We start from the raw sequence: 121,896 nt of genomic DNA, 5'->3' as shown, positions 1-121,896 counted from the left end.
TAGGTTTTGAAGGGAAGATGAGGGTTACAGAAAAATACACACACACACAGAGGGCAGCTTAACAGCAAGTGCAGGCTTTATGTCCAGCATAAGACCTATAGAGGTGGGAGACCAGCTTAATGTCAGTGCCCATCCCTGCTTACAGGCTGGGGCCATCTGTAGGCCTGGGCAGGAGGGATTTGGGGAGACATGGCCTGCTGTCTGGGAAAATACTGATAACATGTTCCCAAGATGAGGCAGTTCTGGCCTGTTGTGGTGGAATGTGGTGTTCCTTGTACTTTCTCCCAGCAGAATATGATAAGAGGCAGGCTGTTTCTCATGGCCTGAATCCCTGCGGAATATTTCACTTTGAGCAAGGTCTGTGAAATGGCGGGGGACTTACAAAATGTTGCAGCTTGGACTTTCTTGTCTTCTACTTTAATATAAAAGGAAAAGGGGAGTTGTTGATTATCTGGCTGTTTCCTGTTGAATTAGGGGCACTGTAACTAGGGTTTGGGTTTTGAAGTAGTGGGTGTTCGACTTTAGAGTTGAACTGGACTTGGTGGAGGAGAAGGGATGGTATCAATGTGTTTCCGGATGGCTGCCTGGACAAGGGAGTTCAGCTTTTGGGAGACTGACTGGGCTATGAAGGTGAGTATATATAGGCCAATTGTTAGTTAAGAGGAGGACGATTAAGGGCCCTAAGAAAGGGGTAACCTGCTATCCCGGTTTTGAGTGCAGCAGAGATGTTTAGTCTGAAACAAGAAAGGTTCCCTTGTACTCCTTGCAGGGTGTGCGATGGGATTGTGACTGCTTCTTCAGTGCCCTGCTGCTCAAACCTCTAGGGGAGAATACAGATGGGCAGGCTGTGGGGCTCCGATCCCACGACAGTGTCTAGGGGTGAGTGTTTACAGCTGAGGCCCCAGTGGGCATGTGTTACAGTGTGCTCTTTTAGTTTAGCCATTTATGGGTGACTTGTGTTAACCAGTTCAATTAGACCCTCTACCTTGTTCCAAGGACAGACGGCTTTCTGTATCCTGGATTCTTGCCTTGGGGTACCACAAGAATTGGATCACACATGGGCTTGGAGAATGAATGCAAGATTTTATTGAGTGGAAGCTCTCAGCAGATGTGGGAGCCAGAAGGGAGATGGTTTTCCTCTGGAGTAAGGCCGCTTGGCACCCTGGGCTCTCCTCTAACTGCTCCCGCCAAACTCCATGTCCTTAGGCCGGTCGGTGGCCTGCCAGCATGCTATTGCCTGTTGGTGCATTCCTGTTGGTGCATTCCTCTGGACGTCCAGCCACCCGTGTGTTCCTCCACTGCTATGCGCCTCTCAACTTGCAGCTGCCTGTGTGTTCTTCCGCTGATCTGCTCCTCTCGACGTCCAGCCGCTTGTGTGTCTGCCTGCTAGCGTCTCGGGTTTTTATAGGCACAGGATGGGGGCCTGGCAGGCCAGGGTGGTCTTGGGAAATGCAACATTTGGGCAGCAATTGCCCGTCCTCACCTAGGTTTATGGGGATGGAGCCCTACCAGGGGCCATGCACTCCTCTATGCAGCACTTCTCTTCCCCACTTCCGTATCATTTAAAGGGACCACAGTCTTCTGTTCCCAGCACTTACTTATCAGTCCTGCTAACAGAGGAATGATGTGTATAGTTAGTGTGGGGTGTGTGGAGGAGGAGGAAATAGAGATTAGGAAAAGAACATGAATAGTTTGGTTGTTAGGCAAAATGTTAATGTCTGGTGATTGAAACACCAGTGTGTATGTTCCTTACCAACTTGCCGGCAGGCAAAGATAAGAGTTTGTGCTACACAGAAAGAAAACAATAGGGGTGGACAGACAAAAGTTGTAGGTTATGGTGGCAAACCATGAGAAGGTGGGGGTTGAATCCTGGATAAAGTTTTTGTTCCAACTTTTTTTTTTTAAAGTTGAATAGTTGTTGAAGGGGGCCAGCCCCTCCACACCTGTGGGTATTTCTTGTCAGGTGGGAAGAGAGAAAAGAAATAAGACACAGACACAAAGTATAGAGAGAGAACAGTGGGCTCAGGGGACCGGCGCTCAGCATACAGAGGACCCGCACGGGCACTGGTCTCTGAGTTCCCTCAGTATTTATTGATCACTATCTCTACTATCTCGATAAAGGGGATGTGGCAGGACTATAGGGTAATGATGGCGAGAGAGTCAGCAGAGAAACGTGTAAGCAAAGGTCTCTGTGTCATAAATAAATTTAAGGAAAGGTGCTGTGCCTTGATGTGCACGTAGGCCAGATTTACCTTTGACTTCACATAAGCATCTCAGTGCAGTAAAGAGCAGTACTGCCACCAGCATGTCTCACTTTCAGCCATAAGGCAGTTTTCTCCTATCTCAGTAAATAGAATGTGTGATCGGGTTTTACACTGAGACATTCCATTCCCAGGGATGAGCAGGAGACAGATGCCTTCCTCTTATCTCAATTGCAAAGAGGCCTTCCTCTTTCACTAATCCTCCTCAGCACAGACCATTTATGGGTTTCGGGCTGGGGGATGGTCAAGTCTTTCCCTTCCCATGAGGCCATAGCTCAGGCTGTCTTAGTGAGGAGAAACCTTGACAATACCCAGGCTTTCTTGGGCAGAGGTCCCTGCGGCCTTCTGCAGTGCATCGTGTCCCTGGGTACTCGAGACTGGAAAATGGCGATGACTTTTCCCAAGCATACTGCCTTCAAACACATTTTTAACAAAGCACATCCTGCACAACCTTAAATCCTTTAAACTTTGAGTCAACACAGCACGTTTCTGTGAGCACAGGGTTGGGGCTAAAGTTACAGATGAACAGCATCTCAAGGCAGAGGAATTTGTCTTAGTACAAAACAAAATGGAGTTTCTTATGTCTTCTTCTTTCTACATAGACACAGTAACAGTCTGAACTCTCTTTCTTTCCCCCACAGTTGTTAGTAAGGGTTGCCCCTGTGAAGGCTTGATAGGGAATGTTGGTCAGGGAGGAGACGAAGGCTGTTTGGTTTTGGGGAGAGAGAGAGAGAGAGAGAGAGAGAGAGAGAGAGAAAGAGAGATGGGTTTTTGTAATTAATAGCCATTGTGGTTCTGATAGGGCCGAAGGATATAGGTTGCAGTCCAGAGAATGGATTGGCTGACTAGGTGAGAGGTAGGTTTAGTTTGGACGGGGTTTATGTGGTTAGATTAACAGGAAGGGCTGTGAACTGCTGGATTTGTGTGGACAAACAAATCTAACAGTTGGAAGAAACTGGGGAGTGTGACTGATATAAGAGGTAATGTGTGAGGTTGACAAAGGGGGCCCTACTGCCAGAGGCTGGGGGTGGGGACTTAGAGTATCTCACAAAGAAGACAAAAGGAGATTTGAGTGGTAGTGAAATTTTGGAAGATACCCTGCAGCCATAGCTCCTGGATTAGTGTAGGAAATTGGAGTGGACTATCCAGGGACATGGGGAAGGAATACCAGGAAAGATCTGAAACAATGTACAAGATAAAAGATTTGAAATTGGAGGTGGAGAGTGTTATGGACCAGGACCTTCTGGATTGGCAACTTCTGGAATTTTTGTTAAGTGCAACTAGGTTAGTCCTGTAAGAAAGGAATAATTTTTTTTTTTTGGTGGGGGAGGGAATTTCTGGATGTAAATTTGGTGCTCTTTTTAGTTTGGAATGGTGTATCTGGTGTGGAAAGGATGTTAGCTTTCCTGATGTGGGAGTAGTTAGGATAACCTGGCAAGTACTCTTCCACTTAGGTTGGAGAGGGGAGGAGGAGAAGTCTGTGATCCAGATCCAGTCCACTGGTTGTAGGGACAGGGAGGAGTGTTTTGATGATGGATTTTTAGGCTGGGGCAGTTAAGTGTTGGGGTACTGTCTTATTAGATGTTGAGTGAGGTGTCATGCAGGCCAAGTATCCAGTATAGAAGTGGGAGGAGATACAGGGAGATTCTGGAGGATAAAGGGGCATTGTACATGAGTTTAAATGGGCTTAGGCTGAGGGGCTTTTAGGGCATGACTCATAAACCATGAGGGCCAATGAGTGAAGTGAAGTTCACACCATCTTAACCTCTAGGGACTGTTTGGTTACTTGTTGTTTTAAAAGGGCATTGGTCTGTTTAATTTTACCTGAAGATTGGTGGCGATAAGGAATATGGAATGCCCAGTTAATGTTTAGAGTCTTTGCTAGCTGTTGGTTAACCTGTGAAACAAATGCTGGCCTGTTGTCTGACTGAATGGAAGAGGGGAGTCCAAACGGGAGAATAATGCGGGTAATACAGAGAATAGAAGTGACGGTGCGTGTGTTTTCTTGGTGGTGGTAGGAAAAGTTTCTATCCATCCAGAGAATGTATCTATTATTGTCAGAAGGTATTGGACTCGTTTTATGGGGGGTCATGTGGGTGAAGTTGATTTGCCAGTCATTCTTGCCCTGGCAGGTGTCCTCAGGCCTGGTGTGTGGGGAAAGGAGGTGGTTTGATAGCTCCCTGAGGGGAAATTTGAGTGCAAAGGGGACATGCCTTAGTAATACCTTTGAGATTGGCAGTCATGGCAGGAAAATGCATATAAGAGTTGGCGTAGGGGGCGGTAACCAGTATGGAAATGGTTGTGTACGTGTGAAAGTACAGAAGGTTCCTGGGACTTGGGCAAGACAATTTTATTACTGAGGTAAAACCATCCTCCTTTCTGAACAGCATCAGCCCGGACGAGTGAGGTTTGTTGTTCCTGGGTATATCAGGGTGTATGTTGGGAAAAATGGGCAGTAATGATGGGGTTTTAAGGGCTGCCTGCCAGGTTGCCGAATTTGCTAAGACGTTTTCCTTGGTTATGGCATTTGTAGACTTTCAGTGTTCCTTGCAATAGATAATGGTGGCCTTTAGTGATGGTTTAGCCACCTCCAACAGTTTGTGTATGAGTTTGCCATTTCCTATGGGGATTCCTTTTTGTAGTTAGAAACCCTTTTTCTGTTAGATTAAGGCGTGAGAGTGTAGGATATGGTGTGCATATTTGGAATTGGTGTAAATTGGTTAACACTTTCCTTTTTCCCTTTGCTAGGATGGGCAACTAGCTCCTTTTGTTGAGAGGTAGTTCTACCTGTTGAGAGGTAGTATGGGGTGGGAGAGCATTGGATTCTAGGAGTTTGTTTTTGGCAATGATGACATAGCCAGCTGCTGGACATGGCTCCCTAAAAGAGCTTCTGTTAATGAACCATGTAGGTGTTCGCTGCAAAAGGGCTTGCAAAATGTGTTGGAAGCAGGAGGAGAGGATGTCTAAGAGGTCCAGGCAGGCATGAGAGAGCTCAGGTGTTTACAGAGAGGAGGGTGGCTTTAATTTCTGGAAAGTGACTAGAGGGTTACCTATGAATAAGACATAAACCTGCTGTAAGCAAGATGGCAGGAGGGATAGAAGGAATTGATGGCTTATGAGGTCCTGTAGGTTATGGGAAGATGCAATAGTAATTTGTTGGTTAGAGCGTGAGTTTCTATGCCTCTGAGGCCAGCAATGTGATCACACCCAAGGTTTTTAGGCAGAGTTGCAAGCCTTGGATGACAGAGTCCAGTTGTTTTGAGAGGTATGCAATGGTTTGTGGGGTGTTGCTGTATGTTTGGCAGAGTAGTCCAAGAGCAAGGCCTTGGTTAGAATGTACCTACAGAGTAAAGGGCTTGGTGGGTTGGGCAGTCCCAGTGCTAGGGTCATTAAAAGGGCATTTTGTTTTGTTTTTAAAGAGGTAGTTGATGGGGTGAGCTGGGTTCAGGGGTTCTAGGATTGGCCTTGTGAGATACTTCTGGCTGTGAATTCATGTAGAGCAGCTTGGCCAGCAAGCTGAAGTTGGGAATTCACAGTTGGAAGTATCCCACAAGGCCCAAGAAGGAGAGGAAGCCCTTCTTTGTGTGGGGAAGGGGTTTGTCCCTAATTAGCTCCTTTTGTTGGGTTGGGATGGCCAAAGAATTAAGGGTTAGAGCAATCCCAAGGTAAGTGACTTGGGTTTAGGCTACCTGAGACTTTGTGGGTGAGACCTGATATCTTCAACTATGGAGGAAGTTTAAAAGCTGAGTGGTGTGTTGGATGGACAGGTCAAAGGGGGGCTACAGAGAAGGAGGTTATTGATGTATTGAAGGAGGGTGTTAGGAGCAAGGGGAAGTTCAGCTAGGTCCTTGGTGAAGGCCTGTTCGAATAGGAAGAGGCTATTCCGGAACCCCTGTGGAAGTCCATATTAGTTGGGTGGACGTGTGAGTATCAGGATCTGACCCAGTGAAAGTAAAAAACTTTGGGAAGCCAGATCCAAGGGAACAGTAAAAAAAGGCATTCTTTGGATCCAATACAGAGAAGTGTGTGGTAGATAGGGGAATATGGGAGAGTAGAGTATGTGGGCTGGGGACCACTGGATGGATTGAAACCACTGCCTGGTTATTAACTCAGAGATCCTGGACCACGTGATAAGACCCATCTGGTTTTCTTGACAGCCAGGATAGGGGTGTTTTGGGGAGAGTTGACAGGCTTGAGAACTTGAGCTTGTAAAAGTTTACAGAGTAGGTTTGAGGTCCCTGAGGCCGGCTGGGTTAAGGGGATATTGAGACTGATGAAAGGAGGAAAAGGGAGGTTCACCCACTAATTGGAGACAGGTGTTGGATGTGTTGTCCAGCAAAGGGGTTGATCCTTGCCAGAGTCACCCAGAAAGAGGAAGGAAGGAAAAAGAGGATGGAGAGTTTGATCAGGATCTGGAGGTCAGCCCAGGGCTGGAGAAGAAGAGAGAATGAGAGAAGGGGGCTGGGAACAGGGAGTCCACTCAGGATCTGGAAGCAGGCCTGGGTCTAGTTTTTGCTGCTTACTGCTTTCCAGATTGCAGGAGAAGACTTACCAATTTAGAAAATCCCTGTTCCAGGTTTTGGCACCCAAAATGTTAGGCTTTGAAGGGTAAGTGAGGGTTAAAGAAAGACACAGAAAGAGAGAGAGAGAGAGAGCAGCTTAACAGCAAATCCAGGCTTTATGTCCAGAATGTGACCTATAGAGATGGGAGACCAACTTAATGCCAGTTCCCACCACTACTTACAGGCTGGGGCAATTGATAGGCCTGGGTGGGAGGGGTATTGCGGGGCATGGCCTGCTGCCTGGGAAAATGTTGATAACGTGTTCCCAGGATGAGACAGTTCTGGCCCTTTTCCGGCAGAATGTGGTGTTCCTTGCATTTTCTCCCAGCAGAATATAAGAGACAGGCTGTTTCTCACAGCCTGAACCTCTGTGGAATGTTTCACTTTGACCAAGGTCTGCAAAATAGTAGGCATCTTACAAAATGGTGCAGTTTGGACTAACAATCTGATGTAAGAATAGCTACTCCTGCTTGCTTTTGGTGTCCATTTTCATGGAATATCTTTTTCCACCCCCATACCTTAAGTTTATGTGAGTCCTTATGTATTAGATGAGTTTCTTGAAGACAGCAGATACTTGGTTGGTGAATTCTTATCTATTCTGCCAGTCTGTATCTTTTAAGTAGAGCATATAGGTCATTTAAACATTCAATGTGAGTACTGAGATGTGAGGTATTATTCAGTTTATTGTGCTAGTTGTTGCCTGAATACCTTGTTTTTGTTTTGTTTTTTTATTTCATGGTGTTACCGTTTTATAGGTCCTGTGGGATTTATGCTTTAAGAAGGTTGCATTTTGGTGTATTTCAAGCTTTTGTTTGAAGATTTAGAACTCCTTTTTTGTAGTGCTGGCTTGGTAGTGGCGAATTCTCTCAGCATTTGTTTGTCTGAAAAGGACTTTATCTTTCTTTCATTTCTGAAGCTTAGTTTTGCTGGATACAAGATTCTTGGTTGATAATTGTTTAGTTTAAGGAGACTAAAGATACAACCCCAATCGCTTCTAGCTTATAGGGTTTCTGCTGAGAAATCTGCTGTTAATCTGATAGGTTTTCTTTTGTAGGTTACCTGACACCTTCACAACTCTTAAGATTCTTTCCTTTGTCTTGACTTTAGATAACCTGATAACTATGTGTCTAGGTGATGATCTTTTTGTGATGAATTTCCTGGGTGTTCTTTGAGCTTTTTGTATTTGGATGTCTAGATCTCTAGCAAGGTCAGAGAATTTTTCCTCAATTATTTCCTAAAATACATTTTCCAAACTTTTAGATTTCTTCTTTGGGAACACCAATTATTCATTCTTATATTTGGTCATTTAACATAATTTCAAACTTATTGGAGGCTTTGTTCATTTTTTAAAATTCTTTTTTCTTTTCTGCTTGTCAGATTGGATTAATTAGAAAGCCTTGTTTTCAAGCTCTGAAGTTATTTCTTCTACTTGTTTTCTTCTATTGTTGAAACTTTCCAGTGTATTTTGCATTTCTGTGTGTCTTTTATTTCCTGAAGTTGCAATTGTTTTTTTATTCATGCTCTCTATTTCTCTAGAGACTTCTTTGTCCATATCCTGTATTCTTTTTTAAATTTCTTTCTTTTTTTTTTTTTTTTTTTTTTGTTTGAGACAGAGTTTTGCTCTTGTTGCCCAGGCTGGAGTGCAATGGCATGATCTTGACTCACTGCAACCTCTGCCTCCTGGGTTCAAGTGATTTTCCTGCCTCAGCCTCTGGAGTAGCTGGGATTACAGGCATGTACCACCACACCTGGCTAATTTTGTATTTTTAGTAGAGATGAGGTTTCTCCATGTTGGTCAGGCTGGTCTTGAACTCCCGACCTCAGATGATCTGCCTGCTTTGGCCTCCCGAAGTGCTGGGATTACAGGTGTGAGCCACCGCATCTGGCCTTTTAAAAATTTCTTTAAGTTGGTTTTCACCTTTCTCTGGTGCCTCCTTGAGTAGCTTAATAATTGACCTTCTGAATTATTTCTCTGGCAATCCAGAGATTTCTTCTTGGTTTGGATTCATTGCTGGTGAGCTAGTGTGATCTTATGGGGTTGTTAAAGAACCTTGCTCTGTCTTATTACCAGAATTGTTTTTTTTTTTTTTTGGTTCCTTCTCATTTGAGTAGACTGTGTCAGAGGAAAGATCTGGGGTTCAAGGGCTGCTATTCAGATTCTTTTGTTCCATGGAGTGATCCCTTGATGTGGTGCTTTCCCCCTCCTTTTAGGGATGGGGCTTCCTGACAGCTGGACTGCAGTGATCATTATTGTTCTTCTGGGTCTAGCCACCCAGCAGAGCTACTGGGCTCTGGACTGGTACTAGGGAATGCCTTCAAAGAGTCCTGTGATGTGATCTGTCTTCAGGTCTCTCAGCCATGGATACCAGCACCTGCTTCAGTGGAGGTAGCAGGGAAGTAAAGAGGACTCTGTGAGGTTCCTTGGTTGTCGTTTTATTTGGTGTGCTGGTTTTCTTGAATGCTGGTTGTGCTAGCAGTGAAATTGTCACATGGACAGACTCAGGACCTCTAGTTGGCCAGGATGTTACAGGCAGTGGAATTAGTTGTTGTTTTCTCCTTTCTTGGAGCAGGTTTGTACTGTTATGAGTTGCTGTAATGGCTTGCATTGGCTGGCCTCCAGCTAGCGGCTGATGCTTTCAAGAGACTATCAGCTGTGGTAGTATGGGGGAATACAAGTTTGCCCTAAGGTTGCCTAAGTAAGTATTCAGGTTTTTCAGGCAATGGGCGGGATCATAGAGCTCCCAAGAGATTATGTTTTTTGTCTTTGGCTACCAGGGCTGGTAGAGATGGACCATCAGGTGTGAGTGGGGTTAGGCATGTCTGAGCTCAGATTCTCCTTGGATGGGGCTTGCTGCAGTGGCTGTGGGGGATAGGGATGTGGTTCTCAGGCCAATGACATTATGTTCTCAGGGCTGCTTTTGCCGTGTCATACAGGTCACCAGGGAAGTAGGGGAAAGCTGGCAATGACAGGCTTCACCCAGTTCCCATGCAGCCAGCAAGACTAGTCTCATTCCCACTGTGCTCCACCATCAGCACTGAGTTTATATCCAGGCAGCTGGAGAGCAGGAAAGGAAAGTGGAAGATAAACCAAGTGTATAATTTCTAAGAAATTGACCTTTTTTTTTTTAATGTGGGGACATGAACAGTGGACTTTATAGTCTTTGGTGCCTTCTTACTGAGAAATTTCCTTTAGCACCTATTTTTATTAGTTTTTAGACCAAAGAAAGTCAAACACCATTTTATATTTAATAATGCTTCTTGTATGATTTTTATACCAGAAAAGCTAAATTTCACCTTTATATTAGTGTGTTATTAATGTTAAACTTACATTTCATAAAACCTTGTAGACATATTTATCCAATTTTTAATGTCTGACCATAAGGTACGATTTCTATAGAGTCTTTTTAACCTTTTTAAATAAGTTTTGTTAAAGAGCAGATTAGTGCTTTAAGAAAAACCTGCTGTGCTTTGATTTTAATGTTCAGTTCACAGAAAACCTGGATGATACTCCTTTAACTTTAGCCAATATGCTTACACATAGAATTTCCTTTACAATTAATGTTTTAAAACTTGCTTAAATGTTTAAAACAATTTTTAACCTTTTAATGTAAAAATTCACATTCTTATGCCTCCTTATAATCCTTTTACCAGAGGTATATTTTACTTTCCTTATACACCTTGCACATACACTGTTTCTTCAATACTTTTACATTCAGGTGGGCTAATTGCTTTTAAATTATACAACATTTCTTGCATAAATTCTTTTTTTATAACTTTTTTTCTCTTTCACAACTTTCACAGACAATTCTTTGACATACCTCAATTTTCTGACTTATTACAAACATTTCTTTCTTTAAACAACCAGTTAATTTATTTCAGAACAAGAATTTACCATATAACATTCTTTTTACATAAATTTCCCCACTCCCTTTTTTCTCTCTCTCTTTTTTTTTTGAAGATGATAACCATTTTTTTCAAAAGCAAATTTCCTTTATATCTGTGGACTAGACTGTCTAGGGCCACAAGATTAGAAGTTACTATATGTTACACTATTAACTTTTAGCAAAGTTTATTTTTGTTAAAAACCTTGTAAATTTGGGATTTCAATTATCCTTTGCTATTAATAAGACCTGTTTAGTCCAAATTAACTTAGAATTGGTATAGATGGCTTTTTTTCTCCCTTCAATTACCCAGGAGGAAGCATCCACAATCCTGTCCTGAAGGGAGTTCCTCCCATACAAAGTTGGACCTTTGTATGGTAATTAAGATTTAGATCCCCCGTTAGGAAACCTGCTGGGTTAAGAGAATTTTCAGTGGTTAATGTTAAATCATCTTTTTTTTTTTCCCTTAGGATACTTCCGAACTGGTAAGGTGTGCTCACAATGAGGTTTCCTCTGAAAGTTATTTTTCTACTTTCTTCTGTTAGTAAAGCAATTGCCACTAAAGATTGAAGGGTTAAGGATTTTTGATAGGAAGGCCTCAGTGCTTTCGGGATATGCCCTTGTTCACACTGACAACAAAGTGGTATTGGAGTGTTATAGGGTTACGGAGAATACCTTTAATTATCAATTATAGGTTTTAAATTTACCTTGGCTTTTAAAGGAATAGGGTACACTGTGTTTTCCTTAACTCCTAGTATATCTCTCTCTTTCTTTCTCTCTTTGACTTTCTGTCTTTCTTTCTCTCTTTGACTTTCTGTCTCTCTCTCTTTGACTTTCCTTTTGCCTCTGTCTCTTCCTCTCTCTCTCTGCCTCTCTCTCTCTCTCCTTGACTCCCTCTTTGTCTCTCTACCTCTTTCTCTCTGTCTCTTCCTCTCTCTCTTTGCCTCTTTTTCTCTCTGTCTCTTTCCTCTCTCTCTCTCTCTGCTGGTCTTTCCCTGCCTCTGCCAGCCACTTATACTGCTGTTCTCTCAACCACTGTAGGGCCGGGGCGGGGGGGCGGGGGCGGGTTCTAAAACCAGCTGTAACCAAGTGTCTATGTACGGGAACTGGTCTGGGTGCCCTGGCTTACAGGTTACCTTCTGCCATACCTTTGAAACAAGAGACCTGTCCAGGCTTCCTTCTGATGGCCAACTCACCTCTAATGCTGGCCAGTCTATTTCACACAAAGTTCTAAGTTTTCCTGGTGTCATAGTAACACCGTAATCTCCCTTGAATTCTTTCTTGAAATTTTTCAACATAGTTCCTAGTGGGGTGGGCTTCCTTTGTATCTAACCCATGCTTCCTCGAGATAAAACACCATGCTCACATCACACGCACACCACAGATCAAAGAATGGGTAAAAAGGGCACACATACACTTTTACAGTTTATGCAAAACCAGAATCAAAACCAAAATCAGAGTATCAAGAAATCCAAGCTAGGTTGAAACCAAAACCAATGTATCAAGCAATCCAAGTCAGGTCAAAAACAAAACCAAAGTGCTGGTACAGGCATGCTGTGGGTGATCAGGCCACGCTTCTACTCAAATGGAGTGGGCAAGTTCCAAAGACCAGTCTTACCAAGTTTCAGATGTCCAGACCCCAAGTGCCAGTTCCTTCCTGGTGTTCAGCCACCACATTGATCCTCCATGGAGGCCTGCCACATGCTGCTCTGGTGAGGCATCCCACCAGGGCAATTGCCTAGCCGGGAGTGCTCTTTGGATCTGCATCACTCAGACTGGTTGGAGTCCCCTGCAGGGATGCTCCACAGGGCAAGCCTAAGTTGCTTAAGGGGCTGCCTAGACCGTCCACCAATTACCTGGCTTTCCAGTCAGGGAACCAAGAAATATAGCAGAAAAAGCCACAGACAAAATTCCTCAGACACTGAGTTAAAGAAGGAAGGAGCTTTATTCGGCAAGGAACTTTGGCAGACTTAAGTCTCAAAAGCCGAGCTCCCCAAGTGAACAATTTCTGTCCCTTTTAAGGGCTTACAACTCTAAGGGGGTCCACATGAGAGGGTAGTGATGATTGAGCAAGCTGGGAGTATGTGACTGGAGGCTGCATTCACCAGTAATCAGAATGGAACAGAAGAGGACAGGGATTTTTCACAGTGCTTTTCCATACAATGTCTAGAATCTATAGATAACATAACCAGTTATATCAGGGGTCGATCTTTAACTACCAGGCCCAGGGTGGAGTGCCAGGCTGTCTGCCTGTGGATTTCACTTCTGCCTTTTAGTTTTTACTTCTTTCTTTGGAGGCAGATATTGAACATAAGACAATATGAGGGGTGGTCTCCTCCCTTACTTCGAGCAGAATTAGGGGCAGTGTGGGAACCTAGAGTGGGAGAGATTAAGTGGAAGGAAGATTTTGCGGTAAGGGGTGGTGGTATTGTGGGGTTGTTAGAAGGAATAGTTGTCATATAGAATGATTGGTGATGGCCTGGATATGGTTTTGTATAGTTGAGAAACTAAACAGAAGACACAAGGTCCAAATAAGAGAAGGAGAAAAACAGGTATTATAGGACTAAGAATTGGGGGGACCAGGGACATCCAATTAGAGAGTGTCTAAGCGGGCTCAGTGTAATTATTTGCTTGGTTGGCGAGTTTTTGGGTTCTAACCTTGAGCTTTTTTATGTTGTCATATACCAGGCCAGATTGATTTGGGTAAAAACAACACTCTTTATTTAAAAATATATGGAGGTTTTTTTTTTTTTTTTTTTTTTTTTTTTTTTTTTAAGTAAATGAAGGCCTTGGTGATTTTGGAGGAAAGAGAAATGCAAAGCCAGCAATTGTTTGTTAAAGAAGGATTAGAAACAACTAGGAGAGAGTGAGTGAGATTGATAGTATGGTGGAGATAGCTGGGGAGAGGTAGAGGGTGGCATAAGAATGGGAATGAGAATGCGAGTAAATATAAAAGTAAAGAATATGACTTCATCAAGGTGAAAGAATTGGAGTGTACCTTTCCACTGAAGATCTTCTATCCACTTTAAGGAGACTTAAGGATGGTGGTTTGAGGTAAAATCAGGATATACCAGTTAAGATGGTTGGGAGGAAAAGTGTAAACCAGCAGTGTAAACAAAGGCAGGGCATTTATGAGTAGTTGAGAATGGTGAAGGAGTATGACTAGACAGAAGATGGTAGGGATGACAAATTTTTGGGGTGCAGTCCAAGTTGGGCTGGTGTCTGGAATGAGACTGGGGCCTAATAAAAAGGAGTGTTTATACAGGAGCTCAAATGGGCTGTACCCTGTAGCATCCTGAGAACAGGCCTGAATTCTGAGAAGCGCAAGTGGTAAAAGTAGTGTCCAGATTTTTTTAAGTTGGTGGCTGAGCTTGGTGAGGTGTGTTTCTAAAAGACCATTAGTCTGTTTTACCTTTCCTGAAGACTGAAGGTGATAAGGGGTATGAAGGTTCCACTGAATACCAAGAGCCTGAGAAACTGCTTGGATGATTTGACTGATAAAGGCCGGTCTGTTATCAGACTGTATAGAGGTGGGAAGGCCAAACAGAGGAATTATGTCTGACAGAAGGGAAGAAATGACCGTGGTGGCCTTCTCAGACTTTGTGGGAAAGACCTCTACCCATCCAGTAAAAGTGTCTACCTAGACCAAGAGATATTTTAGTTTCCTGACTTGGGGCATGTGAGTAAAGTCAATTTGCTAGTCCTGGGCAGGGGCAAATCCCCGAGCTTGATGTGTAGGGAAGGGAGGGGGCCTGAACAATCCCTGAGGAGGAGTAGAATAGCAGATGGAACACTGAGAAGTGATTTCCTTGGGGATAGATTTCCATGATGGAAAGGAAATGAGAAGTTCTAAGAGATGGGCTAGTGGCTTATAACCTACATGGAAGAGGTTATGAAATGACGACACAATAGAATGGGCCTGTGAGGCTGGAAGGAGATATTTTCCTTGGTCTAAGAACCATTTGCCTTGTGTGGGAAGTGATTGATAGGTGGAAGTTTCAGTGGGGGAGTAGGTGGGAGTGACTGATGAGAATGAGAAAACCTGGAAGTGAGGGACAGAAATTGGAATGCTAGCTGCTTCTTTAGCTACCTTATCAGCATAAGTGTTGCCCTGAGTGATGGGATCTGATGCCTTTTGATGGCCCTTGCAGTGAATGACTCCATCTTCCTTTGGAAATAAAGTGGCCTTGAGAAGAGTTTTTATTAAAGAGGCATTAAAGATAGAAGACCCTTGCATAGTGAGGAAACTTCTTTCAGCCCATATAACAGCATGGTGGTATAGGATATGGAAGGCATATTTAGAGTCAGTATAAATATTGACATGTAGTCCTTTTGCAAGAGTGAGGGCCTGAGTTAAGGCAATGAGTTCGGCTTGCTGAGAGGTAGTGGAGGGGGGCAGAATGGTAGCCTCAATGATAGATGTGAAAGATACTATAGCATAACCTGCCTTTGCTGGTGAGTGGTGATTAGGCCTGGTGGAACTGCCATTAGTAAACCAAGTGTGATCCGAGTGAGGAACAGGAAAGAAGGAAATATGTGGAAATGGAGTGAATGTCAGGTGGATCAGAGAGATACAGTCATGGGGGTCAGGTGTGGTATTAGGAATAATGTGGGGCTAGCCTAAAACAGTAAGGTCAAGTTGTTTGGGCAGAAAGGCTACACGGTGTGGTCCTGGCTCTTGTGTAAGAATTTTGACCTCACAGCCCTGTAGGTTGACTGTGTGTAATGAAAAGGGTAGGGATGAGTTAAGGAGAGCTAGCGCGGGAGCAGATTTTAGGGCTGTTTTTAAGGAATGGAAAGAGGAGCAGTGAAGGGATTTGGGATCTATGGGGTCAGCTAGGTTTGCTTTTGTGAGTTTATATAATGGTTTAGTCAGGATGGCAAAACCGGGTATCCAAAGGCGAAAATACCTAACTATGTGTAGGAAGGAAAGGAGTTGTTACTTTGTAGAAGGGGTTGGGGTTTGGGAGATTAGCCAGACATGATCAGCAGGGACAGCGTGTGTGTTTTTATTAAGAATTATGCAGAGATAGGTAATGGATGAGGAAGAAATTTGGGCTTTGGAGAGGGATACGTGATATTCTTTTGACAACAGATGTTGGAGGAGCAGGAGGGTATCCTGTTGGGAAGATTTGTAGGACAGGCTATAAAGTAGAAGCTTGTCAAAATATTCAATAAGGTGAGAAGCAGATGGATGGAAAGAAAGTAAATCATGAGAAAGGGCTTGACTGAAGTAATGGGGGCTGTTCCTGAAGCCTTGTGGCAGTACAGCCTAGGTAAGTTGCTGAGACTGATGGGTGTCAGGGTCAGTCCAAGTAAAAGCAAAGAGAGGCTGGGATGAGGGGTGCAGGGGAATAATGGAAAAAGCATCTTTAAGATCAAGAATGGAATAGTGAGTTGTGGAGGGTGGCATTGAGGACAAAAGAGTGTACCGGTTGGGCACCATGGGGTGTATAGGCAAAACAATTTGGTTGATAAGGTGCAGATCCTGAACTAACGTGTAAGACTTGTCCAGTTTTTGGACAGGTAAAATGGGGAATTGTAAGGAGAGTTTATAGGCTTTAGAAGGCCATGCTGTAACAGGCGAGTGATAACAGGTTTTAATCATTTTAAAGCCTGCTGTGGGATGGGATATTGGCTTTGAGTGGGGTAAGGGTGATTAGGTTTTAATGGGATAGTAATGGGTGTGTGATCAGTTGCCAGGGAGGAAGTAGAGGTGTCCCATACCTGTGGGTTAAGGTAGGGGGATATGAGAGGAAGATGCAAAGGAGGCTTTGGGTTGGGAAGAAGGGCAGCAAGGAGCTGTGGCTGTAGTCCAGAATTAGTCAGGGAAGTAGATAATTTGGTTAAAATGTCTCAGCCTAATAAGGGAACTGGGCAGGTGGGGATAACTAAAAAAGAGTGCATAAAAGGAAGTTGTCTAAGTTGGCACCAGAGTGGGGGAGTTTTAAGGGGTTTTGAAGCTTGGCTGTCATAACCCATGAGAGTTATGGAGGCAAGGGAAACAGGCCCTTGAAAAGAGATAATGTGGAGTGGGTAGCCCCCCTATCAATTAAACAGGGGATGGACTTACCCTCCACTGTGAGAGTTACCCAAAGCTCGGTGTCTGTGATGGTTCAGGGGGCTTCCGAGGTGATCGGGCATTGTCAGTCTTCAGCCACTAAGCTGAGCAGATCTGGGAAGGAGTCAATCAGAGAGCCTTGGGCCGGAGTGTTAGGGGCTCCAGGAGTGGCTGCCAGGCAAGCTGGGCAGTGTGATTTCTAGTGGGTCCCTGCACAGATCGGACATGGCTTGGGAGGACTCCTGGACTGTGGGCATTCCTTGGCCCAGTGGCCAGATTTCTGGCACTTGAAGCAAGATCCTGATGGAGGAGGTCCTGTAGGAATGCTTGACCACTGTGGCTTAGGCATGTGCAGCTTAGGCATTTTGAAGTTCTTGCGTGGTGGAGGTGTGGCTGGGTTTTGTCTCACAGCAGAGGCAAGTAATTGTAACTCAGAAACGCGTAGCTGTCTGGCTGCCTTCTCTCTATTATTGCACACCTTGAAGGCAAGGTTGATTAATTCCTGTTGTAGGGTTTGAGGGCCAGATTCTAATTTTTGAAGCTTTATTTAATGTCTGGAGCAGATTAGGTAATAAAATATGTATTGAGAATAAGACGGCCTTCTGGCACCTCTGGGTCCAAGGCTGTAAAATGTCTAAGGGTTGTTGCCAAACAAGCCATGGACTGGGCTGGGTTTTTATAGTTGATAAAAAAGAGCCTAAATGCTAACTGATTTAGGAGAGGTTAGATAAAGAAAAAGGAGCATTAACCTTGACTACGCCTTTAGCTCCAGCCACCTCTTTAAGAGGAAATTGTTGGGCAAGTGGAGGAGGGCTAGTCATGGAATGAAACTGAAAGCTAGACTGGGTGTGAGGAGGGGAGTTGATAGAAGGATTATAGGGTGGAGGAGCAGAGGCTGAGGAAGAATTGGAGCCTGATTCAGCCTGACGGGGAGCGACCTGAGGAGGAGCAGTCTGGGGAGGAGGGGAGAGGTCAGATGGGTTGGTAGAAAAGGAAGATTGAAACGACTCAGCAAAGCTTGGGGTTGGGACTGAGGGGACAGGTGGGAGGGAAAGAAGGAGGATTTGGGATGAGTTGCATTGGGAACAGAGACTAAGGGGGGACCGATGTGTAAAAGAATGCCTAGACATCAGGCATTTCAGACCATTTGCTCATTTTATGACAAGAATTATCTAGATCTTGTAGGATGGAGAAATTGAAAGTGCCATTTTCTGGCTATTTAGAACCATTGTCAAGTTTGTATTGGGGTCAAGCAGTATTGCAGAAGAAAATAAGGCATATAAGGCATCTAGGTGTTCTTTTGTTTTTGTTTTGTTTTGTTTTTGTTTTTGTTTTTGTTTTTGTTTTTTGAGATGGAGTCTCGCTCTGTTGCCCAGGCTGGAGTGTGTAGTGACGCAATCTCGGCTCACTGCAAACTCCGCTTCCTGGGTTCACATCATTCTCCTGCCTCAGCCTTCTGAATAGCTGGGACTACAGGCACCCACCACCATGCCCGGCTAATTTTTTGTATTTTTAGTAGAGTCGGGGTTTCACTGTGTTAGCTAGGATGGTCTCGATCTCCTGACCTCATGATCCACCCACCTCAGCCTCCCAAAGTGCTGGGATTACAGGCATGAGCCACCATGTCTGGCCGGCATTTAGGTTTTAGGTCAGGTGTGAGCTGAAGAGGTTTTAAGTTCTTGAGAACACAGGCTAAGGGAAAAGAAGAAGGAATGGAGGGTGGAAGGTTGCCCATAGTGAAGGAGGCAAGCCCAGAGAAAAGAGAGGGTAGAGACACAGAGAGAAGGGTTGGGGGCTTACTTGCCCCCCTCGGGGAGGTGGTGCTTGCCACCAAGGTGAAAGAAAGGTCAAGGCAGGCATCCCCGCAGTGATCAGACACCTCTGAAACATGGGTGAATAATCAGGCAGTCATCTCCGCAGTGATTAAACACCAAGGGAAGACTGTCTTCCCGAGTCTGTGACTGGCGCTGGAGTTTTGGGTTCATGGATAAAACATGTCTCCTCTGTCTCTACCAGAAAAGGAATGGAACTGAAATTAAGAGAAGGGAGAGGTTGAAGGGTGGTGCCAAAATTGAAAGGAGAAGGAGGTTGAGGGATAGTGAGAGAGGTTGGAGAAGAGTAAAAAAAGGCCACTTACCCGATTTAAAATTGGTGAGATGTTCCTTGGACTGGTTGGTCTGAGGACCAGAGGTCATAGGTGGATCTTTCTCAGGGAGCAAAGAGCAGGAGGATAGGGGATTGATCTCCCAAGGGAGATCCCCCTATCCGAGTCACAGCAGCAAATGTCACGCACCTCCGTGCGCAGGCTGCACCCAGGTGAAATAAACAGCTTTATTGCTCACGCAAAACCTGTCTGGTGGTCTCTTCACACTGATGCGCATGACACAGAGAATCCCTGATATCCCAATATTTGGTTGAGATCCGAAGTTTATTTTGCTGTACAACTTCCCCCCTCCCCGCCCCCTTTTTTGAGTTTTACTTGCTTCCAACAAGGAAAGCAAGATTTCCTGTTTCCATGATGTTGGAAGGCAGGTAACTCCTTTATGGAATTTGAGCTCACTCCCAGCAGGGAGGATGAGTTTGAGTTTTTTCCTGCTTCTAGGATGGTAGAGGACAGTCTTCAGCCTGAGACCCATCCCTAGGTAAGTAGCTGAATTTGGATTTTGTCTTGTCTAAAGTCTAACAACCAGCTTGTCTCAATTTCTTTTTACCATTAGAGTGCTCAGCGATCATGTTGTTGGTTTTTTGTTGTTGTTGTTTCTTCTGGTCTTTTGCCAATCAGATTTGACCAACTCTACCTGACTTGGTTAAATCCAAGTGAGAATTCCAAATGATGGGTAACAAAACCTCTCTAATTTGGTTAAAATTCCTTGCAACTGCAAAAGAGGAAAACAAAAACAAACAAAAAAAGAAATGAAACCACGTGCTTGGTTTCTGTGTTTACTTCCTGTCTTAAAAAAAAAATGTTCTTTTACTTTTTTTCCACCCTATGTCTCCTTCCCTCTCTTGCCATCTGCAACACCAAAAATCTAGAAAAGTCTTCTAATGACTTGACCCCCTTTAAAGAATTCGGAACAAAGGCACCAATCACCCCTTTTGGGATGTTCTTCTTTCTTTGTGGAATTTTGAGAGTCACGGGCAGATTCTTCTTAGGTCTAAAGCTCTGTTTTCCTGTATTGAATGACCTGACCTCTTTGGCTTTGGGGATACCAGTGATTACCTTGTACTGTGAGAGGATTTGACCTTGGCATCTGTAATGGCAAACAGGAGCTACAAAGTAGGGGTGGCTGGGCACAGTTTACAGAAAGTGGTCTTGGCTGTTGTTTCTTATTTTCTCCTAGGAAGTTGTTGTTTAAGGACCCTAATTCTAGTTTGGAGATGCATTCTAAAGGGTCTTCTCTATTTATTTTTTCTCCCAAAATTCATCTTGATTGAGCTTGTCTGTGTGCATTTGTGTGAGGAACTGTTGTTTTCATAGGTAAATGAGAGACTGAGTTTTCTCAGCTCTGAAGAGAAAGGTCATTTTGCTCCTCCCAGCCAAAAGGTGCCCTTGTGTGACCAGGGGCCTTGTGGGAGCATCTGGGGGTTTGACCCCTGTGATTTACAGCAGCCCTGCGGGGAAATCCTCAACAACAATTAATTTGAAAGAATAAGGCTCATCCAGGAAACTCATATAAGGGCTGATGGCCCAGCGTTTTGAGACCTCTCTGAGGTCATATACCTCTGGAGAGAGAAACTGAGACATGTAAGAGGATGGAAACAACTCAGTGGTGACACACTGTGGAGTCCTGCCCACAAGCAAGCACACATTGATCCACCACCCAAAAACCCTAGGCCACAACCCAGTTCCTCCTTTTAGGAATTAAAAAAGCGGGAAATAAATGATGTAAGAATGAGGAGCAAAGAAAGAGAATGACTCCTCTGTGAGTACTCTGTAAGTTTTATGGCATCTCTACTTGGGAGAGTTTATGTAAAATGGAAGTAGTATGGTCTTTGTGCACATTTACATTAAGGAAAAAGAGCTGTAAGGTCAACCTGCAAAGTATAGAGTTCCTAAGTTCTCTTTTTTCCTCTATTTTATTTTCTGCCTGCTTTAAATCTGCTGTTATTTTTCTATTAAGATAAAAATCACTGTTTGGATCCAACAGATTTTTTGTTTGCAAGCTGGTGAATTTGTATTTATCTCATGGCTAAAATTCTGAAGTAAAAGCTATAGGATCTTTGTGTGTGTGTGTGTGTGTGTGTGTGTGTGTGTGTGTGTGTATGTGTATGTGTGTATATATTTAAAAGGCCTTATAATTTCTATAATTCGATGTTTAATTGGCAATTCAATCCATTTTAATTTCCCTCTAGTTCACTGGACTTTTTCTCTCTGTACCTAATGATGTAAATTTTACTATTTGATTTTCACCTGATTTGTTTCCTTTAATATGTGAATTTAAGACGACTTAGCTGACAACTGCCTAGGGTTGCCAATAATTGATACAGGTTATTGAAACAGGTTTTCAAGAATTTTAAAGTCTGAGAGGAGAAAAAAGAGTTTTTTATGACTCTATAAGATGTACTTCTATTGGCATGCCTAATACATCTATCTATTTATGTGTTGTGTACACAATGTTTCACTACTGAAAATATATAAAAGAGCTCTAATTAATTGGCTTCAGAAAATAAAAGCTCTTGAATCAAATACTTTGTCAGGAAAAAAGAAAAGAGTAGTCAAATGCTTTTTCAGGTTTACGTAACTTAAGTAAAATTTTAATAAATAAGATAGCTTTAAAATTATTGGTAAAGTGTAATAATATTAGAAATATCTTAAGAATTTCCAGCATGCATTTTTATTTGTGCTTATTAATCAAGAAATTCATACATATCCCTGCAAATACTATAAGGCATCAAAATTTGGAATAGGGATTACAAAACTCTAAACCAAGCCCCAAACAGAATGACCTTTGCTTGTGTAATTTCTAATAAATAAGACATTGATATTTGTTTAATGAAACTAGCTACATCTTGAATTTAGTAAGATTACCATAACTTCTAATCTTATGGCTTTAGGCAGTCAAGTCCACAGGCAGTAAGGTTTGTTTTGGGAAAGGACTGTTATCATCTTTGTTTCAAAGCTAAAGTATAAACTAAGTTCCTCCAAAAGTTAGTTTGGCCTATGCCCAGGTATGGACAAGAAGAGTTTGGAGGTTAAAAACAAGATGGAGTCAGTTAGGTCAGATCTTATTCGCTGTCTCTGTTGTAATTTTGCAATGGTGGTTCCATAACTTTAAATGATGAGTATGACAGTTTTCATAAATAATCTAGATGAATGATTAAAATAAAATAATTAGGTAAATGTAATGGCATAAATACTTGTAGACAAATGTCACAATTTAGAATCTAAAGTTATATTAAATTAAGTAATAGATATTTCATTATTTGGGTATTTTCTAATAAAAATACATTTGTAGGAAAACATTCTTTCTAAAAAAATTGTGTTCTTTTTAAAAAGTTGAACAATTTTTGTCTAATTCAAAGCTTATTTAAAGGTTATATATAAAACAAGGTAAAAGGAATAAGGAAATAAGAGAGGTGGAAAGAAGTTATAAAAATAAAGAGGTTTTTTTTTGGTAAAAAAAAAAAAAAAAGCTTAGAAAGATAAATAATTTTATATGAGAAAGAATCTTGTATGGTAAATTTAGTCCTAGAATAAAATGACTAGTTATTTAAGAAACAGGGATGTTCAGGACAAACCAGAAAGCTCAGGCATATCATGAATGGTCTGTGTAAGTCACAATAAGAGGATTTATTTAAAAAAAGTTTTTATACAATCAAGTTATCTATAATTAAAGGTACATCATAACGGTCTTTCTAGAGATCGGGCTTGATGTAAAAAAACTTACACACTAAATTGGTTAGAACAATGAAATTTTCTTAAGGAATTGATTTACTCTTAATAAATTATAAGAGCTTTTAATTTTTTTTAACCCTGATATGATTTGGCTCTGTGTCCCCACCCAAATCTCACCTTGAATTGTAATGATCCCCACATGTCATGGAAAGGAGCCAGTGGGAGGTAATTGAATCATGAAGGTGGATTTTTCCCATGCTATTCTCATGATAGTGAATAAGTCTCACAAAATCCGATGGTTTTACAAAGGGAAGTTGCCCTGCACATGCTATGCGCTCTTGCCTGGTCACATGTAAGATGTTCCTTTGCTCTTCCTTGGTCTTCTGCCATGATTGTGAGGCCCCCCAGCCATATGGAAGAGTGAGTCCATTAAACCTCTTTCCTTTATAAATTACCCAGTCTCAGGTATGTCTTTATTGCCAGCATGAGAACAGACAAATACAAACCCAAAGTTCAACTGTTATTACATCTCACCATTTTCAGTTTTCTCTCCTCCTTTAAAGGGCATGAAGTAGTAACACTCTCCTTTAACTTATTTTCAGCTCATATAAGTTTTTTCCTCAAGTTTTATTTGTTGTGGCCTAATGCTAACAATGTTTTCTTAAAGATCTAAAGGAAATGTTGTCTTCTGACATAATATTCTGTGCAGTGCAGAAGGTCTTTTCTTTTGCCTTTTGGTAACTGGCCTAACAGATTTTATGGTTTATTGAAACAATTCTTATGTCATTGTTATTAAGTTTTGGTTTGCTTAGGAAAAAAACAGAAATAAAAATTTTTTAAAATTAAGATTATTACATTCATGTATCTATCTGTATGTGCTTTTAAAGTATTTGTGACATTGCGTTACAGGGCTTTGACTCCTGGGTCTAAAAAGGACACCAAATCCTGCTAGATCTTAAACAGTGTCAGCAATTAAAGCCTCATCTTCAGGCCTGGTAGAAGACGCCAATCAAAATAAACTGCATTCTTAGACACAGGGCTAGAAATTAAAGCTATTCAACGCCTTAAGGCCCAGGGGCTATCATGGAAGAGGTGGGCATGTGAGATAGTAAGGGCCAATTTTGAGAGATAAAATAAGTTCAGTTTCTCTATAAGTTAATCATTAATGTCAAATACACACTGATGCAAGACCAGCATATGGGGCCCTGTATCAGATTAATAAGGTTTTCTTGAAGCATTAACTGACTTTTTAATAAAGGTTATAAAAGGCTTATGGAAGTTATATCTTATGGTCAAGATTCACACTTTATAGATTGTTCATAAAATTTTGAAAAACAAATTTATTTGTTTTATTTGGGCTTCATGCTGTTTTATTTGGGCTTATAGTTTGGAAAGTTAAGTCTCCTTTCTCAAAGAATGAAGGTTTTTGCCTTTTTTTGGGAAATAACTTGAGTTATCACTTTGGTCAAATGAATGACTTATTTTACAATGACCTCTGATATCAAGTGTTTTAAATCTTTGATATTTTACAAACTTTCCAAAATCAAATTATAAATTATGTATTTTTCTGACCTAATTAATCCTTTAAGATGTTAGTTTCCCTGAAGTCCAAAGATGACATAATTTGGCTTATTTGGTATAAAAATTATACAGGAAACATTGTCAAATATGAAATAGTGTTTGGTTTTCTTTGGGTTATATTTATGTAAATATGTTATTGGTATGTGTTCCAAAATCATAGAAAACGTCTATAATTCTGATTGACTTAGTGTATATTATCAGTAGTAATTATGCTAATTAGTTATGTTGTGTTAATTAATTATGTTAATTATAACATGACATAATTATGTTAAATTATCGTGTGCCACAGAGGTAACAAATTTCCTTGTCAATTGTGTCTTTGACTATGGCTGCCCTAAACTTTTTGTCATCCACAGACAATTGTCTTGTTTTGGTCCTCTTTAGAAGGTGGTATTATAATCAGTTATGAAACTCTAACAGGTGCTGTTAAATACAAGTTTCTGATAACTCTGGAGATTGTGACATTAGAATAGAAGAAAAACTTTCATGACTCATGGAGAACTGAAATATTCATGAATATGAAGCAGAACAGGAATTAACTACATGGACTGAACTAATAGAAGACTGAAGTAATCTTTTTGACTTTGTGCTTAAAATGTTGCTGATCCTTTGTTTTTTCAGAGTCAAGGAAAATTTTCTTTTGAGCTATTAACAGCTTTTAACAGTTTAGTATATGCCTATGGAACAACATTTAGAATATATTTGTTTATCTCCACATGATTCCTCCAGAATTTGGAAACTATTTGTGAGTATTCATAACTTATGGCCCTACAATTCATTGCATAAGTGCAATAAGAATCTATTTTCATTTATAACAGGACACAATTGGAGAAACTGATTATTTTACCAAGGCTTTGACTGAAATGGCATGCTTTCCTTTAAGGAATCAAACTTGAGTTATGGAGTCAATACCTTGTCTGTACAGTCCCTGTATAGGGTTCCTGACCTGTGCTAAGTAAAGAATGTCACTTTCTGACAGGTCCAGGAGTCCCAAGTTTATCTTGGAACCTCAAGAGGAGAGGAATTCACCCAACTCAGGTATTTGTTGGTACAAATCTACGTCTTGGCTTGGCTTTAACAAAGTTTTATCTGAGATTCCTTCTATGGAACAAAGTTCCATCAAAGCCAATTTAAAAGCCTATGTAAAAAATCATTATTCTTGCTGTACTGTGTACAAATAATCAGTCCAAGTATAATAAAGCAAATCAGTCCTACCACGATTTGTCTTTAGTAAAAATGAGAAACTGGAGATTTAAAAAGTATGTTTCAAAAAATATAGTACACCTATTGTTAGCTTGGATCGAATTATAATTTTTCTTGGCTACAAGTCTTTCAAATAATGTTTCCATTTTTTTTCTTTCTTTATTTCCCCATTTTTCCTAATTTGGAGTCACTGAAAACTAAGCTGTGCTTTTGTAAAGCTCTGTGAACTGAAGCTAGACAACTCAAATTTCAGAAGAAAATAACAGCAACCTATTTACATACATAAGCAACTTTCATACCTGCCTACTGATGTATGGACTTCAGAGTAATGTGGCCTACGTCTATTTTCCAGGATTGTTATTTCATTTGTTGTTGTTTTTCTCCTTTCCTCTCCCTATGTTCTCTTCAGAGGACATGAGATTTCACAACCTGCTAAAAATGAACTTTCATAATAACTCTGGGCCTACTCATCTAGGAATCCATGAGTAATCAGAACAAACCTGAGACTAGAGACTCATTTTCTTCTGAAATTCTTTCTCCAAAATATTTTAAAAAAGAAAAGGGGGTAAACGTGAGAGGAAAATAGATCTTGTGACCTCCAAATCACTAAGCTAAAGGGAAAAGTCAAGCTGGGAAATGCTCAGGGCAAACTTGCCTCCCATTCTGTTCAGTCACCCCTGCTTACTAAGATAAATGCATATCTGATTGCCTCCTTTGGAGAGGCTAATCCGAAACTCAAAAGAATGCAGCCATCTGTCTCTTAACTACCTATGACCTGGAAGTCCCCTCCCAGCTTCCAGTTGTCCCGCTTTTTCTTTGAGTTGTCCCACCCTTCTGGACCAAACTAGTGTTCATCTTACATATGTTGATCGATGTCTCATGTCTCCCTAAAATGTATACAACCAAACTGTGCTCTGACCACCTTGGCCTCATGTCATCAGGACCTCCTGAGGCTGTGTCATGGGTGTGTATCCTCAATCTTGGCAAAATAAACTTTCTAAATTAACTGAGACCTGTCTCCGATATTCAGGGTTCACAATTCCAAACCTTCCCTTTTTCAATTTATAACTCTTTTATCTGACAGTAATTTTTTTATTTATAATATTTTTACTTATTTGTTCAATTGTAGTACAAATAAAGAAGTTTCAAAACTGATAACCCATACCTCTGTGAGAAAAAAAATTTACTAACTAGCAGGTAGTGTTTGTGTACATTTCTTTTTATCTTTAGCCTTATGGTATACCATCAAAGTACTGTTTTCTGAAGTTATTTAGGTCAGTCTTTTAGTTTTTTTCCTGCCTCCCTGAAGTGTGATTATGAAATTTATTTTTCATATAGTTATATTTATTTGTGGTTGTATTCTATTTTGGGTTTTATTCACCTCCTAGTTGATTTTAATTATGTATTACTTTGGAGGGGGGCAGTATGTTAAACTTTCCCTTGTGAAAGATGAAAGTCATACTAAAAGGAATACTCAGAAGAGTGTTGCTTCTCACTTGTCTCTACTATTCTCTTTCCACTTTCTTCTTCTTTCCACCTAATTCCCTTCTCCTCCTGCAGATATAGTTATCTTTTGTTAATGGCACCTCTGTGCGGTACCTCTGTTACCATTAATGCCGCAATGTTGACACATTATCAAACAAAGTTCACAGTTTACACTAGGGTTGACTCTTTGTGTTGTATATTCCATGGATTTTGTAAAATGTATATGGATGTGTTTCCACCTTTATCATACCATACTGTACAAACTAATCTACAGTATTAGTTATCTATTGCTGTGTAATAAGTTTTCAGAAACTTACAATTTAATACAAAACAAGCAGCTTAAAACCACATAGATTTGTTATCTCACGAGGCTGCAAACAAGATGTTGTTTAGGCCATGTTCTTATGTAAAGATCATAACCCTCTGCTTGGTCCTCCCCCATGCTCCTCCATGGCCTCAACTCCTAGAGGTCCTCTCCATAGGCAGTTACAACAAGACAGCTACCATCTTCAAGGCCACCAGGAGAATTTCTCAATTCAATCCGCTAAGGCAGAGTCTTCTATAATGTAATATAATCAAGTGACTGACTACCCTACATCCTTTGCTATATTTCATTAGTTAGAAGCAATTCAGAGGTTCTTCCTGTAGTCAAGGAGTAAGGATTATTCAAAGGTGAACTCAGTGGAGGTCCCTCTAGGGTGTGTCTATCATAGTAGCTGCATTCATTTTTGATTAGTTCTTCCTGAAATTATTTTGCATAAGTGTGTAGATACACATATATTTTCTTTTAGCCTCTTCTTTCTTATATGATGAATAGGAGACGATTGATCATTTTGTACTTTGCTATTTTCACCTAGCAGTAGATGTGGGAAATCATTTCATACAAGCAGATAGAAATCTTTTTTCTTTTTTTTCAAAATATGTTTACTGTTTTCCTCCCAACTTGGAGAGGTCTTTTCTGGTGGCTGTCTCGGTGGGTTCTAAGCCCCTCTTTCATTTTTACAGTCCTTCATTGTTGGGATGTACTATAATTTTTCCAACCATTCTCCCAGGATAGACATTTAGGGTTTCTCCACTGTTTTGCAATTACAAATATTGCTTTAGTCAGTGACCTGTACATATGTGTTTTCATAATATTGCAGTTGTATCTTCTGGACAGATTCCTAGACATGGGATTACTGGCTTAAAGGTAAGTGCATATGTAGTTTTGTTAAGTGATACCAAATTCCCCTACAGAATGGTTGAACTAGCTCACATTCTCACTAGTGATGTATGAGACTGCCTTTTCTACTATGCCTTCCCCAACAAAATGTTTTATTAGACTTTCCATTTTGCAAGTGTCCTTCTTTTAATGAAAAAATAATTTTTCCAAGTCATTGCTGAAATCCTAATAAAAAATTACTGTTCCTCCAACAAATATTTGTTGAGGACCTACTCAATAATCTAGGTAATATGTGGGAATGCAACTGTGAGCAAAACAAAAACAGTCTCTTCCCTGATGGCATTTCAATCTGGCAACACAGAGAGATGTATGCCAGATGATGAAACCCCACACAGTCACAGAATGTTGCATGCTGGATTGTTCCATGATCCATTCAGTGAATCTGGGAACTGTGTCTCCCAGAATCCTCTTTCCTGTATTGTTCTAGATTGTAGTGGGCCAACAGGTAAATCTGCCCAAGATTTTTAGGGGTGGAAATAAATCAGTGACCTTTATTCTCTGCAAGTCCTTGTAACCAGAATTCTGGATGGACTGGTGCTTGGGTTTCTGGGGTGGTTTCAATTGTTCCCATTCTCTTCTGCTTTGCGCCCAGCTTTTCTTACTGCCCACTGGTCTTGATGACCAACTACAGCTCTGGTCCACTACCTGATGTTAGGCTGCAGAACCATAGAGCTGGTAGCTGCACTGGGATAACCCCGTCTAGTAGACCTCTCCAGAAGCTTCCATTTGCCATCTTACTCTGGCAGTTGGAGACAATTTCTCAGACTTCCCTGCAGATCCAACTTGTCCACCTACCCAGTGCTTTGGGACTAGCAGTGACCCTTCTTTGGTTGTCTCACTCTCTCTTTTAGACGTTTGCTACCCTAGCTCCTCTTAAATTTGCAGGAGGTCGATTTCCCATAATAAATCTCTCATTCTTTAATGCTCATAATGTTTCTGCTTCCCTCACTGAACCCTGACCGATACATGCGGTAAGTGCGGTGGAGAACCAAGTGCTATAACAGCATGTTGAACAGAAGGTCTTCAACTAATCTGGGGATCAGATAAAGTTCTCTGGGAAGATGACATTTTATCTGAGGTCTGCAGGGAGTTTAGGAGTTATCTGGGTATTTGCTGCATCTGGGCTCACTCAACATTTATTCCAGCTGCCTGATATCTCTTCCTGAATTCCAGAGGCTAAAAGGCTATACACTGCATTTCCTTTTCCCTCTTTCCCCTTCTTTTAAAAGATTTTATTTTTAGAGCCTCTAGGTTCAAAGCAAAATTGAGCTGAAAGTACAAAGGGTTCCCACATACCCTTTCCGCCCCAAATACACATCCTCTTGCATCATCAGCATCCTGCCCCAGTGCGGTGGCTCCCAATGCCTTCCCTCTAAAGATCTACTCAGAGTGTGGCAGTCTTCCCAATGTCCCACTCCCTCAGGGGCAGGTGCTCCTCCTGACTGCATCTAGTCAGCCATCTTGCCCCTCTATCCTAGGTTCAGTCTTTGGAACTCAATGAAAGTTCCTTTTTATTTCTAGTTTGCTGAGAGTTTTAAATCATGAATAAATGCTGGACTTTGTAAAATGCCTTTTCTGTATCTATTGCTACGATTGTGTTGTTTTTCTTCTTTAGGCTGTTGATATGACAGAATACAATAATTGATTTTAAAATGTTGGATCAGCCTTGTATATGTGGAATAAATCCGACTTGGTTGTGGTATGTAATTCTTTTTACGTATTATTGGATTCAGTTTGCTAATGTTTTGTTGAGGATTTTTGCATTTATGTTTTAAAGATATAGTGGTGTGTAATCCTCCTTTCTTATAATGTCTTTGTCTAGTTTTGGTGTTAGAATAATACTGGCCTCATAGAATGAGTTAGGGAGTATTCCTTCTGCTTCTACCTTCTGGAAGAGATTGTAGAAAATTAATATGATTTTTTCCTTAAATGTTGGTGGAATTTACCAGTGAAACCATCTGGGCCTAATGGTTTCTATTTTAGAAGGTTATTAATTATTGATCCACTTTATTTAATAGATGCTGGCCTATTCAAATGATCTATTTCTTCTTATGTGAGTTTTGGCTAATTGTATCTTTCAAAGAATTGGTCCATTTCATCTAGGCTATCAAATTTCTGAGCATGCAGTTGTTTATAATATTCCTTTTATTCCTTTAATGTCCATGGAATCAGTGGTGATGGCCCCTCATTTATTTATAGTATTAGTTTTTTGTGTATTCTGTCCTTTTTCTTAGTTGCCTGGCTAGAGATTTATTAATTTTGTTGATCTTTTCAAAGAATCAGCTTTTGGTGTCATTGCTTTTCTCTATTGATGTCCTATTTTCAATTTCATTTATTTCTACTCTAATTTTTGTTATTTCTTTTCTTCTGCTTACTTTGGACTTAATTTGCTCTCCTTTTTTTGTTTCCTAAAGTACAAGCTTAGATTATTGATTTTAGGTCCTTTTTTGTTTTTTCTAATGTGTGTGTTCAATGTTATACATTTTCCTTTAAACACTGTTTTAAAGGGGTGGGGCGGCGGGGAGGGGAGACAGAGTCTCGCTCTGTCACCCAGGCTGGAGTGCAGTGGCACAATCTTGGCTCACTGCAACCTCCATCTCCTGGGTTCAAGCGATTCTCCTGCCTTAGCCTCCCGAGTAGCTGGGAACACACGTATGTGCCACCACACACAGCTAATTTTTGTATTTTGAGTAGAGATGGTGTTTCACTATGTTGGCCAGGCAGGTCTCAAACTCCTGACCTCAGGTGATTCACCTGCCTTGACTTCTCAAAGTGTGGGGATTACAGACATGAGCCACCGCACCCAACTGCATCTTACAAATGTTGATGTTATATTTTCATTTTCATTTAGTTCAAAATATTTTTAAATTCCTCTTGAGAGTTCTTTTTTGACCCATGTGTTATTTAGAAGTATGTTGTTTAATCTCCAATTATTCTGAGATTTTCTAGCTATCTTATGTTATTGATTTCTTGTTTAATTTCGTTGTGGTCTAAAGGCATACATTGTATGATTTCTTTTCTTTTACACTTGTTAAGGTATATTTTATGGACTGGAATATGGTCTATCTTGGTGAGTGTTCCACATGAGCTTGCGAAGAATGTGTATTCTACTGATGTTTGGGAGAAGTATTCTATAAATGTCATTTAGATCCAGCTGTTAGATGGTGCTGTTCAATTCAACTATGTCCTTACTGACTTTCTGCCTGCTGGCTCTGTTCATTACTGAGAGGGCTGTTAAGTCTCCAACTATAATAGTGGCTTTGTCTATTTCTCCTGCAGTCCATTTTTGCTTCACGTGTTTTGACACTCTATTGTGAGTGGCATACACATTAAGGACTGTTACATCTTCTTGAAGAATTGACCCCTTTATCATTATGTAAATGCCCCTCTTTATTCTGGATAATTTTCCTTACTCTGAAATCTGCTTTGCAGAAATTAACATAGCTATTCCAGCTTTCTTTTGATTAGTATTAGCATGGTATATCTTTCTCCTTCCTTTTACTTTTAATCTATATATGCCTTTATATTTAAAGTAAACTTCTTGTAGACAACATGCAGCTAGGTTTCTGAATGAGAGTCAGGATTTGTAAATAAGACACAATCATATGAGCCTTGAATTCAGAACTGATTTAACGGCCGAGTGAGTCAAGGCTGGAGGAAGTGGTTTTGCCAGTACGGTGTGTAGGAGGGGTGTTAGATTTGGAGCTGCAGCTCCAGCAGCAACTTCTCGGTTTGACAAGTTGGTTTCTTGATTGTATCAGGGCCAACAGCTTCCTCTGCCACCCAGTCATGAGGTTGAAGATATTAGTAGCCTAGTGAGGATTGCCTTTACTAGGGTGTGCAAAATTGGTTCAACTAAACTAAATGTTAAAGATGATCACATGGGCCAGATGCAGTGGCTCACGCCTGTAATCCCAACACTTTGAGAGGCCCAGGTGGGAGGATCACTTGAAGTCGGGAGTTCAAGCCCAGCCTGGCCAACATGGTGAAACCCCGTCTCTACTAAAAATACAAAAATTAGCTAGGCATGGTGGTATGTACCTGTAATCCCAGCTACTCGGGAGGCTGAGGTGAGAGAATCACCCAGATTGGGTGACAGAGCGAGACTCTGTCCAAACAACCACAGCAACAACAAAGGTGATCACATGGCTGAGTGTGGTGGCTCATGCCTGTAATCCTAGCACTTTGAGAGGCCAAGGCAGGAGGATCGCTTGAGCTCAGGAGTTCAACTCAAGCCTGGTCAATATAGCAAGACCTTTTCTCTACTAAAAAATATTAGCCAGGTGTGGTAGCACATGCCTGTAGTGACAGCTACATGGGAAGCTCAGGTGGGAGGATAGCTTGAGCCTAGGAAATCATGGCTGCAGTGAGCCTTGATTGCCTCACTCCAGCCTGGGTGACAGAGTGAGGCCCTGTAAAAAAAAAAAAAAGAGAGAAAGACCATATGACCATATGGCCATTTTGGGGTCTTCATGCTACTGGAAAATAGGCTCAAAGGAGGACCACTTAGTTGGAAGTGAAGTACAAATATGGGAAGAGGGTTATGCATATCAGTCAGATAAATGAAGGGATTACTAACTGTGGAGGTTATCTATGAACTGGCTTGCTCAACACCTATTTCATCTCCTTCTAGTGTACCTTTCTACTCTGTAGAGGCTGGAAAGCCAAAAATGATGACTAAGACTTCCTTGCAGGTAAGCTTTCATCCATTTTAAGATTCTGCCTATCAGATATATTTGCTTGGTAATTGAAATCGGAATTGAGTGAGTGGGAAAAGAGGCAGGATGTAAAGCATGGATTTGCGGGTATAGGTTGTCATAGTGGAGGTGTGGCTCTGGGGATAGAAGTGGTAACAACAGCTTCATGATTTGATGAGCAGCTCCTTGTTGTGGTAGAAGCAGCCATTCCCTTAACAGATCAGTTCCGGGACGTGACTCTGGGAGTCTTTTCTGGAAACTCAGTCTAGGGCCTGCTTTTCCGGCACCCTCAAGGATTCTGGAGAATACTGTAACCACTAGGGCTGCACACAAGGAGGAAATGCGATGTTGGAAGAAGTGAGAAAAACCCAGGCCAATGGAGCACAAAGGGTGAAACATAGGTTGGAGGTCAGCAGGGGCCAGATTGCTATAGGCCACCAGCCTTCTTGGCTTAACCTATGGCACTATGAAGCCATGCTTTTGAAGGTGGAATACTGTTAATCAGCCCTTATCTTTATCTTCAATCAGTTCACTATTTACTTACTTACTTACCTTCTTTCTTTCTTTCTTTTCTTTTTTTGAGATGGAGTCTTGCTCTGTCACCCAGGCTGGAGTGCAGTGGTGCAATCTTGGCTCACTGCAACCTCTGCCTCCTGGATTCAAGCGATTTTCCTGCCTCAGCCTCCTAAGTAGCTGGGATTATAGGCAAGCGCCACCATGCTCAGCTATTTTTTTGTATTTTTAGTAGAGATGGGGTTTCATCATGTTGGCCAGGCTGGTCTCAAACTCTTGATCTCAGGTGATCTGCCTACCTCGGCCTCTCAAAGTGCTGGGATTACAGGTGTGAGCCACCATGCCCAGCCAGTTCAGTGTTTTCAACAGAAAGACATTACATTGCGGTGGTCAGTTTAGGCTAGATGTGAAGAGCACATCCTTTTAGCAGGTGGTTTTAAGACCCAAAGGAAACGAGTGGCTAGTGTTATGACTTTTAGGAGGAGGCCAACAACCCATTTAGGGGCTACATAGAGCAAGTCTTTCTTTTCTTTTCTTTTCTTTTTGAGATGGAGTTTCAGTCTGGTTGCCCAGGCTGGAGTGCAATGGCGCACCTCTGCCTCCTGGGCTCAAGCGATTCTCCTGCCTCAGCTCCCCGAGTAGCTGGGATTACAGGCATGCGCCAGCATGTCCAGCAAATTTTGTATTTTTAGTAGAGACGAGATTTCTCCATGTTGGTCAGCCTGGTCTCGAACTCCTGACCTCAGGTGATCCACCCACCTCGGCCTCCCAAAGTGCTTGGATTACAGGCGTGAGCCACCGCACCCAGCCTAGAGCAAGTCTTTTGTTGCAGCAGGAAACTGGACTGGATGGCCCTTCATGGACCAGGCAGCCTGGTGATTCCGGACCTCCTCCCCAGATTGGCCTCATCTCTCCATTGTGCTCACCTCTCTGTGGGATTTGACCCAGGGATACAAATGAATCCAACTCTTCATCTTTTCCAGAGAGCATACTTCATGCTGTTTTCTACTTTAAGAATTGTTGCTCCAGAATAGCCATCTCACATCCACCCCACCCTGGCCTGACTGCCCCACTCATATTATAAATCTCTCAGCACATACCAGGCGTGGTGGCTCACACCTGTAATCCCAGCACTTTGGGAGGCTGAGGCAGGAGGATCACTTGAGCTCAGGAGTTCAAAATCAGCTTGGGCAACACAGGGAGACCCCGTCTGTAGAAAAAATTTTAAAAATAAGCTGGACATGATGGCACACATCTGTAGTCCCAGCTACTCAGGAGGCTGAGGTGGGAGGATTGCTTGAGCCTAGGAGGTTGAGGCTGCAGTGAGCTGTGATTGCACCACTGCACTCCAGCCTGGGCAACAGAGTAAGACCCTGTCTCAAAAAAAAAAAAAAAATCTCTAAGCACGATTATGAAAGCAAATTTCTCCTTTGTGGTTGAATTAAACAGGGCCTACAAGAATCCCTCTTTCCATATATCTTACTCCAAAGGCCTTCCCCTGTGGGTAACCCACCTCCTATCCTTCCTTCAGCAATAATCCAGCCTTCTGCCTTTTTATAAAGTATTGTACATCTTTGCATATTCTTATTTGTGTATCTGATCTGTCCCCCAAACAAGGGGCTTCTCAAAGCCTGGGGGTCTCTAACGATAGAGGCTAACACAGTTCGGATGTTTGTCCCCACCTAGATCTCATATAGAAATGTAATTCCTAATATTGGAGGTGGAGTCTGGTGGGAGGTGTTTGGATCAAGGAGGCAGATCTCTCATGAATGGCTTGGGCCATCCCTTTGGTGATAGGTGAGCTCTCACTCTGAGATCTCTTGCTTGTTCCTGTTTTCTCCATGTGACGTGCCTGCTCCCTCTCCACTTTCCGCCATGACTGTAAGCTTCCTGAAGCCTCCCTAGGAGCCGAGCATATGCTGGCACCATGCTTTCTGTAAAGCCTGCAGAACCATGTGGCCGTTAAACCTCTTTTCTTTATAAACTACCCAGTCTCAGGTATTTCCTTATAGCAGTGCAGGAGCGGCCTAATACAGAGGCTGTCTCTTCCTTCAGACTGAGAATCCCTGGAGAATATGAAATGGTCTTTCCCATCAGACAGGAAACTCCCTGCACCTCATACTCCTCTGTCTCTCTCCGTCATACGCCAGGAAGATGCAAGAACCTTCTCCTTCAGTTTACAACAAATGGGGAGTTCCCAGACACAGAACATGAGCAGTGACAGCCTCTGAGAGGAAAACTCTGGTGGCTTTAGGGGGATCAAAGCAAGTCCCTACTCCTCTCCTCTCCTGTGCTGAAAACTCAGAGCAGACTCGGCATGGTAGCTCATGCGTATAATCCTAGTACTTTGGGAGGCCAAAGTGGGAGGATCAATTGAGCTCAGGAGCTTGAGACCAGCCTGGGCAACACAGTGAAACTTCATCTGTATTAAAACAAACAAAACAAAACAAAACAAAAAAACAAAATTCAGAGGGGACAGGGGAGGTGGCACACTGCTGTCCTTCCTGTTCCCCTGCCATGTAGCACAGGGCCTGTGGAATGAAACGGGCTCTGTCAGTGTGTGCTGGGTGATGGGCTGGATGAATAAATGGTACATCTGTGTGCCTAGGGGGCCCATTCCAGACACCAGGTAGTAAGGCAGCCAGATGAGTTCCAGGCCTGGCCTTTGAGACACTCTGAGCTGATGGACAAGTTGCTTGTCTGGGCCCCAGTCAACTCACCACTGGACAGATCTCTGAGAGATCTGTGGCCTAAAGTTTCCAGAGCCCAAGCCTTACTACTGAGAAGATCCATGGACGTGGGGAAGCACCTACTCATGCTCCCTCAGAGAGTCTGTGTTTGGTTTACATTGAAGCCAGGCATAGTGCCATGTGCCTGTAGTTCTAGCTACTCTGGAGGCTGAGGTGGGAGGATGGGAACCCGGGAGTTCAAGGCTGCAGTGAGCTGTGATCACACCACTGTACTCCAGCCTGGGCAACAGAGTGAGACCACCTCCCTAAAAAAATAAAAATGAAGATGAAAACGAAAAAAACTAAAAGAATTTGATTTTCTCACAACAAATAGGTGCCCTGGTTAGTGCTGGCTGCCCATTCCATCATTTTTTCAGTCGACTTTCTGAGACTATCAAACTGCAGTAAAGTCTCCTTTGGCTCCGGGATGCAGCCAGGATCTTCTCTAGTCAAATGTCTCTGAGGCCAGCTGGGGTCAGTGGAAACTGTGGCGAGAGGGATGGGGAAGAGTGGGTTCTATCTTGGCTCACATCCTGGAGTTATTTCTGTCCTGCCCAGGAGAGGCCGCCCACCCTGGAACTGGACTCTTCCTTGGCTTTAAGATGTGAAGTCAGGCAGCTGGAAGGACAGACACCTCATCTGACCACTGTTCTATGGACCAAAGGCAGGATGAGCATGGTGGGTGCAAAGGCTGCAGTTGGAAGCTTGAAACCCTTGCCTGGAAAATGAAGAGCCAGGCTCTGATTTGGAATGAATATGCTTAAAATAAAAATAATTATGCAGAGTTGGAGGAGCTTTTAACACAGATGGAGTTCAATCATCCCAGTGTATTGATGGAGAAACAGGCTCAGCAAGTTCATGGCAGAAATGGGGCTCTAATCCTCTGTAAGGCTTCGCCCAGAGCCATAGCTATCAGGGAACATGAAATCTGTCCAGTGCAACCACCTTCTCTCATCATGTCTGCCACCTGCTTAAGACTCTCCTTCAAGTAAGCAGCATGTTCTTACTGACCACAAAGTAGCCACTGTCAGGGTGACTCTGGCAGTGACCTTAATAGCCTCTAGAATGCAAAATGCACTTGACTTATGCAAATACAAACACTTGGTGGCCCTTTGACTGCCAGGGAGCATTATGGACCCTTGGTTGAGTTTCACTTGGACATATGAACTTCTGATCTCAACTGACTCATTTAGTTGGAGCAGGGAATCCCAATGCCTTTAGAAATAGAAAATGAATATGACTCAGGATGAAACATCAGTGGAAACAGACCTTTCAAAATTGATTTTAAAAAAATATAACTACTGGTTAGCATAGTCATAAAATTAGACAGTTCTTCCTCCTTATTTAGAAAACAGAATACAGACCGGGTGTGGTGGCTCACGCCTATAATCCCAGCACTTTGGGAGGCTGAGGCGGGCAGATGATTTGAGGTCAGGAGTTTGAGACTAGCCTGACCAACATGGTGAAACCCCGTCTCTACTAAAAATACAAAAGATTAGCTGGGCATGGTGGTGCATAGCTGTAGTCCCAGCTACATGGGAGGCTGAGGTAGGTGGATTGCTTGAACCTGGGAGGCGGAGGCTGCAGCGAACTGAGATCGTGCCACTGTACTTTAGCCTGGGCGACAGAGCAAAACTCCATGTCAAAAAAGGAAAAAAAAAAAAAGGAAAAAAAGAGAAAACTGAATACAAGGTCAGGTGTAGTAACTCACACCTGTAATCCCAGCACTTTGGGAGGCCAAGGTGGGAGGATTGCTTGAAGCCAGGAGTTCAAGGCCAGCCTGGCCAACATAGTAAGACACTGTCTCTACAATAAAAGAAAAAGAAAGAAAACAGAGTACAAAGGGTGGAGTCTGGGTCTCCAGTCTTATTCGTCTGTTTGCAGGTCCTGCTATTCCAAGTGTGGTCGTACCTGCCCCATGGGAATCACCAGGGAGCTTGTTAAAAATGTAAAAATCTCAGGCTTTCCGCCAGACCTGGTAGATCACAATCTACATCTTAGCAAAATCCCCCAGTTGACTTGTAGACACAGGAAAATTTGAGATGTACTGCCCGAGAGCACCAAAACATGTCAAACAAAAAATGGACCTGAAACAAAGGAAGAAAATAAAGTATTTACCATGCTTCATTGTAATGAGAATGCATGCAATAACTTCAGGACATTTACGGCAATAGGATTTCTTTTTAAATTAATAGATGGTTCTTTTTAGAACAGCTTTAGATTTACAGAAGAATTGTATAGAGTTCCCATATACCGCCCCCTTATCCCAACACATGCATAGATTTTCCTCCTATTAGCATCATGAATTAGTCTGGCACACTTGTTAAAATTAATGACTCAATATTGATATATTATTATTAAAGCCCATAGTGTACATTAAGGTTCACCTTTGTGATGTACAGTTCTATGGGTTTTGACAAATACATAATGTCATCTATCCACCATCACCATATCCTACAGAACAGTTTCACTGCCCTGAAAATTCTCTGTGCTCTGCCTGTTCATCCCTCTGTCCTCCCAACCCCCTGGTAACCACTGATCTTTCTATTGTCTCCGTAGTTTTGCTTATTCCAGAATGTCATATAGCTGGAGTTATACAGTATATATCCTTTTCAGATTGAATTCATTTAAGCCTTTATATTCCTCCATATCTTTTTGTGATTTGATATCTTATTTCTTTTTGATAGCTTATTTCTTACACTATTGCTAAATAGCATCCCATTGTATGGCCGTATCACAGTTTGTTTATACATTCACCTATTGAGAAACCTTTTGGTTGCCTGCAGTTTGGGGAAATGATGAATAAGGCTGCTGTAAACATTTGTGTGCAGGTGTTTGAGTGAACATAAGTTTTCAGCTCTATTGGGTAAATAACTTAGGAGTACAATTGCTGGATCGAATGGTAACACTATATTTAGCTTTGTAAGAAACTGTCAAATTGGAGCAGGGTGTGGTGGCATGCACCTGTAGTCCCAGCTACTCAGGAGGCTGAGGCAGGAGGGATTTCTTGGGTTTAGGAGTTTGAGACTGGAGTATGCTATAATCACACTTGTGAATAGCCACTGCACACAGGCAAAAAATAAACTGTCAAACTGTCTTCCAAAGTGGCTGTGCCATTTTCAATTTCCACTGGCATTGAATGAGAGTCCCTGTTCCACATCCTTGGCAGCATTTTGTGGTGTTAACATTTTAGATCTTAGCCATCCTCATAGGTAGGTCATGGTTATTCTGATTTGCAATTTCTAATGACACATGATGTTGAGTGCTTTTTCATATGCTTACCTGTCCTCTGTGTGTCTTCTTTGGCGAAGTGTCTGTTCAGATCTTTTGCTCATTTTTAAATTGAGTTATTCGTTTTCTTATTTTTGAGTTTTAGGAGTTCACTGTATATTTTGGACACAAGTCCTTTATCATATATGTGTTTTAAAGCATTTCTCTTAGTCTGTGACTTTTGTATTGTTCACAAAGCAGAAGTTTCATATTTTAATAAAGTCCAACTTAACATTTACTTTCCCAGCTCCACATTTAGTGGTATCATGTTGGTAACTTGGAATAGGCCATATTGGGGGCATTTACACTGAAGAAATTGGCAGACTCTACAAACCAGGGATTTCCCTCTTCCTTACAAGAGGTGATTGTTAAACCATTTTATAGCACACGACTGCCTCCTATGAACTTTCTACTGAATCATTCCTGTTGGTCTGACTATTACTTTAGTTATAAGTTCTTTTATGTACCAGAGAAGCTTTTTGTTTTGTGTACATGTGTAAGATATTGGTATTTTATTTTGTTTTATTTTTATTTAATTGCTCTTGGCAAGGCATGGTAGCTCATGCCTATAATTCCAGCACTTTGGGAGGCAGAGGCAGGAGGACTGCTTGAGGCCAGGAGTTCCAGAGCATCCAGAGCAACATAGCAAGACCTCATCTCTAAAAAAAAGAAAAAAAAATTAGTCAGCTGTGGTGGCACATGTCTGTAGTCCCAGCTACTTGAGAGGCTTGGGTGCAAGGATCTTTTGAGCCCAGTAGTTCGAGACAGTAGTGAGCCATTATCACACCACTGCATTCCAGCCTGAGTGACGGAGTGAGACCTTGTCTTTTTTTTTTTTTTTTTTTTTTTTTTGAGACAGGGTCACACTCTTTCACCCAGGCTGGAGTGCAGTAGCATGATCATGGCTCGCTGCAGCCTCTACCTGTGAGGCTCAAGCGATCCTCCCACCTTAGCCTCCCAAGTAGCTGGGACTACACGTGCACACCACCATGCCCAAGTAATTTTTGAATTTTGAGTAGAGATGGAATCTCCCTATGTTGCCCAGGCTAATCTCAAAATCCTGGTCTCAAGTGATCCCACCTCAGTCTCCCAAAGTACTGAAGTATTGAGATTACAGATGTGAGCCATCCCATCCAGCAAGACCTTATCTCTTGGAAAAAAAGAATAATCAAAACATGTCTAAAGAAGAGAGAAGAGGGATTTTCCTTAGTATATATGAAGACTTAAAAAAAATTATAGTAATTAGGCCAGGTGTGGTGGCTCACGCCTGTAATTCCAGCACTTTGGGAGGCTGAGGTGGGCAGATTGCCTAAGCTCAGGAGTTCGAGACCAGTCTGGGCAACATGGTGAAACCCCATCTTTACAAAAATACAAAAAAGTAGCTGGGCATTGTGGTGTACACTTGTAGTCCCAGCTACTTGAGAGGCTGATGCAGGAGAATTCCTTGGACCTGGGAAGTGGAGGTTGCAGTGAGCCGAGATTGCACCATTGCACTCCAGCCTGGGTGATACAGCGAGACTCTGTTTCAAAAACAAAATGAAAAAAACCAGGTGTGGTGGCTCACGCCTGTAATCCCAGCACTTTGGGAGGCCGAGATGGGTGGATCGCTGAGGTAAGGAGTTCGTGACCAGCCTGGCCAACATGGTGAAACCTCATCTTTACTAAAAATGCAAAAATTAGCAGGGCATGGTGGCAGGCGCCTGTAATCCCAGCTACTCCGGAGGCTGAGGAGGAGAATCGCTTGAAACCGGGAGGTGGAGGTTGCAGTGAACCAAGATCGTGCCATTATACTCCAGCCTGGGTGACAAGAGTGAGACTCCATCTCAAAAAAAAATAAAATAAAATAAAATAAAATAAAATAAAGTCAGAGGGGAAAAATTGGTCTGTTCAACAAAAGGTGTTGGAATCATTGACTTTCCTTATGGGTCAATAAAACGAAATTTCAGCCTCATACTACACATGAAAATAAACTCCAAATGGATTAAAGGATTAAAGCCCTAAGTGTAAAACCCCCAAATTTAGAACCAATAGAAGAAAGATATTCAGAAAAATATTGTTAACCTCACAATCAGAGAGTCATGCAGGACTTTGCAAACAAGGTACTAAACATCACAGATTGATAACTCGTATGACATGAAAGTTAAAAGTGGTTGTTTTTTTTTTTTTTTGAGATGGAGTCTCACTCTGTTGCCCAAGCTGGAGTGCAATGGCACAATCTCTGCTCACCGTAACCTCTGCTTCCTGGGTTCAAGTAATTCCCCTGCCTCAGCCTCCTAAGTAGCTGGGATTACAGGCATGTGCCACCACACCCGGCTAATTTTGTATTTTTAGTAGAGACGGGGTTTCTCCATGTTGGTCAGGCTGGTCTGGAACTTCCAATCTCAGCTGATCCGCCTACCTCAGCCTTCCAAAGCGCTGGGATTATAGGAGTGAGCCACCAAGCCCAGCCAAAAGTTTTTATGTTATAAAAATGCCATAAATAAAAGACAACTGGCATGCTTACAGCATATATTTGCAACATATGTAGCAAACACTTGTCTTGTCCTCCAGTGTCCTGCCTCCTGGAAGCTGCTGATACAGAAGCCTGAGGGAACACACTCCCCCTACCTCCTTCTCCAACAGAGCAGAGCCAGGAAGGACCCGGATGGAAGTTAGGACAAAGAGGCCCAGAATTGGCACAGATACCAACAGACCATTCGTTGAAGAAGAAATCCAAGTGGCCATAAGGTGTATGTAAAAATGCTCAGTTGCACCAACAGCCAGGGGAAGCAAGTAAAAACAATGATACACAATTTTATACTCATCAGGTAGAGAAGAACCGATAGATGTGATATTATCGAGTGCTGGCTATGGTGCCTCTAGGAGTGTAAACTGGCACATCCATTGAAGAGAGTATTTGGGGAATGACTAGTAAAGTTGAAAATGTGCACGCCCCTCATCTGGCCTATATAGTATTCTTACAAAAAACGTTTAACCTGATAATCATGAGGAAGCAATAGGCAAATCCAAATTGGTGAGTATTCTGCAAGACAAATGGTCTGGATTCAAGAGCATCAATGTCATTTTAAAAAACAGACCAGATTAAGTCTGGGCATGGTGGCTCACCCCTATAATCCCAGCACTTTGGAAGACTGAGGCAGATGGATCACTTGAACTCAGGAGTTTGGGACCAGACTGGGCAACATGGTGAAACCCCGTTTCTACAAAAAATACAAAAAACTAGCCAGGCATGGTGGCATGTGCCTGTGGTCCCAGCTACTGGGAGGATCGTTTAAGCCCAGGAAGCCGAGGCTTCAGTGAGCTGAGATTGCACCACTGCACTCCTGCCTGGGTGACAGAGTGAGACCTCAGCTCAAATAAATAAACAAACAAACAAACAAACAAACAAAGAAACCAAATTAAAGATTAAAGGACTCCAAAGAGCCACAATAATTAGATGCAATGCTTGATTTTTGTTTGGATTCTGGATCGGAAAAAAGTCAATGAATTGGATATAAAAACCATTATTGGGACAATAGGGGAAATTTGCATATTAGATAGTTTTACTGTATACTAGAAACAGTATTGTGTTCATGTTCTTGTCCCCGCCAATACTGATGAGCTCCCAAGGACTCAGATAGTTAAGATACTTAGCAGGCTGTCAGAGCCTTAAGAAGGTTCTGAGCCCAGGACTGAGGTAGGGGTTACTTCTGGCTGAGGGGATTAGCAAAGGCTTGTGAAGTGGCTAAAGCCGTGACCTGGATATTTCAGGACTCAAATCCACCCTCATTGGAATTCTCTGGGTGACCGCCCAGCCCCTTTGGCAGGACAGCCAGTCACAGGCCCTGACTGTGCAGGACTTCCTGCCTCTGCAAAGGCAGTGGGGGGCTGAGCGGGGTTCTACCCGGCTGGGTCCGGGCAGAAATTTTTCCTCCCCTTCTCCGAGTTTGTCCTCCTCATCGGTCACTCCCACTCACAGCTTTAAGATTCTGGAGCCCAAGAACTGATTCTCCCTGGATCCATGGTCTGTGGATCCCAATGTTCTGACTGGAGACGGGGAGCCAGCGAGACCTGGGGCTCCAGGGTCTGCCCAAGGAGGTTGCTCATGGGGGCAGACCTCTAGAGCAGGATTTGAGGCCAGGCCAAAGAGGTTAGTTACTGATGGGGGCTGCACAAATTGGGGGTTGTGGAGGGACGCCAGCTGGGAGGGGGAGATTGGAGAAGGGGGTGTGTGGAGAGCCCAAGAGGAGGCCCAGGGGGAGGTGGGCAGGCACAGCCTCTGTTGAAGGAGTCTCTCTAGGGCTGCTGGGTCCTTCACCTGTCATTGTCAGGCCTGGAGAGCTGGCTCTTAAGGAAGCCAGGCCACACCTCAAGGGAAGATGGAGGTTACCGGAAGGTCATACCTAAAATTATGGGCAAAACCAGGGAGAGTTATGAATAGGCTGAGTTAGGGCTTGTGTTTACGCTAATCTGAGGCCTTGCTTGGATTTCTTTTTAACCTAAACCACAGGCAAATATTCCCCTTTAGGGAGAGAACTCGCCAACATCTATTTAACATCCGTTAACTGTTGAGAGCATCCACTGTGTGCCAGACGCTTCGGTACACACAGAAAGAAACCCAGAGATGGGTGAGATGCCCTTATAGGGAGATCTTTCTCCTCCCTTCCTCAGTCTCTCTCTCTCTCGCTCCCCTCTCTGAAGGCGGTTTAGCTTTGAGCTAAGTATACGTGGCCTTGGGAGTCAAACGGATTAGGACAACTCCGAGCTTTGTCACTGACCAGCTCAGTACACGTTCGAGCCATTTCTGTTTTTCAAGCCCGGTGTCCTAATCCGCAAAGCGCATATGATAGTAATATCTACCTCATAGGGCCACCTTAGGGATAAAATGAGAGAAGCCCCATAAAGAACTTAGTGTGGTATCTGGGCTCAATAAGGCATCAGCTATTTTTATTAGCCATTCAACAAACATTTTTTTCCTAGGACACAATCTGTGCCATAGAGAGTGCCAGATGCTGCCAGGGAGAGATAAATGAGACACCGTCAAGGATTCACAGTCTAGTTTGTTCACTCGTTGATTGATTTCATCAATAAATGTGTATCATGCCCTACGCTGAGCATTGGAGATGTCAAAGTATTAATAAAAGACACTGCCCCTGTCCACAGGTGGCTCACAGCCTGCTGGGAGACACATTGCAACACAATATGATTGGTGGTGTGAAGAGAGAGAGCACATGGTACTGGGAGAGCTCAGAGCAGGGGTTGATCCAGTTCAGGGCAGGGCGATGGATTCACAAGACATTTTGGCAAAGCAGACCCAGCTTCCATGTTTCCCAGCTCACAGGTGCGCTCCTACACTAGGGCCTTTGTACTTGCTCTTCCCTCTGCCTGGAGCTTTCTTCCCCTAGGATGTCTCCATAACGTGCTCCTTCACCTCCTTCATGGCTTTACTCAAGTGTCACCTACCCAGCAAGACCTTTCTCGGTCACCCTGTTTAAAGTGGCCACTCCAGGCCAGTGCGGTGGCTCATGCCTGTAATCCCAGCACTTTGGGAGGCCAAGGTGGGTGGATCACTTGAGGCCAGGAGTTCGAGACCAACCTGGCCAACGTGGTGAAACCCTGTCTCTACTAAAAATGCAAAACTTAGCCGGGCATGATGGTGCACGGCTGTAGTCCCACCTACTCGGGAGGCTGAGGCAGGAGAATTGCTTGAACCTGGGAGGCAGAGGTTGTAGTGAGCTGAGATTGCACCACTGCACTCCAGCCTGGGTGACAGAGCAAGACTGTCTAAATAAATAAAGTGACCACTCCCACCATCAACAGTCCCCGTCCCCATCCCCAAACACACACACTCAGCACTCTACCCTGCTCCCTGCTTTATTTTTCTCCATTGCATCGATCACCACCTAACAAACTGTACATTTTACTTATTCGCTTGTCTATTTCTGTCTTCTCCCTCCAGAATGCAAGCTCTGCCATGAGGGCAGGGTTCTCAGCTGTGTTGCTCTTCGCTGTATCCCCAGGGTCTAGAACAGCATCTGGCACATAATAGGTGCTTGTTAAATAGTTATTGAATGATAAGTATGTTAAGTTTACAAAGATGAGTAGGCGTTGAGTAAGAGAAGAAAGGGAGGGAATAACAGATGAAAAGGGAAGAGGGGGAGGGAGAGAGAGAGGCAGAGAAAGAGAGAGAGAGAGAGAGAGATTGAAATTAGTGGGTTTAAGGAACTAAAAGCCTTCACATCTGGCTTCTTCCCAGGAATGTCTTAGGAGTGGTATAAGGCAAGGCTGGAGTAGGTGCGGGACCATGTTCTGTGAGGGGAGACAGGTGCCTCTGACTTGGGCGGATGTGCTATGTGCTGTTACAGAGGTTAGGAAGATTGACCCAGGAAAAAAGGAGGAAGCCATGAACTCTGCTGGGGAGGTATCTGGGAAGGTGTCTCAAAAGAGGAGGCACCTCCTCTTAGGCCCAGGGAAAGAGTTCCAATGTTATTCTAGACGTGACGGACATTCTGAAGGCCTGTTCCCACATCCCCTGTCTTAAGAGACAGAAACTAGGTTAGAAACTCTTCGGTGCTTGCACTGGTGGATTTCACTTTGCATTTGGTCCTCGTAGTGCCTAACGGGACCTCTGCCCACAAAATTGCTCAAGAAACATTTGCTGGGTTGGATTGGGATTGAGACAGGTGGAGTGGCCTTGAATTGCAGATGATTCAGGCTCGTGAGCCTGGAACCTTGGGCACCATCTGTGATCTTGCCAGGCAGAGTGACGGCTTTTCCTAGGGTTTCTCCCTCCTCAGAAAAAGAAGGGACATTACCATGTGGAAAAATAAGTAGGCTTTAACTAGTTAGAAAAAGAGAGTGGAGAGCATTTTAGGTGGAGGGAAAACAACAGAAACGAAGACAGAAAGGAAGGTTAGTTCATGGTAGATGTCTTAAGAGTGAACAGTTTAATGGATTACATTTTTCAAAGATAAAACATGTATTTGCTATGAAGTTGGTGTGTGGATTGCCTTCTTAGCCAAGGTTATGGTGAAAGTTGAAATTGAGCCTGTTATTAACCAATAGCTGTAACATATGTATAAGCTGCATGTGCATCCTAGGCTGACACCCAGATAGAATTAGTTGTGTGTATCTTTACAGGAAGCTGCCAATTTACAACCTGGCTGAAACCCACATGGGGCTGCTTCTACTTCCAGATTTAATTGGTTCATCAATCCCATCATTCTTTTATTCCACAAATAATTATCAGCCACCAGATATGCATTAGGGGTCGGGTGTGGTGGCTCACGCCTGTAATCCCAGCATTTTGGGAGGCTGAGGAGGGCGGATCACTTGAGGTCGGGAGTTCGAGACTAGCCTGGCCAACATGGTGAACCCCTGTCTCTATGAAAAATACAAATATTAGCCCAGTGTGGTAATCCCAGCTACTCAGGAGGCTGAGGCAGCAGAATCATTTGAACCCGGGAGGCGGAGGTTGCAATGAGCCGAGATCACACCACTGCACTCCCTGGGCGACAGAGGGAGACTCCATCTAAAAAAAATATATATATATATATTTATACATATATTTATATATAAATATTTATATAAAATAAAAATTTATATATATAAATATAAATATATATACACATACACACACACACACATATATATATAATATATATATTAGGCCCTCTGCTACCTGCTGATAATATCATATAGCACAAGATGAACATGTTTCCTGCCCTCAGATACCTATATTCTAGGGGAAGGCATAAGGTACATGAGCCATAAACAAGTAAGTTAAAGAGAGTTAAAGATGATGGTCGGTGCCATGAAGGGGAAAAACAGGGTGACCTCGGGTAGGTAGTCAGGGGAGGCCTCCTGGAGAAGGTGGCATTTAAGGCGAGACCTGGAGGATAAAGAATCCAGGACTAAGAATTCTAGGCAGGGGGAGCAGGAAATGCAAAAGCTGTTGCTGGAAAAGCTCAGAGAGTTCAAGAATAAGTCAATTCCAGAGCACAAAATGTCAGACCCCGCGGGCATCCTGGAGCCCATCTGCTTCTCTCATACTGGTCATTGCTCTCGCAACATATCTGCACATGACTCCGACCTGCATAAAATGTTGTGGGGAGGGGGCCCTACAGGGCAGGGAGCACGAAATAGTTGACAGCTCTCTCCATGTTATGGAGCAACTGAAGGGCTCATGAGTTTTCTTTGTTTTTGAACCTTGACAAAATGTAATTTTAAAAACATTTTTTACAGGATGGAACCGAGGCTTCGTAACTGACAAAGCTGACTTCATGAGCTTTGACAGATCTCGTTTGCATTTTGGGTGTTTCCAACACTTAAAGATTAAGTTCCTTTTCCTGAGAAGTCGAGTGGGGGCATAGCCCACACACTCAGTGCCCACCTCCCATGTGACATTTCTTTTCCTAAAAAGTGGCAAATAAAAAGTGCCTTCCGGGGAGAGGAAACTCACCACTCCCAAGACAGCTCATTCAATTCCCAGGACACATGAGCTGTTAGAAAAACGTTCTTGCATCGAGCCAAAATCTGACTGCTTAGTGCGTCCGTGCCTGGTGGGTGTTTGTTCCGCAATCTGGAGCCGCATGGGACAGTTCTGATTCCTCCTACTCCCCACAGCCCTTCAGAGATTTGGAGACAGACTGGGTACCCCCAGCCACCTTCCAAACCCAAGTCAGCCCCAATTCCCTCTCTTCTGTCTCCTGTGATCCAGACACCTCCTAAGCCTGCTCACATGCAGGCCCAGGACCAGGCACATCCCTCCGGGTGTGGGCTGCTAGGAGCCCTTGTTCTGGGCACCACACTCCTGCTATCACCGCCAAAGACGACCACTGCTTCTGTGATGTGACTAGTACTGAGTTTGGGGGTCATGCATGTGATTGCTGAACTGTGTTACCCACCCTCTCCTTGTGTATTTCAGCTTTGGGGGTCTTTAGACAGGGCCTGTTCACTCTCTTCTTACTGAACTCAGTTTATCTTGCTCTTGATCAAGATCAGGACAAGATCAAGATCCAACCTCCTTAGCCTGACACCCAAGGGCCTTTGTGACCTACCCAGCTCCATCTCTTTGGCCAGTCCTTCCCACCATTCCTGAATTCCTACTAAACACTTGAAGAAAGTTTCCGCGCAGTCACTTGCGGGCATGTCCCACCATCCTGTTAAAAATAATCAACATTTGGCCGGGCGCAGTGGCTCACACCTGTAATCCCAGCACTATGGGAGGCTGAGACGGGTGGATCACGAGGTCAGGAGATTTAGACCATCCTGGCTAACACGGTGAAACCCCGTCTCTACTAAAAAAACACACACACACACACACAATTAGCCGGGCGTGGTGGCAGGCACCTGTAGTCCCAGCTACTTGGGAGGCTGAGACAGGAGAATGGCATGAACCCAGGAGGTGGAGCTTGCAGTGAGCCAACATGGCACCACTGTACTCCAGCCTGGGCGTCTCAAAAAACAAAACAAAACAAAATGGGAAAAAAAAAAAACCCAGCATTTATTGAGACCTTGCTGTGTGCCTAAATACCTGCTGTGTATCGACTCAGAACATAGAGATGAGACAGGCAAAATTATTTACCCTATTATTCATGATGGTGAACTAAGGCACAGGGCAGTTAAGACACTTGCCAAAGGTCACACAGCTAATAAGTGGTGGTTCCAGGGCACCGGCACCATGCATTCAGCCGCAGTCCATGGTGTGCAGCTTGTATTGGTTTATGAAGGCTGACCGAGATTCCTCCAGCAGAGAGCAAAAATTGTGAGGCAGACTGGACCTAAGACCATAAGGGGTGGTTAAGGACTAGGGCAGAGTGAAACACATACCCTGTATATGGGGGCAGCTACTTCTCGCAATGGCCAGTTGTTGCCATGTAGGGGTCCAGACCAAGGATTGCTAGATCTTTTAAAGAGAAGCTGGAAATGGAAATGTGGAAATGTGGGTTTCTTTCTCTCTCTCTCTCTTTTTTTTTTTTTTTGACACTTACTCTCTCCCCTAAGCTGGTGTGCAGTGGTGCAACCTTGGCTCACTGCAACCTCCGCCTCCCGGGTTCAAGCGATTCTCCTGCCTTAGCCTCCCAAGTAGCTGGGATTACAGGTACTTGCCACCACACCCGGCTAATTTTAGTACTTTTTAGTAGAGACGGGGTTTCACCACATTGGCCAGGCTGGTTTCGAACTCCTGACCTCAATTCAGGCCTGCCTCGGCCTCCCAAAGTGCTGGGATTACAGGCGTGAGTCACTGTGCCTGGCCTAGGAATGTGGATTTCTGTCTAAGATCTCTTAGCATTTATACATTGGCAGCTAATTCCATTTTGTCTTTTTAAAGCACCGTGTAGACCAAGCAAAGCATTTCCTAGGGCTGTATGGAGCCCTGGCCTGAAAGTTTAAAACCAAAAATCCAGTTCTACTCATCAGCAATTATTGGAACACTGAACCCACTTAAACAACTGTACCTCAGCTCTCACTTTTCCACCTTGTTTATGAGGAAACCACGTGACACTCTGGTTAGAGGTCTTGTGAAAATCCCAATCATTATATCCTTATTGGGTCTCAACCCTTTTTTTGTAAAGAACATGGATTTGACAGACAGATGGGTCAGGTGTATGATTCTGGGTCCTCCTTTTACGAGCTGTGTGACCTTGGACGAGCTATGTAACATCTACTCCTCTGTTTCCCTGCTCACACACTGGGATCATAATGCCCCATGAGATTTTGTGAGAATTAAGGAATACCATGAATGCTGAACTTGCCTTGCACTTGTGGCATAGCAAATGTTCATTAAAGACTGAGTTCTTCCCTCATTCCTTTCTGAGCCATCAGCCTTGTAATCCCCTCCAACAGGAAATGCCAGAGTGGACAGCATATCAGATGAGTTCTATAACATTCCAGAGACAAGTAAGCTCCCTGTGGAAGGAGGGATCATGGAAGACTTCCTGGAGGAGGAAGACTTGATGTAGACTTTCTGCCAGTGAGCCCTGGGTAATCCTGTTCCATGTGCCAACAAACCATTTGACAAGGCCAGGGATATCTCAGCAGCTAGGGTTCTCAGGGTGAGGGAGTGTCCAGGTTTCCATGGCTACCCTTGGCAGGGCTTTAGCCCTGGGGCGAGCCTGCACGTGATAGACCCAGCAAATGACAGAGGACAAGTGTGTTTATGTGATGTTTAATTTGTTCTACAAATACTTCCTGGGGATCTATAATGGGTCAGACATTGTTCTAGGTGCTGGGATCAGAAATGGATCAGAGAAGAATTTTGCCCTCAACAGGCTTCCATTCAATTGGAAGTGGAAGTGGCTGGGGCATCTTTAATCACTGAAGTGTGAATGGTTGGATCCATTACCAAGAAAGGGGAACTGGGAAGGACTGAGTTTTGAGGGGACAGTGAGTTTAGTTCTGAGGTTCCCAAGGGTTATTGGGATAGAATATCAGACTCTATCTATCTATCTATCTATCTATCTATCTATCTATCTATCTATCTATCTACCTACCTACCTACCTGTCTATCTATCTGTCCATTTCTGTGTAATCATATTTGACGTGTGGACTGGGCAATGGGGTGAGAAGGGAGCTGGAGCCAGAGGAGTCATGCATTCACTCAGCAAACTCTTACTGAGCACCTACTATGTGCCAAGTGCTGGGTTACAGAGGTGAAGCAGACACAGAGCCTACCCTCATAGAGTTCTCAGTTTACTGGAAAGACATAATCACAATAATATTTATGGTAGTTACGACTTATTGAGCACCTACAGGGTGCCAGGCACTGTCCCGGCCCCTCTGCCTGACTTATCTCATTGAATTATCAGCGTTACTAAGCGAGGCTGGTTCTATGATTATCCTATTTTACTCAGATAAAACTGAGACCCAAAGAGGTGAAAAAGCTGGTTCAGGTGGATACAGGTGGTCACAGCTGAGATGCAGATTTGAATACACGTCTCTCCTACGTTGGATCTTGGATCTGACATTGTGCTTTCTCCTGGTTCCTGTATTCAGTCATTCCTTCATTAAGCATTGTTTGCTGAGTCAAAGCTGGGGCCAGACTGCTCTGTCCGGGACACCCCCGGATGCCTGCATAGAAATAAGAGCTAAATCCCTGAACTCAGATGAGCTCAGCCAGAGAGCGGCTGAGACAGAGAAGGGCAACCTTGTGAAGCCCTGAGGGAGAGAGAGAGTTTTGAGAAGGAGGAGGTGGACTTCGAGATGAGTGCCCTGAGGGACCGAGCGGGTGACCCCCAAGCTTGGGCTATGCCAGGCTTTGGGGGTCCCTGAGAGCAAGCTCAAGAATGCAGCAGATGCCAGGCAGCGAAGGGTTCAGAGTGGGGGATGATGAAGGGCAGGCTTCTCTGTTTAGAAATGTGGCTTTTCGAGAAAAAAAGAAGTAGAATTGTCACCAGAGGCAAGGGATTAGTTTTCTCCTTTTCGTGGCTTGGTTTTGTTTGGTTGAGAATGGCGGGGCAGGTGTGTGTTCATAGGTGGGGGAGGAAACTGGTTGAGAAGGAGAAATGAAAATACAGGACGGGGAGAGGATGCTTCCCCATGGCTCCGATCACCGCCAGACACCATCTATGTTCACTTCTGTCTTCACTATCTGTTTCCCACCAGCCACAAGGGCAGCTCTGTAAAGGCACAAGTTCTGTCTCATTCACTGTGGGATCCCAGTGCCTGGCACACAGTAGACACTTCATAAATACTTTTGGTATTGAGTTGAATTCACAGGGTTCTTCTGGGAGCCCAGTTGTTAGTCCTAGGAAGAGAAGGATTCATGGGGGCCTTAAGGAGGAACTTCTCTCTGATGCTACCATGACAAGAGAGAGGGAGAAAAAAAGAATAGAACAGCAAGGAGAGGCAGGAGCCAAAAATCCAAGTCTTTGGCGGGGTACAGTGGCTCATGCCTGTCATCCCAGCACGTTGGGAGGCATGGGTGAGAGGATCACTTGACCCCAGGAATTCGAGACTAGCCTGGGCAACATGGTGGGACCCCAACTCTATAAAAAATGCACAAAGAGACTGGGCGCGGTGGCTCACGCCCATAATCCCATCACTTTGGGAGGTTGAGGCGGGCAGATCACGAGGTCAGGAGATCGAGACCATCCTGGCTAACATGGTGAAACCCCATCTCTACTAAAAATACAAAAAATTAGCCGGGCGCGGTGGTGGGCCCCTGTAGTCCCAGCTACTCGGGAGGCTGAGGTGGGAGAATGGCATGAACCCGGGAGGCGGAGCTTGCAGTGAGCCGAGATCGCGCCACTGCACTCCAGCCTGGGCGACAGAGTGAGACTTCATCTCAAAAAAAAAAAAAAAAAGAAATTAGCCAGGCATGGTGGTGCCCACTGTAGTCTCAGCTACTCGAGAGGCAGAGGCAGGAGGGAGGATGGCTTGAGCCCAGGAGGTGGAGGCTGCAGTGAGCTATGATTGTGCCTTTGCACTCCAGCCTGGGGGACAGAGACAGACCCTGTCTCAAAAAAAAAAAAAAAAAAATCCAAGTCTTCTCAAAAAAGTGTGTGTGGGGTGGTGGGGTGAGGGGCGGAATTAACAGAAGCAGAAAATGGAGAATACTAGTAGGTACCTATGTCTTGTGAAAACACTCTAGAAGGTGAGCTGTCATTGATTTATTAGCATTACTCTGCATTTGCTATGGCTCTAAGCTATACATGTATAAATTCATTTAATCCTAACAACAGCTCTCCGAGGCAGGTGAGCTTCAGTCAGTCCTGAGGCACTGTGGCCAGTGGTGAGGAAGCCAGGATTTGAACCCAGGACTTGGAGCTGATACAGAACCTGTGATGTTACCCACTGGGCCACACACTTCCCCAACTGACATGAGTTTATATACCTTATTTTTATGTTTATGTATTCATTTATTCATTAATAGAGACAGGGGTTTGCTGTGTTGCTCAGGCTAGAGTGCAGTGGTGTGATCATAGTTCATGGCAACCTTGACCTCCTGGGCTCGGGCCATCCTCCCACCCGAGCCTCCCAGGGTGAGCCGTTGTGCCTGACCCACCTGTGCCTTGTTTTATATGGTACATTCCTCACCAGGAGCCTCTGCGGCTGGAGGGGCTCATAATTCTCACATTTTACATGAAGAATAGAGAAGTGTAGTGACTCGCCCAGGCTCACACAGATACTAAGTGGCTGAGCTGGGACTCCAGCTTGCATCTCTCTAACTGCAAGCCTGGCACTTTCCCCTTCCCTGAGGGAAGACCTGTAGGAAGTTGGCACGGAATCAGGTGCCAAAAAAGGGCTACCACCTGGACGTGGCAGGCAACGTTCTGTGGTGTTTCTACAGGCATCTCCTGAGTCACCCCAGCTCAGGAACGGGGCAGAAAAAGTTGGGGGTTGGCAAGTTAGGAACAACAGGAAGAGAACGGGGACAAAGCTTCAAGTCCGCGAGTGGGGCTGCCTGTCTTCCCTGGCCGTTCCTGGGTTGAGGCTGAGCGAGACAGGATGAAATCTGAGCAGGAGCCCAGGGCTGGGGGACTTGGCAAAGCCCCAGTGTGGTGGGTGGGAGGGAGGCCGTGCCCTGGAGGGGGATTCCAGGGTTCCTGTTCTTGGCGGGGAAGAGCCCTGGATCGTGGGTGGCCCAAGCCCGACTGATCACCATCTCTCCTGATAGCCACCTGGGCACTGTGACCTGTTTCAGAAAACAGCTGCTTCTGTGGCGGTAATCCCAGCACTTCGGGAGGCTGAGGTGGGTGGATCACTTGAGGTCAGGAGTTCGAGACCAGCCTGACCAACATGGTAAAACCCCGTATCTACTAAAAATACAGAAATTAGCCAGGTGTAGTGGCGTGCACCTGTAATCCTAGATACTTAGGAGGTTGAGGCAGGACAATTGTTTGAACCAGGGAGGCAGAGGCTGCAGTGAGCTGAGATAGGACCACTGCCCTCCAGTCTGGGCGAAAGAGCGAGATTTCGTCTCAAAAAAAAAAAAAAAAAAAAAAAAAACAACCAAAAGAAACAAATTCTGAGTACACAGTGGAAAACATTCCCCAGGGGTCGTGCCAGGGTGAGGGGAAGTAGAGCTTCGTATGCGAGTTACCAGGAATCTTGGAGCTGGCCCACGCAGGAGTGTGGGAGGCAACAGAGAGGTCCTTAAAACCAGGCGGGCCCAGCCCTGGCCTCTTCCGCGGGCCTGAGGACAGAGAAAAGGTCGCACTGGTGAGGAATCTCATCTTTGGGGCTGCTTTGCCTGAGGGAGGTGCAGAGAGCAGGGCCAAGAGAGGGGCTATGAGAGGAAACACCTGTCCCCCTTGGTCAGGGGAGCAGGGCCTGGAGAGGGGTGAACCCCCATCACCTCCCTCACAGACAGCAGGAGGTGTCCATGATGTGAGGCTCCGCACTGTGCATTCTTTCCAGCCAGGAGACGTGAACTGGCAGGTCCTGGAGCTGCTGCATGTGGACTTGGGGGACCCATCCCTTGGCGACCTCGCCACGTCCCAGCCTCCACATCTTCCTTTGGGCTGTCCATCTCTATTCTCTCCCCTCTCATTACTGCAACCGCTGCCCTCCTCCGAAATTCTCTCGCGGCTATGCACTTCCTCTCTGTGGTGGTTTGATTAAAATAGCTCAGCCCACATCCTCCTCCTGGGGCCCACTTTGGGCTCTACTGAGTGGAGTGGCTGTCCACTCTTCAGGGCAGCCGCTCCACGCCTCTGCCACCACCACCATGAAACTGCTTTTTCACTCTTTCCAGGGTGTTCTCAAATGCACCTGGGAGGCTGGTTTTCTCCAGGTATGGGGAGGCCAACAGATCAAGAAATGATTGCCATTTAAAAGATAGCTTGTTATTTACAGCTCCCAGAAGAGGGCGTGATTCCCACCCAGGGACACGCAGGAGGTGCCAGGTCGGCAGGTCAGGAGGAGCCTTGGGAAGCATCGCCCAGGGCCTTTGCTGTGATCTTTGGGAAAGGCTGGTAGGGCAGGAGACACAGTTTAGGACTGGCCAGTTTGAATCAGGTCAGCGGGACTCCAGGCTTCCCTAGTTGTCCAGTGTCTGGCCCTGGGGTGATTTAGGGCAGGAGAAACCTTGGCTTAGAGTGTGAGGGTAAGGGAAAGGTGGCCTGGGTGTGCCAAGGGACTGGCTGTGTCAGCAGTGGGATGTATCCATACAGGCCTCAGCATCCTCAGTTCTTGCCTCCTCAGAAGAAAGAATTCTCACGCCTGTAATCCCAGCACTTTGGGAGGCCGAGGTGGGTGGATCACGAGGTCAGGAGATCGAGACCATCCTGGCAAACATGGTGAAACCCTGTCTCTATTAAAAATACAAAAAATTAGCTGGGCATGGTGGCGGGCACCTGTAATCCCAGCTACTTGGGAGGCTGAGGCAGGAGAATCGCTTGAACCCGGAAGGTGGAGGTTGCAGTGAGCCGAGATGGTGCCACTGCACTCCAACCTGGTGACGGAGTGAGACAAAAGAAAGAATTTGACTGAGGGGCCTAAGGCAGAAGGAGAGACTGAGGCAAGTTTCACAGCAGAAGTGAAAGCTTATTAAAAAGCTTTAGAGTAGCGATGAAGGGAAGTAAAGTATACTTGGAAGAGGGGCCAACCAGGTGACTTGAGAGATTCGGGGGTTCTGTTTGACCTTTGACTTGGGGTTTTATACATTGGCATACTTCCGGGGTCTTGTTTTCCTTATCCGCCCACCTGCTAGCACTTGGGAGGGAGCATGCGCAGTGTGTTTACTGGAGTTGTACGCGTGTTCCCTTGAGGCATTCTTCTCTCACCAGCCGAACATCCCTAGCAGGTCCTATACCAGTTCAACTCTGCCATTTTGCCTCTTCATGCGCATGTGTGAGCCTACTCACCCAATACCTGAGATCTGACTGGAAGCGACTGACCACCAGCTTCAGGTGTTCCTGTGTATTGGGAGACTGCCTTTCCCTGGTGCTGGCTGTGACCAGTTATTATTTTAGAGAGACGGTTAACAACTGCCTGCCCATCGCCTGACGGTTGCCTGACATTCCTGTCCTGCTCCTGTCTGACCAGCTACCTACTGTCACAGTCGGTCTGCAGGTGAAAGGCATGCTCACAGAGGAGCCATGTGAGGTGTCTAGGAATTAACTAGCCCTGGAAGGAGCAGGCTGTCTCTGGCCTCCAAGATGTCAAAGCGTCCTAAAATACAGAAAATCGAAAGCATGTTTAGTGCCCAGGGATGCTCAGAGGCAGTGGAGTGTAGAGTCAGTCAAGGAAATAGATTGACAGTCCTGGTCACTTAATCTGCCTGAGCCTCAATTTCCTTATCTGTAAAATCAACAACTGCTATTCATTCAACAAGTGGCTGTTTAAAAGGACAGACTCCAGGCCTGCCAAGGTCATTGATGGGTTTAGAGAGATAGCACGTAGTGTTTGGCACACCAGAGATGCCCAGGGAGTGGCAGTTGGTGTCACTGTGCTGCAGGCTCCAGGGAGCGGCAGAGGAAGATTGGTGTGGAATGGTGGTGTCTAGGGCCATTTCTTTGGCTGTTTGGAGCCCTTGGAGCAGAGGCTATGGGTGGACAGAACCCTCAGGAATGTTCTTGGGATTCAGACTTGCTGCCGGACAAGGGTTGTCATGGAGGCCAGCTGTGGACAGAACCCTCAGGAATGTTCTTGGAACTCAGAGTTGCTACTGGACAAGGGCAGGAGCCCCGGGGAGTCTGAGGCATATTTGGAGGCCAGGTCTTGGGAGGTGCCAGGGGTTCAGGGAGAGCTCTGGCACAAGCGACCATTCAACTCAGGGACTTGAGACAACAGAGCACTGAAGGGGAGAGCCCCAGGCCTGCCCAGCTGTGGACAAACAAGGACTTTGGATCCTGGGAGGAAGGGAATCAGGCAGCTGCTGGTAAGGAACCTCTGAGAAGCCAAATTAGAATCAGGTGCTGGCCTGAGACACATGGAATTTCCTGGACTCTAGGCTGGCAATGGCTGTTTTTACCAAAGACAGATTCTAAGGAGTGAAGCCAAGGGCTCTGGCCTGAGAGGTAGAGCACGAGAAGGAACAAGCACAGACCCCTCAAAGGATTCATGCCTCTGGGAAGCGAGGTTGTGTGGTGCAGTGAGGGACACAGAAGGACGGGGCTGAAATCCGGCCTCCACTGCTTAATGGCTGTGTGACCTCTGGCAAGGTCCCGGAGCTTTCTGAGCCTCAATTTTCCCAGTGGCAAAATGAAGACAGTGATACCTACCCTGCAGCACTCTCATGAACCCCCAGTGTTGACTTATTCTTTAGGTAGACATAGTGCCTGGGTCCCAGGAGAATGTCTTAATTTTATAAATTCTTTCAAAATCAAGAGGAAAGAAATGAACATAATAATAATGAATATATAATAATAAATCCAGCTTGGATTATGTTTTTCTTTATACCAACATAGTTGTCAAAAATAATCATGTGAATATAGAGATAAATATAAAGATATAGCAGAAAGATACCTGCAAAGGCAAAAGCGCTTGGGGCCCATAAGAGACATAACCAGGCCCTGAAAGCCACTGGCACATTGTGGGTGCCCAGGCTTCACGGCTGAGCACCTACTCTGGGCCAGGCACTATTCTCAGTGTTAGAATAGAGGGGTGCATCCGCCCAGCCTCTGCCTGCAAAGAACCATCAGGGTAAACATCCTTGAAAACAGGCAACTACAGCACCGTGAGCTAAAACGAGTATGAGACATAGAATCATCGGCTTTCCTTCTGCCCTCCTGCTGTGGGCGTCAAGTGCTGTCTGTCCAGGAATTTTTTTCTTCCGTCTTGCATCTTTCATCAAAGGCTGTGTCTAGGTTATATCAAGTCCTGCTTCTCCATGTATGCCACCAAATCTCCATTTAAGAATCCTGCCCATTCTCTGGTCCCTTTTAGCCATTTTGCCAACAGGGTGAGTATGTCTGGGGTGTTTGTGGTTAAGAGTGCACTGGTAGCAGGGACAGTGTACCTGCAAATGCTTCCATTATCCCCTCTGCCTCCAGGGCCCTCCATGGACCTATAGTTTTTTTGCCTCGTCTTTTCTGGCTGGACTCACCTTGTTTATTGCCCACCATGATGGAGAGTGGAATAGGCGGGGCCTGGTGGGGAGCCGGGGTGGGATCTGAATGGGCCACGGGGGCGTTGCCTGATAGACCTGTCGTGGGATGTGTTTTCTTTTCCAGAACCCTAGAGATGAAGGGCTTCCTCCCACTGGCTTGGTTCCTGGCTTGTAGTAAGTGCTGGCCCCATGACCTCCGAATGAACTTCTACCCCATGGGAGTAACAGGGTGGTGAAAAGGACACCAGCCATTGAGGTTGTAGAGACTTGGGTTTGAATCTTGGCTCTGCACTGACTTCATAGACGTCAGCAGGAACCTTCATGCCTCCGAGCCTCTGCTTCCTCATCTGGCACGGGCTAATGCAGTCCATGCTTAAGGCATAAGGCTGTGGCAGGGTCCTAGGAGATATTGTACCTCAGCTGCTTAAAGGTTGTGGACATGGAGGTTATGTGGCTGGCAAATGCACTAGGCAGATATTTTCCTTGTATGCAAATAAAATAAGATTTTAAAAATCCCCAAATCAATCCAAATAAAAATCAAAACTCTTATCTAAATGTCCCAGCCTATGATTCCTGGGTCATTCTCAGCTCAGGCTTGTCCAGCTGGGAAGTGACTGTACAGATGGCTTTAGTCCCATCCTGCAGCCCCGTGACCGTATATACAGCAACCCCCTGACAGGCTGTCCTGCTCTTTGATGTCTTGCCAGATCGCTGGAGATGCCGGGAGGAGCTGGAGGCCTGGTGCAGGGAGAGCCTTGGGCTCGCTGTGAAACCCTGGACAGGGCACCTTTTCCCTCCATGCCTCAGTTTCCCGTTTGTAAGATGAGGGAACTGGCTTCAGCGATTTTTAAGAGTCCTATCCTGCTTTTAGATTCTCTGCCTTATGTTCTAAAGGGTGTGAGGGGAGGGAGTGGTGGGGAAGAGGGATGTATTGCCAAGAGAGACAGGAAACTCCTGTCTGCTGCTTCATGCAGATACATTATGAATTACACCTTATGGCCGGGCGCGGTGGCTCAAGCCTGTAATCCCAGCACTTTGGGAGGCCGAGATGGGCGGATCACGAGGTCAGGAGATCGAGACCATCCTGGCTAACACGGTGAAACCCCGTCTCTACTAAAAAATACAAAAAACTAGCCGGGCGAGGTGGCGGGCGCCTGTAGTCCCAACTACTCGGGAGGCTGAGGCAGGAGAATGGCGTGAACCCGGGAGGCGGAGCTTGCAGTGAGCTGAGATCCGGCCACTGCACTCCAGCCTGGGCGGCAGAGCGAGACTCCGTCTCAAAAAAAAAAAAAAAAAAAAAAGAATTACACCTTATACGTCATGGTCACTTACTTTGTGTCTGCTACCATGCTCAAAATTTACACACTTAATCTTATTTTAACCCTCATGATAACTCCAAGATGCAGCTGCTAATTTTGGGTCGCCGTTTTCCAGATGATGAAACTGAGGCTCTGACTCCATTCAATACCATACTTTGAATTAGTGGCACAGCCAGGATTTGAACCCAGGTCTGCTCATTTTTCAATTCCAAACTCTGAACCAATTCTCCATACTGCTTGCACCTCCCTTCCCACTAATTGAGAGAATAAAAAAGAGACACACAGGTCCGTCCCTCCAAGCCCTGGGTGGGAGAAAAGGTAGGAGATGTTGGGCAGTGGGCCTAAAGCAGGGCTGGGCTGCCTGGGTGTCACCTGGGGACATGGGCTATCTTCCAGGTGTGCCTGCTGTGCAAGGAGGCTTGCTGGACCTAAAATCGATGATCGAGAAGGTGACAGGGAAGAATGCCCTGACAAACTATGGCTTCTACGGCTGTTACTGTGGCTGGGGCGGCCGAGGAACCCCCAAGGATGGCACTGATAGGTGAGCTGATTGCTATAACTGCCCTTTGGGCTCCAGGCTCTGCACCCATGTTTTCTTGTTCAATTACATATCAGTTCTGGAAGATGAGTATTAAAGTACCATTTTACAAATAAGAAAACTGAATCTGAAAGAAGTTAGCCGGCAATCCCAAGATCTCAGTGGCCTAAGGTGTCAGTTGGTCGACTGTGGCGTAACAAGTGGTCCTCAATGTAGTAGCTTATACAGCACTGGTCATTTACTATGCTTATGAATCTGCCATTTGGGTAGGGCTTGTGGGGGTGGCTTGTCTCAGCTTCAGCTTGGACAACTGGGGCTGGACAATCCACCTTCCAGATGGCTCACTCCTATGGCTGGCAAGTGGTCAGCATCTCCTGGCGTAGGAGCGGGTCAGAGGCCTCAATTCCTGTCACTTAGGCCTCTCCAAGGATGTTCAGGATTCCTCCCAGCATGGTGACTCTTGGGTTGCAAGACTGAGTGTCCCCAAACTGCAAGACCAAAGAGTATGCTGTTTTATGGTCAGCCTCAGAAATCCCATTGTGTCACTTACACTGTCCTCTTGGTCAAGACAGTCACAAAGGCTTTAAGAGGGAGGGTATCTAGAGTCCACCTCTTGATCGGGAAGTGCTAAAGTTCTAGAAGAATGTGTGAAATGGGAGATTTTGTTCCTTGGAAAGCATACCCAGCTGGGTTAACAATTCCGATACTGCTAGACATATATAAAGGAAAGGGATGATTAAGCAAATGAAGGACAGATGGTTGGGGCCAAGTTTCTCACTGTTGGAGTGGGATAAGTCAGGGCAGGAAGCCAGAATGATCCATGTGCAAAAGGACTAGAGTTGGAGATGTCAGTATGGACTCCTGTTTAGCTTATTGTAGATGCAGATGTTTACATGTGGAAGTATGCATAGGTAGCAGTATGCATAGATAGCGTGGATATATTAGTATCATATAAGATGTAAGTAATAGGAGAAAATGGTGTTTCCTCTGTTAGATCTTCTCAGTTTTTCTGTAAACCAAGAATACTTTTTATGTGCAATCTGCTACACCTAACATACAGTCATCCCTCGGACTGGTTCCAGGACCCCTGTGAATATCAAAATCTGCAGATGCTCTAGTCCCTGATATAAAATGGCACAGTATGTGCATATAACCTGTGTGATCATATACTTTTTTTTATACACATGGGCAAATAGAAACATTCTTTTGCTATCAGTGGAGAGGGTCTAAAAGAAATGACACCCCAGTAGCAACAAGCACACTTAATGCCTAGATCTAGTTTCCAATGTCATTCTTCAATAGAAGGCCCCTTCCAAGTCATATATATATATATAAATATAAATTATATATAATATAAATTTTATATATATACATATTCATATATAGCCAGGGTTCCTTGAAGAAATGGCCAATTCTAGGACCAAGGCAGGAAATATACAAGATGAACCTGGAACTTCTTTTAGTGCCAAAAAGTAAGGAAGTGCTTAAATAAACACAAACAAAATGAAAGCCCACATTGATGGGGATGTGACAAGGGGCACCTGTGCCGACTGAAAGAGCCCCCAGTGTACACTGGAACAATTTAGCAACAAAATAACCCCAAACTCCAGTCTTATGAGAAAAAAGAATATCAGACAAATCCCAATAGTGGGCATCTTATAAAATATCTAACCAGTACCCCTCAAAACAGTCAAAAACAAGGAAAGTGTGAGGAACTGCCACAAACAAGAGGGGCCTAAAGAGACAAGACAATGGGCCAGACACGATGGCTCATGCCTGTAATCCCAGCACTTTGGGAGGCCGAGAGGGGTGGATCACCTGATCACCTGAGGTCAGAAGTTCAAGACCAGCCTGACCAATGTGGAAAAACCCCATCTCTACTTAAAATTTACAAAATTATCTGGGCATGGTGGCGCATGCCTGTAATCCCAGCTACTCAGACGGCTGAGGCAGGAGAATTGCTTGAACCTGGGAAGCAGAGGTTGCGGTAGTGAGCTGAGATCATGCCATTGCACTCCAGCCTGGGCAATGAGAGCAAAACTCCATCTCAAAAAAAAAAAAAAAAAAAAAGAAGGACAAGACAATGAAATGTAACATGGCATCCCCAGTGGGATCCTGGGACAGAAAAACGACATTAGGTTAAAAACTAGGGAACTCTGATTACGGCTTTTTTTTTTTTTTTTTTTTTTACAATTAGTAAGATAATAATGATGTACTATTATTTAGTGAATAATTTTCATTAATAATGTATCAATATTGGTTCACTAATTCTAACAAGGGTATCATACTAATATAAGATGTTAGTAATAGGAGGAACTAGGTGTTTCCTCTGTAAGATCTCAATTTTTCTGTAAACCAAGAAAACCTTTTATATGCAGTCTGCTACACCTAACATACAGTCATCCCGTGGACTGGTTCCAGGATCCATCCCCGTGGATACCAAAATCTGCAGATGCTCTAGTCCCTGATATAAAATGGCATAGTATTTGCATATAACCTATGTGATTGTATCCCCCCAAGCTTTTTTTTTTTTTTCTTTGAGACAGGGTCTCAGTGGTTACCCAGGCTGGAGTGCAATGGTGCGATCTCAGCTCACTGCATCCTCGACCTTCTGTGCTCAGGTGATTCTCCCACCTCAGCCTCCTGAGTAGCTGGGACTACAGGCGCGTGCCACCATGCCTGGCTGATTTTTTGTATATTTTTAAGTAGAGACAGGGTTTCACCATGTTGCCCAGGCTGGTCTCAAACTCCTGGACTTTAGCAGTCTACCTGCCTTGGCCTTCCAAACTGCTGAGATTATAGGCGTGAGCTACTGCGCCCGGCTGTGATCATATACTTTAAATCATTTCTAGACTACTTGTCATAGCTGATACAATGTAAATGCTATGGAAGTTGTTGTTGTATTGTTTGGGAATAATGACAAGAAAAAAGTATGTACACGTTTAGTACAGACACAAGAAATTAGGCCTGCTTACATTTTCCATCCATATTGGTTGATCCACAGATGCGGGACCTGTGATATGAGAAGTTTATTTCTGGCTCACATAACAGTTCAGTATGAATCACACGTTGGCTCCTCCCATCTTGTAGTTCTGCCATCACCTATGGCCTCGGAATCCTCAGAACGCTGGGTCATCTCCATCCAGCCAAAGGATGGAGGCAGAGGGACAGTGGAGTAAAGTGTGGGAGGTTTGTCTGGGCAGGTCTGGAGGTGGAGTGCATTAATTCCACCTACCTCACCTGGCTGGGACCAAGTCATGTGGCCACACCTACCTGCAAGGGAGGCTGGAAAATGTAGTCTAATCACGAGACCAGGAGGAAAACGAGGGTCCATGACCTGCTGGCTGGAAATGAGGAACAGAAAATTACTCAGTCACACTACAAGATCCTCTCTGCCACATCGCGTCCACCAAGGTGGCCTCTGCTAAAGTGACATGGTTGAATTTTTGCTTCTATTAGGGATGGGGGTCAGGAGGGCATCCCTCCCACTTGGGATCTAAGTCTCTTGCATGGACAGGTGCTGTTGGGTGCATGACCACTGCTATGGGCGGCTGGAGGAGAAGGGCTGCAATATTCGGACACAGTCCTACAAATACAGATTCGCATGGGGCCTGGTCACCTGCGGTAAGGCTGGGGCTTCCCGTTCAGGCCATTGGAAGAGCACCAGACTTTAAGTTCAGCTGCCCTAGAGGACAGCCAGCCTGTATCTTGTTGAGGGAGGAGGGGTTGGGTACAGAACTGGGATGAGAGGAGCAGGATTACTGCGGCTATATCAGTCCCCCAGGGTAGGGCTGAAACATCTTAGCATCCACCGGGTGCAAATGCTTGACATGCTTCCTTTTCCTTGATTCCCCCCAAATATACCTATAGAGTAGGTTTAGTCTCCTCCATTTTAGACATCAGGAAACAGAAGCTTGAAGGCCTGCCAGTACACACAGCACGATTCAGGCCCAAGGCCTCTGAGTTCAAGGCTAAGTCTGGGGATGGTTCTGCTCTGTGAGAATGAGAGTTCCTCCAGAGCAGCAGCTGCCTCCATTATCAGACTGGGAGTCCCCCAGAGGAAGGAAGGTGCTTCCTCTATCAGACTGGGAACTCCCTGAGGGCAGGAACTGTCTCTTGAACTGAAACCTCACCCTGAGCAGCAGCTGCGCCCCTTCCATCAGATTCTCTATTCCCCTGATTTAGGAGCCATGCCTCTTTCATCAGGCTGAAAGCTCCTTGGAGCAGGAGGTCCATGGGGTCTCTGCTGAGACTGGAGCATGCTCTTCCCGCCCTCATTCTGCTCTTGGTGTCCTGTTGCAGAGCCTGGGCCCTTCTGCCATGTGCAGCTCTGTGCCTGTGACCGGAAGCTCGTCTACTGCCTCAAGAGAAACCTATGGAGCTACAACCCGCAGTACCAATACTTTCCCAACATCCTCTGCTCCTAGGCCTCCCCAGCGAGCTCCTCCCAGACCAAGACTTTTGCTCTGTTTTTCTACAACACAGAGTTCCGACTCTGCTGGATTCCTGAGAGAGGCTCCTAAGTCACAGACCTCAGTCTTTCTCGAAGCTTGGAGGACCCCCAGGGCCACACTGTACCCTCTAGCAAGTCCCTGGAGAGTGACTCTGGTCACAGGACTTGGTAGGGTCCCAGGGTCCCTAGGCCTCTACTTCTGAGGGCAGCCCCTCTGGTGCCAAGAGCTCTCCACCAACTCAGGGTTGGCCATGTCTCTTTTCTTCTCTGAAGACAGCGTCCTGGCTCCAGTTGGAACACTTTCCTGAGATGCACTTACTTCTCAGCTTCTGCGATCAGATTATCACCACCGCCACCCTCCAGAGAATTTTTACACAGGAAGAGCCAAATTGACTCTCTAAATCTGGTGTATGGATATTAAATAAAATTCATTCTCAAGGCTAATAAAAACCACACAGACATTTTCCTCTGCTGTGGGGGATCGCTGGTGCCTCCTTCTCTGCCGCTGGGGTAATAAACCCAAAGTTATCTACGTTATCTCAGAGACAGAAAAGAAGATTAGTAAATGCAGGGTTTTCTGGGATGAGCTTCAGGCTTTCTCTTGGGCTTATTTCCTTAAACCTTGGGGTCCTCTCCAGTGTTGGGTCTCATTCTTCCTCGATGGGGTGGGGGAAAGATAACTGGTGATTACGCCAGCTTCAGCTTCCAGGCCAGAGAGGGTGGCATTGAGATCCCAGTGCTGGTTTCTTCAGCTGTGTGGTCTTGGACCCATTACTGAACCTCTCTGACTTTCAGTCTATTTGAGAAAGAAACTGTCTTGTTCCTTGCAATGTAAAATGAGACTTCTAAAGCCCACCTTGATGCTGATATGGGGGATGCTAAGATTCTAGGATTTCACACAGCAGGAATTTGTTTTAAATAGGTGTCAGCTATGGGGTTTATTTTTTTACAAAGTAAGGACATTTAAAAAACCAACCCGTCTATCAATTCACAAAAGAAAGGATGTTTGTTCTGATACCAAGACTGCAAGAAGAAAGGATGTATTCCAAAACAAAGGAACGTCCTTCCAAGAAAGTACCTGTGGCTTCTTTATTCCGACATACCCCAAAATAACTGCATGATAAATAGGGTCTATATTTAAAAAGCTCTAGTGGTGAATGTTTTCAAAATAAAATTTAATTTTATGAGATTACCCTGAATGCACCAGTGCTTTAGAAAAGTTTGATTTAGACTCGGTGTCTATATTTGACAATGCCACACAGGGAGGGACTTAAATGCCGAATTTGCTCATGAAATATTTAAAATCAAAGCCGTTTCCCAGATCCAATTTTGAATGGGTATGTGGGGGAAATTGAAGGCTTCACTCTAATTCCATTTTCCTTCAATCGTGATATTCTGGATGACAGAGAAGAGAACCCAGTCCAGACCTCTCCCTTCTCCCGTGAGAGTCAGGTGGGAGGCAGAGCAGTGTTTTGCTGGTAAGTTCTGCTGGAGGTGGCTGTGGGCAGGCCCTTCTCATTGGCACATCCCAGCTCAGAGTCCCAGCATCCACACAGGAGCGGGATGCCACGAGGTTATGAAGGCAACACTATAGGCTGTCATGGGTTTGAGCTGGAAGGAATCATAGAGAACCTTCATTTATCTACCAAGAAATTGAGGTACAGAAAGGTTAGGAGACCGTCCAAAAGTCACACAGCACATCAACAGCAGAAGTAGGATTCGACCTCAGATCCTAACTTTAAACCCTGAACCCTGGGCTCTGGCCACTATCCCACATTGCCTTCAATCCCAGCCCACAAAAGGAGCAGTTCAGGGACTCATCCACATTAGGGGTTCATCGGGGGAGCCCCTGGATTCCAGCTGAGGACCAGCTCCATGTCTTCTCTGCTCCAACTGCCTCTTTGGATTCTGGAGGCTGTCCCCAGGTGGTCAGTCAGTCTACGGCTCTGGGCTTCATCCTCAGTGGAGGAGATCCCATTGCTGTCTTCCACCTTGGCTGCTGTGAGCAGTTCTGGGGACATGAGAGCTAAGGGAGCCTCGAAACTTGGGAAAAGGCGTTCTCCTTGACTGTTGCATTTGCTGATCCCTTGGCTGGCAGGAGAACCATCAGGGAGGTCATCCCATTTTAAGAGAGCTAGTGAAACATACAGATCAGATCGCAGTGCCTCCCTAGCTAGATCTTTATACATCCTTAATGGACAGATTGCCCTGTACATACAGATCCTTTACTGTCATCTGAATTGGGCTTCAGTCACAAATGTGAGCCTCCAAACATAAGTAAAATGATCTCTATAAGCATATGTACAGAGGGGTTGGGCAGCGGGAGCTCCCTTGTAGTTGTTACCAAACTGAAAAGGCCTCAAAGGTAAAGCCCACTGATCAGGATGCAAGGGAGGAGGACAGAGCTAAGGTGGGCTAATGAAGTAGGAGGTGTATGGAGTTTCTTCTTCTTCTTCCTTCTTCTTCTCCTCCTCCTCCTCCTCCTCCTCGTCCTCCTCCTCGTCCTCCTCGTCCTCCTTCTCCTCCTCCTCGTCCTCCTCCTCCTCCTCGTCCTCCTCCTCCTCCCTCCTCCTCCTTCTTCTTCCTCCTCCTCCTCCCTTCTCCTCCTCCTCCCTCCTCCTCCTCCTCCTTCTTCTTCTTTCTTCTTCTTCTTTTTTGAGATGGAGTTTTGCTCTTGTCACCCAGGCTAGAGTGCAATGGCGTGGTCTTGGCTCACTGCCACCTCCGCCTCCCAGGTTCAAGCGATTCTCCTGCCTCAGCCTCCTGAGTAGCTAGGATTACAGGCATGCACCACCATGCCCAGCTAATTTTGTGGTTTTGATGGAGACAGGGTTTCACCATGTTGACCAGGCTGGTCTCGAACTCCTAACATCAGGTGATCCACCTGCTTCGGCCTCTCAAAGTGCTGGGATTACAGGTTTGAGCCACCGAGCCTGACTGGAGTTTCTTCTTTGTGCGGGACACCATGTAGACATTATTAACTGCCCAGTGAGGCTGCTGTTTTGATTCCCATGTGAGGGGTGGGACCTGACACCCAGGAACGTGAAGTGTTTTGCTTGAGACCGCACAGGTAATAAGGAAGAGAGGTGGGAAGGAAGCAGTCTGTCGATCTCAAAGCCATGTTTTATGGTCTCTCTTTTTTTTTTTTTTTTTCCAGCAACAGGATCTCACTTTGTCACCTAAGCTGGACTGCAGTGGCACGATCATAACTCACTACAGCCGCAAACCCCTGGGCTCAAGTGATCCTCCCACCTCAGCCTCCAGAGTTGCTAGGACTACAGGCATGTACCACTACACCTTGCTAATTTTATTTTTTTGTAGAACTGAGGCTTTTGTTATGTTGCCCCGGCTGGGCTTGAACTCCTGGCCTCAAGCGATCCTCCCACCTCAGCCCAAAACTGTGTTCTTAGTAGAACATCACACAGGGGAAGCTTGGAGCTGGGGCCAGGTCTTGCAACAGGCACCAGGGAAAATATATTTTGTTTTGTTCAGGGTGGGTGTGGCAAGTTTGGATTGTGTAACTTTAGCTAAGCTATGTTTCCCAGAATTCCTTTCCCTGTAGAGTTCTGGGTTAGGTTCTGGTTAGTTGCTGTAGTTTAGGGCCCAAAGAGATGTTTTGTTGAGATTTGGAAGGCAGATGGGAAGTGCAGTCATATTCTCTTTACACTTGGGAGCAGGGCATGGTGTGTTTATGGCTCAGGCCCACGGATCACGGATCTGCTGGCTTGCCTTGCTGGGGCGAGCCTGCTGGATTTCTTTGTTTAACTTCTCTGACCTTGGTCCAGATGTGTGTTTAGCTCTGTAAGTAAGGGAACCAGCTTCCCCTGCAGGGTGCATAGGCAATGAAGCTAGGCTGGAAGGTATTGAGACCCATCCGGTTCTTGTTTGTTCTTTTGGGTTTCATGCATCCTCCCAGGTTCCAATTTGTCCTTGCTGTCTCCTGCCCCTTCACACCCATCTTCCGTTTCAGACTGTGTGCCTTGCTAACTTCAAGCTGTAGCACCTGGCACAGGAGAAACAGCCTCCTATGAAGGACTAAGCCAGCAGTCCCATCTGTACCAGGTCAAATCTCTACCAAAAAATATTGTTGTATAAGAATACTTTTGCCTTTCTGCCTGAACTCCTTAACCTCTTCAGAATTTGGTACTAGGAGAGTTTTCTGAGGAACAGAGCCAGAAGGATGGGCTCTTTGAATTGCTTCTGGGTCATCTGGAATTGGTTTTCTTATTTGATTAGAATTAAAGGCATAAACGACTGGTTTTTAGTGGTAAGGGGAACATTGATTGACCACAGCCTGAAGAGATAAAACAGCTGCTTAAATGATCACCTCTGTACACACCTGTTCAAGGGAGACCAAGTCGTTGATGGCACAGAGTGCTTTAGTGGAAACAGAAAAATTATATTATGGGTTGGAGAACTTGGAAAAAGAAAGTGATGGTCTCAAGGCTTTAAAATCTCACTCAAGATCCACAGACAGGGCCAGGCATGATGGATTACGTTTATAATCCTCGTGCTTTGGGAGGCTGTAGTGGGAGGATTCACTGAGCCCAGGAGTTTGAGATTAGCCTGGGCAACATAGTGAGGCCCTGCTTCTACAAAATAAAATTGGCATACAGGACATTAATGCTTCTTTGTCTACCTGTATGGAAGACAGATGCCTGTTAAAGAAAGCCAGTGGAGTACTGCAAACTTAATCAAGCAATGCCTCCAATCACAGCTGCTGTAGTTTTGTTGCTGCAGCCAATCAACACATCCTCTGGCACCTGTTTTATAATTATTCCACTGCAGAATGACTTTTTCCTTATACCTATTAGTAAAACTGTCAGAAGCATTTGCTCTCAGCTTGAAGGGACAGCAATACACTTACACTTTCCAACTGCAGGACTACATTGACTCTCCAGCTCTATGCCATCATCTAGTCCAGAGGGACCTTGATTATCTTTGCATCCCACCGGACGTCAGCATTGGTGATGACATGTATGACAAGTATGTGCCTTAGGGGGGAAAATCCCACAAGAATTCAGGAGCCTGCTACTGCAGTGGCATTTTCCAGGGGGTCCTTCAGTCTGGGGCATGTTGAGATATCCCTTTCAAAAGGTGGGACAAGTCACAGCATCTGGCCCTCCCATCTATTGAGAAGAAAGCACAGTGCCTTGTGGGCACTTCAGATTTTAGAGATATAGCTAATGTTTCAGGTTAAAGTACCACTGAAGTACCCTTTACCAATGGTACCAATGAAGTACCACTTCAACCCACTTACCAATCGACCTGAACAGTTGCTTGTTTTGAGTGGGGCCTAGAACAAAAAGGTCCAGGCTGCCATGCAAGTGGCTCTGCCACTTGGGTGGTATGACCCAGCAGATGCAATGGTGCTTGACGTGTATATGCACATAGAGATGCTACATAGAAGCTCAGAGGGGCCTCTGTGAGTAAAGCATAGGGCAGACCTTAAGGGTTTTGGAGCAAAGCCATGCCATCAACTGCATAGGACTACTCTTCTTTTGAGAAACAGTATCTGGCTTGCCAGCAGGTCTTGGTGGACACTGAATGCTTGACCTCAGGTTACCAAGTTATCATGAGTCCTGAGATGCCTATCATGAACTGGGTGTTAACAGGCCCATCAAGACAAAGTTCAGCATGGATAGCAGCAATTGCAAGTCAAATGGAAATGGTCTGCCTGAAATCGGGCTTGAATAGCCTCTGAAGGCCCAAGTAAGTTGTATGAGCATCCCCGTGGCCCCAGCTTGCCTGCCACAAGCCTCCTCCGTCGCCTGTACCTATGAGTTCATGGCAAGTTCCCTGTGGCCAGATGCAGGAGAAGGAAAAAGACCCAGGCCTGTTTTACAGATGGCTCTCCACATATGCTACCATTCCCTGACAGTGGACAGCTGCAGCATTGCAGCCTCATCTGGAGTGCTGCTGTTTACATAGGGTGTATTAGTGTTGTTAACCTTATATCTCAATATTCAGGTCAGAGGATATCAAAAGGTATTGTCACTCAACTAGAATAGAAATGAACATTGCCTAAAGATGGATAAAAGGACTTTGTATCCTCTATCCACTTTGGGGAGAGGTTAGCTTGTTTTAGATTGTATACAGGGAAAATCGCATTATGCTTGGCAGGATGTGGCTATTGCCTTTGTCTGGAAGAGGGGCATATAGGTGCCAAGTCAACAAGGGGTGGACTCTCAGGGGTTTGTATTATTTCACTTAATTAAGCTGAAGTTTCATTTCCTAGAATTACCTTCCCTGCGGAGTTCCAGGTTAGCATGGGTCTCAAGAGATGTCTTGTATAAGATTTGGAAACTGGTATGGAGTAACTTAACTTTTACAATCTCATAGTTGGAACAGGGCATGAAATGCTGTTGCAGCCAATGCATGCTGGCCTTTATGTGCTGGCTCATGGTGTTGGTGTGGGGAAGCACTGGGAGCTGCAGCAACTCCAGGTCCTGGCACAGCATCTTCAGATCCTCTTACTTCGGAACCAGGAGCATACTTGGTTCCATGAGGAAGGGCACTGGCTTCCCTTGGAAGACACTGTGTCATCAACATGGAAGACGTGGGGGTAGCCAGAGGCTGAAGGGTGTCATTGTCTGTCCTCATGGGGCTCTACTCATCCTTGTAGTTCCACTCTGCCTTGCCACTTGGGACATGGGACTGCAGGCCACATGGAACAGAAACAGCCCCACCCGCACCATTTTACTGGCTCCCATAATCATAGCAAGCTAAATCCCTATAATACATCCCTTATTTTATATATAGGTATCTCCTAGTAGTTCTGTTGCTTATATCAAATCCTGGTTGATACAGGCTTCCCAGTGCCTGTATCAACATGCCAAGATGCTTGGACCATAGCAGGTGCTAGGAAAATGTTTGTTGAATGAATGAGTGACTGAATAAATAAGTAAATGACTGAGACGCAGCTCCTCGGGGAACTCACATACCAGTGTGGAAACAGAGAAAACCAATGAGTCGGGCAGACAACACAGTGATTGTGGGATTTCGACATCTGCAGTGGGCAGTCTGGATGAGAGCTGGGCTCACCGGTGACCTCCCTGTCCCTGAGGTCTCCCTGGGCTGGGCTGGGCTGGGTAAGGGGATGGGCATTGCATTAGGACTGGAATGCTAGGTGGTGTCCTCAGGGGGCTGAGAGTCTTTAACTCAGTCCCCCAGTATCCCACAGGAAACTGTCTTCTTGCTGAAAATGAGCTTCCTGCTGAAAATGAGCTTTCAACCATTGTCCGTGTCCAGGTGCTGCTGCACACACGAAGCCAAATTCAGGTCACACTTGCAGATCTGCTTCTGGTACTTGCTCCTGGAACCTGGATCAGCCAGGGAAGAAATCTGGAGTTCTCACTTCTGGCCAGACAGACCATCCCACCTCTACCCTGACCCAGGTGTCAAGACCTTCCCAGGGTGGTGCCAGAGTCCCTTTCCTTGCTGAATTTAGAAAACCCACAACTATACAGTGTCTTCCCTGGCAAGGGTTTGATATTATCAATCAAGGGTCTGCTGACCACCTTCTCTTTCATGAACTCCAGTTGCATCACTCCCTTCCTCTAAGGCCTTCAATGGCTCCCCATTGCCAAGTTCCTCAGCCTGACATTAAGGTTCTTCGCTGTGGCGGCACTGCCTTTCCAGTTTGAATTCCCAATTATTCCCCACCTCTCAAACCTCCACTCTCTGCTCTTGCCCTGGTTTTCCCACCTTTCTGCCCTTGCTCTTGCTGTTTCTTCCCCCTCTGGAATGTTCATCCCCTATCTCTAGCTATTCATTGCATTTTTAAAATCAGTAACGATAATAAGAGCTACCACCTGCTGATTGTCTACCAGGTGCCAGGGACTTTCCTACAGGTTATCTCATTGAATCTTTCCAACAGCCCAACAACTACATGTAATCATCCCACTTAATGAGGGAGTAACTTTCAATTTGAGGCTGAACGTGTGCCCTAGGCCATGCAATCAGAGATGGGCAGAGTGGGGATTTGAGCCTGGGTCCCTGCAAATCCCAAGGCTGGGCCCACTGGCACAGAGCCTAGGCCTCGGTGCTCTCACCACTCTCCACTCTGCTTGGCACAGGGTCTGGCACAGAGGGAGCATCCAGTAAATGTCCATGAGTTAAATCCCATGCATGCCTCTACATGATGACTGCCATCAGTGGTGCCCAGAGGGCAGGGGTCACAGTTGTGTCTTCTGGGGAACCACACCCAGGAGTCAGATTTCACAGCATGAGAGGCAGAAGTCAATTAGGAACTCAACACAGAAAACCTGGTCTGGGGGAAGACTGGCCCCCAGGACTCCCATTGGGTCTCTTACTGGCCAGAGGCATTTGAAGCACCTTCTGAACTCCCTTAGAAGCACAGAATTAGACCCTCTGTAGCTGTAAGGTCCAGTCCAGTGTCTTGTACCCCAAATTATCCAAGTACCTCATACATACTAAGATGGGCTAACATTCTATTAACCACAGTTTTGGGTAACTAGAAGTATTAGAAACTAAACGCCGGGCTCGGGGCCGGGCACGGTGGCTCACGCCTGTAATTCCAGCACTTTGGGAGGCTGAGGCAGGCAGGTCACGAGGTCAGGAGATCGAGAACATCCTGGCTAACATGGTGAAACCCCATCTTTACTAAAAACACAAAAAATAACCAGGTGTGGTGGTGGGTGCCTGTAGTCCCAGCTACTCGGGAGGCTGAGGCAGGAGAATGGAGTGGACCCGGGAGGCAGAGCTTGCAATGAGCCGAGATTGTGCCACTGCACTCCAGCCTGGGCAACAGAGCAAGACTCCATCTCAAAAATAAATAAATAAATAAATAATATAAAAAGAAAAGAAAAGTAAAAAGAAACTGAACACCAGGCTCTAGTCATGACTTTGCACATGTACTCACTTTGGGCAGCCTTCTTACCTGTCATGGGCCTTGGCTTTTCATCTTTACAGAAGAATTGATAGATCTTGTTTGAAAAACTGCAGTCCCTGTCCACTAGTGGGTCATGAAATCAGTTTAGACGGTTGCATCCAGTGTGTGTGCACATGTGTGTGTTAATATATCACAAGTAATAAAGTGCTGCTTCAGCACATTATGTGTCTATGCTGGCTGTGTATGTGTGGGTTGACTGGGTCCAGATGTCAATTTTAATACATTTCGTGGGTTGCCTTCAAAAGGATCTGAGACACCCTCATTCCCATAACCTTTCAGGGCCCTTCTGGCTCTGAAGTTGCAGGTGTCTGAGTGACTTTAGTGTCTTAGCCTTAATTAAACAAACCCCCAAAGGCTCCCCTGGGGCTCAGTGTCCCTGGACTCCCCCTCATCCTTCTCTTTTGTCTTCAAACATTAGATCAGAACTGGCCTCTGAGGTTGGGTGTGGTGGCTCACACCTGTAATCCCAGCACTTTGGGAGGCTGAGGCAGGTAGATCACCTGAGGTCAAGAGTTCGAGACCAGCCTAGCCAACATGGTGAAACCTGGTCTCTACCAAAAATACAAAAATTAGCCAGACATGGTGGTGGGTGCCTGTAGTCCCAGCTACTTGGGAGGCCGAAGGAGTAGAGTCACTTGAACCCAGGAGATGGAGGTTGCAGTGAGCCAAGATTGTGCCACTGCACTCCAGCCTGGGTGACAGAGCAAGACTCTGTCTCAAAAAACAAACAAACAAACACACACACACAAACGCAAAACAAACAAACAAAACAAACAAACAAATGGAACTGGGCTTCTGGCCTGGAATCTCCAAGGCTCTGAGGGCATCAGTCTCAAGGTGTTCACTGACCGCCCAGCGCAGGAACTAGCCACACAAGCACAGGTATTGGCTTCTCTGTGGGACAGACATCCAAGCCACTGGGTTTGAAATCACACAGAGCTTGTGTTGTAAGGGCCTTAAAATCAGATCAGGGCTCATATCTTGGCCCTGTGTGTTTCCTCACCGTGTGACCTCAGACAGGTGATTTCAATTATCTAAGTCTCAGTGGTCTCTGCTGTCAAGTGGGCTAATGACACTTTTCTCACTAGGTTGCTGGGAGTATTTGATAAGACAATGCACACAAAGCATCCAGTACAGGGCCCTATATACAGTAGGTGCTCAACCAATGACACCTGTCATGGAAGAGGACCACAAAACCCCAGCCCAAGAGTTTTGACTCCAACCATCGAACCGAAACCCAAGTCCTAGGGGCCAGGGCAGGTGTCTAGGGCAGAAGGTAGCCCCTCATCTCGTCTTCCTAGGCTGCCCCATGAAACACTGACTACACTGGATGTGGCCACCGGTGACGCTGGAATTGCATCGTTCCCACTTAAGGGAGCGCTGGTGAGCTGTCAAGAGGGAGTAGCAGCAATCACGGGGGAGACAGCACCTGTGGGGAGATCCAAGCTGGGTCCAGGGCACACAGCCCTGCAGCCCGTCCCAAAGTGGCACATCTCAACACTTCCAGCCTTTGCCTGGGTGATGCCCTCTGTCTGGAACGCCTGTCCGCCTACCCCACCGGCAAAATCCCTCCCTCCATGCACTTCCCCTGCTTCCCCAGCAGAGGTCCTCCTTTCTCTTCTGGCTCCCACACCGGTTCATTCATCTGCTCAAATACCCGCAGTTAGTGCTTCAACACACATTTATTGTGCCAGGCGTGGGCTAGGCACTGAGACCACCACATCCCCCACCCCCACTCCCCAACCACCACCACCTGTTAATCTCCCAGGGACTGACATGCAACAAGCAAGAACTCCACATTGTGATGAGAACAGGAGGCTGGTGAAAGCATTTTGAGTTGAACCAAGAGGCTGTAGTGACTCACGCCTGTAATTCCAGCACTGTGGTAGGCCAAAGCGGGCAGATTGCTTGAGCCCAGGAGTTTGAGACCAGCCTGGGCAACACAGTGAGATTCCATCTCTACAAAATATTTAAAAATTATCTGGATGTGGTGGTCCACACCTGTAATCCCAGCTACTCAGGAAACTGAGGTGGGAGGATTGCTTGAACCCAGGAGGTTGAGGTTGCAGTGAGCTGTAATCATGCCACTGCACTCCAGCCTGGGTGACAGAGTGAGGACCTGTCTTAAAAACAAAAATGAAAGCAGCTATGTCTAAGCAGGAAGGTGGCAATTTGCCATGAACCCCTCAGCTCCATCTCCACCAAAGCTAGCAGAGATTGGCATGCGCTGTGTGTAAAGGGTCTGATTTACCATCACTCAGCCTCCTCTTCCCACAGGGGGAACCTCGTGACTCCTGTTCAGTGAGCACCTCTCCCCAGTGGCACGGCACAGCCTCCCCTGAGACAGGAGGAATCCAGGCCTAGGGGAGAGGAGAAAGCTCTGCCTGGCTGGGACCTGGTGGATTCTGAGGCTGTCCCAGGGACTGACAGGTAGAAGGGCTGCATCGGAATGACCAGAGCTCCGAAAGGAATCAGCACAGACGGTCTAGGGCCTGGACATCTGTATCTGCCAACCAGCTCCCCAGTGATGCAACCGATGGTCAGGTGTGGGACACTGGGAAGGGGTGCAAGCCCTAGGGAGCCATATGGGTCACTCACACATGCTATTTTGTTATTTCGCGCCAAGAGATGAGCAAAGCTTACTTGATCTATTCATACATATCCACAGGTATACCTGATGACATACCCAGAGACTGAGACAAGCTTTGGTCCTGGTACTAATTTTTTAGGTTTCTAAATGTGGGACTGTGCACCACTCAGGGGTAGAGGGGTAGGAGGTGCACCCTCCTAATGAGTAAAGAACAAAACATCACCATCATCAGCCCCCTAACGTGGACATTTTATAGCTTTCTCCTTTAAAAATGTACTGAAGCTCGGCACAGTGGCTCACACCTGCAATCCTAACACTTTGAGAGACCAAGTGAGGAGAATCACTTAAGGCCAGGAGTTCAAGACTCCCCTGGCCAACATAGTGAGACCCCATCTCTACAAAAAAAGAAATTAAAAATTAGCCAGGCACAGTGGTGTGCACCTGTAGTCCCAGCTATTCTGGAGGCTGAGGTGGGAGGACCGCTTGAGCCCAGGAGATCAAGGCTGCAGTGAGACGTGCACTGCTCTCTAGCCTGGGCAACAGAGGAAGACCTTGCCACATATAAAATAAAATAATAAAAATGTATTTAAAACATTTTTCATCTTTTGATAGAACATTTTCTTTAAATGTGTTATGCACCTCTTTGCCTTTTTGAACTGAATACAACCCCTATAATTTGGTTAACCTTTTAAAAATAATTTTGGGTCGTTGTGTTAATGCCCTGGCAGTGACCTATTCCTGGCTCAGCAAAGAGTTGGGGGGATAGTGAGATAAACCTTACAGAAAGAAAAGTTGGAACTCAAGGTAACTTATGCATCAATTCCAAAATGGTCGATTCTGAGAATCAGTGAACAACTCATTCATCAAATCAGGGCAAGTCTGATTCAGAGAACCTGACAATTCTTTAGTTACCATGTCTCTTTGAGTCATCAGTTCTAAACTGTTGATCCAGTAAATTCAGAATGTTGCATAATTGTTTTCCTATAAATCAAAGTGAACCAGCTGCTGGACGCTGAGATTACTCAGGTTTCAAATAAACTCGTGGGTTGCAAGCAAGTGATTGCTACGTCTTCTGTACGGATTTACAAGCAATGGTCACATGTGATTGTCTTAAGAAACTCTATCTAGAGACAGCTATACTGTCCTCTTGAACATCTAGTTGAAGTTCTAACGACTCAGTTTACAGACTTCCCTTCTACACAGACCTTTTCACATTTTATGCTTTTCAAAGTGTTTTCAAATCCATGACCCAATTTGCACCTCACAACATCTCATCTTACAGAGTGGAAAACCAAGAGAGAGAGAAAAGTGTCTCACCTAAGGTTGCCTCCAAGTTAGTAGTGAAGCCAGAACTTGAACCAGGCTCTCAGATCCTGGCATTTGGGGCAGTCCCGCCAGCCTGAGCTGGTTCCCGGCGGCCATGGCACAGAACTTCTCATGGGACGGGAACTGTGGCTCCTCTGTGCGCCCCAGGGTTTTCCTACTGCTGGATACCATTGAGCAGGTCTCAATGTGGACAGTGTCCCAAGGGCCCTTCACGATGCCCTGGCAGTGACCTATTCCTGCGACTCCTGAATTGTCACATTAACCCTATGAGGGAGGTCCTGAGAACACCCCATGCTAGGCATGAAGAGGCTCAGGCACAGAGAGGTTAAGGAGCTTGCCCCAGAGCCATGGCTGGTAAGCTGTATAGAAAGCGTTGAACCCTGGATTCTCTGTCCAAGGCAATGTGTGTTGAACCAGCGTGGTTCCCCATGCTCAAAAAGCTGCCCAGGCAAGCCTTCCGTTCAAAGTTCAGCCAGCCTGGCTGCAGTCTCAGAAGGGGAGCATTACCAGTTGGTGACACCGTGGGCTGCCCCGGTCCCCCAAGTCACAGTGACAGCCACAGATGAGGTGACTGAGGAGAGGCCATTTGCCCGTGGCTTGTCAGATCATTTCATAGAGCTCTAAGAAGCCGCCCTGGGTGAGGACAAGCCCAGTGGGGAAAGAAGGAAATGTCAGTGAATATTACCGCTGCTGCTAATGGAACCACTCATGACCACCACGACAATGGCAACAGCAGCTGCCCTGAGCTCCCTGGTCCCTGAGCTGCCCAGTACTCTCTTCCTGTCATTCCTTCCTTACAACACTTTGTGAAGACAGCACTAGAATCCCCATTTTATGGGTAAAGAAACTGAGGTTCGGAGAGTTTCAGTGACTTGTACCTAAGATCTCATAGCTGGGAGTCAAGAGACCCCAGAGCTGACAACCCTGGTGTGTGGGACCCTGAGCCCATGCTCTTGACTACTACACTAGAGTATTTCTCCTGCCACTTTCCCATGGCACACTTTCCCCAGAGAGTCAAGATGGACAGACTGTTGTGCCTCATGTTTTCTTTTTTTTTTTTTCTGTCATGTAACCTGAGCTTTTTCACTTTGGTCACTTTGGTGTTGATGGGGAATTGCAGGTCAGTGTCAGGGAGAAAGACTTTTCCTCTACTCTTTTTTCTTTCATTTTTTTTTTCTTTTTTGTGATGGGGTCTCACTCGGTTGCCCAGGCTGGAGTGTGGTGGCACAATCACCGCTCACTACAGCCTTGACCTTCCTGGTTCAAGCAATCCTTCTGCCTCAGCCTCCTGAGTTGCAGGAACTACAGGCATGGACCACCACAACTGGACTTTATTCTCTTATTTTCCTGCACTGGGGCCCTGTGAATGAAACTAACAAAAGACATATTAGCAGAAGAAAAGACACTCAATTTCTATTAATATTTAGACACATGAGAGTTCACATAAAATAAGTAAAACTCAAAGAAGTGGTTAGGCTCAGGGCTTCCATACCCTTTTAACAAAGGAAAGTGGGTTTGGGCTTCAAGGGACAATAAATTGTGGGGAAGTCACTAGGAAAGACATGGGGAACTAATGTGAGATAAGGGCTACTACAGTGAGGTCAGTTTATGCGAATTCATCTTCAAGGATAAGAATCATACTTCTTGATGCAACGAATGGGGGGCACATTTCTCGAAGGGAAATTATATTTATTTTTATGGTCACCCTCTGTTTACGACAAGCGATACTCGTTTCCCCTATGCAGAGGGATATGAATTTCCTTCTTAAATAAATACATTTAGGCCAGGCGCTATAGCTCATGCCTGTAATCCCAGCACTTTGGGAAGCTGAGGCAGACAGATCACCTGAGGTCAGAAGTTCAAGACCAGCCTGGCCAACATGGCGAAACCTTGTCTTTATTAAAAATACAAAAATTATCTGAGCATGGTGATGGATGCCTATAATCCCAGCTACTTGGGAGGCTGAGGCAGGAGAATCATTTGGACTTGGGAGGCAGAGGTTGCAGTGAGCCAAGATGGTGCCACTGCACTCCAGGCTGGGCTACAGAGCAAGACTCTGTCTCAAAAAACAAAAATAAAAATAAAAATAAATAAATAAATAAATTTAGATTAAGAAAAAAAAACCCAAAAGCAAATATTCAACCAGACTTCAGGAAGGTGACCTGTGGCAAGCTGAGCTCTGAGCATAGTCCTCCCCTATCTTCTACTTGACAGATGAAGCATCGGAGGCTTGGGTGCAGGTGAGGAATGTGGTCTCCAGTTTGGCAGCCCAGGGAGCTGTGTCTACACAGGATGGATAAACCTTGATGTGAACAGCTGCTCCGTCACTGGGTTGGCAATGGAGACAGATCTCTGTCTGCTCCAGGTGCTGTGAGTAGGGGAAGTGGGGGTAGTGGGGGTGAGAGAGTAGCGGGGGCCTACACACCTTTCAGCATGTAATCCCTGGCCAGGTACATTCGGATCTTGGGAAGCACTTGTTAAAAACTGTCAACCAAGGCCGGGTACAGTGGCTCACGCCTGTAATCCCAGCACTTTGGGAGGCCAAAGTGGGCAGATCACGAGGTCAGAAGATCGAGACAATCCTGGCTAACACGGTGAAACCCTGTTTCTACTAAAAATACAAAAATTAGCCGGGCATGGTGGCAGGCGCCTGTAGTCCCAGCTACTCAGGAGGCTGAGGCAGGAGAATGGTAGGTGAACCCAGGAGGCGGAGCTTGCAGTGAGCCGAGATCACGCCATTGCACTCCAGCCTGGGTGACAGAGGGAGACTCTGTCTCTAAAAAATAATAATAATAATAAAAAAATAAAAATAAAAAAAATTGGCGACCAAAACAGTCAAACTCTGCAAAATATTTGAAGGATTTATTCTGAGCCAAACATGAATGACTGGTGGCCCATGACAGAGCCCTCAGGAGATCCTGAGAACATGTGCCCAAGGTGGTGGGAGTATGGCTTGGTTTTATACATTTTAGGGAGACATAAGACATCAGTCAATATGTGTAAGATGTGTATTGGTTCGGTCTGGAAAGGCGGGACAACTGGAAGTGGAGGTGTCAGAGGCATTAGAACAAGACCAACTCCATCTTGAACAAGGGCTGGGTAAAATGAGGCTGAGACCCACCGGGCTGCATTCCTAGACAGCTAAGGCATTCTAAGTCACAGGATGACATAGGAGATAGGCACAAGATACGGGATATAAAGACCTTGCTAATAAAACAGTTTGCAGTAAAGAAGCCAGCTAAAACCCACCAAATGCAAGGTGGCTACAAAAGTGGCCTCTGGTTGTCCCCCAGTGCTACACTCCCACCAGCACCATGACAGTTTACAAATGCCATGGCAACATCAGGAAGTTACCCTATATGGTCTCAAAAGGAGAGGCATACATAATCCTCTGCTTGTTTAGCATATCATAAAGAAGTAACCATAAAAGTGGCAACCAGCAGTCCTTGGGGCTGCTCTGTCTATGGAGTAGCCATTCTTTTATTCCTTTACTTTTTTAATAAACTTACTTTCACTTTACTCTATGGACTCACCCTGAATTCCTTCTTGCATGAGATCCAAGAACCCTCTTTTAGGGTCTGGATCTGGACCCCTTTCTTATAACAGAGGCTTCCAAGTCATAGGCAGATTCAAAGATTTTCTGATGAGCAATTGGTTGAAAAAGTTATTATCAATAAAAAGGAACATCTGGGTGATGACAAGCGGTTGTAGAGACCAAGGTTTTATCATGTAGATGAAGCCTCCAGATAGCAGGCATCGAGGTTAATAGATTGTAAATGTTTGTTATCAGGCTTAATAGAATCTGTCTTATGAGCAGTTCCAAAAGGGAGGAGGGTTTAATGAGGCATGTCTGGCTTCTCCTTCCCATCATGGCCTGAAAATAGTTTTTCAGGTTAACTTTGGAAAGCCCCTGGCTGAGAGAACGAGGTCCACAGGATGGTCTCGATCTCCTGACCTCGTGATCTGCCTGCCTCGGCCTCCCAAAGTGCTGGGATTACAGGCATGAGCCACTGCACCCGGCCCCCTGTGTCTTTTTAATAAGTCTCCCAGCACCACTCAGCAGCCTTCCCTGCAGGACAGGCTCCCCTAACCCAGAGGTTACCCAAGACAGTGGGATGAGACTGCTTGGTTTAGATTCCTTAGGATTTATTTACCCCCAAGAGGGAACAGGATCAGTGTCCCTGAGGGGTTGGGTAGCTGATGAAATTTGTGTTGGGTGAGCAAGCCTGGAGCAAGGGACTGCAACCCGTTCTCACTTTGGCCAGGAGCTGAGCTGTGCCTGGGGTGCTCCCATTTCTGACCACCTTATCACCAGGGCAGGCTTGATATGTAGTAGGTGATCAATACGGATTTGTGGAACAAATAAATGAATTATGAATGAATGAATGAATGAATGAATGAATGAACCTCAGACTGGTAAAGACATGGGATTTATTTAGATTAGGAGGCTAGATGCACAGGTGGGACCTCAGGCAGCAGGACTTGGAACATCCCATGCTGCAAGTTCTTGTCCTGGACCAGCATTCAATGATTGAAACTGGGCGAGAGGCAGCAAGGAAGGAGCGATTCCCAGGGGAGCCTCGGTTCTCCTCCTACCCCTCTCAGTGCTCCTGGATGGCAGAGGCAGCTACTGTGCTTCCCGTTCCCTCTGAGGTTAGACTCTGCCCAGTGTGGGAGGTGGAGTGGACACTGAACACCTGTGGTGCCCATTCACCCCTCCTCTTACCTACCTTGAGGCGCTGGTACTGTTACTGCATTTGACAGCTGTAGAAACTGAAACTCCAAGGATGAGTCACTGGCTGATAAGTGGCAGGGTTGGGATTCGAACCCAGGTATCTCTGGCTCCAGGGCCATGTCCCACTCTACCTCCTAGCCACACCCAGGGACTACCAGGTGGGGGTGATGTGTGTCAAAGGCAGAAACCTACCCATTGGTGGGTACAAGCCTCAGGTCACCTGGGATGCAGGGTTCCACCTCCAGGGGGCCCAGCGCAGGAAAAAGTGACAGGGACAACTTCTCCAAGGCCCTGCCTGTCCTTCCAGCTGAATCCTGCTTCCAAATGCCCATGTTCCTTCCCCACATCCTCGCCTTGCTGTGATGTGCAGGAGGGGCTGGGCTCTTGCCACCCCCTCCCCACCCTATCTCAGTGTCCTCTTGAGGAGGACTGGGGGGCATTCACACTTGGGGTTCCTGACTGAGGTCAGCCAGAGGGTCATCCTGACCTCAGGGCACCGGGGCAGCTGAATAGCCCATGTCTCCCACGGGGTGACCTGGCTTGTTCTCTAGAGCTCAGAGTCCCCTGTGTATGTGTGTGTGTGTGTGTGTGTGTGTGTGTGTGTGTATTTTTTTTTAATTTAAAATAAAGAAGAGATTTTTAAAGCAGTTTGTAAAAGCTCAAAGCAAGGTCAGAGAAGGCAGGCTGAGGATTCCTCTCTGGTCCCTTTCAGTTTTTGGTTTCTGGCCAAACCCTGTCCACCTTGGGGCCTCTGCTGGGGGAAGCTTCCTCTGGATCCTCCTCTGGCAAGATGGGCTCCTTCTTCACCCAGAGCTCAGCTGAACCGCTTCTCCCTCCGAAAAAATGTCCCTGCCCTCCCGACCGAAAGCAACCACCGCCCACCCTTGGTTACTCCCAGTCTCCCTGCTCTGTTTTAATTCTCTGCTGTACACTTTCTGATGGTTTTCTTAATCAGCCTTCAGCAATTCACTTCTCTCACCCAACAGTCGGCGAGAATATGACTGCGTTGGACACAGGAAAGACCACAACATTCCCAGCATCAAGAACAATGCTGGGGGCATAGGACGTTTCTGTTGAATGAATGAATGAATGAATGAATGGGGATTGATAGGGAGGCTCCTCCTATTTCTTTCAGCTGGGCTACTTCCCAGCTGTGTGACCTTGGGCTTGTGGTTTTGTTACAAGAAAGGGGTCCGGATCTAGACTCAAGAGAGGGTTCTGGGATCTCACGCAAGAAGGAATTCAGGGTGACTCCATAGAGGAAAGTGAAATCAAGTTTATTAAAAAAATAAAGGAATAAAAGAATGGCTACTCCATAGGCAGAGCAGCCCGAGGGCTGCTGGTTGCCCATTTTTATGGTTATTTTTGATGATATGTTAAACAAGGGGTGGTTTATTCATGCCTCCCCTTTTTAGACCATATAGGGTAACTTCCTGATGTTACCGTGGCATTTGTAAACTGTCAGGGTGCTCGTGGGAGTGTAGCAGTGAGGACGGCCAGAGGTCACTCTCGTGGCCACTTTAGTTTTGGTGGGTTTGGCCGGCTTTTTTACTGCAACCTGTTTTATCAGCAAGGTCTTCGTGACTTGTATGTTGTGCTGACCTCCTGTCTCATTCTGTGACTTAGAACACCTTAAGCATCTGGGAATGCAGCCCAGTAGGTTTCAGCCTTATTTTCCCCAGCTTCTGTTCAAGATGGAGTTGCTCTGGTTCACACACCTCTCACAGTTTTACTTCTCAGGCCTTAGAATTTTCTTTTCAGTTTACAAACTACAGGTTCCTTGGCTCCATCCTAGACCTACAGAATCATACTGTTTAGGTGTGGGGCCCAGAGAACCTGCATTTTAAACTTGCTCCCCTGGGTGATTTTTGTCCGCCACAAAGTTTCAGACCTGCTGCTTTTGAAGCCATCCTTGAAAATTCTGGACAGAAATATGGTGATAACGAAGCATTAATCAGGCTGCATGTTGGCTCACTTCCATGTTGCTAAAAGTCACAAAGCACTAGATACTGACCCACTTTCATCTCGTGTTACTATAGATAAGATTCCTGACACTACAATTGATTTGTATTTCCATTGTTCCTATAGATAGGATTTCTGACGTTAGAATCACAAGATCGACTTGTTTAAGGATTGCTTAGGGTGCTTTTCAAAGCCCAAATTCCAGCCACCAGCTTGAAGCCTCTCACAGAGGAACGAGATCGGCATGAGAATGCGTGTTCTTCCTCTCCGGGTCCTGTGACATCACCCTGCACTCTTCCACCATTCAGTGATCTCCACACTTCATCCCACTCCAAAACCCTTAAAAACCCCAGCCCCAAACTCCTCAGGGAGATGGATTTAAGGTTCTCTCCCGTCTCCTTGTTTGGTGACCCTAAGTTTAAACCTCCTTCTCTGCTGCAACCTGGTGTCTCAGCATATTAACTTGCTGTGTGCACCAGGCAACAGACTTATTACAGTTCTAGCATAGGGAGCACACTACATGGGGTGGTGAGGGTTGCACCAGGACCCTGGGCTTAACACGGCTTTTGCTAACTGTTGCCCAGCCTCCACCACTTCTTTTTGGGGTCGGGGGTGGGTGGGGGGGCACCAACTTTTGCTCTGTCACTCAGGCTGGAGTGCAGTGGTGCAATCTTGGCTCACTGCAACCTCTGCCTCCCTGGTTCAAGCAATTCTCCTGTCTCAGCCTCCCAAGTAGCTGGGATTACAAGCAGGTGCTACCACGTCCAGCTAATTTTTATATTTTCAGTAGAGATGGGGTTTCACCATGTTGGTCAGGCTGGTCTTGAACTCCTGACCTCAAGTGATCCGCCTGCCTTGGCCTCCCAAAGTGGCCTCCACCACTTCTCCATGAGTGAGTTACTGCAGGCGAGAAGTTTAACTCATCAGAACCTGTGTCCTCATCTGTACTGTGCGGCCAATCATACCCACCTTGCTGGTCATGCAGAATGAAGTGTAAGTGTAAGTGAGAAAATGTATATAAGGTTCTTAGCACAGGGGAACCCAGAAATTGGCATTTTCCCGTTCCCTCTCAGGAAACCGGAAGCCACTATGGCTGAATTTCCCTCCCTTCCTTCTGCTCTGCAGTTCCTGGGCTGGTGTTTGGGGCAGGGAGGGATGCTTACCGCAGGGCCAGGGCCGACTGCTGCATCATCTCGGGGCTTGAATCCTTGAGGAAGGAACAGGGACAGCCTCAGCTTCCTCTCAGCCCAGCCCAGCCCTGGCTCCTGGAAGGGGCTCCGGCAGAGGCAGCTCACCAGCAGACTGCACTTTGACCCCACTTCAATGGCCTCCTGAAATTAAGGGGAGTGTTCCTGGCAGAGGGTGAAGGGCTAATTTCTGATCATCCTGAGAGAAGGGCTGGGAGGTGATAGAACGTCCCTCCCTTTCCTACCTGCCCACCCACCCCTTCTACCCTGTCCCAACCTTCTCCCTGGTAGGAGGTTCTCAGTAGGAAAGAGATGAGGGTTTGGTCAAAAATTCCCCTTCAAGGGTAGTCGTTATGGGTTAATTTTACTAATTGCAAATTGAGAATCAGAGAAGTAAAACTGTGAGAGGTGTGTGAACCAGAGCAACTCCATCTTGAACAGAAGCTGGGGAAAATAAGGCTGAAACCTACTGGGCTGCATTCCCAGATGCTTAAGGCATTCTAAGTCACAGAATGAGACAGGAGGTCAGCACAACATACAAGTCACAAAGACCTTGCTGATAAAACAGGTTGCAGTAAAAAAGCCGGCCAAACCCACCAAAACTAAAGTGGCCACGAGAGTGACCTCTGGCCGTCCTCACTGCTACACTCCCATGAGCACCCTGACAGTTTACAAACGCCATGGCAACATCAGGAAGTTACCCTATATGGTCTAAAAAGGGGAGGCATGAATAAACCACCCCTTGTTTAACATATCATCAAAAATAACCATAAAAATGGGCAACCAGCAGTCCTCGGGCTGCTCTGCCTGTGGAGTAGCCATTCTTTTATTCCTTTATTTTTTTAATAAACTTGATTTCACTTTCCTCTATGGAGTCACCCTGAATTCTTTCTTGCGTGAGATTCCAGAACCCTCTCTTGGGTCTAGATCCGGACCCCTTTCTTGTAACAAAACCACAAGCCCAAGGTCACACAGCTGGGAAGTAGCCCAGCTGAAAGAAATAGGAGGAGCCTCCCTATCAATCCCCATTCATTCATTCATTCATTCATTCAACAGAAACGTCCTACGCCCCCAGCATTGTTCTTGATGCTGGGAATGTTGTGGTCCTTCCTGTGTCCAACGCATTCATATTCTCGCCGACTGTTGGGTGAGAGAAGTGAATTGCTGAATGCTGATTAAGAAAACCATCAGAAAGTGTACAGCAGAGAATTAAAACAGAGCAGGGAGACTGGGAGTAACCAAGGGTGGGCGGTGGTTGCTTTCGGTCGGGAGGTCAGGGACATTTTTTCAGAGGGAGAAGCGGTTCAGCTGAGCTCTGGGTGAAGAAGGAGCCCATCTTGCCAGAGGAGGATCCAGAGGAAGCTTCCCCCAGCAGAGGCCCCAAGGTGGACAGGGTTTGGCCAGAAACCAAAAACTGAAAGGGACCAGAGAGGAATCCTCAGCCTGCCTTCTCTGACCTTGCTTTGAGCTTTTACAAACTGCTTTAAAAATCTCTTCTTTATTTTAAATTAAAAAAAAATATATATATATACACACAGGGGACTCTGAGCTCTAGAGAACAAGCCAGGTCACCCCGTGGGAGACATGGGCTATTCAGCTGCCCCGGTGCCCTGAGGTCAGGATGACCCTCTGGCTGACCTCAGTCAGGAACCCCAAGTGTGAATGCCCCCCAGTCCTCCTCAAGGGGACACTGAGATAGGGTGGGGAGGGGGTGGCAAGAGCCCAGCCCCTCCTGCACATCACAGCAAGGCGAGGATGTGGGGAAGGAACATGGGCATTTGGAAGCAAGATTCAGCTGGAAAGACAGGCGGGGCCTTGGAGAAGTCGTCCCTGTCACTTTTTCCTGCGCTGGGCCCCCTGGAGGTGGAACCCTGCATCCCAGGTGGCCTGAGGCTTGTACCCACCAATGGGTAGGTTTCTGCCTTTGACACACATCACCCCCACCTGGTAGTCCCTGGGTGTGGCTAGGAGGTAGAGTGGGACATGGCCCTGGAGCCAGAGATACCTGGGTTCGAATCCCAACCCTGCCACTTATCAGCCAGTGACTCACCCTTGGAGTTTCAGTTTCTACAGCTGTCAAATGCAGTAACAGTACCAGCGCCTCAAGGTAGGTAAGAGGAGGGGTGAATGGGCACCACAGGTGTTCAGTGTCCACTCCACCTCCCACACTGGGCAGAGTCTAACCTCAGAGGGAACGGGAAGCACAGTGGCTGCCTCTGCCATCCAGGAGCACTGAGAGGGGTGGGTGGAGAACTGAGGCTCCCCTGGGAATCGCTCCTTCCTTGCTGCCTGTCATCCAGTTTCAATCATTGAACGCTGGTCCAGGACAAGAACTTGCAGCGTAGGACGTTCCAAGTCCTGCTGCCTGAGGTCCCACCTGTGCATCTAGCCTCCTAATCTAAATAAATCCCATGTCTTTGCCAGTCTGAGGTTCATTCATTCATTCATTCATTCATTCTTTCTTTCTTTCATAATTCATTTATTTGTTCCACAAATCCGTATTGATCACCTGCTACATATCAAGCCTGCCCTGGTGATAAGGTGGTCAGAAATGGGAGCACCCCAGGCACAGCTCAGCTCCTGGCCAAAGTGAGAACGGGTTGCAGTCCCTTGCTCCAGGCTTGCTCACCCAACACAAATTTCATCAGCTACCCAACCCCTCAGGGACACTGATCCTGTTCCCTCTTGGGGGTAAATAAATCCTAAGGAATCTAAACCAAGCAGTCTCATCCCACTGTCTTGGGTAACCTCTGGGTTAGGGGAGCCTCTCCTGCAGGGAAGTCTGCTGGGTGGTGCTGGGGGACTTATTAAAAGGACACAGGGAGCTGGGTGCAGTGGCTCACATCTGTAATCCCAGCACTTTGGGAGGCCGAGGCAGGCGGATCATGAGGTCAGGAGATTGAGATCATCCTGGCTAACACGGTGAAACCCCATCTCTACTAAAAATACAAAAAAAGTTAGCCGGGCGTGGTGGTGGGTGCCTGTAGTCCCAGCTACTCAGGAAGCTGAGGCAGGAGAATGGCGTGAACCCAGGAGGCGGAGCTTGCAGTGAGCCGAGACTGCGCCACTGCACTCCAGCCTGGGCGACAAAGCGAGACTCCGTCTCAAAAAAAAAAAAAAAAAAGAAAAAAGAAAAAGAAGACACAGGAAGAGAGGAAGACACAGCGTCTCCTTGGCTGGATGCTGTCACATCCCGCCCTGCAGGCTGGCATCATGGTTGCCAGCTTGGAGCTGTGAGGGGAGTCACCCAGAGGGCAAAGCCAACACACAAAGGGTGGCTTGCCAGGAGCAGGAAGGAAATCAGGCCCTGATGATATCAAGCGCTGAAGAGCCAGACTTGGAACCACCTCCTCTCTGATCGTCTCATCATGTGAGATCATAAATGCCCGCATTGTTTCAGCCCACTGAGTCACAGTTTTTAGCTGGAAGCTTCTTAACCAATATAAACGTGATGTGGCGAGGGAGTGGAGCCAGAAGAGGCTGGGGCGAAGCTGTGGCTCTGTCTTTCTCGGGTTGTGTGATCTCAGGAGGACCCTTAATTATGAAACGGGGATCATAATGGCTAAGTCGGCCCACATTAATATTAAGAGAGATGTTACTGCAAAGCCATAGAGAGCTATTGGGCCAAATTTGGTAAACAAATAAGAGTTGTCAGCTCCCAATGGAGTCTCTTGAATAAATGGACATTATGCATCCAATGTCCCTGGGAGAAGACTTGGTGGGGAAGGAGGAGGACACTTTCTCCTCCTGATTTCTCTTGGGGGGTGACTTTAGATCTGGTCACTACGAAATAACAACAGTAACCATGCTGTTAACATTTAAAGTTAACACCCTGTGCCAGGTGCCTGCTGTGCTAAGAATTTAATCTACACTAATCTTATTTAATTCAAACACAAATACCTTCTTATTTTCTTCTTTTTAAAAGATTTTCAGTCGAGTGCAGTGGCTCAAGACTGTAATGCCAACACGTTGGGAGGCCAAGGCAGGAGGATCACTTGAGCCCAGGAATTTGAGGCCAGCCTAGACAACATAGTGAGGCTCCACCTCTACAAAAAATACACAAATTACCCAGGCATTCAGGTGCCTGGCTACTCAGGAGGCTGGGGCAGGAGGATCACTGGAGCCATGGAGGTCGAGGCTGCCATGAGCCACGATTGTGCTGCTGCATTCCAGCCTGGGCAACAGAGCAAGACCCTGTCTCAACAACAACAACAACAACAACAACAACAAATTCATATTTTTTGTAGAGATGAGGTCTGTGTTGCCCAGGTTGGTCTCTTCTTATTTTCATTTATACTTTACAAGTAGAGAATGTTTACTCCTGTAAGGTACATGGTTAGTCACTGATGTAAGTGGAATTTTTTTTTTAAACCTAGACTTTATTTTATTTTATTTTATTTTATTTTTTGAGACACAGTGTCACTCTGTTGCCCAGGCTGGAGTGCAGTGTTGCGACCTTGGCTCTCTGCAACCTCTGCCTCCCGGGTTGAAGTGATTTTCCTGCCTCAGTCTCCCGAGTAGCTGGGATTACAGGCGCCCGCCACGAAGGCTGGCTAATTTTTGTATTTTTAGTAAAGACGAGGTTTTGCCATGTTGGGCAGGCTGGTCTTGAACTCCTGACCTCAGGTGATCCGCCTGCCTCAGCCTCCCTAAGTGCTGGGATTATAGGTATGAGCCGTCACGCCCGGCCTAGACTTTATACGGCAGTTTTAGGTTCACAGCAAAATTGAGAAGGTACGGAGATTTCCCTACCCCATTCCCCCACACAGGCACAGCTGCCCCCACGGGTATCCCCACACAGAGTGGTGCATAGAACTGGAATTTGAACCCGGTGCCCACAGTCCTTCATTCCTATGACACCACCTCACATGAGTCACCACATCTCGGAACTGCTCAGTCAGCTGAGGCACAGGTAGTGCCACCGGCCCAGAGTGTGGGTGAAGGCAGGTGCCTCAGCCCCCTGGCTGGAAACAGCTAACCACACACAAATGGCAGATTGGGAGTCCTCACAGGAAAAAGTTGTCCCTCTGCAGTCTCTTTAGAAGCAGAGCCTTAGACAAGGATTCTTGTGCAAACGCTTTACTGAGGGACTACTTTCTGGAGAAACCTGTGAGGGAACCAGGAAAACTGAATAGGCCATGGGGTCCGACCAAGCAGAGAGGTGGTTCCAGGAGAGGCCTGGCCTCAGCCCGATCCCAGGAGGAATTCAAGAGTGTCGTTCCGCCCAGACAATCCTGCACAGAGGCAGGAGAGCTGGCAGTTGTACCCTCCATAGTGTCAGACTCTCCTGGCCATGAGTGACAGGTGGCCTCTTGGTGGGAGAGGTGGGGCGAGGGGCAGGCAGCTCCCTGTATACCAGGGCAACATTTAAGAGAAGGAGGCAGATTGGAGCAGTTGGCTGCCAACACCTGGCCTCACTCAGGGAGAGGGGCCTTGGGCCTGGAGGGGATCTGGGTGGGGTACCCACACCATCTGCTACAACTTCTGTGTATCCATTATGGGCTTGCTCCATTCACAGGCATGACTTGAGCACCCAGTATGTGGGGAAACAGGGAAACAGAGATGGCACAGACATGGCCTCCATCCTTCAGGGCTCCAGTTTCGTTGGGGGAGATCAGAGAAGTTCCATTTGCCACTGTAGGACAAGCTTGGTAAGTGGCAGAGCCGTGAAGCATTGTGGGAGCTTGGAGGAGAGAGCGAGCCTTTGCAGTCAGGGAGGAGGAGTCAGCCCGGGGAGACTTCCAGAAAGTAGCCCTTTGACCCCGAGGAGGTGGGGATCAGTCGTGATGAAAGTAATAGCCATTCGGTAGCCCCTTGTAATTCACCCTGAGCCGATGCCTGGAGTCAGGAGAAAGTACTCAAGGCTCTGGTGCCCGGAGCCATACGAGCTGGCGGCTTTGTCTAGCGCTTCACCCAAGAGGGATTTACGGAGCTCCTTGGTTCTGAGTGCTGCTTTGGGCACCAGTGATGCAACTGAGTTTAAGACAGGCATGGCCTCCACCTGCAGGGACTTCAGAGCTTGCCTGGGGAGAGGGTCACACGGCCGGACTGTGCGGGGTCCCCAACGCCTATGAGAGGCTTTATCTTAGGACAGTGGAGGGCCTTGAGATTTTAAGAGAGAGAGTCACATGGGCAGAAAAATCAATATTGCCCTTAAAAGTGGCTGCTCCGGTTGTAGCTCCGAGACTATATTGGAGGGGGTGAGAAAGGATCGGGGAGACAGCAGGTGGGGGACATCGGCAGACCTCTCCCCCCACCCCGATGCTTTGGTCCAAACACCATCTCTGAGGGCTCCCTTGCTTGGGCTTCTCCCAAGATTCCCATCCACCCCAGAGGACACAGCTGCTGCCTCAACTGGGAGGATTCGGAAAGCTTCAGAAGGTTAGAAGGCACTGGTAGGGGGTTCCGGGGGAGGCTGGGACTACCTCCCCACGGAGTGTTTGAAAAGCCAGGCTGGTTCAGGTTAGATACTGATGCGGGGATGCCGGAGCTCCATGCTGAGGAACAGGGTAGAGGCTGTGGACTTCTAGCACCCAGGGGTCTGCCCCTGGCAGCGGGGCCGCCAGTAGAAACGCAGTCGCTTCTTGTAGGTGTCCAGGTTACGCTTCAGGCAGAAGGCCACCTCCTTGTCACAGGCACACAGCTGCTGCTCACACCAGCTTCCCTTGTCAGCTGTGGGCGGAGGAGTGGGAGCTCTGTGTCTGTCCTTTCCCAAGACAGAGCCAGGTATGGGTCTAGCAGCCTCTGAAGGCAGTGCAGTTCCTACTCAGTTGTGGAGGTACCAGTGCCAGCAGCCTCGATTCTAACTGCATGACCTTGGCCACGTACCATGACCTCCCTGTGTGCCATTGCACCTTCAATTATTTATCCACCCATTCATTAAATAATTATTGAGCACCTACCGTGTCTTGGCAGGAGAGGACTTAATGATAGGGACATGGGAGGGGGCAGGTATTAGAGCATCATAGGGAGGAATAAACAACTATGCAAAGTGAAAGTGAGGAACCACGCAGGGCTAGGAGATCAGAAAACAGGGTGGAAGAGCCTTTTGAGCTGAGATCAGAAGGGTCTGCTCTTCCTGGAGGAAGCTGCGGTTGGGGAGTGGGGGTGGTAACAGTCTATGCAAAGACTCCATGCAGGAGGGATCACAGTTTCATTATCTGTGCAGTGGGGATAATAGTAAGAGCTGCCTAGGGGGCTGCTATGAGAGTTAAAGTAAGAAGACAAGGCACTTAGCCTATAGTAAGTGCTCAATAAATGTTGGATATTATTGTTACTATTATTATGAATTCAGCCCTCAATGAACAGCGGCTGCTGTGATGAAACCTGTCGATTCCCAGCCCTGAGGACCTGCTACATTTCTATGCTTGTGATGCTGGAAAGGATGCAGGGGCCAGGTGCCCCGGGTTCCAGCCCAGGCTCTGTCAATTGGAGGCAGACACTTCCCCACTGTAGTTTTGGTTTCCTGGCCTGTACAATGGAGATAATCAGGGTTTTGCTGATCTTCGACAGGCTGCCGGAGTGACTCCATGTGGTGATGAAGAAAGGAATAGCCAATCGGTAGCCCTGTGTAATTTATTGTGGCAAGCATCCTGTGAGGCCCATTCTGTCTGTCTCATTTTAGTTCTTGCGATAACTTAATGGGGGTAGATTACAGATGACGATACTGAGGTTCAGGGAGGTTAAGCAATGTGGTCACCAAGCTGGTTGGTAGTGGGCCTGAATTCCAGGAGCTAAAGTGGTCAAACCTCCCATAGGCCCTCTCCATACCACCATACCCATTCTTGCCTCTTCACAGCCCAACTGCAGCCAGTGAGCACACGTAAAAAAAACAGAGAGGTCAAGTAGCTGTACTGTGAAGGCAGTGGGGGCCAGAACTCGCTTCCTGGGGTCTCCAGCTCCAGCCCTGAGGTCTGGGTACTCACAGCAGTGGATGTCCCCGTGGGAAAAGCTGTATCTGTAATGGTCCGTGTGGATGCAGCATCCGTGGGTCTTCAGGTGGTCGTAGCAGCAGTCATGGGTCTGGCAGCACCTGCAGCAGACGGGGTACACAGCTGCATGGGTCCCCAGCCTACTGGGGTCTCTGGCTGCTCCCCCACCGGAGAAGAACCCGTGTCCCCACCTGGGAAGAGTCAAGGCCTGCAGGGCTGCAGTCTTCCTTAAGATCATGATGACTAACATTTTTTGAGCGATTCCTACGTGCCAGACACTTGCTTTATCTATGCATTCTCTCTTAATCCTTAAAACCACCATGGGATGGAGGTACTCATACTACCCCCTCTTCAGAGATGAAGAAACTGAGACTCAGGGAGGTCGAGACACTTGCCCAAGGTCACACAGCCTGTAAGTGGCAGATCGGGGCAGTGTCCCCAGGCCTGGCTGGCTCTCACCGCTCCTCTAGCTGACTCCCAGGGTGGTTATGAAGATCAAATGAGATAACGGCAAAAAAGGCGGTTGGTGGCTGGGCTTTAAAACCATTGTCCATTGCAGTGGGGAGTGAACGTGGGCATTGCCACTAGAGTAGGGGATGGGAGTGCAAGGGGGTGTCTGGCCTTCAGGGACCCTGGGGAACCTTCCGGAAGGCAAGCTGCAGGAGGGCTTGGACCATATTGGCACTCAGCAGTTTCTAGCACATAGTAGATGCTCAACAAAATGGATTCAACTCAGCTAAATGAATAGGTGGGTGGAGAGAAAAGCAGAGTCCTGGAGTCGGGGGCAGGATAGGATTGCCATCCCTGGGAAAGGCGTTACCAGTCCGTGGCATCTTTGGGCTGGCCTCTGCCACCTGGTCCGCAGTAACAGCCGTAGGGCCAGTAGAAGAAAAGGGGCATTTTCCCAGTCACTTGCTTGACCATCTTGTTCAGGCTCAGGATCCCGCCCTGGATTGGAATCACACCTGCCAAGCAGCCCAGCAACCAGGAGAGGAGAGGAGATGAATTTCAGGGCCACGCCAGTGGGCACAGGACAGCACTCTGCTCTGCCCAGACCAAATGAGTGACCTCAAATAATAATGATAATAAAATGACATCTACTACCGCTATTAAAAATACAGTGACAGGCCAGGCACAGTGGCTCACACCTGTAATCCCAGCACTTTGGGAGACAAAGTCTCGCTCTGTTGCCCAGGCTGGAATGCAGTGGCACGATCTCGGCTTTGAAAGGCCAAGGTGGGCAGATTGCTTGAACCCAGGAGTTTGAGACTAGCTTGGGAAACATGGTGACACCCTGTCTCTACAAAAAATACAAAAATTAACTGGGGGTGGTGGTGGACACCTGTCGTCTCAGCTACATGGGAGGCTGAGGTGGGAGGGTCACCTTAGCTCAGGGAGGTGGAGGCTGCAGTGAGCCGAGACTGTACCACTGCACTCCAGCCTGGGCAACAGAGTGAGACTTTGTCTCAAGGGAAAAAAATGACAATTACTGAGTGCTTACTATAGGTCTTCTTGTGTACTGATTTCTCAACTCCATCTGGCTAGATAATTACTGTTAAATAAATACACTTTTTATTTTGGAATAATTCTAGATGTACAGAAAAGTTGCAAAGATAGAAAGTTCCTGTATACCCCTCAGTCAATTTCCTCAAACGTTATCATCTTACTTGTGATTCACTTGTTAAAACCAACATTGGTACAATGAATATTATTTTTAATCCCCATTTTACAGATGAGCGGATTGAGGCTCAGTAACTTGCTCAAAGTCTTAGCGGCTGGTAAATGGAGCCAGAATTCATCACTTAAAACAGTCTGGTTTCATTCTCTGTCTCTGGGCGTTGATTTCCCACTCCACAACAGGAAGAATAATCCCAACTCACCCTTCTTATCTCCAGTCCCTACAAAAATCTGAGTCTGTAATAAAGAGAGTGTGTGGGTCTCCTGGGAGGCAGCATGATTTAGAAATCAATACTTTTCATGGATAATTTTATTTCACTCTAATAAATGCTGGTTAGAATTGATAGTCAGGGTAATTTATTTTACTGGAAGAGAGGAATGCATTATGCTGAGTTAGGAGAAATAAAATATATTAAGTCCATGAATTCAAGTGGGAGGTTGGGAGAAACAGATGACAGAAAGGAAGGGAACTGTGCCTGTGTGCAACTCCAAGAGATGATTCGAGAATGCAGGCAGCACACGTCCAGACAGAGCCCAGAGTCTCAGGGAGACTGGGCTGCGCAGCCAATCTTCGAGTGAGCCTAGTTATGGAACCTGCACCCAACCTCAGGCAAATGAAGTCAACAGTACACTGTGGGTGAGCCCCACATTGGGGGCCGCTGGGGTGGGAAGGGTGGTTGGGAGGGACTCATGCAGTGGACAAAGAGTGAGACTACACGCAGTGGCCTTGGGCTGCAACTGAAAGTGACTGGGCCATTGTGTCCCCAGTGTGTCCCCTTGATGTGTGGGAGTCCATGTTGCCATGCCTGTTTGACATGGTGGCTCTAGCCGTTAAGACATGTACAAGAGAAGCTTCGCTAAGCTTTGGCTGCACTGGTGAAGGATCCCAGGCCCTCTGGAATGGTACACAATCCATCAGAGATTCCTAGATTCCATGATAAGGAACCCAACTGTAAACAGAGAGTCCACCTTGCAGATCAACCAAAGCCCCGCGTTCAGAATCTTACCTTTTTTAGGGTATCTCCGTCCTCTTTTTTTTTTCCCCCCTAAATCTAGCCCTTTCCATCTGGGCTCAGAAATACATGAACTGAACTCACGCCTGAATGATGCAGCTCTTTCTTGCCATGTGAGAAATACATTCAGCTTTGAAATACATTCAGAATGCTTTCGGGTGGTCTTACTTGTCATAATTTTAAGGTGAGGAGGACCCAGCCCGAGAAGCAGGGCTGGAGCTGTGGCTGGGGAGGTGTTGGTGAACTGGCTTCGCTTGTCAGCAGTTCTTGCCCGGGTAGCTTTTCTCACCCTTGGCTGCCACTGACGGGGATGAAGCTCCTTCTCCCAAGGGATGGGCACAGTGGGCAGGAGGAGGTACCACTGCCATCTTTCATGCATGGGCCATGTGTGAAGCTATTATTTACGCTTACTCAACACTTAGTATCTGTTTTCTCATTAGAGTCCTTCTAACAGTCCCACCAAGCAGGTTATGCCCATTTTATAGATGAGGATATTGAAAGGTGGGGCGATTTGGCTAGTCACACTGCCAAGAGATGGCCGGGCCAGCATTTGACTGCAGGTTCATCTGTATATTTGATCTCTACAGTGTCTTCCCTCTTTACATGTGACAGATGAATTTTTGCAGCTCGATTGCGAATTTCCTAATGGTTTTTGCTGTAATCCTGGAGACATGTTCCTCTAGAGAATTTTGGAGTCCCAAGATAATATAAAACTATATTTTGAAATGCAAGTCCTTTCCAAAATCACAATTTTGAGTTGGATTAAGGACAAAAAAGGCCAATTTGCTAGCAACTGCGTTTTATATTTGGTCTGCTTAAGATCAAATGGATTGGCCGAGCGCGGTGGCTCAAGCCTGTAATCCCAGTACTTTGGGAGGCCGAGGCGGGCGGATCACAAGGTCAGGAGATGGAGACCATCCTGGCTAACACCGTGAAACCCCGTCTCTACTAAAACAAATACAAAAAACTAGCCGGGCGTGGTGGCGGGCGCCTGTAGTCCCAGCTACTCAGGAGACTGAGGCAGGAGAATGGCGTGAACCCGGGGGGCGGAGCTTGCAGTGAGCCGAGATCGCGCCACAGCACTCCAGCCTGGGGCACAGAGCAAGACTCCGTCTCAAAAAAAAAAAAAAAAAAAAACATCAAATGGAAACTGCCCCACCCTTCACCGAAGGTCCAGGGAACCCTCTTCCCAGGTTCAAGGAAGAGCATGAACATGAAACGGCTCTAAAAACATGGAGTGCTATGCATTTGCACAGGTTTTTCTTATTCAGTGGGAGAGGCAGGGGTGAAGTGACCTGTGTCCAAAGCGTCATGATCATGGGCCCAGCAGGCCCCAGTTCTGGATTTCCAGTTTGGACCTTCACAGCAGTCCAGAGACGTGCAGTGCAGCTTGGCCACCCAGAGCTCTCTGGCTGAAGCTACCATGCTAGGAGACTGGCGGCCACTGAAGGCTCTTTGCAGAGGGGCAGAAGGATTGGGGAGTGGGGACCAGGGTCCTGGGGATCAGAGCAGCAGCCCCCCAATCCAGGAAAGAGAGTGCAGGGGTGCACTGTCCTCCCTCTTCCCTTCCCAGCATGAGTCCCATCTGCGACTCACCAGCCATCACCACCAGCCCACACAGCAGGGCAAGTTGCATGATCCCAGCAGACAGCAGTGGAGGCAGCTGCTGGAAGTCTCTTGCCATGCGGGCTGCCCCCTTATATCAGATGCACCCCACCCAGGCTTGCCCAGCCCTCCCTCCCAACCCTCCCTCCCAGCCCTCACTCTCATGGAGGAAACACATGCTTCTTTCACTTCCACTTTTCTGGCACTGGGGAGTTTTTGTTTAGCATATTTTTTTCCCTATTTATTTTATTTTATTTTATTTATTTATTTATATTCATATATATGTATATTTTGAGATAGGGTCTCACTCTGTCACTCAGGCTGGAGTGCAGTAGAATGATCATAGCTCACTGTAGCTCGAGCTCCTGGGCTCAGGCAATCCTTCTGCCTCAGCTTTCCAAGAGGCTGAGACCACAGGTGTGTGCCAATATGCCTGGCAATTTTTTTCTTTTTCTTTTCTTTTTTGTTTTTTTAGACAATACTATGTTGCCCAGGCTGCTTTCGAATTCCTGGCCTCAAGCAATCATCAACCTCCCAAAGTGCTGGGATTACAGGTGTGAGCACCATGCCTTGGCTTCCCTTCCACGCCCTTTTTGATAAAAGAAACATACACTCAGTGTAGAAGATTTGGAAAACCTAAATAATAAACTTAAAATCACCTATAAACCTATTAAGCACCACTGACATTTTGGTGTACGTCCTTCTGTGGTCCCATTGCTGCCTGTCTCTCTTTCTGTCTCTCTCTCTCTTCATACTTTTCCCTAACCAAATTAGGAAAATGTTATACATGCAGTGCTTCGTAGCCTATTTTTTCATTTGCCGATATAACTTGCACATATTTCTATGTTATTAAATATTCCTCTCTAGTAACATTGTGAAAGGCAGGTTCCTGGCCAGGCAAGGTGGCTCATGCCTGTAATCCTAGCACTTTGGGAGCCTGATGCAGGTGGATCACGAGGTCAGGAGTTCAAGACCAGCCTGGCCAAGATGGTGAAACCCCATCTCTACTAAAAAATACAAAAATTAGCCAGGCGTGGTGGCAAGCACCTGTAATCCCAGCTACTCGGGAGACTGAGGCAGAAACTTACTTGAACTCAGGAGACAGAAGTTGCAGTGAGCCAAGATTGTGCTACTGCACTCCAGCCTGGGTGACAAGCAAGACTCCATCTCAAAAAAAAAAAAAAGGGCAGGTTCCTATTTCATTATACTGTTATATATATTATTATACTGCTATACCATTTATCTAATGAAGCTCCAATGATGGATATATGGGTGGCTTCTGATTTTTTCAAATAATCTATACTGTACAGTGAAAGAAGACCAAATTTCAGTCAGTTCATGTCCAGAATTGCTTCCACAGGATCTACTCCTAATGTGGACTCACTGAGTCAAAGCACACACACAATTTGAAGGCAGGCAATTGATGTGTGTTGACAACTTACCCTGCAGAAGGTCTGCCCCAGTTTACACGTGAGAATCTTAATGAGGCAAACGGGGTGGAGCCAGCCCAAACTGGGTGGAGGAGCTGGTGGGAGGACATGCCCGGCCATGGCACAGAGATGGTCAACCACCAGGGTTCCACTGAGAATCTTGTTCCCACACAGCAGAAACTGTTTTGCTCTGATGCCTGTTAGATGGCTGTCTAAGGACAGAATGCCCAGGCTGACCTCTGCTGCCAGCATAAAAGCTCATCCGAAAGAATTTACTAGCAACAGCCACTGCTAGGAGCTTCCTTCTCTCTCTCTTCTCTCTTCTCTTCCCTCCCTTTTAAATCTGATTATTGCCTTTGTTCCTTGACTCAGTCAACCAGCTGACCAGCTCATATGTGTATCAACACTCTACATGCAAAATAATTCAACAGCAAGCAACGTAGATGTCTCTGGCACATTTTTGATGCACCCCCTCCCACGTAGGCTCAATAGTCCTTCCCTTGTGCACTTACCAGTGTGGTACCTTACGCTATAGACAATCCTCTAGACAGGGACTCTTGGTGGGCCGCGTGGCTACCTGTCAGAACCCATGCCACCCTCCATCTGGTATGGACGGATGAGAGCAAAAGCAGCCACAAGCCCTTTGTTGATTCCAGAAGGCTTTTCCCTAAAGGGAGAGAAGGCACGACATTGATGCTACAAAGCATCCTCAAAAGCCCCATCTTCAGAGTTGTCTCGGACACCTCCAGAAGCCCCGGGGCACATCCAACCTCTGATCCCAAGGTTTAGGATCAGACAGATCTGGTTCAAATCCTGGCCCCTTCTCCTACCAACTGTGGGACCCAGGGCAAATTACTTCACCTCCAGGAGCCTTGGTTTCTTCATCTGAAAAATGGGGTCAGCATCTCCCTTCCCCGATGGCTGTGAGATTTAGAGATAACGTCCATAAAGCACATAGCACCAAGTCTCACCGATCCAGGGAATGCCGTTACAGTAACCACAACACGCCTGGAGGTTAAGAGGACTTGGGGACCTGGGATTCAAACCCAGACTGCCTAGGTTAACAGCCTGGCCTCCCTGACATCTGGCTGCTTAACTTGGAGCAAGCTGATGATTAGCTCCGTGTCTTCCCCTTGCTCCTGTGTAAGACAGGGCTCATGACAGTACCTACGTCACAGGGTTACTGTGAGGATGAAAAGATGAACAGGGTTTGGTCCACAGCTAGAGACCAATAAATGTCAGTTGCAGTCACCCCCATCATTCTCCTCCTCCTCCTCGTGATCATCCTCATCATCACTGCTTAAAATAAGTGGAGTAACAAACCTTTTCTTCTGTATTCTCCGATCTGCCGTTCATCCTATCCATTGTTTTTTTCCCATCTCAGTGCATTTGGTCCCTCTATACATTTGATCTGGGTCTTTTAAGTATTTTCCGTGCTTCTACTTAACATGCTTAATCTTTCTTTCTTTTTTTTAAATTTTTAAATTTTTTTTGAGATGGAGTCTTGCTCTGTCACCCAGGCTGGAGTGCAGTGGTGCGATCTCGGCTCGCTGCAACCTCCACCTCCCAGGTTCAAGCAATCCTCCTGCCTCAGCCTCCTGAGTAGCTGGGACTATAGACATGCACCAGTATGCCTGGCTAATTTTTGTATTTTTAGTAGAGACGGGGGTTTTATTATGTTGGCCAGGCTGATCTCGAACTCCTGACCTCAGGTATTAACCTACCTTGGCCTCCCAAATTGCTGGGATTACAGGCGTGAGCCACTGTCCCTGGCTTCTTTTATATCCTTAAACATAGAGAATCTACAGTAGTTCCCCCTTATAAGTTTCCTGGCAGTTTCTCTTTCCATGGTTTCAGTGACCTATGGTATACAGGTCACTGAGGTTTTTTTTTTTTTTGTGTGTGTGTGTGTGTGTGTGTTTGTTTGTTTGAGACGGAGTCTCTCTCTGTCACCAGGCTGGAGTACAGTGGTGCAGTCTTGGCTCACTGCAACCTCCGCCTCCCAGGTTCAAGTGATTCTTCTGCCTCAGTCCCCTGAGTAGCTGGGACTACAGGCACGCGCCACCACGCCCAGCTAATTTTTGTATTTTTAGTAGAGACAGGGTCTCACCATGTTGGTCAGGATGGTCTCGAACTCCTGACCTCATGATCTGCCCACCTTGATCTCCCAAAGTGCTGGGATTACAGGCGTGAGCCACCGCGCCCAGCCATGACACTGAGATATTTTGAAAGAGAGAAAGAGAGACCACATTCACTTAACTTTTATTATAGCATATTGTCATAATTGTTCTATTTTATCATTAGTCGTTGTTATTAATCTCTTACCATGCCTAATTTATAAATTAAACTTTACCATAGATTCGTATGGCTCATATATGAAAAAAACATAGTCTATATAGGGTTGGGTCCTATCCATTCTTTCAGACAGCCACTGGGGGTCTTGGAATGTATCCCCCGAAGATAAAGGAGAACAACTGTAGTTATAACTTTCAATGTCCTCCATCTACTAATTCCATCGTTTGTGTCATTACTGGGCATTTTTCTATTGTTTGATGGTTTCTTTAGTATAGATTTCCAGAAGTGAAATTTCTAGGTGAGAAGACATAAAGATTTTTGGAGGCTGGGTGTGGTGGCTCACACCTGTAATCCCAGCACTTTAGGAGGCTGAGATGGGTGGATCTTGAGCCCAGGAGTTCAAGACCAGCCTGGGCAACATGGTGAAACCCCATCTCCACTAAAAATTTAAAAGTTAGCTGGGAGGTCGGACGTGGTGGCTCATGCCTGTATTCCCAGAACTTTGGGAGACCGAGGTGGGCAGATTGTTTGAGACCACGAATTCGAGACCAGCCTGGCCAATATGGTGAAAGCTGTTTCTACAAAAGTACAAAAATTAGCCAGGCATGGTCTTGTGTGCTTGTAATCCCAGCTACTTGAGAGGCTGAGGTGGGTGGATCACTTGAGCACAGGAGGTCAACGCTTTAGTGAGCCGAGATCGAATCATTGCACTCCAGCCTAGGTGACAGAGTGAGACCTTATCTCTTAAAAAAAAAAAAAAAAGAAGAAGAAGAATGGTGATGTGGGCTTGTAGTCTCAGCTACTCAGGAGGCTAAGGCAGAAGGATTGCTTGATCCCAGGAGTTTGAGGCTGTAGCGAGCCACGATCATGCCACTGCACTTCGTTCAGCCTAGGTGACAGAGCGATACCCTGTCTCAAGAAAAAAAGGCATTGTATAATTTGCATTTGAATAATTAACAATGAGGATGAATATATAAAGGTTTTCATGCCTTTTTCTTTCTCTGAAAATCTATGTGAATTTGAAACCCCCTTACTTCTGCCCGTCAGCAGGTCTTAGTATCTATTGGGCCTGGTTGTTTCTTGGGACATCAGCAAGTCTGTGTGTTTTTACTTCCCTGGCAACAGTCAGAAAAACACTGATGATACTGTTAGGCCACAACCTGGCAAGCGCTCAAGGTGGAGGGTGGAAGGGAGCAGGAAGGCTATCAGATGCTGGGAGGGGAAACTCTGTTAAAAATAGCTACTGCCGACTGAGTTTCTACTGTGTGTCAAGCCCTGAGTTCTTAGCTCATTTCATTTTCACAGCCACGAAGAAGACACTGCTATTCCCATATTACAGGTGAGGAAGCTGGAGCTCAGAGAGGTTAGCAGGGTCACACAGCAGGTACACGGCAGAGTTTGGGTTAGACCACAGCTCTGCTGGAGCCCGTCTTACTGTATTGGGGGTACTGCCCTAAGAACTCCACATATAATAAATCTAAGTAGGTACTGTCATAATCTCCATTCCACAGATGAGTCACTGTATCTTGGAGCTCTGCCATACGAATTCTCTTACCCGCCCAGCATAGACAGTCGTGGAAGCCAGAAGAGCTGGCAGAGTCTAGAAATCGGCTGCCCCCACTCTCACCGCATACCTGAAGAAAGTGGACCCTCTTTCTCACTTCCTAAGAATACCCCCGCGAGGTGACAGCATATCCTCTCAGCCCGTGGCAGGAGACCTCCCCTACAAAGCCCTATTGACCAGAAGAGTCCCATTGCCTGGATTCCATCCACCATGACAGCCTGCCAGAGCGTATCTGAAATGAAGCTCCAAACTCCCAAAGGTTTGCAGGATCGGAGGTAAGCAAAGGAGAAGCGCTTCCCCAGGGCAGGGAAGAGGGAGGAGGGAGAGATTAGCTTTTGTGGGAGAGTGACCCACTTTTCTTCATCTGAACCAAAGGAAGTGGGTTAAACAACTGAAATCCCCCCAAACACCTGTCAACAGCAGAATGGAGAGACCCGTGGTGGTAGAGTCATGTCAACAAACCACAGTGACACACGAGGACATGGATGAATCCCACAAGCATAGAATGAAAAATAAAGCCAGACACAAAAGAGCACAGCGTGTGAGAGAGACTGCATTGCCACGACGTTCCACAACAGTCAAACTCATGTGTGATTTCACAAGTCAGGGCAGCATTTCCCCACAGCTGTACATGCTGATTAGAGGGGGTTACTAGAGGTCTTCCTTCAGGGGGTGCTGCTGATGTTATCTGTTTGGTGTTGGTTACATGGGTGTGTTCACATTGCAATAATTCATCCCGCTGTTCACTAAAGTTTGTGCATTTTCTTGGATATATGTTACATTTCCATGCATTCGAATGATAATAATGAGGATGATGATGATGGTTTAATTTCTTCTTGTAGTGCCTGTAATCCTAGCACTTTGGGAGGCTGAGGCAGAAGGATCACTTGAGGCCAGGAGTTTGAGACCACCCTGGGCAACATAGCCAGACCTTATCTCTATAAAAAGTAAAAATTAGCCAGGCAGGGTGGCTTGCACCTGCAGTCCCAGCTACTCAGGAGGCTGAAGCAGGAGGATCCCTGGAGCCCAGGAGTTCGAGGCTGTAGTGAGCTGTGATTGCACCACAGCACCCCAGCCTGGGTGACAGCTGAGACCCTGTCTCTTAAAAAATTAGGTTCAAACTTCAGCAGGAAGTCCTTTGGACACCCTTCCGGATTATCAGATACCCTTCCAGATTATGAACAACCAAGGTCATGTAGTAGAAGGAAAGCCCCAGCTTTGATATCAGAAAGCTCTGTCTTTGGCTTCTAGTTTAATAACTGTGTTACTTTGATCCGAGTGCTTCATCTCTCTGAGCGTCAGTTTCCCGTCTGGAAAATGGCACCAGTGATGCATCTCCTTTAGGCTTCTTGTCATGATTACAGGTAGCATGATTGTCACATGGTAAGTGGCCAATAATAGGAGGAAAAAGTCTAGGGTTCAAACTCAGGCAAGGGGCAGGGCAAACTGCCCTCTTTCTGCACGTCAAGCCCAGAGAGTCTTGTCTGAGAATAACACAAAGCTGGTCACATGCAATGGGGGGATTCCCAGGCCAGTGGTCACGAGAAGGCACTTTCAAAATCATTTGAAATCCCCATGCCCAGCAGCTTCCAGACGGTCATTGCTGGAAGGTTCTTTCCTGTGTTTAGACCCAGCCCAGCCCCCTGCTGCTTCATAAAGGCCACATCTGGTGGGAGGCCACAGAGTCTGGGCATCCAGAAGGAGGCCTGGGGGTCAGACCTGACATGGATCCTGACTCCCGCTCTGTTTTGTCATCTGTTACACGGGGCAGGGAAAACTGATAATATCCAGCTAGTTGGATTGTTATGAGGATTCCTAGACGTAGGGCATGCACGGCACTTGGCAATGTGCTTCGTGCCGAAGAAACACTCAATAATGGTGGTGGGTGGTGTTGTTATTAGTATTAGCTCATGGGAGGCAAACAGCACACTTCCAGGAAGCCCCACAGGAGCCCAGCACATGATTCCATTCCACGGACATTCCTGAGCACCTACTCTGTGCCAGCCCTAGCCAGACTCAGCACACTGTGCGGGGAGCAGAGACGAAGGAGCAAGACAAGGCCCTGCCCACCAAGAACTTACAGTGTCCTCAGAGTGACCAGACACCTTTCCAGCTGGTTGGGACCTGGGCAGTGCAGACAGTCTGTGGCCTGTCCGGTGGGTGCAGGTGAGGGGCTCACACTGATTTGCGTGGAAGTGGGTTGCCTTGCCTGAGGAGTTGGAATGGAGGGCTGACTGTGGACAGCAAGATAATTGCCTGGTGGGTTTGGCCTGAGTCCTGCAGCGAGAAGCCTGTAGAACCTCCTGGCACCCCTCTGGTCACCAAGAGGGGCTATGCAAGGCACAGGTGATAGAGTGTCACTGTGGCGTGGGATGGGACTGGGGGCACGCACCTTTTCCGTGCAGAGCGTGGTATGGCTCTGACACTGGAAGGCAAGGTAACTTTCCTGGCACCTCAAGAGTCTCCAGCTTTGAGGGAATCTAAGGTCAGCACCTATCCCGGCCCGCGGGATAGTCGAAGCAGGCCCTGGAGGAGGGGGTGGGAATTTGGGGAACAAGAGATACGAGAAATGGAGACAAGACAGTGCTCTGATCAAGTCTCATTTAATGGCGGTAATGCAGTGCCTTATATACACTTGGAGGGGAAGGGGTTGGGCCAAGGCGAAAATGATCTCATAGTGGAGGCGTGGCCAGATAGGTATTGGTTTCTCTGGTCGAACGTCATGTTGCACCTGCGCTGTCAGGTAGTAATTTTCGCGGGCGCGGGAAAAATGGGTGAAGAAGCAGCAGGAAGAGCGCCATCTTTTATGAGGTATTAATACAGGGAAAAAGGTAAATCTAGGGAGGAGGTAGAAGGTGGAAATGAATAGAGCTCAGGCGTTTTTAATCGTCAGTTATTATTCGCTATGGCCGGGGCGTGCAGCTCCGGACAAGCACCCTGGGGTAGGCCCAATCTCTGTGGGTGCCAAGGCTTCCATGAGTAGCTGTGAGTGGATGTCAACACTGGGAGCAGGGGAGCAGAGCAGAGGGATATGAGCAGCTGGGGCTCCCGAGACGCTTCTGGAGATGCTCAGCTGACATGGCAAGGCATTATTTTGGGAGGGCCGGCGGGCTGACTTATGTGGGTGGTACAGAGCCATTTCTCCCTGTTAATATGATCCCATAGGGGCTAACAGCCTCATGAGATCTGGCACAAGGGTTAGCCTGGAAGGGTCCACCATCCTCTCCACAGGAAATAATAGCACTTGGGCACGCACAGAACCTTCTATCTTTCTCGCTCCTCGAAGCACATTTTATATTTTGGGCACTGTTTTTCCAAGTGCAGATGAAGTTGGTGGGGCTCTGCAGGGTCTACTTCCTGTCTCTATGAATTTGACTAAGTACCTGACATAAGTGAAATCATACAGCATTTCTCCTTTTCTACTTGGCTTCTTTCATTTAGCACAATGTTCGCAAAGTTCATCTGTGTTGTAGCATACGTCAGAATTTCCTTCATTTTTCAGGCTGAGTCATATCATCTGTTTTTAAAAACAGCTGTGTCAGCCAGGCGTGGTGGCTTACGCCTGTAATCCCAGCACTTTGGGAGGCTGAGGCGGGTGGATCACAAGGTCAAGAGATCGAGACCATCCTGGCCAACTTGGTGAAACCCCATCTCTACTAAAAATACAAAAATTAACTGGGTGTGATGGTGCACACCTGTAGTCCCAGCTACTCAGGAGGCTGAGGCAGGTCAATCTCTCGAACCTGGGAGGCCAAGGTTGCAGTGAGTTGAGATTGTGCCACTGCACTCCAGCCTGGGCAATGAGAGCGAAACTCTGTCTCAAAAAAACCCCAAACAAACAAACAAAAAAACAGCTTTATTGAGATATTCACTCAAGTGTATAATTCAATGTTGTTGGGTTTTTTTTGTTTGTTTGTTTTTTGGTTTTTGGATTTTTTTTTTTTTTTTTTTTTTTTTGCAGATTCACAGTTTCACAACCATCACCACAATCTAATTTTAGAATTTTTTTCTTTTTCTTTTTTTTGAGACAGGATCTCACTCTGTCACCCAGGCTGCAGTACAGTGGTGCAATCTCGGGTCACTGCAGCCTCAACCTCCTGGGCTCAAGCAATCCTCCCATCTCAGCTTCCCAAGTAGCTGGTACTACAGGCATGCACCACCACACCCAGCTAATTTTTGTATTTTTTGTAGAGATGAGGTTTTGCCATGTTGCCCAGGCCGGTCTTGAACTCCTGGGCTCAGGCAATTCATCTGCCTCGACTTCCCAAAGTGCTGGGATTACAGATGTGAGCCAACACACCAGGCCTAGAACATTTTTGATATCCCAGAAAGAAGGGTCTCTAACCAAGGACTGACCAGAACCTGTTCTTCTAACCTTAAGTCTAATTTTTCCCCCCAAGAGGCCCACAGTCAGGAGCCATATGGTATTGTCATGGGCAGCACCACAGCCCATGTGTCCCCCACTCCAAATCGATGTGTTCAAGTCCTAACCCCCAATACTTCAGAATGTGACTGCATTTGGAGATAGGGCCTTTGAAGAGGTGATTAAGTTAAAATGAAGTTACTAGCGTGGGCCTTAATCCAATATAACTGGTGTCCTTATGAGAAGAAGAGATCAGGACATAGACAGGCACACAGAAAAGATCATGTGAAGACACAGGGAAAAAGTGGCCACCAACAAGCTTGGAGAGAAGCCTCAGAAGGAACCAGCCCCACTGACACCTTCCTCTCAGACATCCAGCCTCCAGAACTGTGAGAAAATAAATTTCTATCGTGTAAGCCACCCAGTTTGTGGGACTTTGTCATGGCGGTGCTGGAAAACTAATGCAGGTGTTGGAAGAGAGGCCAGAGAAAATAATGAATACACGGTAGACTTCCTGGAGGAGGTGAGCAGCCAGTAGGTCATTGCTCTCTTTCTTCTATTTGCTCCCCTCTGGTTGGACCCCAGGTATGCACACACGATCCCTGCAGGACAGAGACCTGCTCGGAGGGACTGGCCTGGTCCTCAGGGAGCCGCCTATAGTCAGGTCTTCCCTGGTTCATGGGGCTGAGACACATGGCTTCCCAGCTTGCTGCCTCAGTTTCCACCTCCATAAAACAACTCCATAACACATAAAATGACATTTGATGCATCCCTCTCCAGAGTTAACAGCTTAATGATTAGGAAATATTTGGTGAAATGGTCACTATCTAAATATTTTTGTTATAAATGTAGAAATTGTTTCTTATAAAAAAATTTTTTTTGTAGATTCACAGTTTTGCAACCATCACCACAATCTAATTTTAGAGCTTTTTTTCTTTTTTTTTTTTTTGAGACAAGATCTATTGAGGTACAATTTATATAAAATAAAATACATCCATTTGAAGTTTCATGGATTTTTACAAATATATGACATTTGTCAAGCATTTGCATGATAGTGACAGAAACAGACCAGTGACAACTACTGGTCCCCTTTAGTCACTGTAGGTGAGTTTTGCCCTCTCCAGAATCTTAAATAGATGGAATCACACAATTTGTAGGATTTTGTATCTGGCTTCTTTTATTTAGCGTAATGCTTTTGAGGTTCATTCGTGTTGCTGCTTGAATTTTAATGCTGAATGGTATTTTGTTGGATGGAGTCATCGTAGTTTGTTTTTCCTTTCTTCAGTTAATGGACACTTGGTTGTTTGTAGTTCTGAGCTACTATGAATATGAGGCTGTTATAAACACTTGTAAGTAAGTCTTTGTATGAACACATGCTTTTTTTTTTCCTTTTGGGTAAATGCCAATGAGTAAAATGACTGGGTGTTATAAGGTAAGTGCATGTTTAACTTTATAAGAAATTGCCCAACTGTTTTCCAAAGTGGTTGTACCATTTTACATTTCCCACCACAAGTGTAGGTAAGTTTCTATTGCTTTACACCCTCACTAAATTTTGATTTGGTCCGTCTTTTTAAATTGTAAGCATTCTAATAGGTGCTCAGCAGAATCTCATGTTTTTAATTTTTATTTATCTGATGACTAATGATGCTATGTGCTAATTTGCCAATCTGTATACCTTCTTTAGTGAAGCGTCTGTTGAAATCTGTTGCTTATTTTTTATTGGGTTGTTTATTTTCTTATCAATGAGTATTGACAGTGGTTTTCTATATCTTGGATACAAGTCCTTTATTGGATATGTGCTTTGCAAATATTTTCTTCCATTCAGCGATTTGTTTTCCCATTACCTTTTTTTTTTTTTTTTTTTTTTTTGAGACAGAGTCTCACTCTGTCACCCAGACTGGAGTTCACTGGTGTTATCTCGGCTCACTGCAACCTCCACCTCCTGGGTTCAAGTGATTCTCTAGTGCCTCATATTCTCAAGTAGCTGGGACTATCGGTGCATGCCACCATGCCCGGCTAAATTTTTTGTATTTTTAGTACAGACAGGTTTTTGCCTTGTTGGCTAGGCTGATCTCAAACTCCTGGGCTTAAGTGATCCTCCTGCCTCGGCTTCCCAAAGTGCTGAGACTGCAGACATGAGCCACCGTGTCCAGCCTCCACTATTTTAACAGGATGTCTGAAAGAGCAGAAGTTATATTTTCTTTTTTTTTTTTGAAATGAAGTCTCCCTCTTGTCCCCCAGGCTGGAATGCAATGGTGCGATCTCGGCTCACTGCAACCTCCACCTCTTGGGTTCAAGCGATTCTCCTGCCTCAGCCTCTCGAGTAGCTGGGATTACAGGCACCTTCCACCATACCTGGCTAATTTTTGTATTTAGTAGAGATGGAGTTTCACCATGTTGGCCAGGCTCATCTTGAACTGCTGACCTCAGGTGATCCACCCACCTTGGCCTCCCAAAGTGCTGAAATTACAGGCGTGAGCCACTGTGCCCGGCCTGAAGGTAAATTTTTATGAAGTCCTCTTTACTGATTGTTTTTCTCTTATGCGTTGTGCTTTTGGTGTTATATTGAGAATCTGCCTAATCCAAGGTCACAATTTTCTCCCTGGTTTTCTTCTAGAAATTTTATAAGCCTAGGTTTTATATCTAGGTCTATGATCCATTTTTTAAATATTCATTTTTTAAATTGTGGCAAATACAGCATAAAATTTACCATCTTAACCATTTTTTAGTGTACTGTTTAGTGGCGTTAAGTACATTCACATTGTTGTGGAACCATCACCACCATCCATCCATAGTGCTCTTTTAGTCTTGCAAAACTGAAACTCCGTACACTTTAAATACTGACTCCCCACTCTCCCCTTCTCTCAGCCCCTGGCAACCACCATTCTACTTCATGTCTCTGTGAATTTGACTAAGTCCCTTGTGTAAGTAAAATCACGACCTTTTCCGACCAGTTTATTTCACTTAGCACAATGTCCTCAAAATTCATCTGTATGGTGAATTTCCTTCCTTTTTAAGGTTGAATAATATATTCTACTTTTTAAAACAGTTTTATTGACTGGGCATGGTGGCTCACACCTGTAATCCCAGCACTTTGGAAGGCCGAGGCAGGCAGGAGGATTGCTTGAGCCCAGAAGTTAGACACCAGCCTAGGCAACATAGCAAGACCCTATCTCTACCATAAAACACAAAAACAAAAACAAAACAAAACAAAACAAAAACTTTATTGAGATATTAATATACCATATCATTCATTCATTTCAAGTGTATAATTCAATGGGCTTTTGTGTGTGTGTGTGTATCCATAGTTTTGCAACCATTTACAACCATTTGCAAGTATTCTAATTTTAGAACACTTTTGATACCACAAAAAGAAACGCTACCCATCAGTAGTCATTCCCCAATCCCTGTCACCACACACTCCTTTCTCTCAGCCCCTGGAAACCATCATCTACTTTCTGTTTCTGCAGCTGTGCCTACTATGGACATTTCACAGAGCAAAATCATGTGATAATGTGACTTTTGTGACTGGTTTCTTTCATTTAACATAGTGCTTTCAAGGTTTGGCCATGTTATAACATGTATCACTACTCTATTCCTTTTAATGATTGAAGAATATTTCCTTGTATAGATATACCATATTCATCAACCAAATGTCCATGGACATTTGGTTTTTTCCACTTTTTGGTTATAATCAATAATGCTGCTATGAACATTAGTGTACAGTTTTTGTGTGTGGATGCGAAAGTGTTAAAAATGCAAAGTGTTAAAATAGAGACATTTCTCTTGGTATTGTATTAGTCCGTTTTCATGCTGCTGATGAAGACATTCCCAAGACGGAGTAATTTGTACAGGAAAAAAGTTTATTGGACTTACAGTTCCACATGGCTGGGGAGGTCTCACAATATGGCGGAAGGCAAGGAGGAGCAAGTCACATCTTACATGGATGGCAGCAGGCAAAGAAAGAGCTGGTGCAGGCAAACTCCCGTTTTTTTAAAGCCATCAGCTCTCATAAGACTTATTCACTATCACGAGAACAGCACGGGAAAGATCTGCCCCCATGATTCAGTCATCTCCAATTGGGTCCCTCCCACAACACGTGGGAATTAAGGGAGCTACAAGATGAGATTTGGGTGGGGACACAGAGCCAAACCATATCAGGTATATGCCGAGGAGTGGAATTACTGGGTCTTAGGGTAACTCCATGTTTAATGCTTTGAAGAACTGCCAAGCTGTTTTCCACAGTGCCTTCACCATTTTACATTCCCATCAGCAACGTATGAGGGTTCTGGTTTCTCCACCTCCTCACTAACTCTTGGTATCATCTGTCTTTTTGATCACAGCCATCCTAGTGGGTGTGAAGTGGTATCACATTATGGTTTTCATTTGCATTTCCCTGATGACTAATGATGCTGAGCATCATTTCACATGCTTGTTGGTCATAAGGTTATCTTCTTTGGAGAAATGTCTTTAAATCTTTTTCCTATTTTAAAGATTGGGTTGTAATATTTTTATTGCTAAGTTATAAGAGCTCTTTAGGTATTCTAGGTACGAGTTCCTTATCAGACATATGGTTTTCAAATATTTTCTCTTATTCTGTTTTTTTTTTAAATTTTATTGATGGTACAGTTTGCAGCACACATATTTTTCATTTTGATAAAGTTCAAATTATCTTTTTTGTGTCACTTGCACTTTTGATGTACTAAGAAACTGTTGCTAACTCAGTGTCACAAAGACTTAGTCCTATGTTTTCTTCTAAAAGTTTATTGTTTTTTTCTTTTCTTCTTCTTCTTCTTTTTTTTTTTTTTTTGAGACAGAGTCTTGCTGTGTTGCCCAGGCTGGAGTGCAATGGTGCAGTCTTGGCTCACTGCAACCTCCTCCTCCCAGGTTCAAGTGATCCTCCTGCCTCAGCTTCCCGAGTATCTGGGGTTACAGGCACCTACCACCATGCCTGGCTAATGTTTTGTATTTTTAGTAGAAATGGGGTTTTGCCATGTTGGCCAGGCTGGTCTCGAACTCCTGACCACTAGTGATCAGCCCGCCTTGGCCTCCCAAAGAGCTGGGATTACAGGTGTGAGCCACCGCACCCAGCCTAAAAGTTCATTGTTTTTTTTGTTTTGAGATAGAATCTCACTCTGCTGCCCAGGCTGGAGTGCAGTGGCACCATCACAGCTCAAAGCAGCCTCGACTTCCTGGGTTCAAGCCATCCTCCCACCTCAGCCTCCTGAATAGCTGGGACTACAGGCACGTGCCAACATGCCCATGCCCAGCTCATTCTTTTTTTTTTTTTTGGCAGAGATGAGGTCTCACTATGTTGCCCAGGCTTGTAAAAGATTTATAGTTTACGTTTAGGTCTCTGATCCATTTTGAGTTAACTTTTGTATATGGTATAAGCAAGGGGTTCAACTTCATTCTTTTATATGTAGTGTAAAGAAGGGGTTCAACTTCATTCTTTTGCATATGGGTATCCAGTTATCTCAACAATGTTTGTTGAAAATACCATTTTTCCCTATTGAATTGTCTTAGCACCCTTGCACTATGATGAGTTTTGGTTAATTTTTGTATATGGTTAGAGGTATGAATTGAAATTCTTATTTCTTTTCTGTCTTTCTCTCCCTTCCTTCCTCCCCTGATCCCTGTTCTGTTTCCCTCTTTCCTTCTCATCCTCTTTCTTCTTTCTCTCCCTCCCTCTGTTTCTTTCTTTCTCCCTTTCTCTGTCTTTTTTCTTTCTCTTCCCCCTCCTGTCTCCCTTTCTTTCTATTTCTCTCTCTTTCTGTTGATAGTCAGTTGGCCTAGCAACATGGTTGAAAATTCTGTTATTTCTTCATGAACTTCCCTTTGCATCCTTGTCAAAAATAAATTTTCCACATGTGTAAGTCTGATTCTTAATCATCTATTCTGTTCCACTGACCTATTTATCTTTATATCAATATCATATTATCTCAATTACAGTAACTTTTTTTAAGGCAGAGTCTCCCTCTGTCACCCAGGTTGGAATGCAAGGCACAATCATAGCTCACTGCAGCCTTGACCTCCCAGACTCAAGCAATTCTCCTGCCTCAGCCTGCTGGGTAGCTGGGATTACAAGTGTGTGCCACCAAGCCATGCTAATTTATTTTGTTTGTTTGTGAAGACAGGGTCTTGCTATGTTGTCCAGGCTGGTGTTGAACTCCTGGGCTCAAGCAGTTCTCCCACCTTGGCTTCCCAAAGTGCTGGGATTACAGGTGTGAGTTGCCACACCTGGCCCACTTTATAAGTCTTAAAATCAGGTAGTATAAGTCCTGTAATACTGTTAATCTTTTTATAGTTGATTTGGCTATTCTAGATCCCTTGAATTTCCATATGAATTTTGGGATCAGTTTGTCAATTTCTATAAGAGAAGTCTGTTAGGATTTTGATTGAGAGTGCACTGACTATAGAGCAAATAAGAATTGACACTGTAACATTATTGGGCCTTCTGATTCATAAGCATGACGTATCCCTTGATTTACTTTGGTTTTCCTTGATTTCTCTGAGCATCATTTTATAGTTTTTAATGCACAAGTATCCATGTTTTGGTCAATTTTATCCCTAAATATTTCATATTATTGGATATTATTGTAAATGTATTTTTAAAAAATTTCAGTGTCCAATTACTCATTGCTAGTATGTAGAAGTACAATTATTGCAACTATTTCATATTTTCGTCTTATATTCTGCAACCTTGCTAAATTCAGTTGTTAGTTCCAGTAGGTTTTTTGTAGCTTCTACAGGATTTTTTATATGGACTATTATGTTGATGCCAATAGACACCAACTCTCTTCTTCCTTTCCAATCTGAAGGCCTTTCATTTCTTTTCTTGGCTGTTACACTAACTGAAATCACCAGTACAATATAGAATAGAAGTGATGAGAGTGGGCATTCTTCCTAATCTTTGGGAGAAAAGCATTCAGTCTTGTACCATTCAACCTGGTGTTAGCCATAGGTTTCTTGTAGATGCCCTTTATCTTTTTTCTTTTTCTTTTTTTTTTTTTTTTGAGACGTCGCCCAGGCTGGAGTATAGTGGCACAACCTCAGCTCACTTCAACCTCCGCCTCCCGGGTTCAAACAATTTCCCTGCCTTAGTCTCCTGAGAAGCTGGATTACAGGCCTGTGCCACCACACCCAGCTGATTTTTGTATTTTTAGTAGAGAGCAGACCACGTTGGACAGGCTGGTCTTGAACTCCCGACCTAAGGTGATCCGCCAGCCTCGGCCTCTGAAAGTGCTGGGATTACAGGCGTGAGCCACTGCACCCAGCTGTAGATGTCCTTTCTCAAGTTGGGGAAGTTCCATTCTGTCTGTGGACAGTTTTTTAAATCAGGAATGGATGCTGGATTTTGTCAAATGGCATTTGTTTTATTTTCTTGAATTTGTTGAGATGACCATATGGCTTTCCTTCTTTAGTCTGTTAGTATGGTATATTTACATTGACTGATTTTTAATGCAAACCAATCTTTCATTCCTGGGATAAACCCCACTAGGTCATGGTATATTTTCTTGTTTACCAGCATTTGCCTGTTTGCCAATATTTTGTTAAGAATTTTTTTTATCTATGTTGATGAGGAATCGTAGTCTTGTAATTTTCATTTCTTGTAATGTCCTTATCTGGTTTCGGTATTAGAATAATGTTGGCTTAGTAGAATGAATTGGGAAGCACTTTCTTTATCTAAATTTTCTGGAAGAATTTGTGTATAATTGGTGTTATGGGCTCAACTGTTTCCCACCCCCCCCCCATGTGTAATTTGAAGCTGTGACCCTGGTACCTCAGAATATGGCTGTATTTGGAGATAGTGCCTTTAAAGACATGATTAAGTGGAATCAAGGGTGGGCCCTAATCCAGCATGACTTGTGTCCTTATAAGATAAGTAAATTTAGACACACAAAGAGACACGAGGGATGTGCATGTGCAGGGGAAAGGCCACTTGAGGCCACAGGACGAAGGTGGCATCTTCAAGCCACAGAGAGGGGCCTCAGATTGAAATCAGCCCTGCCAGCATCTTGATCTTGGACTTCCAGACTCCAGAACTGGGAGAGAATAAATTTCTGTTATTGAAGTCCCTCCATTTGTGGTATTTTGTCATGGTAGCCCTAGCAAACTAATACAATTGGTGTTTCTTCTTGCTTAAGTATTTGGTCAAGTTCACCAGTGAAGCCATCTGGACCTGGAGTTTGTGGGAAGGTTTTAAACTATGCATTCAGTGGCTTTCATAGATACACAGCTATTTCCAGTTGAGTGACTTTGTGTCTTTTGAGGAAATTGACCATTTTATTGTAGTTGTTGAATGTATTCTTACACTCATTTTAATACCAAAAATTACAAATAAAAAAATAAAAACCACCAGTTATTCCACTGTCTCAAGATGTCCATTACTAATGCTTTTACATTGCATCCTTCTAGAAAATTTTTATACCTGTGTACACCAACTCCTTTTTGAAAATGCTATTACCTTGTAGTACAGGGTGTTTTTTTTTTGTATCATAAATATTATTTGAAAACATGATTATGGATGGATGACTAATAATTTGCTTAACGAACCCCTAATTTAAGTTGCTTCTAATGGGGTGGGGGGAGCATCAAGTAAACACCCCTTCAGTGTCCCTCTTCTGTCTCTAGGAGCAACTCAAGTTGGCATTTGGTTTGCAGTCCCAGAAGTGGAATTACTGGATCAACCGGTTTATTATTGACTCGCTATTGAGCACCCTGAGCTTGGTAGGGGGATGGTAGAAGGAAAGGGAAGAGCCCGTCCTCTTCCTCAAGGATCAAGCCTCTCTGAAGACCAGCCCAACCAGCATGTCCGGTGGGAATTCCAGTTGAGAAAGTAGCAGTGATGCTGCTCAGAGGCTCTCAGGGGTCCCCGGCCCCAGCCTTGGCCTCCTTGACCTATCTCGGAGTGGCTGTAGTTATCTGCAAATTGGAGGCTGTATCTTCAGGATTTGGACATACTGGGCCTTATTTCTCCATTCTTCCTTCTTTGGAATGTGGTGACATCATTAAGTGGTGTTTGTGAAAATGGAGGCAAAGACAGAAGCCAAACTTTGTGCAGACAAGTGAAGGCAGACACTAGTCTTGTTCTCCAATCACTCCCAGTCTGATGAAGCAGATGCAGCCTTTTCCCAAGGGGGAAGCCCTAGGCTTTTGGAAGAAACAAAGGCCCCTTCCTTCCAGGATCCCCAGTCTGAAGGAAGTGTCAAGATTCATAAACCAAAACATGAAACCTATACAGTTAGCAACACCTGTATATGTTTTGGAATGCATCACCAAATGCAAATAAACACCCTCCCATGCAAGGACCTGTGATTGGATGCAGTAGGTTTTTTCCGGGAAAACTTCCTGGAGAGGAGACGGACCTGGATCCACAGAGAGGAAGCTGGGCAGAGGAAGGGTAGGGGCTGGGTGACGGGGATGACATGTGGACTGTGGTTTGGTATAGCCAGAAGAGGAGGCTGGCAAAGCTAGGGGCAGGAAGGGAAGCCCCAGGGGTCTCTTCTGCCCCTGTTGGCAGGTTCGAGGACACTGAGAGAGATGGGGCAACTTGAAGGTGAGGGGATTATTTGCAATGTCAACTTCCAAGAGTCCTCTTCTTCTGCCTCCCTTGCTGTCTCCTCCCAGTATCTCAATTCTCCCCAAGGCTGGAGGTCAGCCCCTACTTTGCAGTTTTTTGTAGACATGGGGTCTCACTATGTTTTCCAGGCTGGTCTCAAACTCCTGGCCTCAAGCAAACCTTCCGTGTTGGCCTCCCAAGTGCTGGGATTGCAGGTGTGAGTGACTACGCTGTGCCTAGGCCTCTACTTTGTAACAATCAGATCTTTAACTGGGCACCTACACCTGCCCCCACTCACCACATGACACATGACACCCAACTTGTATGAACATCATCCTCATTCGGTGAGGCCTTGTTATGTGCACTTACATCTGAGAACTCAGAGACCAGGGAAGGGAGTTCTCCTACCAAGGCCTCACAGCAGGGAAGTGGGGGTGCTGGCATGGTATATTTTATCAGTGCGACTGCTCAAACCCCCAGGCTCAGCCCAGGTGACCCAGCCCTGAGAGGGGCTCCCAGAGCTCACACTCCCTTGGATTCTCTCCAGCCCCATCTTTCTCATACACACCACCCCCCTTCAAAAAAGGCAAACGGTGCTGACAAAGCCCAGGCCCCGAAGGCTCTCCCTCAGATAATTGTGCCCCCTACGAGGGCAAATTTGGCAATGTCACAACCGTGCTAAGTTGGTTTAGGTAGAATCCCCAATGTTGTCCTCCATATCTGATTGGGTTTCTCGTCCTCCATGGCCCCCAGGTGATGTCTGAGGAACCCACCTGCCTTCAGCAGGAATCCTGGGGGATCGCTTTAGCCAGAGTCTCCCAACCCCCCACGACCCCGATGTGTCTTCTGGTTAACTTCTCATCCTCAGACCCCACCCTGCTCCTTGGCTATGAATTCCTGCCTTTTCTTATTGTATCTGCCGTTGAGTCCAGTCTCTCTTCCCCACTGCAGAACCCACTGCCATGGCCCTACACATGTCCCCATGGCCCCTTTGAACAAAGCCTGCCTTACTGTGCTTCATGCTTCAACAAGTGTCACTGAGTGATGTTTTATCTTTAACATCTTTCAGATGGGGAAAGAGAGGCCTTTGGGCTAATTTCCTTTCAGATGCATGGAGAAGGCCGATTCTCCTATCTGGTATGTAAACCCCCAAGTCAGGCAGGCCAGAGCACCCAGGGGTGGGGACTGTACCAACTGGCTGTGGGCAGGGCTGTGGGGGTGGGAGGAGGAGTTGGAGCCTCCTTTTTCTAGGGCATGTGTCACCTGCCTCCTGCCCAGGGGCATTGCCCCGGCACTCCCCTGCCAGTGTGCGAGGCAGCCTGAAGCTGGAGCCTGCTCCCCGCAGCCTCTGGAGCGTATCTCAGACCTTTCAAGACCTATGTTGCTGGCCCCCCAGAACCCGGAACATGGCAGATGGGGCGCAGGCCAACCCCAAAGCGTTCAAAAAGAAGGTGCTGGATAGATGCTCCTCTGGGTGGAGGGGCCCACGCTTCCGAGCCTCCTGTCCTTCAAGAACCCCCAGGTAGGTGCCTGCTACCCTGAGATGGAATCCTCCAGGGAGAGGCAGAGACAGGGGTGAGGGACTGGTTCCTAGAATTCCTGTCTCCTGAGAGTCTGCGTGGCGGGCTGAGATGGTCACTACTTTTCCAGCACTAAATGGGGATCATTTAGTCAACCCTCACGTGGCATTCATGTGGCCCAGGGAGAGTGAGGCCACAACCCTCATGTGGCCCAGGGAGGCTGAGGCCACACATTTTGGAAGCGGTGCTGGGACCAGAATCCAGGGACCTAGGACTCCTGACTTTGGGTTCAAGACCCAGCTGCTAAGCTGGGTCACATGACTTCCTTCCAGGACTCCCTAGTGTGTGCATGGGAGGTCCGGCCTGAGACAGTGGGCTTCCTGTCCTGGAGGCTGATGTGTAGAGGGGGTTCCTGCCAGAGTGGGGGGCAAGGAGGTACTCGTGCCTCCTGGCTCTGCCATCTGGGGTGTGCTCCTCCAGGAGGGGCTGGGCAGGTGCTGATGACAGCACTAGGAGCAGCAACTAGGACATCCAGGGACATCATTGATGACACCTGTCATGAGGCTCAGGAAGGGAGCAGCAGGTCCAGCACTGCCAGGGGTGAAGGGGATGGACTCAAGCTCCGGGTTTTGTCCTCCCTCAGGTCTAGCCTGGGTTTGAAGAAGTTCTTTGCTGTGGCCATCCTTGCCAGCAGTGGTGAGTAAAGACTCCAGGGGGCTCCTCCTTCTCTCCCGCTCCTGGCCTGTCTCCCATGACCTTGGGCGCCTGAGTTAGGGTTCCACTGACCAGCCTAAGTTCCTTCCTCTCTCTGGGCTTTGCTTCCTGGCTCAGCCCAGCAGACTGCACCCAATTCTGGGGTTGTTTACCCCTCTAGCCACCTGTAAACAGGCTTTTATGAGCCCCAGGGGGCAGGGCGCAGGGCTGAGCAAGCATCATAAAATGCTGGTGTTGGCTGGGCATTTGTGTACCTGAGTGTGTATTAGCGTGTGTCCATCAGACAGGAGTTAATGATTTTGTGTGCAGACAGGCGCAGGTACCTATGTGTGTGTAGGTGTGCCTGAGCACTTGATGATGTCTATGTGTGCAACACGCATCTATAAAGTATGTGACACTGTAGGCACCTGAGTGCAAGCCCGTTTGTGTCTCTTCGTGTAAGCATGTGTTAATTGGGGTGTGTGTCTCCAGAGCGTGCTTACGGATGTAGGGTGCACAGATCTGCAGAAGGGTGTGTGTGTGTGTGTGTGTGTGTGTGTGTGTGTGTGTAGGGTGGGTGTCTGTGTACTGCAGAGTGGTGGGAGGTCAGGGGCTTCTTTCTGGGGGTGGTACCCAGGGTATCATTGCTCTGGGCAGCCCCCCATAGGATTGTTGTGTGAGGCTCTTGACAAACCTGACCCTACCACTCGTCCCAGCATCATTCATGTGGCAGGTGTCCCAGTTCCATGGACCATTGGCTGGGCCTCTTGCTGGCCTTTCATGCAGCCTGTTAAACCTCACCAGAACACAGCCTGGCTTGAGGAAAAGAAATAAATGCCAAAAACCAAAATAAGGTTCCATGTGAGAGAGGGCTGGCTGCATTCAGGCAAAGTGACCTGTTATTGAGGAGATGACTGCTTGAGTTCAGCCCAAGCCACTGGTTAGGGACAGAACCTTCAACCCCACTGAATGCGGACTTGGATTCCTTCGCTGGGACTGTCAGTGTGGATGTGGCCTTGGGCCGGGCCCCTGCGTTGTGTATGTGAGTGCATCTGTAATGCACGAGGGTGTGAGTGTGCAAGTGTGTGTGTGTATCAGGTATGGGTGTGTGTGTATCAGGTATGTGTGTGTGTGTATACGGTATGTGTGTGTGTATCAGGTACGTGTGTGTGTCTATCAGGTAGGTGTGTGTGTATCAGGTGTGTGTGGGTGAGTGTAGGTGAGTTTGAGGTGTCTGGGGGTGAGTGTGTGTGCAAGTGTATGTGGTGTGTAGAGGAGAGTGTGACGTGGGCAGGTGTGTGAATGTGTGTGAGATGAGTGTGTGTGTGTCTGTGTGTGTGTGCACCCTGTGCATGGCTGTGTAGGTTTCTTGCTCTTCTTCTCTTGCCACATGGGAGTTGCCGGTCAGGGGGTCCCAGGGACTGGAGGTGCCCCCTCCCCCAGGGTAACATTTACAAGGCCAGGGGTGGATGGGGAGGAGGCCAGGGGCTCACAGTGGCTGGGTCCCTCCTCAAGGCGCTGTGGGGGTCAGGCACTCTACACACCTTCGTGATCCCACTTCAACCTCCAAGGTGCCCTGCAAGGAGGGCATCATTATCCCCATCCTCTGCTTTGGGAATTGCAATCTGAGAGGTTGCTGGTATGTGCCAAGCCTCAAGCAGGGCACTGGCCTGCCTGATCTCTCATGGTTGAGATTGTTACTCCCATGTTACAGATGGGAGAACAGAGCCCCAGGGAGTCCCAGCTGGCCTTGGTTATTGGCCTAGGTCTGTCTGACTCCAGAGTCAATGCTCTTCCCACTAAGACACATTGAGGTGGCGAGTTCCCTGTCGTTGGAGATGTCGGATACCATGTCTCTGGAAGCAAGCAAGAGTGGGCTTTGGGATTCCCCTGAGCCACCAGTTTCTGAAACTGTTGACTTTCCCCTCTCCCAGTACATTTCCTCATTCAGGCTGGGGAGCAGGGTGGGGACATGGAGAGAGCAGCAGGAAGGGTGCTGAGCTAGGCCCCTCATGCTGACTGCAGCTGGAATGGCTGGGGTGGGGGAAGCAGGCAGAGCTGTGCTGCTCTGTGGTTAGCTTCCCAGCTCCAGAGCACACAAACCCCGGGCAGTCTGGGCTCTGCCCCTTCCAGCCTGTGGGACCTGGGCAAGCCTGCACCTTTCTGAGCCTTAGTTTCCTTACCCATAAAATGGTGATAGATTGGGTCTCCTGCTGGTGCGTGTAGGGCAGCTTCCCCCAGGTTAAGGACTGTAGGTGCCAGACTGGGCGTGTGGACCCAGTGCTGCATCCAGGAGGATGTGCAGAGGCAGCGCAGGCGATTCAGAGAGCCACTGCACGGGCACGGACTGCAAGACAGAGAGAAGCAGTGGCAAGGGGAGAATGTGTCCTGGGGTGGGCTGGCCTGGCAGGTGCCATGAAGCTGATTTCGCTGGTGCAGGGAGTGTCCTTGTACTATTTCTCCCTCTGTATGTGTGTGGGGAGAGCGTTTTCCTTTGTCCTACCCCCAGCCAATATCAGCCTGTACTACAAAGGCTTTTCTGTTTCTTCATTAACGACCAGAGCACCGAATTGTCTCTGGATTGATCCTGAGATGCACCAGCCCCGGGATCATGGTGGGGACTCTGAGGCCCCCAGGAGGGCAGAGGCAGGAGGCAGAGGCCAGGAAGGGACCCAGAATCAACCCCCTGAGCTTGCTAACAGCATGTGGCCTTTGTGAAGCCTCCTCCAGCATACCAGGCGCTTGGGCATCCCCCTTGAGAAGTGTGTACAGCCAAGTGGCAGAGGGTGTGGGTGCAAAACCCTCACTGCCTGGGTCCAAATTCTGTCTCCACTGCTTTCTGACAATAGAACCTAGAGCAAGTTACGAAATGCACTGGGCCTCAGTCTTCTCATCGATGTAGTGGGATAACAAGAGCGTGCAGTGCGCACTCAATGGGTTCA

General features: G+C 46.1%; 3 protein-coding genes across 9 annotated transcripts in view; 2 read left to right on the top strand and 1 right to left on the bottom strand.

The window, feature by feature from the left end:
• Nucleotides 1-453: 453 nt before the first annotated feature.
• Nucleotides 454-65,777, top strand: PLA2G5 (phospholipase A2 group V). Of its 5 annotated transcripts, none has more exons than XM_077967066.1 (5): nt 454-630; nt 58,402-58,451; nt 59,993-60,137; nt 63,652-63,758; nt 64,437-65,777. In XM_077967066.1, exons 2-5 carry the CDS (start codon nt 58,412-58,414, stop codon nt 64,559-64,561), a joined length of 417 nt encoding a protein of 138 aa, XP_077823192.1. In that variant the 5' UTR covers nt 454-630; nt 58,402-58,411; the 3' UTR covers nt 64,562-65,777.
• A 24,590-nt stretch (nt 65,778-90,367) lies between these two features.
• On the bottom strand, nt 90,368-97,651 carry PLA2G2D (phospholipase A2 group IID). The gene is made up of 4 exons (XM_001095528.4): nt 97,519-97,651; nt 94,053-94,197; nt 93,227-93,333; nt 90,368-91,973 (listed from the first exon to the last, which is right to left on the bottom strand). Exons 1-4 carry the CDS (start codon nt 97,604-97,606, stop codon nt 91,828-91,830), a joined length of 486 nt encoding a protein of 161 aa, XP_001095528.2. The 5' UTR covers nt 97,607-97,651; the 3' UTR covers nt 90,368-91,827.
• Nucleotides 97,652-102,506: 4,855 nt separating this feature from the next.
• Nucleotides 102,507-121,896, top strand: part of PLA2G2F (phospholipase A2 group IIF) — a 26,509-nt gene continuing 7,119 nt past the window's right edge. Inside the window, exons 1-5 of one of the 3 annotated variants that reach the window (XM_015129834.3) lie at nt 102,507-102,591; nt 102,764-103,091; nt 117,811-117,878; nt 118,138-118,263; nt 118,905-118,957. In XM_015129834.3, the coding sequence (XP_014985320.2) occupies nt 118,148-118,263; nt 118,905-118,957 (169 nt within the window). In that variant the 5' untranslated portion in view covers nt 102,507-102,591; nt 102,764-103,091; nt 117,811-117,878; nt 118,138-118,147. Of the gene's footprint in view, nt 102,592-102,763; nt 103,092-117,810; nt 117,879-117,992; nt 118,264-118,904; nt 118,958-121,896 lie in introns of all 3 variants that reach the window. The other 2 variants (XM_028838580.2, XM_077971812.1) reach the window with 2 other exon arrangements.

This window comes from Macaca mulatta, chromosome 1 (genome assembly GCF_049350105.2).
Source record: "Macaca mulatta isolate MMU2019108-1 chromosome 1, T2T-MMU8v2.0, whole genome shotgun sequence".
Lineage (NCBI taxonomy): Eukaryota > Metazoa > Chordata > Mammalia > Primates > Cercopithecidae > Macaca > Macaca mulatta.
Note: the sequence above shows the minus strand (reverse complement) of the source record. Positions and strands in the feature narration are given on the sequence as shown.

Bases quoted from the DNA above. Each gene is read 5' to 3' on its own strand.
- PLA2G5 (XM_077967066.1), top strand. From the start codon at position 58,412: ATGAAGGGCTTCCTCCCACTGGCTTGGTTCCTGGCTTGTA. The intron at 58,452-59,992 runs GTAAGTGCTGGC...GCTATCTTCCAG, and splicing joins GGCTTGGTTCCTGGCTTGTA to GTGTGCCTGCTGTGCAAGGA. The intron at 63,759-64,436 runs GTAAGGCTGGGG...GTCCTGTTGCAG, and splicing joins ATGGGGCCTGGTCACCTGCG to AGCCTGGGCCCTTCTGCCAT.
- PLA2G2D (XM_001095528.4), bottom strand. From the start codon at position 97,606: ATGGCAAGAGACTTCCAGCAGCTGCCTCCACTGCTGTCTGCTGGGATC. The intron at 93,334-94,052 runs GTAACGCCTTTC...CGTCTGCTGCAG, and splicing joins CCCAAAGATGCCACGGACTG to GTGCTGCCAGACCCATGACT. The intron at 91,974-93,226 runs GTGAGTACCCAG...CTCCGCCCACAG, and splicing joins CCACGGGGACATCCACTGCT to CTGACAAGGGAAGCTGGTGT.